The 144179-nt window shown below is 43.0% G+C and overlaps 1 protein-coding gene across 2 annotated transcripts; it reads left to right on the top strand.

The window, feature by feature from the left end:
• Window positions 1-42368: 42368 nt before the first annotated feature.
• On the top strand, window positions 42369-129813 carry hapln1b (hyaluronan and proteoglycan link protein 1b). Of its 2 annotated transcripts, XM_067982169.1 has the most exons (6): window positions 42369-42507; window positions 59345-59433; window positions 80720-80863; window positions 109462-109836; window positions 116714-117016; window positions 129403-129813. In XM_067982169.1, the coding sequence occupies exons 3-6, from the start codon at window positions 80758-80760 to the stop codon at window positions 129687-129689; spliced, it is 1071 nt and encodes a 356-aa protein (XP_067838270.1). In that variant the 5' UTR covers window positions 42369-42507; window positions 59345-59433; window positions 80720-80757; the 3' UTR covers window positions 129690-129813. The 2 variants fall into 2 exon arrangements, with proteins under 2 accessions (XP_067838270.1, XP_067838271.1); XM_067982170.1 differs by lacking the exon at window positions 59345-59433.
• The last annotated feature ends 14366 nt before the right edge of the window (window positions 129814-144179 follow it).

Below are 144179 nucleotides of genomic sequence, written 5' to 3'. Positions count from 1 at the left end.
ACTATTATGGGATGTTGAATATTACTCTATTCAGACTTTAACAAATCTCAAAAGGGTCATTTAATGACTAATTTTTTGCATTACTCATCCTCAATATCCAGATTCTATGGTGGTAGTAGCACTTTATATTTATTTATATATTAATTAAAGATGCATTTATACTATGGATACCTAGTTTGACACTGGTACCTGTTTGGTGCATTGTGGACCTAGCAGACCCAAGTTATACGACTGGATTCATTTCACTATTCAGTCAGGAAAAATGAAACTCTGCTTCCTGGACTTGAAAAGCTTGTTGTATTTTAATGTTAAGAAATAGCCTCAAATTGTCTTACACCATTTGCTAAAATGCAATAATATCAATTCAGAGCCTCACGCCTAAGTTATGCTACAGATTTTGCACTGAAGCAAAGCAGGAACAGTTTATACATTATATGTAACTGGCCTATAATGTAGATATCCTCCAAATAGTTAAGCTCCATTGTTTCCATGTTCCCCTTTATAATCTAAGGTTGTCAACAGTCAAGCTCATTTTCTGATTGTAAGGTGACCCAATTATGCGAGGGAGTGCAGGCATTACCAATTTGGCTTGTAGATGCTCCAAAGGAAAGGGAGGTGATCCAGGAGTGAAGCAAGAAACACGAGACCACAACAATCTCTAAATCATTTTTCATCATCAGAAATCAATTAGTCTAAAACACAGGGAATGTAACATTTGTGTAAGGTTGCATTTTGGATTGACCAAAAATGTACTGTTAATTTAAAAATGTTATTATTTTGTAATAAGCATTTAAATATTATACATTGTGAAATATTGGGAATAGACATAATCCTCGTATGCAATGCTTGTATAAAGATAGCAGATAAAGCATTGTAAAATGTTAGTATTTAAAAGATCACTTAAAAAAAAATTAAATCTCATTTAGTTCACTGCAACATTTGCATGTTCGTGAGTACTTAATTCTCATTAAATTTTCAACTGCCTTCTAAGGTCTTTCCAAAACTGTCTTTGCAGTGCCTGAGCTGCAATATCTAACTGGATTAATTTGAACATACACTGTGCCGAGATTGGCCTACATTCAGCAGTAAATTTTACAACTGGCATTTACACCAGCTTTAATTAACTACTTCTTATATTCTGAACCTGATAAATAGCACTTGAAATACACTATGGAGGTACAAGTCATCTTTAGGGAGGCATTTGACTTATAGCATTCCCATTTTAATTTATGAAGTAGTTTATCAGTAAGGAAAGTACAGACGCAATGGCCCCGATAATAACTCCGAGGCGGGAAAAGAGCGGTTGGGGGGGCAGGATTTGCAGATGGGAAACCCAGAAATAAGTGTTTTCCACAGGTCCTGCTGATTTTTACAGCAGGGCCTGTTTTAAATGTTTTCACAGTTTTCCCACCTGACAGCCAGTCAGCCAGATTGACAGTCTGGCTGTCTGTCGGGCTGGAAAGCAGCCAGGGAACGGATCGGAGGTAAGTCTGACATCGTGGGAGGGGGAGCAGGGAGGGGGGGGGTCGGACATTGTGGGGGGTGGGTCGGCCGATCGCAGAGGTCCCATCGTGGGTGGTGGGGGGGGGCCGGGGTCGGCCAATCACGGGGGGTAAACAGGGAAGTTTGGTGGGCCGGGGAAGCACTTCTGCTCCTCCTGGCCCACAAACAGTGCTGTATAGGCACTTACCTGATGGATCCGACCCATCTCGCCTCCTTTCATCAGCAGATGTTAAAAATAAAATTTACTTAAAACGGAGGCATGCAGCCTCCATAAAATATTTTAGTGACCGACCCGCCCCCTGAGAGCGGGTTGGTCGCCTGCCCCCCAAGCCGCCTCTGTTAAAATCGGAAGTGGGAGGGCTTCAGGCGGATTGGGTCGGGTTGCCCATTTTAAAATTTTTAAACCCCCCCCCCCCATCCCCCTCCCCCGCCCCACCACCTGCCCTGGGGCGTTAAAACTACCCCCAATGACAATCCTTTATGGATGGCTGCCTTTTATATAGACAACATAATATCAGCCATAGAATATTTGACTTGAAGCAATCCAAATCAAATTATCACGCATGAACCAAGCAGTCTTAAAAGCATGTTATTTTTATGTTCACATTGAGTTTTGAAATATTGCAATGACAACTGTAAACCCAAATTGCATTTATATATTTGAATATGAATTTTCTAATTGTGAGTGAAAATTGGGAGAAATAATAATAAATCAAGGCAGACACAATCTTAGTTAGTTATATATCCTGGGGTTTCTGTTAGATTTATTAACCAGTGTTGTCCATGAATGGCAGTTCATACATTTTCAGATTTCAATGCAAATAAAGTGTCAAAATTATAACAAGCTCTCTGGAGAGCAGATTGCCAAACTCTTCAAAACCTGCTTGGTCATGTAGTTTTCACTAAATATTTCATCAGTAACAAAATATGGCATTTAATAATTTATTTTTTGCACTTAAAATGAGAACTTATGGAAGCAGAAACAAGTAAAGGCCAATCAACCAACCAACCCAGTTCACTCTGCCTTCCAATTCTTTTTTTAGGAGCCAAATTGACCATTTTGGAAATCATTTTCATGCCCAAACCCATCTCACTTTGTTTTGCTAAACCAGGAATTGATCCAATTCTCTTTTTGCTGTTTCAGCTGGGTCAGTATTTACAGCATTAGGGAAATCCATGACAGGTCCACTTTAATTCGAAGACTTAAGGCTTTCACTTGGCCGGAAAGCAACCTTCAAATTTATTTGCATCTCCAAAATGGTTGGTGAGAGCCAACTTGAAGAAGGAAACAGGCAAGAAATAGGTTTAAAGGTTTATTTAAATTGGTCATAAAAAGTATAGCTTCGTGTCGTCTGTAAACTTGGAAATTATACATTCAGTTCCCTCATCCAAATCATTGATATATATTGTGAATAGCTGGGGCCCAAGCACTGATCCCTGCGGCACCCCACTAGTCACTGCCTGCCACCCAGAAAAAGTCTCATATATTCCTACTCTCTGTTTCCTGTCTGTCAACCAATTCTCAATCCATGCCAGTATATTACCCCCAATCCCATGTGCTTTAATTTTGCACACTAACCTCTTGTGTGGGACCTTATCAAAAGCCTTCTGAAAATCCAAGTACACCACATCCACTGGTTCTCCCCTATCTATTCTACTAGTTACATCCTCAAAAAACTCCAGTAGATTTGTTAAGCATGATTTCCCTTTCATAAACCCATGCTGACTTTGTCCAATCCCGTTAATGCCCTCCAAGTGTTCTGTTATCACATCTTTTATAATAGACTCTAGCATTTTCCCCACTACTGATGTTAGGTTAACTGGTCTGTAATTCCCTGTTTTTTCTCTCCCTCCTTTTTTAAATAGTGGGGTTACATTTGCCACCCTCCAATCTGTAGGAACTGTTCCAGAGTCTATCGAACTTTGGAAGATGATCACCAATGCATCCACTATTTCCAGGGCCATTTCCTTTAATACTCTGGGATGTAGATTATCAGTCCCTGGGGATTTGTCAGCATTTGGCCCCATTAATTTCCCTAGTACTATATTTTTACTAATACTGGTTTCCTTCAGTTTCTCCCCTCTCACTAGACCATTGGTTCCCTAACATTTCTGGCAGGTCATTTGTGTCCTCTTTTGTGAAGACAGAACCAAAGTATGCATTTAATTGTTCTGCCATTTCTTTCTTCCCAATTATAATTTCCCCCATTTCTGACTGTAAGGAACCTACATTTGTCTTCACTAATCTTTTTCTCTTGACATATTTATAGATATATTTACACAAAGGGTTGTTGGAGCACAGAATGCTTTGCTACAGGGAATTGTTGAGGCAGAGACCATTGCATCTTTTAAGAGAAAATTAGATAAATATTTGAAGCGGAGAAATATTCACAGTCAAAATGGCCTGAATAATCTCCTTCTGTGGTGTAAACATCTATGGTTCTATAGAGAAGGTAAAGCTAAATTAAAATGCTTTAATTTTTTGTATAAGATTATGGGTTTAAGCCCCACTCCAAAGACTTGAGGACATAATCTAGGCTGATACTTCAGTGCAGTACTGGGGGAGTGCTGCACTGTCAGAGGTTCTGTATTTTGGATGGGACTTTAAACTGAGGACCTATCTGCCTTTTCAGGTAGATGTGAAAGATTTCATGGCACTATTTGATGAAAAGCAGGGGAGCTCTCCCAGTGTCCTGGCCAACATTTATCCCTCAACCAACACCACCAAAACAGATTATCTGGTCATTTAACTCATTGCTGCTTGTGGTGTCTTGCAGTGTGCAATTTTGACTGCCGCATTTCCCTACATTGTGACTACACTTCAAAAGTAATTCATTGGCTGTGAAGGGTTTTGCAATGTCCTGAGGTCATGAAAGGTGCTATGTATAAGCAAGTTTTTCCTTTCTTCTTTCTTAATTACTGTATTATTGGCATTTGTTTGAGTATTTGGGAGCTGAAGACCAACCAGCTCAGGGAGAGAATCATTTCTCCGAACCCATCTGTGGTCTTGAGGATTAAAATGCTGGCCACCTACTCACTCTCCTCCTGGACTCTCTGTGGCTGCAGAGCGATCACCTCCTGTAATGTGTGATCAAAAAAACTTTCAGCTTCCAGTACTCATTGTAGTAACACACTGCACGAGCAGCCAGAGGCACTTCCTGCACACGTGGTTGTCCAGGACACATGAAGCTTCCTAGAGTTCCCACACGGCACAGATTGCACATGCAAAGGGTCACAGCTGTCTTGCCATATTCCCAGAAATTGAACAGCTACCTAGTGTAAAGCAGTCACGCAATTGTATCCCTACCAGTCTTGTAATACTCACCTGTCCTTACCTGGAAGTGGTAATGATATCCCGGGTAAAGCAAAAGTCCTGGTTAGCAGAAACTCCACACTCAAAAAGCCCTTCACACTCTGAAAATGGTGGAATGAGGGTGAGTGGAAAAAACAATCCAGTAATGGATTGTGGGGACTTCTCGGGGAAAGAAAGTGGCTCACTTAACAGCTAGTTCCTTTGAGTGGGGGTGACTCTGTAATTTTATAACTAATAAAAGAAAGTGAAAAAAACATTTTTTTAAGGCTCCTATGATATTTCTCCAAGGTTGCTTGCAATAGTGTCCAGGAGAATAATCTTTATTTCCTGGAGGCTCCAGGACAATCTCGGAGGGTTAGCAACCCTATTTGAATTCCATCTAATTCGCTGCATTTGCTTGTTTAGAATGTTACTATCCACGAAGGATCAGCATTATGCATTACATAAAGCTCACTGAAAATAGCTTTTCACTTTCCCAAGCTCCCTGGCTGATATCAGTATCAAGATTCTTTGACTGTCATATATCATGGAGCAATTCACTCGATAAGTACCTCAACCAGGAAGGAGTTTGTAAGCCTTTGAAATGTAAATATTTTATTTTTAATATTCTCCATAAATAGTTCTGGCTTGCATTTCCTCAGGGGTTGTATGCTTCTTTCAGCTTGTTCTTAAAGGTCATCCTAAATTGTAATTTTAAAAAAAAAATCTATCATTTAATATAATAAATTTGTGACACAGGCCATTAAATTCAATAAGCTTCTGCTTCTCAAATAAACCTGGGATTACTATAAGTCCACTCTGATCCCAATCTCCACAGTTCTTATTGTGTGGTTTAATGATTTGGTTTCTCCAGAGTGGGAGTGTTCCCGTGAAATTTTGCCAAACCACCCTTAGTAATTAAAAGGCCTCTCCAAAACGCCATGGCCCTGATTTCAGCATGGCGGCGGGAATTCAGTGGAGGGGTGGATTTGAGTGTGGCAAAGTGAGCATGTTTAAATCTGCGATCGTATCTCGATTGCAGTGAATTACCTTTGCTTCCGGGTTTCACATCTCCAAGCTGTGCAGTGGGCCTACTGCACACCCGGATGATGTGATTTAAAGCCCACTATTTAAAGAGCCAGTCCAAAATGGACTTTGAAGGACAAAGGAGAAATGGAGTCCAGGAAAGTAAAGGCTGCCCCTAGATTTAATGATGCCTCCCTGGATGTACTGCTGGCTGCAGTGAGAACCAGGAGGGAGGCAATGTTTCCAATGGATGGCAGGACGAAACCTGGCTCTGTAACCAAAAATGCCTAGCTGGGGGTGGCAGAAGAGGTGAGCAGCAGGAGCACAGAGCCCAGGTCTTGGGTTCAGCGCAGGAAGCATTTTGATGACCGAACCATGTCAGGAAAAGTGAGTACAGTTGCTGATTCACCCACATCCCGTGTTGTTCAACAACCCTCCCTCATCTCCCCCCCCCCACCTTCACTCTATGTTGGCAAGACGACCCCATCACAGAACTCCTCACGCTCACTTAAGTGTCAGCTGCAGCATCTATCCTTCACTTTCTATGCACTTCCTCAACTGTTTACTTATTCACCCACCACTGCCACTCACCCTAATCCTGATGCAATGCGATGGATCTGTCTGAGAGTCACCCGATGATGCAACTCTTCCATGGTCAGCCTCACCCAAAGCAATGCATTCACAGGGTTAATAAATCACCTCCAGTCACTCACAGGTATGTTCTTTCTCCCCTTGTAGGAGAAGAGAGTGCAAAACGCAAGGGAGAAGAGCAGAACTGGAGGTGACAGATGTGGAAGATGAGGCCTTGGTAATAAGTCGGACCGTTGTATGCCTATCAATCGGAGATGGAGAGACTGGCAACCTCCAGATGGCTGGTGACAGAATTTTAACATCTTCCACACATATGATGAATTGGTTTTATCAATGATGTAACTGTGCCAGATCTCACTATGTTCATTGGAAAGATTGTCACTTTTGCGATGAATCATTAATATCACTTTCTGTTGTCTTCCAGGGCCTTCAAGCCTTCACGAGGTATCAGCAGAAATGGAAGAAAGCGATTTCTCAGAGGAGCTCATTCCTTCTGAGGGTGCACCATCACAGGACATACAGCCATGCACCAGCGCAGATACTCATACCTCGGTGGGCCCTGTTAGACAGTTAGTTGTGTTCTGGTGATTCACCATTCACAAGTGAGCACGAGCAGACACTGGTGGCAGGTGCAGCTGTGGAGAGTCCGCATTGGGGAGCGCACTCCTCTCCAAGCTCTGCTCAGCTGGACATAGATGCTGAACCCCGGGGGCCATTGTTGAGAAGGAGAATGACAGAGGTGCAGCAGCAACTTTGCGAGGTAATGGAAAAAATGCCTTGCACACTCTCCACAATAGCGAAGAGGATGGAGGAGTCCAACTCCATCGCTAGTGGATTGGTGGTTCAGGTAAATGTGAGAATGTCTGCAATGGAGCTAATGGTAGCCTCCATTGAGCTTCAAGCACTGTTCTCAAATGAGTCCGTGCAGGCCATGACAACGGTCGTGCGGACCCTGGATGCCAACATGTCTGCCGCCTTAAATAGGCAGACAGATACGTTAGCCGTAACCTTACAACGCAGTATATCTGCTCAACAACCTGCTGGCTAGCAGAGTAGTGGGAGTGATGTTGCGCTGGCCCAGGAGAGGGATGATGGCGAAAGGGGACAAGGAAGTGGGGACTCCACTCAAGGCACTCCCCCGACTCACCCGTTGCCCCCTCCTCAACCAGTACCCGCAATGCTGCCACCTCTTCTGATGGGCGAGTCTGCCCCTGCACAAGTGCAGGTGGAGCAGTCTTTGGCGGGGCCCTCACGGGCTCCAAAACCCAGAAGTCATAGGCTGAGAGCAGCTCAGCATTCAAGGCAGGGACCTGAGCAATTTACCACTACCTCTGCTGAAGCCACAGGGGATGCAGCATGTAGAAGCAGTAGAAAGAGAAAGGCTAAGAAATTGTAATTCACCAAGGGTATGCACAAGAGTTTCTGATGAGCTGTCAGGTGGTTAATTTATATATTTTTTTGTTACGGCACGTTAAATTTAATCATTATCACCACCACTGCCACATCTTGGCCGTTATTGAGTCCCTTTTGTGAAATTGTCCTTTCATGTGCTTCACCAGGAGTGTCAAGACATGATGCCGCCCATAAGGCATGCGTGCAATGTGTGTATGCGTGGTTGAAGGACTGTTTTGTGCAAAGGACGGGGGGCAGGGTCGATGGAGGTGGTTGTTCCAGGCGGCCTGAGTATTTCAAAGTCTTCAATTTGCGCATCTCATTGTGAGAACCTGTGAGAGATGAGGGAATCACTGGCATTGTGTGCGGCTGCTCTGGCGATGGGTTCCCCATCTTCATTTTCCTCCTCCTCGGATACACTGTGGAATACATCCATAGTGCCCCCCATCCTGATCTTGACAGTTTGAGGGGCTCTAAAATGTAAGTAAATTTGTCTGAACACAAGAATTCTCAGTCTCAACTAAGAAATCTCAGTCTAAACACAAAGAACTCCGAGCCAAACGTTTGTCTGAGAGAACTGAGTGCCCAGCTGCAATACCTCACCTTTTATTGAGATGTGTGAATAGCTGGTTTAAAGGGCCAAATGTACTTCGGCTGCAACTCGCCTCCGTTTCAATGGCATGTTTCAGAAGCCATGGGTGACACGTTCAGGAGTAGTTAAATCCGTTTCTGTTGGTGAATCCACAAAAAGTTAAGTACCTACAGTGTTTCAACTATCTGAATTGGCCCATTAAATATTGGCCCGCCAGCTTTGAGTGGGGCCAGGACTTCTGGGTTTCTGTTGCACGCGCTCATCCTAACACCCCTGGGTTAAACCCGGAAGCAGGCGCGTTGGAGCCAGGATGTAGTCCCGCTTCAAAAAGCTGCTACATTAACCTCCCACCTGCTCACAACTCACCAGTTCTTGGGGTTTACGATTACCCCCCAAGTCTGTTTCAAAAGTCAGAAATGATTATCTGGAAGAGATGATCGTATACCTGAGGATGAATTACAGAGCAATTCTGATACTGTTAAACGTGTGGAAAGTTTTTTTTGCATATAACAATTGCAGATGAGACAATGCTACCCCATCACAAGTGTATCTAAAGTTCGAATTAACTGTGCTCAACACAGCAATATCTGATGTGACAATGTTCTCTGCCATCTTACTTTTATTGCGTGAACAGTAGCATTTCAGAACCATGTGGGCTTTTGTAAATTAAATCAATGGAATTCAAAAAGGATTTTAACAAAATGAGAAAATGAATGACCACCTTCCATTTGGTGGTCGCCGGAAGTGGCGGTAAGTGGGGTAGATGGGAAGGACCGGGGCATCAAAGGAGCCAATCTTACACCCTTCAAAGAGTTTGGTCATGCATGAATGCCATAGGATGTGGGAAGCATGGTTACTCTCAGGGAAGCAGGTATTCATGTGCCTGATTTGCATACTGTAGTCACTGAGTACTTGCACAATCTGAAAGCGTCCTATTGATGTAGGACAAGGCATGTGTGCAGGTGTTAAAAGGACTATATGTGTGTGCAATCTTTAATGCCACATTGCACTCCAGCTGTTTAAGAATCAACCATGTAGCAAGACTGGAGTCGAAGGTCAGCAAGACCAGGTAGGGGTGGCAAGTTCCCCTCCCTGTTGGGTTTTTACAACAATCTGGCAGCTTTCTATGGCAAGCCCACAATTTTCCTGATTTATTGTATTTACCACAGAGGGATTTGAACTCATGAGCTCTAGGTTACTAGTCCAGTTCTATAAACATTAGGTTACTGAACCCATGTGTGAAAATTGGACACCAGTCACTTATTTGTTGCAGTGTTTTATGGCAAATTAACTGATCCCACACAAGTCTCTCGCTGGTAATTGCAAAGGAAATTGCAATTAGTGTGGAAATTGATGACCATGCTGACTTTCACTGACATTGTGAATTTGGATGGTTAACTATGTCTGTAAGTCTGATCCAATGAGCTTGCGTATCTCGTCCTGAGCATTCTTAGTGAACCATAACTTCCTCAACCAGACCTCTCCCTCGCCACATGTTTCCTCTCCAATTGCTGTTGCTTCTCCTTCCAGTCCTGCATCAAAGTGGCACTGCATGCAGTATCCAACAAAATAAGCAATCTCCCTTCTGCACTTTTGTGCTTCCTCTCTTGCCTTTCCCCACACTACCCGCTCTCTCCACTGCTCCATCAACTTTTATCATCCATAATGTACACTCAAGGCAGGGATATGAATGGCTGTGCAGTTTTACATAAAGTACCTTTAATTGCCTTTTAACAAGGAATTGACGAGTTAGATCAACTTACATATAAGAAAATATGTTCAGTTGCATAACAGGCAGAAACCCCATGGAGCAATTTTCTGAGAAATGCTGCAAATGTTAAGTCGTATGGAAAAGATTACTAAGCATTATGCTCAATTTGCTAGACATTAACTCTAACACATTAAGGAATTTCCCTGATGCATTGCGAATATAAGTACAGAAAACTACAGTATCACTGGCTGTCATTATAATATATGTTAAACAGGTCCATGAGTATTTGGTGGGCGGATCACGGGAAGAGTCAGGTCTTGTTTGGAAATTTGTTTGAAGTCAGTGCAAAGTAAAATTGGGTGGTGTGTAAAGCAGGCGGCCGATTTGATCATGTCAGTTTCCCACCAAGCGAGTTAGGTTAAAATTACCCCCATTGTCTGGTCATTTATCTTATTGCTCTTTGCGGGACCTTTCTTTGCACAAGTTGGCTGTCATGTTTCCTTACATGACAGTAATGACTACACCTCAAAAGTACTGCATTGGCTGTGAAGTGCTTTGGGATATCCTGAGGTCATGAAAGGTGCTATATAAATGCAAGTTCTTTCTTCTGTGCCAATTATAATTACCCGATTGAATAAATCAGCATGAAATAAATACACTCTTTCCTGTACGACTCTAATCTTCATGAATAGCAGAGCAGAACATAATTGCACATTCCCTTTTGATACAAAAAACTACAAAGTGATCACAAACCAACCTACTCTTTTTTGCCATTGTGCATCCTCGGGGTACCTAAAGGTACCTTTCTTTTTTCTATTCAAGTGCTTCTCCTTTGTGCAACCTGAGGGCCAGTATCATGAGGGGTGGTTGGCCGCTCCGATGCTACTAAAGGTTCATGGGACTGAGCTGGCCCTCTTCTCATGGCAACTCCGTTGATACCTGAAACGAAGAAAATGCTTCCCTGATGTTGCTGCAAATGTTGGGTATAGGCTTTAGAGTCAGACCTGTCAGTGGCACACTTCCTTGGAGACTCATCTTGTAGTCTGCACATGTTTCTTTAAGTTGTGTCTTGAGGTAATGAAAGCTTAGATGAGCATTTCAGTGGTGTGTGGTGTCAGATAGGGTGAAGGTGGGCAATATTGTAGAGATGGAAGTATATTTTCTTGGTGATGGATAGGATATGAAGCTTGAAGCTCAGTCCAGGATCAAACAGGACCAGCTGCACGTCATCTGGTTTAGCCTGAGTGAATTGTTGGGGAGGAGTTTAGATTTGAGAGTAAGGGTATGCAAATTTTGGTGAGAGTCAAAATAACTTCTATTTTTTTCAATGTTTGATTGGAGAAAGTTCTGGTTCATCTATGCCTTGATATCAGATAGGCATAGACACGATGGGCCAAATGGCCTCCTTCTGTGCCTTAACTTTCTATGATTCTATGATTTTATGATATCGAGGGTGGTAATGGAGAGGTAGAGTTTCATGCCAACAGCATTCATATGGAACCTGACTCCATGTCTGTGGATAATATTTCCTAGGAGCAGTATGTAAATGAGGAAAAAGTGGGGCCAATGATGGAACTTTGGGGTACCAAAAAGGTGACTGTGCAGAGGTAGGAGGATGTGTTATTGTTGAAGATATGCTGGCTCCACTGGAACCAGCATATGGGCCCCGTCAAAGGTCTGAAAGTGGACTGCAGATTAAAAAAAACTATGGAGGAGAATAGAGGAACTGACCATATTCAACACTGAGAAGAAGTCAAGGATCGAGGAGAACAAGGAGGGATAGTAAACCACAATCTGTAGTCGGAGGAGGTTGTTAGTGACTTTGATTAAGGCATTCTCGGTGCTGTGGGCAGACTGGACACGAGATTGTAAGGAGTCAAAGAGAAATTTTGGTAGCTGTGGTTGCAGAGCCGGATGCTAGGAACATGTTCAAGGACCATGCAGAAGAATGGAATTTAGAAAGGACAGAGGGGTCAAAGGTGTTTTGTTTAGGAAGTTTAGAAAAGGAGTAGAATACTGTCTGAGCAAAGAGAACTATTTATGATGTTGACAGGGAGCTAAGTATTCAGGACTTGGGTGGAGTGGAAGGTCGAGGGAGCAGGAAATGGGTCTCATGGAGATGAGTTGGGTGAGGGTTGGAGGGGGAAGGTGGGGAAGTATTCATTGAGTAATATGGGGTCAGGACTGGGATGCGGAAAAAGTTTGAGGGAGAAGACAGGGAGGAGGAGAGGGCGGTAGGAGGTGCCATGTGGATAGTTTTGATCTTAGAGACAAAGAATGCCACAAGCTTGTTGCATTTGGTGTTGGAAGTTGAGGATGGAGGAGCTGGACATAGCAGGTTAGAGGAGGTGATTGGTCATTGAGATGAGAGGTCTGGGATATTCCTTACTCTTAGGATCCCCTGGATTAGTTGGAGGATTTGGCGGTGGAGAGGTCATTTCTTATGGTGGTCAAATCAGATCCGATGGTAGATGTCCAGGTTGGTCATGCGCCAGTTATGCTCAAATCTGTGTCCTTTAGACTTAAGGATAGAGAGGTATATTTGCACCAGGGGGACCAACAGGGGTGGAAAATGAAAAACAAAATAGGCCCCAGCGCCAATCTCTGGAGCACACCACTACCCACATGCAAACATCCAGGGACTGATTTTCCTGTGATCAGTGCCTTGGAATGCCTATTCCCTGGATGCACAGTTCAGAAAATTATGCTAGGTCTCCACCCCCCTTTATTTTGCCCTGAGATTTCTTGAGCTTCCTCCAAGAGGTGGAACAAGGTCTGCACCTGCAATAGGTGCAGGCCCAGCGCTGCCTCAAAGATGGGGCAGGAAGGGATGCTTTAGGCGCTCCCACCTCACTTTCCTGTGATTACCCAAGAAGGGCATCCAGACTCAGTGAGCCTTGTGCCTCGACCGCCTCAGATCAGAAGGTCTCCATGGGCAGGGCAGAAAGGTAAAGAGACAGGAAAAAGCGGGAACAGGGTACTGAGTTAGATGATCAGCCATGATCATTTTGAATGGCGGAGCAGGGCCAAATGGCCTACTCTTGCTCCTATTTTCTATGTTTCTATGTTTCAATGTTTCTAAGATTCAAAAGGTGAATGATCCTATTTTTGCTGCAGGGATACTCTGACCTTTGGGCTTGGAGGCCTTCTGACTGCTGTTCTTTAACAGCAGCAAGAAGATCCCAAGGCCAATCTGTTTCTGCCCCAATTTCAAAGCACTGCCAGGGTAGCCCTGTGCCAGGAGTGCAACATGTTAATGGCCATGCTAATGATCCAGCTCACCAAATTCGGGCACACAAAGGCCTGCATAGGTGAAGTACATTTCAGGAGTGCTGCACTCTGCAGTGCCCAAGGCAAGAAGGGGCCAGGAAAATTGACCGCCCCCATTTTCATCTACACCTTGCTTTCTGTCCCCAACATTCTCTCCATCCATGCAACTACATTCCCTCTAATACCATGTGCCTTCATTTCTGTAATAAGTGTCGTATATCACACCGATCAAAAGTCTTCTGTAAATCCATATATACAACATCCACTGCATTACCTTTATCTATTCGCTCTGTGATTTCCTCAAAACATTCCGTTAATTTGGTCAAGTACAACTTGCCCTTTACATATTCATGTCTGATGTTTCTGAACAGCTTTTGCCTTTCTATGGGGGTGAATTTCCTCATGACCTCTCTCCCTGCGCCGCCATAAATTCGGCAGAAGTCGGCGAAAACCTGTTTAAAGGGTTCCTGCCAATCTTCCATCAAAGTTATGGCAGTGGAGCAGGAGACACCAAAAGGAAATTCACCCTCAATGTGTTCACTAATTTCATTCTGTATATTAGGGACTCTCGAAGTTCAACCATAACTGAGGTAAGACTGACTGGTGTTATACCTTTCACATTCTTGAACAGGGGTTTACCACCTCAGTCCTTTTAATAGAGTTTCCTTTTGAACCTCTGTGTCCAGCGGTGGTTCAGTTCAGTTAACATCACTGACTCCAGTAACAATGCTGTTGTATGTCAGTAGATCCAATTCATCTTCTCGAAGCTAACGGCCTCATAGAATGAATAATGCACCCGAAATCCATCAGTTATTTCAGTATCATGTCCTTCTTCAGTGCCAGGGCTGGATGTTCCCTCTCTACACCGGAGCGGCGGGAAACAGTGAGAGCGGAGCGAGGTTAAAAACAGCGCACAGCGAGAGCGGGAGTTCACCAGAGTGGCGGGAAACAGTGAGAGCGGAGCGAGGTTAAAAACAGCGCACAGCGAGAGCGGGAGTTCACCGGAGCGGCGGGAAACAGTGAGAGCGGAGCGAGGATAAAAACAGCGCACAGCGAGAGCGGGAGTTCACCGGAGCGGCGGGAAACAGTGAGAGCGGAGCGAGGTTAAAAACAGCGCACAGCGAGAGCGGGAGTTCACCGGAGCGGCGGGAAACAGTGAGAGCGGAGCGGGGATAAAAACAGCACACAGCGAGAGCGGGAGTTCACCGGAGCGGCGGGAAACAGTGAGAGCGGAGCGAGGATAAAAACAGCGCACAGCGAGAGCGGGAGTTCACCGGAGCGGCGGGAAACAGTGAGAGCGGAGCGAGGTTAAAAACAGCGCACAGCGAGAGCGGGAGTTCACCGGAGCGGCGGGAAACAGTGAGAGCGGAGCGAGGATAAAAACAGCGCACAGCGAGAGCGGGAGTTCACCGGAGCGGAGGGAAACAGTGAGAGCGGAGCGAGGTTAAAAAACAGCGCACAGCGAGAGCGGGAGTTCACCGGAGCGGAGGGAAACAGTGAGAGCGAAGCGAGGTTAAAAACAGAGCACAGCGAGAGCGGGAGTTCACCGGAGCGGCGGGAAACAGTGAGAGCGGAGCGAGGATAAAAACAGCGCACAGCGAGAGCGGGAGTTCACCGGAGCGGCGGGAAACAGTGAGAGCGGAGCGAGGATAAAAACAGCGCACAGCGAGAGCGGGAGTTCACCGGAGCGGCGGGAAACAGTGAGAGCGGAGCGAGGATAAAAACAGCGCAGAGCGAGAGCGGGAGTTCACCGGAGCGGCGGGAAACAGTGAGAGCGGAGCGAGGTTAAAAACAGCGCACAGCGAGAGCGGGAGTTCACCGGAGCGGCGGGAAACAGTGAGAGCGGAGCGGGGATAAAAACAGCACACAGCGAGAGCGGGAGTTCACCGGAGCGGCGGGAAACAGTGAGAGCGGAGCGAGGATAAAAACAGCGCACAGCGAGAGCGGGAGTTCACCGGAGCGGCGGGAAACAGTGAGAGCGGAGCGAGGTTAAAAACAGCGCACAGCGAGAGCGGGAGTTCACCGGAGCGGCGGGAAACAGTGAGAGCGGAGCGAGGATAAAAACAGCGCACAGCGAGAGCGGGAGTTCACCGGAGCGGAGGGAAACAGTGAGAGCGGAGCGAGGTTAAAAAACAGCGCACAGCGAGAGCGGGAGTTCACCGGAGCGGAGGGAAACAGTGAGAGCGAAGCGAGGTTAAAAACAGAGCACAGCGAGAGCGGGAGTTCACCGGAGCGGCGGGAAACAGTGAGAGCGGAGCGAGGATAAAAACAGCGCACAGCGAGAGCGAGAGTTCACCGGAGCGGCGGGAAACAGTGAGAGCGAAGCGAGGATAAAAACAGAGCACAGCGAGAGCGGGAGTTCACCGGAGCGGAGGGAAACAGTGAGAGCGGAGCGAGGTTAAAAACAGCGCACAGCGAGAGCGGGAGTTCACCGGAGCGGCGGGAAACAGTGAGAGCGGAGCGAGGATAAAAACAGCGCACAGCGAGAGCGAGAGTTCACCGGAGCGGCGGGAAACAGTGAGAGCGAAGCGAGGATAAAAACAGAGCACAGCGAGAGCGGGAGTTCACCGGAGCGGAGGGAAACAGTGAGAGCGGAGCGAGGTTAAAAACAGCGCACAGCGAGAGCGGGAGTTCACCGGAGCGGCGGGAAACGGTGAGAGCGGAGCGGGGTTAAAAACAGCGCACAGCGAGAGCGGGAGTTCACCGGAGCGGAGGGAAACAGTGAGAGCGGAGCGAGGTTAAAAACAGAGCACAGCGAGAGCGGGAGTTCACCGGAGCGGAGGGAAACAGTGAGAGCGGAGCGAGGTTAAAAACAGCGCACAGCGAGAGCGGGAGTTCACCGGAGCGGGGATAAAAACAGTGAGAGCGGAGCGAGGTTAAAAACAGCGCACAGCGAGAGCGGGAGTTCACCGGAGCGGAGGGAAACAGTGAGAGCGGAGCGAGGTTAAAAACAGAGCACAGCGAGAGCGGGAGTTCACCGGAGCGGAGGGAAACAGTGAGAGCGAAGCGAGGTTAAAAACAGCGCACAGCGAGAGCGGGAGTTCACCGGAGCGGAGGGAAATAGTGAGAGCGGAGCGAGGTTAAAAACAGCGCACAGCGAGAGCGGGAGTTCACCGGAGCGGAGGGAAACAGTGAGAGCGGAGCGAGGTTAAAAACAGCGCACAGCGAGAGCGGGAGTTCACCGGAGCGCCGGGAAACGGTGAGAGCGGAGCGGGGTTAAAAACAGCGCACAGTGAGAGCGGGAGTTCACCGGAGCGGCGGGAAACAGTGAGAGCGGAGCGAGGTTAAAAACAGCGCACAGCGAGAGCGGGAGTTCACCGGAGCGGCGGGAAACAGTGAGAGCGGAGCGGGGATAAAAACAGCGCACAGCGAGAGCGGGAGTTCACCGGAGCGAAGGGAAACAGTGAGAGCGGAGCGAGGTTAAAAACAGCGCACAGCGAGAGCGGGAGTTCACCGGAGCGGAGGGAAACAGTGAGAGCGGAGCGAGGTTAAAAACAGCGCACAGCGAGAGCGGGAGTTCACCGGAGCGGCGGGAAACAGTGAGAGCGGAGCGAGGATAAAAACAGCGCACAGCGAGAGCGGGAGTTCACCGGAGCGGCGGGAAACAGTGAGAGCGGAGCGAGGATAAAAACAGCGCACAGCGAGAGCGGGAGTTCACCGGAGCGGCGGGAAACAGTGAGAGCGGAGCGAGGTTAAAAACAGCGCACAGCGAGAGCGGGAGTTCACCGGAGCGGCGGGAAACAGTGAGAGCGGAGCGGGGATAAAAACAGCACACAGCGAGAGCGGGAGTTCACCGGAGCGGCGGGAAACAGTGAGAGCGGAGCGAGGATAAAAACAGCGCACAGCGAGAGCGGGAGTTCACCGGAGCGGCGGGAAACAGTGAGAGCGGAGCGAGGTTAAAAACAGCGCACAGCGAGAGCGGGAGTTCACCGGAGCGGCGGGAAACAGTGAGAGCGGAGCGAGGATAAAAACAGCGCACAGCGAGAGCGGGAGTTCACCGGAGCGAAGGGAAACAGTGAGAGCGGAGCGAGGTTAAAAAACAGCGCACAGCGAGAGCGGGAGTTCACCGGAGCGGAGGGAAACAGTGAGAGCGAAGCGAGGTTAAAAACAGCGCACAGCGAGAGCGAGAGTTCACCGGAGCGGCGGGAAACAGTGAGAGCGAAGCGAGGATAAAAACAGAGCACAGCGAGAGCGGGAGTTCACCGGAGCGGAGGGAAACAGTGAGAGCGGAGCGAGGTTAAAAACAGCGCACAGCGAGAGCGGGAGTTCACCGGAGCGGCGGGAAACAGTGAGAGCGGAGCGAGGATAAAAACTGCGCACAGCGAGAGCGAGAGTTCACCGGAGCGGCGGGAAACAGTGAGAGCGAAGCGAGGATAAAAACAGAGCACAGCGAGAGCGGGAGTTCACCGGAGCGGAGGGAAACAGTGAGAGCGGAGCGAGGTTAAAAACAGCGCACAGCGAGAGCGGGAGTTCACCGGAGCGGCGGGAAACGGTGAGAGCGGAGCGGGGTTAAAAACAGCGCACAGCGAGAGCGGGAGTTCACCGGAGCGGAGGGAAACAGTGAGAGCGGAGCGAGGTTAAAAACAGAGCACAGCGAGAGCGGGAGTTCACCGGAGCGGCGGGAAACAGTGAGAGCGAAGCGAGGATAAAAACAGAGCACAGCGAGAGCGGGAGTTCACCGGAGCGGAGGGAAACAGTGAGAGCGGAGCGAGGTTAAAAACAGCGCACAGCGAGAGCGGGAGTTCACCGGAGCGGAGGGAAACAGTGAGAGCGGAGCGAGGTTAAAAACAGAGCACAGCGAGAGCGGGAGTTCACCGGAGCGGAGGGAAACAGTGAGAGCGAAGCGAGGTTAAAAACAGCGCACAGCGAGAGCGGGAGTTCACCGGAGCGGAGGGAAACAGTGAGAGCGGAGCGAGGTTAAAAACAGCGCACAGCGAGAGCGGGAGTTCACCGGAGCGGAGGGAAACAGTGAGAGCGGAGCGAGGTTAAAAACAGCGCACAGCGAGAGCGGGAGTTCACCGGAGCGGAGGGAAACAGTGAGAGCGGAGCGAGGTTAAAAACAGCGCACAGCGAGAGCGGGAGTTCACCGGAGCGGAGGGAAACAGTGAGAGCGGAGCGAGGTTAAAAACAGCGCACAGCGAGAGCGGGAGTTCACCGGAGCGGCGGGAAACGGTGAGAGCGGAGCGGGGTTAAAAACAGCGCACAGCGAGAGCGGGAGTTCACCGGAGCGGAGGGAAACAGTGAGAGCGGAGCGAGGTTAAAAACAGAGCACAGCGAGAGCGGGAGTTCACCGGAGCGGCGGGAAACAGTGAGAGCGGAGCGAGGTTAAAAACAGCGCACAGCGAGAGCGGGAGTTCACCGGAGCGGAGGGAAACAGTGAGAGCGGAGCGAGGTTAAAAACAGAGCACAGCGAGAGCGGGAGTTCACCGGAGCGGAGGGAAACAGTGAGAGCGGAGCGAGGTTAAAAACAGCGCACAGCGAGAGCGGGAGTTCACCGGAGCGGAGGGAAACAGTGAGAGCGGAGCGAGGTTAAAAACAGCGCACAGCGAGAGCGGGAGTTCACCGGAGCGGAGGGAAACAGTGAGAGCGGAGCGAGGTTAAAAACAGCGCACAGCGAGAGCGGGAGTTCACCGGAGCGGAGGGAAACAGTGAGAGCGGAGCGGGGATAAAAACAGCGCACAGCGAGAGCGGGAGTTCACCGGAGCGGAGGGAAACAGTGAGAGCGGAGCGAGGTTAAAAACAGCGCACAGCGAGAGCGGGAGTTCACCGGAGCGGAGGGAAACAGTGAGAGCGGAGCGAGGTTAAAAACAGCGCACAGCGAGAGCGGGAGTTCACCGGAGCGGAGGGAAACAGTGAGAGCGGAGCGAGGTTAAAAACAGCGCACAGCGAGAGCGGGAGTTCACCGGAGCGGAGGGAAACAGTGAGAGCGGAGCGAGGATAAAAACAGCGCACAGAGAGAGCGGGAGTTCACCGGAGCGGAGGGAAACAGTGAGAGCGGAGCGAGGTTAAAAACAGCGCACAGCGAGAGCGGGAGTTCACCGGAGCGGAGGGAAACAGTGAGAGCGGAGCGAGGATAAAAACAGCGCACAGCGAGAGCGCGAGTGGAACCACCGCGTTCCAATAAAAATCAAAGAGTGACGTCACAGGTGAAGCGGGTTGGTGATTGGTGAGACCGGATCTGATTGGTGAGTAGGTTCAGGTGAGTATTTCGACCATTTTACTGTCAGTGAAGTAATAAGAAAGGGAAGGTCTGCAGGTTTAAGAGCAGGTATTTTTTTTTACTGAACCTTGGTCCCTCGTACAGTTAACATTTTCTAATTTCAACGTAATTTGAAATGGGTAACTAAGCTAAGGCAAGTCATGGCAGCAGACCTCGCACCCGTGATATGCCCCTCCTGCAAGATGTGGGAAGTCATGGACACTACCAGTGTCCCTGCTGACCATGTGTGCAGGAAGTGTGTCCACCTGCAGCTACTGACCGATCGTATCTCGGAGCTGGAGCTGCGGGTGGATTCACTGTGGAGCATCCGCGATGCAGAGAAACTCGTGAATGGCACGTTTAGCGAGTTGGTCACACCGCAGGTAAAGGGAGTACAGGCAGGAAGTGAATGGGTGACCACGAGGCAGAGTAAGAGGTGCAGGCAGGTAGTGCAGGGGTCCCCTGTGGCCATCCCCCTCTCAAACAGGTATACCGTTTTGGATGCTGTTGGGGGAGATGGCTCACCAGGGGAATGTGACAGCGGCCAGGTTCATGGCACCGTGGCTGGCTCTGCTGCACAGGAGGGCAGGAAGAAGAGTGGCAGAGCTATAGTGATAGGGGACTCGATTGTAAGGGGAATAGACAGGAGTTTCTGCGGACGCAACCGAGACTCTAGGATGGTATGTTGCCTCCCTGGTGCAAGGGTCAGGGATGTCTCGGAGCGGCTGCAGGACATTCTGGAGGGGGAGGGTGAACAGCCAGTTGTCGTGGTGCATATAGGTACCAACGATATAGGTAAAAAACGGGATGAGGTCCTACAAGCTGAATTTAGGGAGTTAGGGGTTAAACTAAAAAGTATGACCTCAAAGGTAGTAATCTCAGGATTGCTACCAGTGCCACGGGCTCGTCAGAGTAGGAATGACAGGATAGCTAGGATGAATACGTGGCTTGAGAGATGGTGCAAGAGGGAGGGATTCAAATTCCTGGGCCATTGGAACCGGTTCTGGGGGAGGTGCGACCAGTACAAATTGGACGGTCTGCATCTGGGCAGGACTGGAACCAATGTCCTAGGGGGAGTGTTTGCTAGTGCTGTTGGGGAGTGTTTAAACTAATGTGGCAGGTGGATGGGAACCGATGCAGGAAGTCAGTGGGAAGTAAAGTGGTGACAGAAACAAAAGGCAGTAAGGGAGAGTGTACAAAACATGACCGGACAGATGGTCTGAGAAAGCAGGGCAAAGACCAAGGGAAGTCTGGATTAAACTGCATTTATTTCAATGCAAGAAGTCTGATGGGCAAGGCAGATGAACTCAGGGCATGGGTGGGTACATGGGACTGGGATGTTACAGCTTTTACTGAAACATGGCTAAGGGAGGGGCAGGACTGGCAGCTCAATGTTCCAGGGTACAGATGCTATAGGAAAGAAAGAGCAGGAGGTAAGAGAGGAGGGGGAGTTGCGTTCTTGATTAGGGAGAACATCACGGCAGTAGTGAGAGGGGATATATCCGAGGGTTCGCCCACTGAGTCTATATGGGTAGAACTGAAAAATAAGAAGGGAGAGATCACTTTGATAGGATTGTACTACAGACCCCCAAATAGTCAACGGGAAATTGAGGAGCAAATATGTAAGGAGATTACAGACAGCTGCAAGAAAAATAGGGTGGTAATAGTAGGGGACTTTAACTTTCCCAACATTGACTGGGACAGCCATAGCATTAGGGGCTTGGATGGAGAGAAATTTGTTGAGTGTATTCAGGAGGAATTTCTCATTCAGTATGTGGATGGCCCGACTAGAGAGGGGGCAAAACTTGACCTCCTCTTGGGAAATAAGGAAGGGCAGGTGACAGAAGTGTTCGTGAGGGATCACTTTGGGACCAGTGATCATAATTCCATTAGTTTTAAGATAGCTATGGAGAATGATAGGTCTGGCCCAAAAGTTAAAATTCTAAATTGGGGAAAGGACAATTTTGATGGTATTAGGCAGGAACTTTCAGAAGTTGATTGGGAGAGTCTGTTGGCAGGCAAAGGGACGTCTGGTAAGTGGGAGGCTTTCAAAAGTGTGTTAACCAGGGTTCAGGGTAAGCACATTCCTTATAAAGTGAAGGGCAAGGCTGGTAGAAGTAGGGAACCTTGGATGACTCGGGAGATTGAGGCCCTAGTCAGAAAGAAGAAGGAGGCATATGACATGCATAGACAGCTGGGATCAAGTGGATCCCTTGAAGAGTATAGAGATTGCCGGAGTAGAGTTAAGAGAGAAATCAGGAGGGCAAAAAGGGGACATGAGATTGCCCCCTCTCTACAAATACATAAAGGGCAAAAGAGTAGCTAGGGAGAGAGTAGGGCCTCTTAAGGATCAACAAGGTCATCTATGTGCGGAACCACAAGAGATGGGTGAGATCCTGAATGAATATTTCACATCGGTATTTACGGTTGAGAAAGGCATGGATGTTCGGGAACTTGGGGAAATAAATAGTGATGTCTTGAGGAGTGTACATATTACAGAGAGGGAGGTGCTGGACGTTTAAACGCGCATCAAGGTAGATAAATCTCCGGGACCCGATGAAATGTATCCCAGGACGTTATGGGAGGTTAGGGAGGAAATTGCGGGTCCCCTAGCAGAGATATTTGAATCATCAACAGCTACAGGTGAGGTGCCTGAAGATTGGAGGGTAGCAAATGTTGTGCCTTTGTTTAAGAAGGGCGGCAGGGAAAAGCCTGGGAACTACAGACCGGTGAGCCTGACGTCTGTAGTGGGTAAGTTGTTAGAGGGTATTCTGAGAGACAGGATCTACAGGCATTTGGAGAGGCAGGGACTGATTAGGAACAGTCAGCATGGTTTTGTGAGAGGAAAATCATGTCTCACGAATTTGATTGAGTTTTTTAAAAGGGGTAACCAAGAAGATAGATGAGGGCTGTGCAGTCGACGTGGTCTACATGGACTTTAGCAAAGCCTTGACAAGGTACCGCATGGTAGGTTGTTACATAAGGTTAAATCTCACGGGATCCAAGGTGAGGTAGCCAATTGGATACAAAATTGGCTTGACGACAGAAGACAGAGGGTGGATGTAGAGGGATGTTTTTCAGACTGGATGCCTGTGACCAGCGGTGTGCCTCAGGGATCGGTGCTGGGTCCGCTGTTATTTGTTATTTATATTAATGATTTGGATGAGAATTTAGGAGGCATGGTTAGTAAGTTTGCAGATGACACCAAGATTGGTGGCATTGTGGACAGTGAAGAAGGTTATCTAGGATTGCAACGGGATCTTGATAAATTGGGCCAGTGGGCCGATGAATGGCAGATGGAGTTTAATTTAGATAAATGTGAGGTGATGCATTTTGGTAGATCGAATCGGGCCAGGACCTACTCCGCTAATGGTAGGGCGTTGGGGAGAGTTATAGAACAAAGAGATCTAGGAGTACAGGTTCATAGCTCCTTGAAAGTGGAGTCACAGGTGGATAGGGTGGTGAAGAAGGCATTCGGCATGCTTGGTTTCATTGGTCAGAACATTGAATACAGGAGTTGGGATGTCTTGTTGAAGTTGTACAAGACATTAGTAAGGCCACACTTGGAATACTGTGTACAGTTCTGGTCACCCTATTGTAGAAAGGATATTATTAAACTAGAAAGAGTGCAGAAAAGATTTACTCGGATGCTTGATGGTTTGACTTATAGGGAGAGGTTAGATAGACTGGGACTTTTTTCCCTGGAGAGTAGGAGGTTTAGGGGTGATCTTATAGAAGTCTATAAAATAATGAGGGGCATAGATAAGGTAGATAGTCAAAATCTTTTCCCAAAGGTAGGGGAGTCTATAACGAGGGGGCATAGATTTAAGGTGAGAGGGGAGAGATACAAAAGGGTCCAGAGGGGCAATTTTTTCACTCAAAGGGTGGTGAGTGTCTGGAACGAGCTGCCAGAGGCAGTAGTAGAGGCGGGTACAATTTTGTCTTTTAAAAAGCATTTGGACAGTTACATGGGTAAGATGGGTATAGAGGGATATGGGCCAAGTGCAGGCAATTGGGACTAGCTTAGTGGTATAAACTGGGCGACATGGACATGTTGGGCCGAAGGGCCTGTTTCCATGTTGTAAACTTCTATGATTCTATGATTCTACACTGCCCAAAATCAGATGGTGTAGAGGAAGGAAATCAGGTGGGGAACCCTCCTGCCATTTCCGCAACTCCTTCCAGTGCTGCCATGGATATTCCAACCCCTGGCCCAGCAGGGAAGGTGGCCAGCTGCCACGGACCACCCCGCCACATGTAAATGACGTTGGAAAGGCGGGCCTGGGAAGCCATCCGAATTTGCTGCCTTCTGCTACTATTGCTGCTAACCCCACTGTGGGGTGGTAGGGATCTTTATGGCCACATGAATCCTGCAAGTCCATAATCTCCAGTTCCTTTGGACATTTGTGTGGCCTTGTAAACATAGGCAGCAGCATAAGAGCAGGCCTTAATTGATTGCCTAAGGTGCAAATGCACCTGCCTAGCATGCCTCTTCTAATCCTCCTCCTCCTCAATTTGCAAATGTAAAGGGATGCCCAGAGGAATAGATTGTACATTGGCAGCACAGAATGAAATATCCCTGAGGAAACAAGCAGGACTAGCAGATGGAATGCAGTTTCAAGAACTGACAGTATCTGTGGCAATACAGCTAAACAATAAAGCAGCAAGATAGCTGAACAGCAATGAAGCACTAACATAGGTGGGAAAGATACACAGCAGATACTGGCAGTAAGTCAAATGAAATCAGGCTATTTTAAGTACAAAGACCCCAACTGATGGCACAGACGTCCCTTGCAGCATCTTTAATTTGCCTAGCACACAACAGGGGTAATTTCGACTTTGTGCAATAGTGTAAAATGGGGGATAACGAGTCAGCAGCCCTTTTTACATCTCTCCTGATTTTTACTTCTATTAAAGTCATTGGAAATAAAAATCGGGAGAAATGTAAAACGGGCTGCCAACTCACTATTTTACGCTATCACACAACGTTATAATTACCACCAACATGTGAACAGACTCTCAGCAATGGAAGCACTTCCAGGGCACATTATGCTGCACACTATGCATCAGGCACACAGCAAGCCTACAGTGCTCCATGATGTGCAATGCAAATTCCCAAAGATGCAGCAGCATTACAGGCCCAAAGATCACATTTTCTACCCCATCATTGATACATTCTGACTTGCAAACACAAGACAATTTAAAAAAAAGCTGTTCCATTTGATTCACTGCATAAGATTTTAATCACCCTACAACTATAAAAACAAATAATTTTTTAGAAACCAGAAATAAATACAGATTTCAAAAGAGTAACGCAGGTGAATCATAATTGGCCTATATAGAATCATGGTGAAGTTCTAAAGGGCCATTTATAGAGCACCTTATCACATATAAAAATTTTTAAGTGCTTCACACAATTAATTAATTTTGAACTGCAGTGACTGTTATGTAGGCAAACACGGCAGCTATTTTGTATCACTGTTATCGCGCAAACAGACAATGAGATGAATGACCAATTTGATGGTGTTGGTTGAGAGAGGAATATTGTCTTCATTAATGTCCACCTAATCAACTGAATCAGGACTTTGGTTTAAAGTTTTTATCCAAAAGACAGCACCTCTGACAATGCAGTGCAGCACTGAGGGACTGTTGTATTGTCATAAATACCATTCTTCAGTTGAAATGTTAATCCAAGATCCTGTCTGCCTGTTTCACTAATCTAGGTGGACTGTGAGGGGATAATTTTCCAAATGTATGTGGAGCCTTTCTTGCCAGGAGTACAAATCAGGAAATCTGTACGTTAATTTAGGTATGAGGGTCCGTGCTGGGAGTGTGCAATTGGAAAATTGTCCCTTATGGATGCCACTATTCAAAGAAGAGCAGGGAGTTCCCCCAGTATCCTAGCCATTCCTCCAATATCACCCCACTGGAATGTCAGCTCAAACTGGTTACCCACAACATTCTGACCTTGAGGACACAGTGCTACCAACTGAACCAAGCTGACACAGTTGCAATAATAATACTGGATGCATCATATGACCCTACACAAAGATTTTGTCAAACTTAAAATCTACAACTCAAGCTCATTGTTCAGTCTCTAGACTTTCCCTTTGCACAAGTAAGAAGCCTATTCCTCCCAAAGGTTATAGATGCTGTAAGTTCGACCAGGATTTGTTTTGGCCAGCTTGGTAATCGTGTACCAGTGTTTTGTGTCACATGGTGATAGGACTCAGACTCACAACTGCAATCCTTCATATGATAAATCCCATATCTTTTCTGAGGTGAAGGAAAAATTTGGGCTTATTAATTTTGCATTCATGTTCTCCAGTTCTGCAATCACAATTTATGTCAATCATCCATATTATTCATGTCTTTCAGCATTTAGAGACCTAAATCATATTTATTCTCAATCTTCTTTTCTCTGGTGAGAACAAGCCAAAGGTCAGCCTATCCTCATAACTTAGTATTTTGAATTCTGAAAGGATCTTTGTTGCTCTTTTCTGAATGTAATATATCATTTTTTGAATGTAATATATGAAAGTAAAATGCCAATTGCAAATGAAACCTTATCATTGGGTTATACAGGGTTACAGTGACATCTCTCAATATGTAATGAAATGATCTTGAGATGCATCCCCAGATTGTTAGCAACATCCCTGCATTCACTGAATAATTTTAGCAAATGATCAATAATCAGACCCAATTCTGATTTTCCTTTTCCACTTATCTTAACATACACTCAACTATTATGGACATATGCTTCATATTTCCTGTAACATTGTGTGCTTACTTTTATATCCACATTAAATGCCCTCTGCCATTTCTCAGGACACTTGCTTAATTTAACCAGGACCTTTTGGATGCTGCCAGTCTCCCTTGCACTGGTTTTCTGACCACACAGCTTAGTGTCATCAGCAGATCTGACAATATTATTAGAAGTAACTTTGTAGTGAACAGTATGAGTAGCATTACTGGGATCTCATCCAGGAATCCTCTGTTCTTAATATCCTAGTTAATAAAGAAAGCACTTCCAGAGGGACTCTATTTTACAAGTTTCTGGTGTTATTATATCTGTATTGGACTCAATAGAGACCCTTTATGCAGTGACAGTCTTATTAGAAATGTAATACGATCAACTGGAAATCATTTGTTAAGGATTTTCTTTGCTTTATTGTGGTGCTTGCTTGGATTCCCATATTAGAAACATCCTTATATTTATATTATAGTGCTATTCTATAATTTTCTTGCCAGACTGTCCCATTATTCTAAGGGTTATTTCTCCTTTAAATCTGAATCCCAGATCTGTAGAGTTCAAACTTCCTTTGCATTTATATTGCACTATTTTAAAATATATGTTTCATAGTTTTTGCCAGCTGGAAAAGAATTTTTGAGTGTGCCCAAAGATAGCAGATAGACAAAGAAACTGATGTAGTACCATACAACTGAAAAGTGGGAAATGTTCTTGAGAGGGTACAGAGACTGACAACAAAGATATCAGGGACTGAGGTATTGAGAAAACCTAAAGGAAGTTGGGCTTATTTTCTTTGAAAAAGAGGAGAGTTTAGGGAGAGTTTAATTGAAATTACACAATTATAAAGAGACCTCACAAAATTGTTTATTATGACAAAGGGTTCACATACTAAAGGACACAAGTAAAAAATTCAGAAATCTTCTTGTGAATGCCCATTGTACTCTACCCATCAAACAGCTCCTGGACTCACTTGTTTTCCACACCTATCTCTGAACCTGGACATTAGTTAATTGGTGCTCCAAACTGACCCCATTCTATCTCCTCATCTCCCTCCAGAATGTCCATTCACTTGCGAACAAGGCCCTTGTCATCCACAATCTTATTGTGGATTATTGCATTGACATCATGGCCTTGACGGAAACTTGACTCGTGGGTGATGACACCTTCTCCTTACTGATGCCTCCCTGCTTGGCTTTACCTTCCACCACCTGGCTCACACAAACCGCCGGGGTGGCGGTGTGGCTCTGTTCACCAAATCTCACCTTGTTCTGTCCCCCTACTCCTCTGGCAGCTTCTCCTCCTTTGAGCATCTCACCTTGTTCCACCCCTCTCACCTCTCCTTTAAAATCCTCATTCTCTACCACCCATCCAAGCTCCACACTGAGTTTCTCACCGAGATGTCTTTACTCCTCTGCCCCCTCAGCCACTGCACTGAGCGACTTCTCATCCTCGGTGGGTTCAACTTCCATCTCAATTCACCTTACCCTCTCTCCTCTGAGTTAACTGCCCTCCTGTCCTCCTTTAACCTCTCTCTCCATATAAATTCACCTACCCATATTCATGCCACCCCCTCAACTTTGCCATCTCACGTGGTCTCTCTAATCTCATTGTCTCAATCACAGAGGCCACCTCTGATCACTTCTTGTATCCATCACCACTCGCACCCCCCTTCAAACCCCACGTCCTTCTGCATCCATCCCTGAAAAAAACTCTCCTCCAAGTCATTTACAACGGCACTTTCAAACTCCCAACTGTCTAACCTTTGGCCCTCCATTCACCACATTACTCCTGCAGCCATCGATCTGTTCAATCACACCCCCACCTCCACCTTTGATGCCCTTGTCCCTAGTAAAATCCTTACTCTCTCCCACCCTGGTCGTTCCTCCTGTTTTGAAACATTTTTATGCTCTTATATTTAGAAACATTAGTGTGTGACAAAAAAATGAATTTTGTCTGTGTTGAATTTTATGTTGTATTCTTTATTGTTAAAAATAGGGGGTAAAAACCCACAGTCACACATGGTATTTCTCAAAAGAAAAAGCCATGAACTATATTACCAGACAAGCTCGCTGTGGTGGGCTTCACAAGGCGCAACTGTTAGGGAAAGCACAATAGGAAGTCCAAGATGCTAAGTGGATTAAAAGGCTGCAGCTTTCACATTGCATGGCAAGCATCCTATGCCATTGACAAAGATTGACCTACATTTAGTATGGATAAGGGAAATGCATCCTTTTGTTTCAGTATATCTTCAAAGGATGTTGAATGGTACATCTGGTCTGACTTTATGCCAGTAAACAATCAGTTTCCAGGTGGCAGTACATTTGAGTACATTCAATGTTGCTAATTAGCCAAACTCAGCAGGCAATTTGCACACAGGCCATAATGTAGATTTTATGAATTTGTGCTCCTGGCAAGGAGCTTTTGACCCTGGACTGCATATGGGGAATTCAAGCAGAGGTCAGTGCTCAGAAGCTCCATAGTGGGATTGCAAATTCATAAAATCTAATTTCATATATCTACCTATTGCTTTATAATGGGTAACATAAATATACCTGCTCCTGTACATCCTAACAACTTTTCCAAATTTTACGGAACACATGTAACAGGTCACAGTGCTCAGCTGATTTGCTGTATGAATTGTTTGAATTAACTTTTACTTACAACAAAAATAATTTTCCATATACACTTTTAAATGAACAGTATTCCTTGCTTGATGTTGTTGAGTACAGTCACTAGTATTGTGATGCCTTCAATTTTATTTCAGTTTGAATCAGGACACCAAACCTGCTCCCCTTACAGGTCCACCACTTTCAATGTGGATGGGCTTTGCATTCCCACCCACTTACTACCTGATCCCCTGCACAGGCTTCCTATAAGACAATGGGACAAAATAGGCTGAACTATTTCATCTGTCACTACAGCTGATAAAGAAGGATTCCAGGTGCAATAAGTTAGAGATGGGGACCGATTTTCATTCTGAGTGGACACTGGGTGAGCGGCGAGTGGTGTGATTATGCTGCCTTCCCAGTGTCCACAGCGAGAGATCCGAGCCATTTTGATGGCCGGGCCTTATTTGCATAACATCAGCGATCTGTAAGTGCTGAACCTGGGATCTAAACTGGAAGATTGGATTTAAAGGGGGGGGGGGGGGGCATGGACTGGCCAGCAGCGGGTAGGAAGATTTTTGTGGGGCCAGCAGGAGCATTCAGTGCTATAGGTGTTTTGCCGTGTTTTCAAAGTGGTCACCAGTGGTCCATTTAATGTCCTACACCTAATACCAATGGGCAGAACTTATGTGGTGCATGCTCCACCTATTGATACCTGAAAATAGCATTGGGGTTCCACAAACAACATAAGGTGCCAATTTCTATATTGGGTGGTACGTTAAATGTTGCAATTTTTGGAGAGCTACTGCCTTATTCTTGTCTGGTGGAGGTCAAGAATCGACCCCAAGGAGTCCGACAATAGATAGATGGGTGGATAGATAGATAGATTGAGAGAGAGAAAGAGATAGATGGATAGATAGTTAGATAGGAAGAGATAGATACCCTCCAGCTGGATGTAGGTACTATATAGCCTAATTTGAAGCATGAATACAAATAAAGCACAGCACTCTATTATTATCTTTTGAAATTCTATTCAGTCATTTGAAACATTATACAGGAGGTGATGTGACAAATGTAACAGATGCATGTCAGGATTTTCTCTATCTTATCCTATTACACAAGGAGATACTAAATGAAAGTCTCAGAAAATGTACAAAAAAGTAACTAAAATTATATATTGAATCTAATGACAGCATTATAGCTCGGGTACTGGTTTGATACTGGTACCTCCTCTGAAGCAGTGTGAACCAGGAGTACTGCCAACTACACAGCATCATTGAATTGTGGGAAGGCAGAATACTCCACATGTGAACTTAAAAATGTGTGAAAGAATCCACACCACAGCTTAAATATCAGGGAAATGTTTAATCTTAGAGAAGAGCTGCCTGTTCTGTCAGCACTTTAGTCTATTAAAATCTTGTAGAACTCCAAGCAGACCATCCAAGAACTTTTTAAACTTTAAAATTGAAGTTTAAAATGTTCCCTTTGCTCTGGTAGCAGTTACACTGCTGCTAGTGTGAAACCCAAATGGTAGTCTCTTGTCCATTGGCCAAAGTAGAGCTGAGGCTGGTTTGGCTTCAGTTATGCTGCATATTTTGCATCACAGTAAAGATGTCTGGGCTTTGCAGTGACACAAAATGTGCAGTGTATCTACCCTATAAAGAAAATCAAGCTACCGCATGTTCAAAATTATGAAGGGTTTTGATAGAGTAGATAGGGAGAAACTTTTTCCACTGGCAGGAGGGTCAATAGCCAGAGAAACAGATTTAAGATAATTGGCAAAAAAGCCAGGAGGGAGATGAGGAGATTTTTTTTTATGCAGTAAGTTGTTATGATGTGGAATGCATTGCCTGAAAGGGTGGTGGAAGCAGTTTCAATAGTAACTTTCAAATGGAAATTGGATATACACTTAAAAAGGAAAATTTTCAGGGCGATGGGGAAAGAGCAGGGGAGTGGGACTAATTGGTAGCTCTTTCAGGGAGCTGACATATGATTCCAATTGTATGGTTCTATGATTCTATGATTCTGATTTTGATTCTATGGGCATGATTTTTACTCGGAGCCGGGAACCCAGCGGGTGGGAAGATGTTTGCTTGGGGAGCCCGGAAGTCAAGTGAGTGCATCACAATCTGCGATTACAACTCAATTAAAGGTAACTGTTTTTGCTTCTGGGTTTCTCATGCGACAGCCAGCTAGATTGACAAGCTAGTTGCCTGTCGGGAGGGAAGTGAGCCGCGAATCGGAGAGGAGAGACGAATCGTGGGCCGTGGACGACATCGGGGGGAGCTTTGGATAAGATTGGGGGAGCCTTGGAGAAGATCGTGGGGGAGGCGTGGGCCTTGGAGAAGATCGGGGACAGGGAGGAGATCAGATTGGCAGTTGGATGAAGAGTCCGAGGTCGGGGGGATCTACCATCGGTGGCGGGGGTGGGGGGGGATCTACCTTGGGGGGGTGGGTCGGCCGATCACGGGGGTCCGATCGCGGCTTGGTGGGCCTGGATGAAGTACTCCTGCTCCTCCTGGCCCACAAGCAGTGCAATAAAGGCACTCATCTCAGGGATCGGGCCCCTCTCGCCTGTTGAGAATCAGAAGCAGTGGGAAACCCATGCAAGTGAGCTTAAATTCATTTCAGCTTTAGAATCCATAAAAAATTAAGTACTTCAATTATTTCAATGAGGTACATTGCCCCTTTAACAATGCGCCTATCGTCATTAAGTGGGGATGGGACTTCTGGGTTTCGGATGTGCATGTCCATCTAACCCTGGCGTTTGAGCCAGGTTGTGGTCCCACTTCAAAAAAATGTTATTTTTACCACCCACCCGCCCCCATTCTTTGGGTTAAAATTACCCCCTATGATTCTATCATTCTATCATTCTGTAATTCTATGTCATTTGCTGGAACAGCCATTATAAACATTATCACCAAGTTACAGCACTAAGAACTTCCAAGTAAGCTATGCCAGGAACCATTTCTACATATACACCTTTTATTGCCCCAACAAAGGACTTCAATCACATCTTTAAAAGAACATTACTTACACACAGCACAACCTTCCTGTTTTACACACTCAAGCTTCAGGATCCACTTTTGACTGATGAATTAAATATCAAATTTAGGGAAGTGTTTTGCTGGAGTTGTGGCATTTTAAGCGGGGGTGAGGTTGGCAGAATCAATTCTACTGGTTATTGTTACTGTTTGACAAAGGAGAGATATCTTAATGTTATTTCTGTGAGCTGGGTTCCAACCCAATCCCGTCTTTTTTATTCGTTCATGGGATGTGGGCGTCGCTGGCAAGGCCAGCATTTATTGCCCATCCATAATTACTCTTGAGGTGGTGGTGGTGAGCCGCCTTCTTGAACTGCTGCAGTCCAGAAGTTTCTCCCACAGTGCTGTTAGGTAAGGAGTTCCAGGATTTTGACCCAGCGATGATGAAGGAACAGCGATATATTTTCAAGTCGGGATGATGTGTGACTTGGAGAGGAACGTGCAGGTGATGTTGTTCCCATGTGCCTGTTGCCCTTGTCCTTCTAGGTGGTAGAGGTCACGGGTTTGGGAGGTGCTGTTGAAGAAGCCTTGGTGAGTTGCTGCACTGCATCCTGTAGATGGTACACACTGCAGCCACGGTGCACCGGTGGTGAAGGGAGTGAATGTTTATGAAGGGGTGTCAATCAAGCGGGCTGCTTTGTCCTGGATGATGTCGAGCTTCTTGAGTGTTGTTGGAGCTGCACTTATCCAGGCAAGTGGAGAGTATTCCATCACACTCCTGACTTGTGCCTTGTAGATGGTGGAAAGGCTTTGGTGAGTCAGGAAGTGAGTCACTCACCACAGAATACCTAGCCTCTGACCTGCTCTTGTAGCCACAGTATTTATGTGGCTGGTCCAGTTAATTTTCTGGTCAATGGTGACCACCAGGATGTTGATGGTGGGGGATTCGACGATGGTAATGCTGTTGAATGTCAAAGGGAGGTGATTAGACTCTCTCTTGTTGGAGATGGTCATTGCCTAGCACCTGTCTGGCGTGAATGTTACTTGCCACTTATCAGCCCAAGCCTGGATGTTGTCCAGATCTTGCTGCATGTGGGCACGGACTGCTTCATTATCTGAAAAGACAGTGCTTGAAAAATATTCCTATACACTGTATCAATTACCAATTATTTCACCATTAATGGTTGTTCATGTTTTTTGCTTGTAAGCCTTGGCTCAATGGTAGCACTCTCACCTCTGAGTAAGAAGGTTGTGGGTTCAAGCCCCACTCCAGAGACTTGAGCACATAATCCAGGCTGACACTTCAGAGCAGCACTGAGGGAGTTGGAGATGTTAAAGCGAGGCCCCGTCTGCCCTCTCAAGTAGACATAAAGATCCCATGGCACTATTTGAAGAAGAACAGCGGAGTTCTCCCTGGTGTCTGGCCAATATTTATCCCTCAACCAACATCACTAAAAAAAAGCTGTCAGGTCATGTATCTCATTGCTGTTTGTGGAACCTTGCTGTGTGCAATTTGGCTCCCATGTCTCCCTATATTACAGCAGTGACTGCACTTCAAAAAGTACTTCATTGCCTGTAAACCGCTTTGGGATGTCCTGAGATCATGAAAGGCTCTATATAAATGCAAGTCCTTTACTTTCATTCACAGCAGTTTAGATAATACTCGTGTTCACAACTCTAACAATAACGATTTGATAAAGTTATTAGAATTTTGACTGAGAACCTATAATTGAATGGCAAAAACAGAATGTTATCTCTTTTACATTGGTTCCTGGAGAGTGCACTTCAAAACAATCTAATATAACATTTACATGGGCGTCAAAGTTCTTGAAGAATTCTATTTGAATATTGGATTATATTTTTACAAAGTGGTGTTCCACAGCACCACAGGGAATTTTGCAGATATATGCAGTATAAATGATACTATTATTGTATTAATTGCACAAGATTCTGTAAATGTATTCATTCCAGTCTGCATCATTTTAACAAAAGGAGCATTGTGTTCAAGATATTTTGTTATGTAGATTAAGAAATTTAAATTCTGTAGGAACTTTATTTCTGAAATTCATATTAATTTTATGTATCTGGTGTAGGCTTTATGGTATTAACTTATTTTTTTCTAATTTTCCTTTCTTCATATAATTTTTATAATTTAATTTATCGTTTCTGTGATGTTTAGAAACATCAGTATCCCTGTTCCTTTTTGCCAGATCAACAAAGTGCATAATTAGAACATTTAGGGGCTAGACTAACCTTCAAGGTAAGTTTCACTGATGTGGTTTAAGTATTTCTGGAATTACCTGATTTTGGCTAAAATATATTGCTATTGGTAGAAATTCAACTTTTAATAATTTGAAACCTTGTTATATCAGCCTTACTACAAGGTAAACACTTATACTTAACTTATTAATATTAGCAAGTATATATAAATTCAAGTACAGAATAAACTATTTTAACCCATTATGTCTGTATCACTGTTAGCTCCACACCAGTACTATCTGATCCCATTCCCCATATGCTTTATTATTTTTCTACAAATTGTGTTTAAATCACATCATATGATTGTGGTAGATTGCCAACTGCCAAGATCCACCATGATGCTCACCACCAGCAAAATATAGGTTGAAGCATGCTATAAAGGATAAAGAAAGGTTTCCTGTGCTAAGTATGCTCTCCTTACTCTCGCTAGTTGTGACTTTTATAGGTTCAGGTACCCTCACTTTAGCCTGGAAAACATTTCAAGGCATTGGCTCCCATTGAAATCAATGGAGTCAACTTATTGTACATGGACTGTTCCCATAATCTATGTTAATTTAGAAGGAGCGTGGAAATCCAAAATGGCAGCTATCTGAGAGGCTGAAAATATCCTATCAAATGAGGCTATCTCTGAATAGGTATGAGATATTGGGATGATTTTTGTTATTTTTAGGGCAAAACCAAGGGGTTATTTTTGTGTAGAGATTACTTCCCTTAACCTTAACTTCTCCTTAAAGGAAGTAAAACTCTTTGGGCCTCAGATGACTGATCTTCCACATGACCTTAGATCTCATGATTTAAGATGCCATCTAAACTGCCTTATGTGTTGTAATATACTCCAGTCAATATATTATCCCATATACATTTGCACTGATTGTACACAGAATATTAGCATTAGCAACATATTGTACATTTCGAGAAGCAAAGATTTTGTATTACATGTAATTGTGTGACAAGATTTTTATATCATACAAGGCAATCCAAAACAGAGTTATAGGCTAGAACTTGCTCAGAATGGCCTGGCAACGATCGCTGCAGCTCCTGCGAATTAAATTAACGAAAATACTTACTGCGGGCTCTGTGGCATTGACTTGCTTGATTTTTAACTTTTAAAAAATTGTGTGCAGTCAACTCAGCCTCTGAGCAGTGTAAGTCGATGGAACAGTCTGTGAGGAGAAGACAGGCCCAAAAAATCTGTCAGGAAGAGAAATTACGCCCACGAGCAAGCAAGCAGACTTCATTCATTTAAAGTTAGTATTCTGGAAGTCATTGTAAACAAAAATTTTAATTGTTTTTTATAAAAAGCCAAAGAAATAATTGAATTAAATTAAAGAAACAGAAGGGAAAAGTAAAAAAAAGTTTAATTTTTTTAATTTTATTTTTTTTTTAAATGGCCAAAAACTGTAAAAATGAGGAGTAATATGAGCTTTCACATTTTAAAAATTTAATTTTTAGTTGTTTGGCAGTCATGAAGAGTTATCGTGCTTTTAAAACTTAGTTTAGACATGGTATTTTTAACCCTACCTTTTGGTGGTGTAATTAGTTACTTTCCAGCTGAGCGGATGAGCAAGTTTGCAATTTTTCAGTGATTCCAATTATTGAAGCGTGCGTTGGCCCTTTAATTCACAGCTGTCAAATCACCAGCAAACCAATAGGAGCAAGTTCATGATTTCCACATTTCAATGTGCATGTGCAAACGTGGGAGCTTGTTCCTTCGATTCGCCTTTGAGCTCCTCCGTTATTTTAGGTGCGATTTCTGTTTCATTATTTTTGGCAAAAATGTCATGATGTTGATTTTTCTGTAAAACCCTTTTCTCCTGTAACATGAGTCTTCATATAATGAATGATTTCCAATTGCGACACATTTTGCAGACCTCACCTGTAAGTGCTAAAACCATGTGAATCCTTTCCCAATTGCACTGCTGATCTTCAGTTTTTCCACTGGAGGAAACCCTCTGTGCTTTGCAGAATAAATTAAAGTTAACAGCTAAAATCAATCCTGCAAAACTAAACCCTTGGGGTCGAATTTCCGCTTGTTTCCGCCAGTTATGTCAGTGCAATCCAGGCGGAATTGGCTAAACCAGCACAAAAGATCGGGGAATTTTAAATGTAAGTGAGTTATGCCCAAAACCTCTTACGTTCGTGCTTTACCCGATCTTTTAGGCTGGTTCAAGGTTCAATTCACCTGAATCAGGCCCCGCCCACAAAATTGGCTATGCCCCTCCCCCCGATCAAAATTGTGAGATTCCGTTGATTTTGCTGGTTCAGGAAGGCTCTTCAAATTGAACTCATTTTCTTAGGCACACAGGCACTAGTAGGCACGTTTTAGAAGTATTTTCATACAGAAATATTTAATTTACTAAGAAACTGACAGGTATACACCAATGAAATTATTAAATGGTTCGGTATTTTTTTTAAGTCATTTTTAGTGATTTTAAATCAGGCTAATCACAGGTGCAGAACTGGACACCCTTATTTTTTCTGATTAACCCATTTTCAGCTAACTAATAAAACTGCACCAGGTTACCACTCTTAAATACATCAAGGAATGCTTCTTAATGGAAAAAAAGAAGCAATTACATTCTATTACGCTGCCCAGTTGCGCTGATTTGTGGAAGATTTTACATTGTGATTATGAAAATGAATTTTAGCGGAAACTTGAACTGTAACCTAACCAGCGCAATTTCAGGTGCATTTTAAACGGAATATACCAATTGTGTCCAAAGCGCAAGCATCCTTGTATCCAAGGAAACTCTACCCCTTTGTTTACAGAAAGAAGCCTGAAGTGTGGCATGAAATTTGTTAAATATTAATTAACCAATCATTACACGATGAGGTCACTTGTGAGATATGATTTAAATAGAATCATAGAATCATAGAAAGGTTACAGCATGGAAAGAGGCCATTCGGCCCATCGAGTCCGCACCGGCTCTATGCAAGAGCAATCCGGCTAGTCCCACTCCCCCGCCCTATCCCTGTAACCCTGCAAATTTTTTCCCTTCAAGTACTTATCCAGTCCCCTTTTGAAGGCCATGGTTCAATCTGCCTCCATCATCCCCTCGGTCAGTGCATTCCAGATCCTAAACACTTGCTGTGAAAAAAAGTTTTTCCTCATGTCACCTTTGGTTCTTTTGCCAGCCACCTTAAATCTATGTCCTCTGGTTCATGACCCTTCCGCCAATGGGAACAATTTCTCTCTATCTACTCTGTTCAGACCCTTCATGATTTTGAATACCTCTATCAAATCTCCTCGTAGCCGTCTCTGTTCCAAGGAGAACAACCCCAGCTTCTCCAGTCTATCCACATAACTAAAGTCCCTCATCCCTGGAATCATTCTAGTAAATCTCTTCTGCACCCTCTCTAAGGCCTTCACATCTTTCCTAAAGTGCGATGCCCTGAACTGGACACAATACTCCAGTTGTGGCGAACCAGTGTTTTATAAAGGTTCATCATGACTTCCATACTTTTGTACACTATGCCTCTATTTATAAAGCCCACGATCCCGTATGCTTTTTTAACTGCTTTCTCAACCTGCCCTGCCACCTTCAATGATTTGTGCACATATACCCGCAGATCTTTCTGCTCCTGTACCCCTTTTAGAGTTGTGCCCTTTAGTTTATATTGCCTCTCCTTGTTCTTCGTACCGAAATGTATCACTTTGCATTTTTCTGCGTTAAATTTCATCTGCCACGTGTCCACCCATGCCACCAGTCTGTCCATATCCTCTTGAAGTCTATCACTATCCTCCTCGCTGTTTACTACCCTTCCAAGTTTTGTGTCATCTGCAAATTTTGAAATTGTGCCCTATACACCCAAGTCCAAGTCATTAATATGTATCAAGAAAAGCAGTGGTCCCAGCACCGACCCCTGGGGAACACCACTGTACACCTCCCTCCAGTCCGAAAAACAACCGTTCACCAATACTCTCTGTATCCTGTCACTTAGCCAATTCTGTATCCATGTTGCTGCTGCCCCCTTTTGTCCATGGGCCGCAATCTTGATGATAAGCCTACCATGCACTTTATCAAACGCCTTTTGAAAGTCCATATACACCACATCAAATGCATTGCCCTCATCTACCCTCTCTGTTACCTCACAAAAAACTCCATCAGGTTAGTTAAACATGATTTGCCTTTAACAGATCCATGCTGGCTTTCCCTAATCAATCCACACTTGTCCCAGTGACTGCTAGTTCTGTCCCGGATTATCGTTTCTAAACGTTTCCCCACCACTGAGGTCAAACTGACTGGCCTGTAGTTGCTGGGTTTATCCTTACACCCTTTTTTGAACAAAGGTGTAACATTTGCAGTTCTCCAGTCCTCTGGCACCACCCCTGTATCTAAGGATGTTTGGAAGATTATGGCCACTACCTCAGCAATTTCTACCCTTACTTCCCTCAGCAACCTAGGATGCATCTCATCCCGACCCACTTTAAGTACAGGTAGCCTTTCCAGTACCTCATCTTTATCAATTTTTAGCCCATCCAGCATCTCAACTATATCTTCCTTTACTGAGACTCTCGCAGCATCTTCTTCCTTGGTAAAGACAGATGCAAAGGACTCATTTAATACCTCAGCCATCCCCTCTTCCTCCATGTGTAGATCTCCTTTATGGCCCCTAATCGCCACCCCCCCCCCCATAACTACCCGTTTACTGTTTACATGCCTGTAGAAGACTCTTGGATTCCCTTTAATGTTGGCCGCCAATCTATTCTTATACTCTCTCTTTGCCCCTCTTATTTCCTTTTTTACTTCCCCTCTGAACTTTCTATATTCTGCCTGGTTCTCACCTGTGTTATCAACCTGACATCTGTCATACGCTCCTTTTTTCCATTTCATCTTACTCACTAACCCTAACCCTAACCCTAATGCATCCAGGGAGCTCTGGCTTTAGTTCCCAGTGTTAGATGAATTGCATACGGTATCAGGAAAAGTAGGATCTTCCATTTATATCATGAAATTTATATATTCCATTTATATCATTATTATCACATTACATCACCATAAGCCTAAGGGCTCAAAGTAAGAAAATACAATTAACGAATGTTTTTCCTAATTAACAGTCTTGTATTAAAATCTGTACATAGAAGAGTTGTGTCTAATTATAAATTATATAATTGGATAGGATTGGCGGTAACACGGCCTTCTAGCATACCAAAGCACAGCTATTAATCACATCACTGTGCTCACCCCCACTGAAAAACCATGGCAATGAGAAGGCCAGGTTAGTGGGACCAGTTCTTAGTGCACTAATGTTTCGCACTGTGAAAGGGGAGGACAGTCCCATTTCTTGCACTTCTGCTTTCACCTGTTCCCCTCCCTCTCAGAATAACGATAGGGTCCCCCATGTCCTCACCTTCCACCCCACCAGCCTCCACATTCAAAGGATCATCCTTCACCATTTCCACCACCTCCAACACGATGCCACCACATCTTCCCCCTCCCCTCAACTTTCAGCATTTCGAAGGGACTGTTCCCTCCATGACACTCTGGTCCACTCTTCCATCACCCCCAATATCCACTCCCCTTCCCGTGCAAGTGCAGGAGATGCAATACCTGTCTTTTTACGTTCACCCTTCCCACAGTCCAGGCCCCAAACATTCCTTCCGGGTGAAACAGCGGTTTACTTGTACTTCTTTCAATTTAGTATACTGTATTCGCTGCTCACGATGCGGTCTCCTCTACATTAGGGAGACTAAACGCAGATTGGGTGATCGCTTTGCTGAACACCTCCCTTCAGTCCACAAGCGTGACCCCGAGTTTCCAGTCACTTGCCATTTTAATTGTCCGTCCCATTTCCACTGTGACCTCTCTGTCCTCGGCCTTCTACACTATTCCAATGAAGCTCAACAGAAGTTGCTCATCTTTCAAATAGGCACTTTACAACCTTCCGGACTCAACATGTATTTCAATAACTTCAGATCATAACCACTGCTCCCATTTTCTCGGACAGCAGGTGCTGGTAATGGTTCTACTGTTGCCATTTACAGCTCCTCCAGGCCCATCTTTTGTTCCTTTACTTGTCCCATTACGACCCTCCTTCCCTTGCACCATCATCCCCTTTGTCATTTAATCACTCCTGCCCTCCACCCTATCACAGACCTTCCCTTTTTTTCCACCTCCCCCTTCCCCATTTGCTTAAAAACAGCCGAATCTTTACTTCTTCCAGTTCCGATGAAAGGTCATCGACCTGAAACGTTAACTTTCTTTCTCCACAGCCTGACCTGCTGAGTATTTCCAGCACTTGCTGTTTGCTTTTCAAACCTCTTTTATCTTCAGCTCCCCATCTGTGCTGCCTGAAGGAGGGATGGAGCCGCCGGACCTCTGGCATGTCATGTGGGGAGGGGAAATAATCAGCCAAGTTTTCCCTGGGTGGCACCTCCCATCTCATAGTCTCCAACCAGAGAAAAAACATGGCAGAGGTAAATCGGGGTGACTGCTCGGCCTTTTAGTAGAAGAGATGTGAGTTCAGGCGGAATAAATTACATAAAAACACATTTTAAAATAGATGTAAAAATGTATCTTGCCCCGAAATGTTTTTGACGGGTGCATTTGCGCTACAGTTGCTTTCAGTAAGAAATTGGAGCGGTAACGTTATGACACCTTACATCGTAATGTCTCCATCAATAAGACTCCCCATCCCAAAACTACAAAATACACGAAAGAACACAAAAAAAATCGCTTCATTACAACTCATCAGAACGGTATTATAGAAAAACAAGATTTTGTTCGGTGAAAGAATTTTGTCGCGCTTGGTCTTTATGTTTGTGAACGGGCCTTGGTGCCAAAACACATTTATATTTAAGTTTAAATGAAGCATAAGCATAGATCTGGTAAGATTTCAAGCTTTCTCTTTCCTGTTGACCGATGTTCAGCATTCGATCAAATAGATAGAATCGAGAAAGCAGCGGAACGCCCAACACTGCTAACACAAAACATTTTACTTTGAACTGCTCAATCGCTGCGGTTATATTTGAAAGCTGCCTCTCCCAAAGATGAATTGGGGAGAGTTTTGTGTCACGAAAACCAAAACATAACACACCTTTGACCTTTCTAGAATTGGCTGCACAGAATCTGCCCAAGCTGCATTGGTGTCATGTTATTTTGAGACCATAGCGCCGCTTGTCGCAATCACAACGGTAACAGCTCTCAATAAAACAACCAGTCAACTGGAACTTGTGAACAGTCAGGGAATGATCAAAAGCAGCAATTAGGATCCGTGGATTTGGCTGGGCACTCCAAATAGTTCAGCAGAAACCCTTGCATTTCGTTTCGGAAGGGAATAAACCATGGGGGCAATTTTTCATTTCCATGAGAAAGTCGTACGGTGGAAAGGGGGGGAGGGAGTTACTCCACGGATGCTTATTTGATAAATTGTTTCTCAAAAAAAGAGAATATTGCAAAACCTTAAAACGGGAACTTAATGAAAAGTGCGTTTGTAAGAGAAGTCGCAGGCTTCTCTCAAAGAGTGCACTGTGCTGAAATAAGAAGCGATTTCCTTTGACTGGGCAGAATGACTGAACCTTGGACCTCACTCACTATCAACGCTGACTTTTGAAATATGTTTTGCGATGTTTTTTTGGTAGAAATTACATTAAACGGTTATGATGTTAAACATAGGAGCCCAGTTACATCCCTGAGTAAATAAGAAAATAAAATGACAGCCCACACACTGTGACAGCGTTAATCATCGAACCCACACAACCCCGCCCGTTGTCAGTGTTTGGAACCGATTCAGAATAAACAGGCGGGGAGGGAAAGAAAAGTCACTTTAAAACCACATTTGAGCTCCTAAAATACCCTTGTGTTCGTTGGTGTATGTCTCTGGCTGCTGTTTCCTAAGACCTTCCTTTCTTGAACTTACTCATCTCTTATACATCATTTTCCCCAAAAGAAAATTGTCTTCACTTCCTTGATCTTATATGGGAGGAGACGAGACTGTATTAAAATCAGATATCGCACCATATTTCCCGCCAATATTTTCTCGCACTTCTAAACATTATTCGTTAGTTTACTTAATTATTTCTGGGTCTGATAGGCGTACGTAACTATTTTATGACGTCGTGGCTATTTCCTCCTAGTGGGAAAAGTGTCTTCCTCCTCAATGGACCAAAATCACCAACACCCAGAGCAACAAACGGACATTCAGCAGTAACTCAGAGCCCAGAAGGTGAGCTCAGTCCAGTCTGCATCTCCACTCAACTGGGAATCAGAGACAGACAGAAACAGACGAGTCGACACAGAAAGTTTAGCTGCAACTCCGAAAAGTGTTTTCTTTTAAAACAAACTTTTGACAGATATTGAGCAGCCCGTGAGACTCCGCGATAGCTGTCAAGTAAGTGTGGTCAATGTGTTAGAGCAGTGTGAGCGGTTTGCATTGGAAAAGGTCTGATGGTAAAAATAGGGACGATATTATGCTGAGTGTACTGTCAGTAGAAGTGATATTGCCCGGTTCTTGAGTTACAGTGCACTGGGATACTGAATGACAACTCTTGGCTGATCCAGATGACTGTGCTAACGTCACACACCGCCTCGCCTCTCACTTTAGACCAGTGATAATAATTCAAGAAAGCTAATGAAGAATTTTAAAGTAAATGAAATATTTTTATTTCCAAGGGTGGTTTATCTCCTGCACCGAAGAGCTAACTGTATCGGGTTAAAGGGTGACTTGAAATTGATGATCAGCGCGAAATGCTCATGTCTTCTGTTGTCCCGCGGGTTTATTTCCTTAGAGTAAAAGTGTTCGTATATATGATGCAATCTCCATTCTGTTCAGACCGTACATCACAACGAGATCGCGTGTGCAAGTTAATTTTAGAAAACGACAGAACACGTTCAATGCGATGGAGTATTTGTAGGGAAGATATAGGTAATGGCGTGGTTGGCTGCATAGCAGAATATTTGCACCATGTGGATTTCGTTATTGAATTCCTCGCTTAAAGCAGCCCTGTCCCAATTTGTCGACTTTCCAAAATTAAAAATCAGTCACTTTTCAGGTTGGCCTGTTTTAAAAGTAAAATTGTTACTGTTTAAAAATCAGTGGTCGCGACAACAATTTTGGGAAGGTGCAAGTTTACTAGTGTTATTTATATGTGATGTGAGGTTTGACAAGAAGAGCTGGATATTTTTTCCTGGTCTGTGTCACTTCAGATTCAACAGCCGTCAGCTCTGAAAGTTTGGAATTCGTCCACTAGGGGAAAAAATCTTAAATTTTCGAGCTAAAACTGAATTTTTCAGATCTCACTTATCTCCTCAAACAAAAACCCAACGATGCCTTTATTTTTAAACGGGTCTGGAAAACATTGTGATTTCTGAGTTAAAGGAGACGTTGCAGCAAATATTGACCGTTCAAGTACATTAGGGAAACTCCAAGGCCTGGAATTTCCGCATAATTTCCGCCCAACAGTATACCCCTGGATTTACTTTAAACATTTAACAAAATTCCCCACGGCAAGTGCAAATGATGTGCGTTAACGCGGGTTTATTTCCAACCAGTTTGTTCAACAGTCCCTATTCTCTCACCTAAGGTATCCTATTAGCCTGAAATGACAAACTTTATTTGGCGAAGTTCAGAAAAGGATTTACACAGTCCTTCATTTTGTACAATTTTAAGAGTAGGGGAGGCAGTTGGCTAAACATAATATTGTGTGCAGTGTGAGGGCATCCAGTAAATTAATAATGAATTCCTTTATTAGAATGAATGAAAGGTTTTGTGTGTGTATACATAATCGGAAGTACAATTTCAAAATTTGCGGAGGACACCAAATTGGGGGTTGTAGTTAATACACAGGAAGAATGCGTCAAAATGCAAGAGAACATTAATAAACTTACAGAAATGGCGTGTAATTAGTAAGTGAATTTCAATATAGATAAGTGAGAGGTGATGCACTTTGGCAGGAAGAATAAGGAGGCCACCTACTGCTTGGATAATAAGTCTAAATGGGATAGAGGAGCAAAGGGATCTCCAGTAAAGGTACACAAATCATTAAAAGTAGGGAGGCAGGTTAATAAGACCATAAAAAAGGCAAACCAAGTACTAGGGCTCATTTCCAGAGGGATAGAATTGAAAAGCAGAGAAATTATGTTAAACTTGTAAAGCGCCTTGGTTAGACCACACATGGAGTACTGTGCTCAGTTCTGGTCTCCATATTATAAAAAGAATAAAGAGGCATTGGAGAAGGTGCAAATAAGATTCACAAGGATGATACCAGAACTGATAGGATATACTTATCAGGAAAGGCTGTAAGGCTGGGGCTTTTTTCTCTAGAAAAGAGATGGCTGAGGGGTGACCTGATAGAAGTCTTTAAGATAATGAGAGGGTTTGATAGGGTAGAGGTAGAGAAAATGTTTCCACTTGTGGGGAGTCCAAAACTAGAGGTCATCAATATAAAATAATCATTAATAAATCCAATAGGGAATTCAGGAGAAACTTCTTTATCCAGACTGTGGTAAAGATGTGGAATTCGCAAGGAGTAGTTGAGGCAAATAGCATAGATGCATTTAAGGGGAAGCTAGATACCCCATGCAAGGGATAAAGGAATAGAAGGGTATGCTGGTAGGGTTAGGTGAAGTAGGGAGGGAGGAGGCTCCTGTGGAGCATAAACACTTGCATAGACTAGTTGGGCCGAATGGCCTGCTTGTGTGCTGTAGACTTGATGTAACTGGGTGTATACATGTGTGGCGTATGTGGATAATTTACACGGTAGCCCTGCGCCACCTACTGGTCATTGAAGAAACGTTTCTAAAATCAGCAGAACGTCATTTTGGAATGTTTTCCCAATACGTTGTACCGTCTTTGACATTGTTCGAATTACAAGGTGTTGGGGTTTGGTTTGCACTGTCTATCATGCTTACTTTTACAAATAATGTAGTAATGCGTTGAGTAAAACATTAATACAAACAGTGCATTTTTATTTTATTTATTTTAATGGATTCCAATATACACCTATGGACAAACACCGCGGTGAGTCCCCTAAGGCTGTCAGGCACGGAAGATGTCACTAGTTGGGATGTTGCTGCATGCAGTGGACTGCAGTAAATACACAGACGTTCAGAATCTAGAACTCTAGTCTATCCAATCCTGTCCTAGTATCATCCAGAATCCCTGTTCCAGATGTAACACTTGAGTGTAAAATGTGGATCCAAACATAACATGTGTTCTCATGTTGAATGATTTCATGCCAATACCTTTGGCACACTAACAATTAAAAAAAATCCTTAAATAATAGAATATTGTAATTTAAACTAAATAATTGGAACATAAATGTACTGGGGCTCCTTGGCAAATTCAAGTCTTTAATGTGATTCAGCTGTATTCCAGTATCTGGGCAATTCGGTCATCAATTTTGGTGAATGTCCTCAACAGCTGTCCCGCAAAGCTTTGTAAGATGCCTTGTTCTCTGATTCCACCCATAATGTTGTACAAAGGTAATATATTCCAAGATACAATCATAAAATCTTACAGCTCAGAAGGACGCCTTTCGGCCCATCCTACCTGTGCCTGCTCTTTGAAAGAGCTATCCAACTAATCCCAACCTCCCGCTCTTTCCTGCAATTTTTTCCTTTTCTTGTATATATCCAATTCCCTTTTGAAAGTTAAAGCAAGCTGTGCTGTCACTCGGATTGAAACCGCGGCAAGCTGGTGGGCTAGGAATAATGTCAATTCGTGTATAATTACCATACCAGATTTCCACATTGTACTTTTTTGTCCCCTTTAAACGATTACATTTGACTACATGATACTGAAATCAGAACGCTAAGGGAGCATTTTGTATTTTGTGACTTCCTTTATATTGATGAGGTAAATTCATTTTCGGACTGCTACGTTTGGTTGTTAAAAAGAGGCCTTCCTTATTCTCGCATTGTCAGCTCCTTTTGCATTAACACGTGCAGATTCCAATGCATTTCGCGTTTGCCTCCTAACATTACAAAATATGTATTGAAAACTGATAGAACAATCAATTTCAGATTGGCCTTCTTGTCGATTTCACATTAATTTTTTAAAATCGGTTCAAACGTCACCAGCATTTTAGTTCACAGCTAAAGTGCAGCACACAAACAAGTTTAGCCGTTGTGGCTTTAAAGGCTAATTTACTACTTTTAGTACTTTTACTACTTTGCTGAAAAAGATTTTGAACCTAACCTATCTTTACTGCAGATGTTTTGCCACAATGGATAGATTAACCAGATACAGCGCTTATATGTAATTCTTCTTCAAGATGTGTAGTCGTATCATGTTTTACATCTTAGACTTGGTTTAAAGGCAGAGTTTAATATCTTTCAGCTTTTTATTTGTTCCATCACGCCAACGCTGGCAACATATTAAACATATACGTGTATAATATTATGTAACAGTCTTCATTGTATACGTTTTGTCTGATCTTTTAAATTATTAATGGCAATTGTCAAGTAACAATACGAAAGCACAATTACTGACATTTAATTGTGGAGCTGAACACTGCCTGCGTGATTCATTGAAGAACGGCGTGCCCCAAAGTTATCAATTATTTCCAGACAGACTCCATTACTTGAGTTGAATCACGTTTTAATTATTTTATCGCTCATTATTTATGGTTTTGCCCTAATTAGGAATTCATTTGGACAGCGGTATAAACGCCAGATTAAATCACTGAAGTCTGAGAATGTGACCTTCATCCGTCAATAATTGTCCTTTTAAATACAAAAGGGCTCCGGGCTGTGAACGGTTAAATGGTGTAATAACTTGTATAATGTAATTAATTTAACATTTGGCCGTCCAGAAACGAATTCATTTAGAAGGAAGCATGAAGCAAGATGTTAAAATGTGTGATCTCAATTATACATTGACGCCTGTAACTTACAACTTTGTCAGAATACTCAGGCTTCATTCTGCAAAGGAAGGCATTCGTTGTACAAAGCACACTGTGTTGCCAACATTCAGAAACCTTCCCACTGTGCGAGGAGGAATCTTAAGTTTCTCAAGGGCTGCAGATGTTTAAACGGAGTCGGTGCTGCCATCAGGTGGCAAAGTCAGCACTCCAACCACAAGAGGCATTCAGCCAATACAGTCTTTCCAAGTTTTTAAAACAAGTACTGTACTTCAATAAATCATTCTGCAAACCAATCAAAGATGAGTTGCCACCTGGTAGAATTCAAGGAAAAAGTATTTTAGAAGATGAAAAATTCTGCTTTTTCTTTTAACTATTTTCTCCCCTTTCCTCTTCATCTCCTGAAAGCTGTTTCTGAGATATCATAGAATTATAGAGAGGTTATAGCGTGGAAGGAGGCCATTTGATGCATCGAGGCCGTGCCGGCTCTATGCAAGAGCAATCCAGCTAGACCCACCCTATCCCTGCAGCCCTGCAATTTTTTTCCTTTCAAGTACTTATCCAATTCCCTTTTGAAAGCTACGATTGAATCTGCCTCCATCAGCCCCTCTGGCAGTGCATTCCAGATCATAACCACTCTTTTGCCAATCACCTTAAATTTATGTCCTCTGGTTCATGACCCTTCTGCCAAAGGGAACAGTTTTTCTCTCTATCTACTCTATCTAGACCTTTCATGATTTTAAATACCTCTATCAAATCTCTTCTCAACCTTCTCTGTTCCAAAGAGAATAACCCCAGCTTCTCCAGTCTATCCATGTTACTAAAGTCCCTCAACCCTGGAATCATTCTCATAAATCTCTTCTGCACGCTCTCTAATACCTTCACATCTTTTCTAAAGTGTAGTGCCCAGAACTGGACATAATATTCCAGTTGTGGCCAAACCAGTGTTTTAGAAAGGTTCATCATGTCTTCCTTGCTTTTGTACTCTATGCCTCTATTTATAAAGCCCAGGATCACATAAGCTTTTTTAACCACTTTCTCAACTTGCCCTGCCACCTTCAACGATTTGTGTACATATATCCCAAGATCTCTCTGTTCTTGTATCCCTTTTAGAATTGTGATTGCAGAGATACCCGAGACCTTCCATTATCATCCCTGGTAGGCATTCTTCAGCAGTGAGCCTAGACAGTTAATGTTGGCAGATAATTCCAGCTGTTGGAGGTATCATAGCTGGATCCAAGTCTATCCACAACCGATGCCCACATGTGCACTTTCCATCAAAGGCTACCAGGGAGCATTCAGGAACATGACTGATAGCTGATTTTTCCCTTCCCTAGCCCAGGGGCACTGAGGCAAATACCCATATTGTCACCTCATTGAGGATCAGGTAATTTAGCACAGGTTAGGGACGGAACATAGGATCTTTCTGGTCTGTATGTTTCAGTGACATACCAGAATTCATCCAAAATGTTATTGTTTGAGAATCGGCCGAAGTTCTCGTAGCAGATGAGTCATTTGTCACAATCCTGTCACTGGTCTAGTTTGCTGTTATAATCATGTTTCAAACATTTCATCCCTGATTTTATCCCAGTCCACCTGGCACGAGCAGGGTTTGAGGGTAGTTAAAATGGTGATCAGGGGGGTGTTTGCCTCCTCAAAAAATCCACTCTTAACTCCTCTGTCCTTGCAAACTACCGCCCCATTTTTAACCTCCCTTTCCTCTCCAAAGTCCTTGAATGTGTTGTCCCTCCCAAATCCGTGCCTATCATTCCTGCAACTCCATTTTGAACCTCTCCAATCAGGATTCTGCCGCTTTCCAAAGCGCTGAAACGGTCCAAATCATACTTACAAATGACATCCTCTGTGAATGTGACCGTGGTGCTCATCCTTCTCAACCACCCTGCAGCCTTTGACACGGTTGGCCACACCATCCTCCTCCAAAGCCTCCTCAGTTGTCCAGCTGAGTGGAATTGCCCTCATCTGGTTTCAATCTTACCTACCCAGTTCTGGCAGAGAATCTCCTGCAACAGCTTCGCTCTCGTCCCGGCACCATTACCGCTGGAGTCCCCCAAGTATCTATCCTTCGCCCCATCTATTTCCACAACAACAACAACTTGCATTTATATAGTGCCTTTAACGTAGTAAAACGTCCCAGTGTGCTTCACAGGAGTGTAATCAGGCAAAAGTTGACACCAAATCAAGAAGGAGACATTAGGACATGTGACTAAAAGCTTGATCAAAGAGGTAGGTTTTAAGGAGGGTCTTAAAGGAGAAGAGAGAGGTACATAAGAACATAAGAAATAGGAGCAGGAGTAGGCCAATCGGCCCCTCGAGCCTGCTCCGCCATTCAATAAGATCATGGCTGATCTGATCCTAACCTCAAATCTAAATTCATGTCCAATTTCCTGCCCGCTCCCCGTAACCCCTAATTCCCTTTACTTCTAGGAAACTGTCTATTTCTGTTTTAAATTTATTTAATGATGTAGCTTCCACAGCTTCCTGGGGCAGCAAATTCCACAGACCTACTAACCTCTGAGTGAAGAAGTTTCTCCTCATCTCAGTTTTGAAAGAGCAGCCCCTTATTCTAAGATTATGCCCCCTAGTTCTCGTTTCACCCATCCTTGGGAACATCCTTACCGCATCCACCCGATCAAGCCCCTTCATAATCTTATATTATTCAATAAGATCGCCTCTCATTCTTCTGAACTCCAATGAGTAGAGTCCCAATCTACTCAACCTCTCCTCATATGTCTGCCCCCTCATCCCTGGGATTAACCGAGTGAACTTTCTTTGTACTGCCTCGACAGCAAGTATGTCTTTTCTTAAGTATGGAGACTAAAACTGTATGCAGTATTCCAGGTGCGGTCTCACCAATACCTTATATAACTGCAGCAATACCTCCCTGTTTTTATATTCTATCCCCCTAGCAATAAAAGCCAGCATTCCGTTGGCCTTCTTGATCACCTGCTGCACCTGCATACTAACTTTTTGATTTTCTTGCACTAGGACCCCCAGATCCCTTTGTACTGCAGTACTTTCCAGTTTCTCGCCATTAAGATAATAACTTGAAAGTGGAGAGCCAAAGAGGTTAAGGGAGGGAATTCCAGAGCTTAAGGCCTAGATGGCTGAAGGCACGACTGCCAATGGTGGGGTGAAAGAAGTGGGGTATGCATAACGGGGCAGAGTTGGAGGAATGCAGAGTTCCCACAGGGTCGTAGGGCTGGAGGAGGTTATAGAGATAGGGAGGGGCGAGGCCACGGAGGGATTTTAACTCAAGGGTGACAATTTTAAAATTGAGGTGTTCAGGGACTGGGAGCCAATGTAGGTCAACAAGCACATGGGTGATGGGTGAACGGGACTTGATGCAAATTAGGATACGGACAGCAGAGTTTTGGATGAGCTTAAGTTTATGGAGGGTGGAAGATGGGAGCTCGACCAAGAGAGCATTGGAATAGTCGAGTCTGGAGTTAACAAAAGCATGGATGGGGGTTTCAGCAGCAGATGGGGTGAGGCAATGGTAGAGATAGGCGATATTATGGAGGTGGAAGTAGGCGATATCGGTGATGAAGAGGATATGGGGGTCAGAAGGCCAGCTCAAGATCAAATAGGACACCAAGGTTGCAAACAGTCTGGTTGAGGCTGAGACAGTGGCCAGGGAAGGGGCTGAAATCAATGGTTAGGGAACGGAGTTTGTGGTGGGGGCCGAAGAAAATGGCTTTGATCTTCCCAATATTTAATACAATTTAAAATTTAATGTTTGGAAGGGAGTTCCAGGGTTTTGACCCAGCGATGATGAAGGAACAGCGATATATTTCCAAGTCAGGATGATGTATGACTTGGAGGGGAATGTGCAGGTGGTGTTGTTCCCATGTGCCTGCTGCCCTTGTCCTTCTAGGTGGTAGAGGTCGCGGGTTTGGGAGGTGCTGTCGAAGAAGCCTTGGCGAGTTGCTGCACTGCATCCTGTAGATGGTACACACTGCAGCCACGGTGCACCGGTGGTGAAGGGAGTGAATGTTTATGAAGGGGCGTCAATCAAGCGGGCTGCTTTGTCCTGGATGATGTCGAGCTTCTTGAGTGTTGTTGGAGCTGCACTCATCCAGGCAAGTGGAGAGTATTCCATCACACTGCTGACTTGTGCCTTGTAGATGGTGAAAAGGCTTTGGGGAGTCAGGAAGTGAGTCACACACCACAGAATACCCAGCCTCTGACCTGCTCTTGTAGCCACAGTATTTATGTGGCTGGTCCAGTTAAGTTAATGGTGACCCCCAGGATGTTGATGGTGGGGGATTCAGCGATGGTAATGTCATTGAATGTCAAAGGGAGGTGATTGGACTCTCTCTTGTTGGAGATGGTCATTGCCTGAGACTTGTCTGGCGCAAATGCTACTTGCCATTTATCAGCCGAAGCCTGGATGTTGTCCAGGTCTTGCTGCATGTGGGCACGGACTGCTTCATTATCTGAGGGGTTGCGAATGGAATTGAACACTTTGTGCAATCATCAGCAAACATCCCCATTTCTGACCTTATGATGGAGGGAAGGTCATTGATGAATCAGCTGAAGATTGTTGGGCCTAGGACACTGCCCTGAGGAATTCCTGCAGCATTGTCAATGTTGAAATAATGAAAAAAGCTCCAAACTGGAACCTGCAGATTAAGACCTGGTTTAATTGAATGAACTCCTTAAAGATTCTGTCTTAAAATTAACTTATTACTTTTCTTGCCCAGAGGTTCAGGGAAGTAATATATTCTGAGAGTCTGGATTGAATTAAAACTAAGCTAGTCATCAAGGACATTGTATCAATCTGGTGTGGAAGGTAGAATAGTTCCTAATTTGTAAGGAATCGTAATGGAATATAATTAGTTGGAGCTAGGAATTGAACAATCACACAAAGAACTGTAAGAATGACCAATCAGCAAAGATCCTTCTGAAATTTGATAGGATCAGTTGACTAACATGGAACAGAAGAAAGATATAGGCCTAGAAATTCAATGCACGGTGCCTGTTTTTCAGGCATAAAACGAGCGCCTAAGCATCTAATATGGTGAACGGGACGTGCCTGAAGTGCTGCACTACCCACCACATTGGTAAAGGCAGAAAAACAGGAGACCAGGGCTCGAACCTGAAACAGGCATTAGGACCATTGCATATGCAAATAGGGGGCCTTATGTCTGCTGGAGGCCCTCTTTGTAAATTTGGACTGTCCTAAACGTAGCCAGTGCCGGGCCAGCTGCGTTTAGGAAAACATACATATGGCTTAATCAGTGATCCTTAAAGGGACCACTGGAGGCCACGACCAAAAGGTATGTTTTTAAAAAAATACCTACTTGAATGTGAAGTCAGGAGGCGCAAGAGTGCTCCACTGCAGTGACTGTTGCTGGCCCCTGCTTGCCCCCCTCCCAATCTCCTCCCTACCTCATGATCTATTTCCCCCCTCTCCTGATCGCCCCCCTCCCTTCAGATCGCTTTCCCTTACCCCCACCCCAGGACCTACCTAAGGGCCACTGCCATTGCCTCAGTGGCCAGAAATTGAAATTCTCTTTGCCAGTGAGCTGCCTGGGGACGCCCAGCAGTCATCTGCAGCTCGCTGGTCTCGTGTAATTGAGGCCCGAGGCCAAATATTGCGTTCTGGCATATTGTTCCCTGTGCCCAGTTCCTAGGCCATACTGTTGGCCCTCTGTAGACTTCATTATTGATCCTAAGGCATGAGTGGCATAAGGTAAGCTTTTCGATGTTAGCATTGATTGGAGAGATTTGAGATCCTCAACAACAATGTTAAGCGACTGAACATACATACATACCTTTATGTCAAGGGGGCTGGAATACAAAGGGGAAGGAAGTTATGCTGCAGTTGTTTAGATCATTGGTCAGACCCCATTTGGAGTATTGCATTCAGTTCTGGGCACCGTATCTCAGGAAGGATATATTGGTCTTGGAGGGCTTGCAGCGCAATATGATACTGAGGTTTAAAGGGTTAAATTATGAGGATACGTTACATAAACTTGGCTTGTATTCCCTTGAGTATAGAATATTGAGGGTTGATCTAATCAAGGTGTTTAAAATAATAAAAGGATTTGATAGGGTAGATAAAAGAGAAACTATTTCCTCTAGTGGGGGAATCCAGCACAAGAGGGCATAATCTTAAAATTCAAGCCAGGCCATTCAGGATAAATCAGGAAGCGCTCTTTACACAAAGGGTCGTTGAAGTCTGGAGCTCTCTCCCCCAAAAGACTGTGGATACTGGTTCAATTGAAATTTTCAAGACTGAGATCGATAGATTTTTGTTAGGTAAGGGTGTCGAGGGATATGGAGTAAAGGCTCATTGTGTAATGCCACTGAAGATTGCAATACCATAGTGTTAAGTCTAGTGTGACTTAATTGGATATATGTTTATTTGTAAATCTATTAATTTTAGTTAAATGTTCTGATTATAATTAGCACCTGGAGTTTTAAAGTATGAAGATCCACAGGATTCTCGATATCAATAATTTGTTTTCAGATCCTTTATGTATGCAATATACTTTAATGTATTTTGTCTGTGTCAGTATACTGTACATATATAAATTATAGATTTTGCATGGTAGTCATGAATAGTATCAATGTAGCTTTCTTCATGGATGATTGTAGGATACCAGAGTAAGCATCCTGCTATTGTTGCACCCCTTTCTTCATAGGCTAGTTTGCACATTGCTTGTCACATTTCGCCCTCATGGGCAATGTGCCAAAGATGTTGATTTTCATCCATCATTGAGTTCTTGAAAAGTGGTATTGAGGATCATGGCAATGATTTGTGTAGGATGTGATTTGATGAAAATAAGAGTACAGGCACATTACCAAAGGAAAATTAAAAATATATTTAAAAAACAACACACACTTGGAAACAGGCTGGTCAGCATTTGTGTACAGAGTAGCCTTTCATCTATGGGTGATAACAAAGGTATTGTACTGAATATTGTATTATCTCTCCATAGGTCTGTGGCAAGGTTGGACTTTGTGTGGGAGTGTTTCCATAGGTTATCTGCAATATTGCTATATTATGTCATTAATACAATTTCTTTTCTCAAAGTGCTTGATTTGAATAGTATGCTGGCAGGACGATGAAGACTGTTTTTAGCTTCTCCTTTTTAAGTTCTCACCAAAGGCTACATGTATCTGCCAATACACACAGTTGCCACAATATTGTTAACTGCCTCAGCTAAACTAGCAGAGGATATATGTTTGCTGATGTTTGTAGTGAAGGGAAATGCCTAGTCTAAGTGTCCGATGACGGTAATGGTGAAGCTGGTGGAAGAGATGAGCTGAGGATTCTAACGGTAGCAAAAGCACAACAGTAATGCATGGTGTTCAAAGAAGGGTATGGACTCCAGAGTTGCTGGCCATCCACCATAGCCAATCACATCTTGACTTGAGCATGAAATTGGATAAAGGGGTATGAAAGAATGATGCTAACCAGTACAGCTCCTTCCTGATTTAAATAATACATTTCATTCAAAAAGAAAGACTTATGCCTATTGGTGAGCAACAATTGTCAACTTGTTGTAACCCTGATAGCTCTAGTTATGGGTCTGCACAAAGGCTACTCAAAAACATTTTCATTTTTGTGTTGGTCGAGATCCATCAATACTATTTGGTAATATTGGGTGATTGAGCGGATCAATTTATGTACTGCACTGTTTACTCTGAATAGGGAAAGGTCTAGAAAAGGTGGTCTAAAAATTTCCTGCCTCAGCTTTGAAAGGCCAACATGTGTTGCAATTGCAGCAAGTTACCAGATCAATTTGAGTAAAATCTACCAAGATACATTTATTTCTTACTTTCATAGGCAGCAGTGGCTTCCTGCATATGTGGCAGCCCCCATATATGGAAGCTTACGTTTTATTCATGGCCATTCTTAATCGACCCCTCTCACCTTCAAGTCAGATATCTTTTCGCAGATATTTCTTCAGGTCCTCTGGGAATGTGACTCCACGTTCATGGCTGGGGCATTGGCTTCCCACATATGCATGATCATCTGATTATTACTACCTTGTCCTATGTACTACAGACAACGTTTTTTTCCTGGGCTCATACTATCTACTTCCACCTACGCGTCTTGATCTGTAAATAGGGGTTTTCATTGTCTGCGTTGTCTCTCCAATTCTGCTAAAAATGGTGACCTCCATAACTGGAATAGTCCAAGAGCTCTATGTATAAAATGAAGGGGCCAATTCAGCAGTATTCTTGCAAGCACTTTCTGATTGGCCAGTCTGTTGTGCATATTTTTAGTTCACCCATATGCATCTGGCTTTCAGACTATAGTTGTGTGTTTCTGCAAGTATGTTAAGAAAAGGACAAATAAACTAACCACTTGCATTTATATAGTGCCTTTAACATAGTAAAACGTTCCAAGGCACTTATAAGTACTGTAACTAAACTGGTACTTAACACAGTGGCTGGGGCCTAAGAGAAATTTCAGTACCTCCTCAGGGGTGAATGTTCATTGTTAACTTTGCGAAAAAAAGAGAAAGCACAGTTTCAGGAAAGTGTATTCAAAATGCAATATTAAAGCTTAGCAATATACAGTATATATAACATCTGATATATATCAGCATGCAAGTGGTACAATATAGGAGTAAAGTTTCATCTTTATTTCTTGGGGCACAGAGCCTAGCACTGGGAGCTGCAGTGTTTGCCCGAATTTTCCAATATGTGCTTTGTTTTGGGAGTACTAAGAATGAATCTAGTGAAGCTACTGCACAGGGCTACCTGCATACTAAACACCAAAAGCAGCACGCTATAGATAGATCTAAATCTTTAACCAAAAGATCAGAGCAAAGCTATGTAGTCCCGTCACATCCAACTGAGGATGATGGTGGACAGCCAGGCACCTGATAGGAGGAGGAGGCTCCATGAACATCCCCATTTTCAACCATTGTGGAGTCCTAAAAGTTGTAGTGTTTGCAAGTGTCTTCAGCCAAAAGTGCCAGTGGATGATCCTATTCAGTTTCCTCCTGAGGTCCACAACATCATAAATACCAGCGTCAAGCCAATTTGGGTCAAGTCAGGAGTGTGATGAATTATCATAACTTGTGTGAATGGGTGCAGCCACAACAACACTCAAGAATCTCAACACCATCCAGAATAGAACACTTTTCTTGATTGGTGCTCCTGCCAGTAAACCTAATACCCAACCTTCTCCACCACTGGTATCTCTACCAGTATCTATAATCACCCAATTCCTCAGTCTTTCAGGGATCACAAGTTTTACTAAATAAATAAGCACCATTAAGAGGCTTAGTTCTGTGATGGGAAAGCAGATAGCTCATTAACTCTGATAATCCATAGTAAAGGCACGGCAGGTTTTCTTCTCTCTTCTGTACAGATCACTTTACGTCTGTTCTTCTAATCAGTGTGAGGTTTGTAGGAACCATTACACACATCCCATCGATAAGACAGTGTTATCTGTCTATAAATTCTGAAAAAAAATCTTTTGATTTAAAATTACAAGTTAGGGAGTTGGTCACAGCAAGGCAAACTTTGGCAGCTGCTACATTACACAATATAGAACAATATTGTAACCTTTACATTTCCACATTATCTTAGGATATCTCTGCATCTTTAAAAAAAGAACTGGAGAAATATCAGAATAGGACTGAGGGTTATAAAGATAAGTACAAATAGAGAATAGAGATAATTGAATGCTATGTGAAACATGAATGCTTCTGAGCTGCTGGGAACATAAAAATGTTTTGCATAGAAGGCCTTATGTTAATAATATAGGATGTGAGAGTAGATACATATTTTGGAGTTTTACTTTGTTGCCTCTGGTGGGGCAGGAAGAAAAGTTTTCATGAGGAGATTAAATAGCGTGGGCAGAGTGTATGATACAATAGATTTTATGGGGCCTGTGGAATGAACTGGCTTCATTTGCTGAATATCTTTTTCTTCTTCTATGATTTGTATGTTTTCATTTTGTTCACCCATCAATCCACTAATTCAACTGAGTAATGAAGGATGAGGCCAAGACGACATTGCAACAAAAATACAGGAGGTGAAAGGAATGTGGGAAAATGAAATACAAAATGCCTCACTGTTAGCTCTCAACTTATATTCCCTGTTCAACTGTAGAATATTGCCATTTGCAGATGTTCTTTCCCAAGTGGCAAACTTGATTTTCCATTAATTTATGAATAATTATGAATAATAAGTAGACTGTTCTGTCTTAAATGCAATGATAAAACATCTATTTTTATTCAAATGGTACACACCATTGCACAGTAAGAGAGCGACTCAACTGGAATACCATAGGCAGACATGAGTTCTGAAGTTCTCTGCATGAGATAACAAAGAAAATCAATGATACTTCATACCTGAAAAAGCCTTTTTCAAGTATTCCATTTGTTTGATTTGACTTTAAAACCATTCTAGAAAAATGAGGGTAAGTTTCCAAATGACCCTAATTTTGACATTGACTTTCTGCCATGCAAAAACTGTAAACTTGACATTAATTTATACGATTCTGTAATTTCCAACATAGGCTAGAAAGTACAGTAAATCTTTTACATTCCCAGTGAAAAATGGTAACTTCATCAGTTATTGGGGGATCAATTTATTTTAGACAAGCTGCAGATTGCAATAAATCAATTTCCATTATTCTTCAATTGTCATACACTTATGTGTATCACCCTCAATAAGGAAAAAATATATCCAAGTTTAATAAGGCTCTAACCCCCCACCCTCACTTTTGGCTTTAGAACCGTTAGCATAAAGTATTCGGGCATGTTTCCCTGCAAGAGCTATGGTGCAACAGAGAAGATTAAGATAGTTGAGAACACTGATATATTTAGCAATGGAATCAATGAGTGTGAGTTCCAGATGAGTAAAGCTAATATGTGCCTTTGGAGAGGTTCCAAAAAAAAATGGAGAGCATTCCACAAAAAAAATGTCTGGATGAGTTTTTTCAAAGTTAGAAAACAGCTTGATGGCATAGATCAATGAAAGGTGGCAAGAGGGAGTTGACATCAGGCTGACCAAACTCAGAGTTAAAGCTGCTAGGTAAATTTGTTAATCACACACTCCAGCATGGAGCCATGATCTAAGGGAATGCACACCAGAGACAGAGCTACAGCACTATAGTGCCGATTCTCTGATTCCCTATGAGTACAGCTCCCATTGGCAACATGGGATCAGTGAAGTTACCCTGATTGTCTGGCCAAAAGCATAGAAGTCTCCTTTAAGACATCTAAGGCTGGAGGAAAGATTCCTGTGGTGTAACGACCTGTCTATTAGACATGGCACAGTAATATCCCACTGACTTCAAAGAGAAACGTGTCCAGTTTCAATAATTCATATTAGAGCAGTGCTAAAAATACAATTTTGAACAGTTCTGCACTTGAAACACTGATCAAAATCCACTCATGCTTAACATGCTGTACAAATGTACAGTTTGCACAAAATGTGCCAATTCTGTTTACATCACTATTAGAAGCCATTGTCCATTGTAATGCTCGCATGTGAGAGTGGATCCTGAGAGATGGATGGATGGATAAAACCCTAATGCTAGATATGATTAGGACTGTGCGAGCTTTTTACATCTCGGTCTGATAAAAGAGTTTCATTCAGATCAAATTAATGCCATCTCTGTTAGAAGAGCTACATAAAAGAACTCTCTACCAATGATTCTCAGCATGTTGCAGCCATTGGATACAGTGGTGAACAAATTGATGAAGGCTACACTGATTGAAGTGGAATTGTTGGATCAATAGAGCACACACTTTCACTGCTGGAGGTTATATGAAAGCTTTGACTCTGGAGGAGACATCCCGGTGGATAGTGGATACGTGGATAGCATTGGATCCACAAATTATTGTGGATGGAAGAAATACTGCATATTTAGCTTGCCATTGAAGATACTATGCTGTGGGAAAGAGACAAGCCTCTGTCTGACTGTGTATAAGATGACAGTTATTAAGTGGACAATGATCACAACATATACGATGCTGATCTGTTCAACATATCTGATGATGATTTTGAACTTGAGGGTTTCCAAAAATGTAGTTTTTAGCGTAACTTTAGCTAAATTTAGCTGCATTTCCTGTTGTTTTGATGTCTGTTTAATTTATGTGTTTCCCTTCAAGTAATTTAATAAAGATTGGTTTAACTGTCCCCAAGTCTCCTGCAAATGGTTTTCATTTTAGAATCCATGTAAAATCCACTTCACCCAGTTTTGGACATTTTTTGGGGGAAATTGTTTATTATATTTAAAGATTATTTATGTGATGTAGAAATTTGAAGCAAGAAAGCGCATTTGGATTAGGACTGAGCTGTAGACTGGCGGTGTAAAAGGTACCAGACAGAAGGGAATAATTTTGTCTCTTTTTCTGATCGCAGGAGTTATTGCCATCACAAATGAGGAAAGCAATGTAAGCAGGAACATTCCAGAATAGGAAGAAATAAATTCACTTAATAAAGTAATGAAGGTAACAAAGGACATTCTCTCATTACTCACATTGTGCAGTTGATCAAAAACATGCTCCTTGTCCCAAAAATGCACCAACATTCTTACTTGTAAGAACAGCCCACAGGCCTCTATACACACCTGTACCTCTGTTACTGCCTCTATCCTTTTATTGTGCATTAGTCTATTGATTTTGCTTTGTATCAATGGTAGTGCCTGTAGGCCAGTAGCATGTTCGGTATAAAGCTTTGTTATGAAATGTTTATACAGTTGCTTCTATGCTGCTATCTTTAACAGTAGTGCATGTTATGTGTATGTGTGCACCAGTGCTATGCGTTGGTTGGGGATGTAGATTGGTGCTAGAGTGGCCTTGCTTTATCTGTGGAAATGAATGCACTCCAGTACTTTCATGATATCATCAATATTAATGTGTACTTTTGAATAAACGGCAACCTACAGAACATGTAGCAATCCTTGTGACATGGGTTGGTAGTTGGCTGGGAGGTAGGAGAGTAGGGATAAAGGGACTGTACTCTGATTGGCGGGATGTGACAAGTGGTGTTACCCAGAGATCTGTACTGGGGCTTCAGTGTTTCACCATGGAGTTGATAAATGGAGTTGAGGTACAGATCAGCCATGATCTGACTGAATGGTGAAACAGGCTCGAGGGGCCGAATGGCCTACTCCTGTACCTATGTTCCTATGGCATCAGCATTGTTGCAACTAAAATGTTTGGTAAATAGATGTCCTATATCTAACTGTGCACCATTTTTCTGAAGGCCCCACACCAAATGTAGAATATACTTAGTAGAGTGTAAAGAGAAGCCTCCAGACAAAAAGGCTTAGCAAATCTGAACAGCTAATGTGTGAATTCATGTTATGCTTTTGCTATTTTTTCATTTGACTATATGGGATAGCATACCACTGATATTTCATCAGTGTAAATGATCTAAAGTCATTAGCATTACAGACAGAGTGAACTATGAGAGTCTTTCACACAAATAGAAAAAAGAGGGCCCAGGGCCCAGACCTTATGGTATATAAACTGAATCCTAATAGATTATTTGATTCTGTAACCTAGGGGCACATATTCAAATCTAGAAGAGAAAAGATGAATAGATAGTTTAGTTTCATATTAGAATATTCATGTTAGAATTAAAAGAAAGAAAGCACTTGTTTTTATATATATTTTGACTCGAATAGTGTGAAAGTAACTTATAACTGGAATGCTGGAATTAATTTAATTTGATTGATTCTTCTTGAATTTACTTTGTTTTAATTTCACGAGGCAAAACACTGTGAACAGTAACCTGAGTGGGCAGTAAAATAAAGACTGAGCACTGATGCGAAAGGAGATGCAAAAACACACAGCCTTTGCTCAGTGGTAGCCAACTACCACATCAACATGGTGACCCTGGGAAATGGCAGTAACACAGGCAGATGGGCGAGAAATCCCCCAGAGACCTGAGCCTTGCTCCTACCCCAGCTGCCATTTACATGTGGCGGGCAGGGAAAGAGAGGCAAGTGGCAATCCTGATTGGGTAGGGGGAAGTACAGGTCAGGTGGTGAGACCACGATAGACCTCACCGCCTTCATTGTCCTTCATTCATCGTCGTAGTCCCACCCAATTTTTGGTGAGATTGCGGAGGAGAACCTCAGACCTGATATGATGGATTTTAATAAGGTGAAGAGGGAAGCTACTAATTCCACTGGTTGGTGAATCGGTAACTGGCAGGCATAAATTTAAGATCATCAAAATGACAAAGGAAACGGTCAGGAGAATTTTTTTATGGCAGAAGATTGTTAGGACATGGATTGCCCTACCAGAAACATTAGTGTAAGCAGAATCCATATTGTCTTTTAAAATAGAAATGGATAAATATTTGAAAAAAAGAACAAGTTAAAAAAATATGGAAAAGGGCAAGGAATGTGAATAACTGAATAGCTCCTACAGAGAGGCATGAGGGGTCGAATAGCCTCATTCTAAGTTATCAAATTCTACAATGCTTAATAAAGAAGGAATGCTATTCTTAGGTGAGAGTTGAGACATATTGTGGGTGAAATTCAACGTGGGCAGTACTGTAATACGGCGATAGTGAATGGGCAGGCTGTTTCACACTCTGCCTGATTCTCTTTCCATTTACGCTTTCCGCCCAAGGCAAATTTCACCCCCATTGTTGAGGCAAAGTGGAGAGAGCTTCACTCTGGTTCTGGCCAATTTTGTCTCTAACCTGGGAGTACTTGATGCTGACTCCGGCTACCAAAAGTGGAAAAGTGGGATGGCAGGACTGTCGTATGAGGAGAGATTGGGTCGACTCGGCCTGTATTCACTCCAGTTTAGAAGAATGAGAGGGGATCTTACTGAAACGTATAAAATTCTGACAGGGCTAGACAGACTGGATGCAGGGAGGATGTTTCCCCTGGCTGGGGTGTCCAGAACAAGGGGTCATAGTCTTAGGATACAGGGTAGGACATTTAGGACTGAGATGAGGAGAAATTTGTTCACTCAGAAGGTGGTGAATCTGTGGAATTCTCTACCACAGAAGGCTGTGGAGGCCAAGTCAGTGAATATATTTAAGAAGGAGCTAGATAGATTTCTAGACACAAAAGGCATCAAGGGGTATGGGGAGAGAGCAGGAATATGGTATTGAGATAGAGATATGATCATATTGAATGGCGGAGCAGGCTCGAAGGGCCGAATGGTCTACTCTTGCTCCTATTTTCTATGTTTCTATGAAAAATATTTCATTCCCCAGTACTAAAGTAGAAAAATATTCTATTCCCTCACTTTGACAAGTCTAAAAATTAATTAATAATACACAAACTTAATGCAATGGTAATGAGCAGAGATCAGACATCTTGCCATGAAGAAGGAGGGAGAGGAAGTGGAGTGGGACTAAGAAAACTGGAGGGAGTTCTCAGTTGGCCAGCCAAAGGCAGCCATTGTCTGGGAACAAGCTTATTGTCGATATTTGTTTTGAATAAAATGATTTAATTGGAAATTGTTCTTGCTGTGCTAGTTGCTTTCTGCCCACTCCAATCCTGCACTCCCGCCTTTTTCCAGTGTCTCCTATTTCCACTGCCATTCTCTCTAATCTTACCATATCTATGAGACTCACCATTTTCTCTCTTGATCTTTTCCCCACTCAGTTCCTTGTCACTAAACTGCCTTTCCTGGCCCCCATGTTAGCTGACATAATCAGTGATCCCCTTCCCCCTTCGAAACATCCTCCTTTCTCCCTCCATAAAATACAAATGATCCAAAACTCCACAACTCACGTTCGGTCCTGCAGTACATCTCATTTGTCAATTACTCCTGTCTTCATTGAATTTCACTGGTTTTCTATCTCTCACAGTTAAATTTAAAATCCTATCCTGATCCATGAATCCCTCCACACCCTTGCCCCTCTGCAAGCTCCTCCAGCTCTTTTGAATGCTCCATTCTTCTTATTCAGGCCTTCCAAACATCTCCCCTCTCTTTGCCTTACCATTGGTGGTAGAGCCTTCAGTCACATCAGCCCTGCTCACTGGAATTGTGTCCCTAGACCTCTTCCCCTCTCCACCTCTTTTTCCATGTTTAAAAACCTTCAAATCCAATTGGCCAGTCACGCTTTCTGCCCCATTACCTAATCTCTCTCTTCCTGGCTCAGCATCATTCCCAATAACCAACTGTGAAGGCACCATGGGAAATTTTCTACATTAGAGTTGTTGTTTTCTGGGGGATATAAGCAGCAACTTACAGCCAAACTGTTGACACCCAAAAATCTCAAAAGGGATTTGACTTATGAAATCCTAAGTCTACTCAGCTGTCTGATATACATTCATTTAATATCAGGTAGCGTGGGCTGCAGAATGTACAGCTCTGTCACTTTCTGTCCTACTTAAACTTGCACAATCTCCAGACTGCTTATCTAGTTATTGATATCCAAGACATGATGATAAAAGTGTGCAGAGTAGAATTGGAGGAGTCCCAAGCAGTAAAAGCCCTTGACTTCTCGTTGGACATCATAGGACATGACAGCATTGAGGGTATCGGGGAAGCTACCTTTGAGAAACTCAGGAATGGTGTCATTATCTTCTTGTTATGTCACCCCCTATACTCAGTCACTGGAACACCGTCATACACTAAACCTCAAAAACATCATATATGTATATATTGCAATGCAAGAACTGCTTGAAGGTGCTTCTTGGGACTAGCATTTCTCTTCTGTTTATGAAGAACAGACTGATGACCGAGCCAACACCTCACAATACCCTGCATCACTCTCCTCACCTTTACCAAGCACAAACACATATTGGAAGATATAGGTAGTGAGCTTTTCAGTTTGTTCTTGGGGTGCGGCAGTATTTATTGCCCATCCTTAGTTTTCCTGAGGGCACTAAGAGTTAACCACATAGTATGGGACTGGAGTCACATGTAGGCCAGACCGAGTAAGGCATGGGTGAACCAGTTGGGTTTTTTGCTTTCATGGTTATTTTAGCATAAATGACCAGATTTATTGAAATCAATTTCATAATTTGCCATGATGGGATTTGTGTTTTGTGATGTCTATTTACAATAGGTATTTACCTTAGAATTAAGTTTGCAGTACAATAAAGCATGTTCTTGAAACATGAATTTATGGTCCATACAAGATTTGTAAAGCTAACTGGTTATCAAAAAATGAAATGACTGTTTAAGTAATTTATCTAGAAAATGTGGGTTTCAAAAACCTCGTAAAATATTTACGGGCAGAATTTCAGTGGAGAAATGGCATTAATGGCTGTTCACACCATTTCTCTGGGGTTTCTGCGACCTCCCATCCAGGATCACTCCCCCCAAGATTCAACCTGCCGGCCAGCTCAGCATGGGAGCCAACTGATTTCCTGCCCTACTGCAATTGGCGAGCTTCATCGAGGCGTCTGCTTGGCACCTGTAGCTTGCCTACGGCAGTCAAATGGTTTGGGCATCGGTTGGGTGGCATGGCCGCTCTGCCAACTTCGTGCCCATTTTGGGTGGAAATTGAAGATCGTCACTTTGGAATTATTTAAGAAACTACAATGATGGTCGTTAGGATCATTCTGGATGGGTGAATGAAGATGGGCTGAATGGCCTTGCTCATCCATAATTATCTTGTGACCTTTCAAAAAGGTTGTGAGGCAATTTTACCAACTCGGGACTATTATCACAGGCAAAGTGAGTAGGGTACTGGAGGGCGATGGGATGACAGGCCTCAGTTAGCCTTGAGCATCTGAGGAAGTGAGACCATGAGACAGCAAGATATTAAGACACAATGCACATCTAAATTAATTGGCAACATTTTACAAGAGCCAGAAATGTTAGTGTTAAATAACAGCATTTGGTTAAGACACTGTAATCACATTGCTGCACATCTTAACTTATTAAAGACCTAGACCAAACCCAACGGATCAACCTCAACTACAACCACTTGTATCCTGTGGTTTATGCAAGAGTCACAACTGTAATTCAATCCTTGCCAAATCTGGAGATGGTCAAAGGGGGCAGCAATGAAGGTTAGGATATAAATGTTGCCAAATATGTATTCTGACTCCCCTATTCAAACCTTTGTGAAAATAAATATAGGAATATCATTGTATAAAATGATCTAAAGGAAATGACAATTCATCTGCAGTGGAATCAATCCCACCCAACCCCTGCTTAGTTTCAATTTTATCTACTTGTTTCTACACCAAATTCATTTCTCAAATCACAATTTCATCACCCACCAAACTGTTCAATTGACCATGTGACTCTTTACTTTGGGAACAGAGACAGTTACAATCAGGGATGAATTTTTTTAGGACAATTTTGTTAGCTGTTTTGGTAAATTGTAGTCATCATACAGCATATAAAACCATTTCAGAATTAAAATGCTGAATCACAGTACACTTCAAAATGCTGGAAATTGCCATGAAAAAGTACCAAAGAGCAAAGTTTCGTGGCCCTCGGAGTCATGCCTCTAGACACCCCTAGGGAATAAATTATCCACCATCACAGTTCACCATCCCTTCAAAAATTTCTAATTTCACCAAAAATTACACTTCTGTGTACTTCATATAATACAACTAATGAAACATTAGTTATAGCTACAACTTGAGTCTTGACAAGTTCGTGTCCCGCTGCACTCCCATTGTAACTAATTCTTTTTGTGTGTCATTGATAAGACTACTGAGTCCCATTTTTTTAACACAAAAACAAACTGAATTGTGGAATATGATCCCAAATGCTAATAAAAATCCTGAAATCCAATATAATAAAAAAGGTTAATTTATTCAGTCACTTGTTTGTAAGCCTTGATTCACAGCTGTGTTTCAGTTGTACGTTGCTTTTTTGAGTTGTCAACTCTGAAACTGCTCGCCAGCTTTCCTGAATTTTATAGGTTGCCATGGGTTCAAACCTATCCAGCTTCCATTTGACTGAAGGGGTCAGACTGAGAAAACCTTGAGGCAGGGATTCGTTGACGTCATTGCTGCTCCCACGCAGATCAGTGAACATGTTGTGGGAATGCCTAATAACAGTGTGTTTGGAGTAATACTCGGGAAAAGCACCACCACATTAAAGCCATCCACTGCAGGAATTTTCATCCCCCTCTTTAAGGAGTTCACTGGACGATCGGCGTTTCCTGTGCGGGAAGCTGTGGGTGGTGCTGCCCCCTGTCCTGGGTGAAACTTGTCTCTCAGGCAATGCCACATCTGGTCCATCCAGAATTCCTGTGCAATTGATAGTAAGATGTGCCAGAAAATGGGCAGGAACAGCCAGCCACAGCAACAGCAGATGTGGCTGAATCAATTGCAGGGCTATCACATGAAACAGCTGAAGGAGCTACAAGGTCACCTGAATCCCAGCTGACTGTCACTGAAACCCTGTATCTAGCCAGCATATTTACTCCTTTCACAGTGGAATCACTTAAACCAAATAGGTTAGGAGTTAGAAATCATACACAATCCACCAACACTCAGGGGAAGCACCATATTATAGCACACTGGTGTCAATCACATATCACTCAAGATAACAAAATAAATTGGTTGCCCTCCCTTTGTATTTTACCCTGAGATTTTTTTTTTGTGAATGTGCGAAACAGGGTGAAGATGGGCATTAATGGTAGTTGAGGAAGGGTAGAGGAGTGTTGCTGCAGATGTTTTGGGCCACCTTAAAGGATAACTCAGGCACTTAGCTAAATATAAATTTAGCTATTCTTATTGAATGGGAGAGTAGGCTCAAGGGGCCGAATGGCCTACTCCTGCTCCTATTTTTTATGTTCTTTTATAAATTGGATGAGCACCTAATGCACCAGACATCCTGGTGTTTCAGGAGGTATAGCCTCATGGTCACTCTCTACCTCCGGCTCGGTATTATTTCTAGATTGGCCTCTTGCTCCTCCTCACCTTCCTCTCCATCTTAGGCCTCCCTTATATAGAAAAGTTATGGAGCATGCAGCAGATGACGATGATTCTGAAAACCCTGGGTGCTGTACTGTAGTGTGCCCCTGATCTGTTGAGGCATCTGAAGTAGTGCTCTAGGATGCCAACAGTATATCAATGGTAGCTGAATGATTCTTGTATCTGTGCTTTGCTTCAATCTGTGGTTGCCACAAGGGTGCCTTTAGCTGGGACTGAAGAGAGTGGCTAGGGCTGAAACAAGTAGCCTTTCATCTCCCAGAAACCATCCTACCAATCTCCCTTTGTCTTCAAATAAGCCTGGCACAGATGATTGGGGTAAATTGAATGTATTGTATTGTGGGTGTTTCTGAAAAGTGGGCATTGACCTGTATGGTACAGTGGTGATGGTCACGTTGATGGAGTAGATCCCCTTTTTGCTTACGTAGGCTATTATATGATGGTTAGAGACTGAGGTAGCCACATGGGTGCCTTCATTCAACTCCTGTACTTTAGGAAAGCCAGCGATATGGTGGAATCGAACAGCCCTGTCATGCTGTAGTTGCTGGTCTGTAGGAAAGGTGACAAAGGTGTTGACTTTCCTGAATAAAATGTGTGTTACATGCTTGATGCATCCACGGACTGCAAATTGGCTAGAACTGCTGATGTCTTCTGCACTGTCTGGAAGGAATGGAGGCATAAAAAAAATTAAGGTTGTGGTTTCAGCAACAACCTGCGGTCGAGGTTGTTGCTGAAGCAGTTAGTACAGGTGCGAGGTACTTGCTACCTGTATGGATGAGAACAAAGACTGCAGGGAGGATGGGTATATTGAACAGGGCACCATGGTACAGGAGGCCATTCAAGTGGGGGGAGCGAAAAGGAATGTGGTAGTGTTAGGGGATAGTATAGTCAGGGGGATAGATACTGTTCTCTATGGCCGCGACCGGGAGTCCCGAAGGCTGTGTTGCCTGCATGATGCCTGGGTTAAGGACATCTCCTCGCGGCTAGAGAAGAACTTGAAGCAGGAGGGGGAGGATCCAGTTGTCGTGGTCCATGTAGGAACCAACGACATAGGTAAAACTAGGAATGCGGTTCTGCTGAGCGAGTTTGAGAGGCTAGAGTCCAAATTAAAAAGGGTAAGACGGTACATGAACAGTGGTGTTCATTTAAGGAGTTATTCTACAACTTTCAAAAAATATATATTCCACTGAGGAAAAAAGGGTGTAAAAGAAATGACAGCCATCCGTGGCTAAGTAAAGAAATTAAGGATAGTATCCGACTAAAAACAAGGACATATAAGGTAGCCAAACCAAGTGGGAGGATAGAAGATTGGGAAGTCTTCAAAAGACAGCAAAAAGTAACGAAAGGATTGATTAAGAAAGGGAAGATAGATTATGAAAATAAATTAGCAAAAAATATAAAAACAGATGGCAAGAGTTTCTACAGTTATATAAAAAGAAAAAGGGTGGCTAAGGCAAACGTAGGTCCCTTAGAGGATGAGACCGGGAAATTAATGGTGGGAAACATGGAGATGGCAAAAATGCTGAACAAATATTTTGTTTCAGTCTTTACGGTAGAGGACACTAAGAATATCCCAACAGTGGACAAATGGAGGGCTCTAGGGGGCGAGGAACTAAATACGATTAAAATCACTAAGGAATTGGTACTCAGTAAATTAATGGGACTCAAGGTGGATAAATCCCCTGGACCTGATGGCTTACATCCTAGGGTCTTGAGGGAAGTGGCAGTAGGGATTGTGGATGCTTTGGTAATAATTTTCCAAAATTCTCTGGACTCGGCAAAGGTCCCGGCAGATTGGAAAACTGCTAATGTAACACCGTTATTTAAAAAGGGTATTAGGCAGAAGGCTGGAAATTATAGACCAGTTAGCCTAACATCTGTGGTGGGTAAAATTTTGGAGTCTATTATTAAGGAGACAGTAGCGGAACATTTGGATAAACATAATTTAATAGGCCAAAGTCAGCATGGCTTTATGAAGGGGAAGTCATGTCTGACAAATTTGCTTGAGTTCTTTGAGGATATAATGTACAGAGTGGATAAAGGGGAACCAGTGGATGTAGTGTATTTGGACTTCCAGAAGGCATTCGACAAGGTGCCACATAAAAGATTATTGCTCAAGATAAAGAATCACTGGATTGGGGGTAATATTCTGGCATGGGTGGAGGATTGGTTATCTAACAGGAAGCAGAGAGTTGGGATAAATGGTACATTCTCGGACTGGCAACCAGTAGCCAGTGGTGTTCCGCAGGGGTCGGTGCTGGGTCCCCAACTCTTTACAATCTATATTAACGATTTGGAGGAGGGGACCGAGTGTAACATATCAAAGTTTGCAGATGATACAAAGATGGGAGGGAAAGTAGAGAGTGAGGAGGACATAAAAAACCTACAGGGGGATATAGACAGGCTGGGTGAGTGGGCGGAGATTTGGCAGATGCAATACAATATTGGAAAATGTGAGGTTATGCACTTTGGCAGGAAAAATCGGAGAGCAAGTTATTATCTCAATGGCGAGAAACTGGAAAGTACTGCAGTACAAAGGGATCTGGGGGTCCTAGTGCAAGAAAATCAAAAGGTTAGTATGCAGGTGCAGCAGGTGATCAAGAAGGCCAACGGAATGTTGGCTTTTATTGCTAGTGGGATAGAATATAAAAACAGGGAGGTATTGCTGCAGTTATATAAGGTATTGGTGAGACCACACCTGGAATACTGCATACAGTTTTGGTGTCCATACTTAAGAAAAGACATACTTGCTCTCGAGGCAGTACAAAGAAGGTTCACTCGGTTAATCCCGGGGATGAGGGGGCGGACATATGAGGAGAGGTTGAGTAGATTGGGACTCTACTCATTGGAGTTCAGAAGAATGAGAGGCGATCTTATTGAAACATATAAGATTGTGAAGGGGCTTGATCGGGTGGATGCGGTAAGGATGTTCCCAAGGATGGGTGAAACTAGAACGAGGGGGCATAATCTTAGAATAAGGGGCTGCTCTTTCAAAACTGAGATGAGGAGAAACTTCTTCGCTCAGAGGGTGGTGGGTCTGTGGAATTTGCTGCCCCAGGAAGCTGTGGAAGCTACATCATTAAATAAATTTAAAACAGAAATAGACAGTTTCCTAGAAGTAAAGGGAATTAGGGGTTATGGGGAGCGGGCAGGAAATTGGACATGATTTTAGATTTGAGGTTAGGATCAGATCAGCCATGATCTTATTGAATGGCGGAGCAGGCTCGAGGGGCCGATTGGCCTACTCCTGCTCCTATTTCTTATGTTCTTATAACCTCAAAGGTAATAATTTCTGGATTACTACCTGAGCCATGCACAAATTGGCATAGGGACAAACAGATTAGATGGTTAAATATGTGGCTGAAAGAGTGTTGTGGGAAGCAGAGGTTTCAATTCATGGGGCACTGGCACCAGTAGTGGGGAAAGTGGGAGCTGTTCCGTTTGGACGCGCTCCACCGAAACTGGGCTGGGACCAATATCCCGGCAAATTGAATAACTAGGGCGGTAGATGGGGCTTTAAACTAAGAAGAGGGAGGAGGGTTCAGGTAAGGGTAAATTTATAAGTCTAAAGAGAAAAGTCAAGGCTGTAGAGCAGAGTGGCGATTTGGATAAAAACAAGCAGAATGTGTCAGGAAGGGACAGAGACAAAGGTAATAGGATATTAGTGACTAAGGTCACAACAGGGAAAAATAGTAAAAAGTTAAAATTGAACGCGCTATATCTGAATGTAATAATGGCACAAATAGAGATTTGATTTAGTAGCCATTACTGAGACATGGTTGCTGGGTGACCAAGGTTGTGAACTAAATATTCCAGGGTACTTGAATTTTAAAAAAGATAGGCAAAATGGAAAAGTGGGGGGGATGGCCCTGATAGTAAAGGATGAAATAAAGACAGTAGTGAAAAAGGATCTTGGTCAGAAAAACAGGATGTAGAATCAGTATGGTTGGAGCTAAGAAATAACAAGGGGCAGAAAACACCGATGGGAGAATATTATAGGCCCCCTAGCAGTAGCTATACTGTTGGACAGAGCATAAATCATGAAATTAGAGGAGCATGTAACAAGGGTAATGCAATAATCATGGGGGATTTTAATCTTCATATAGACTGGCAAACCAAATCAGCAAAAGTAGTTTGGAGGACGAGTTCATGGGATGCATTCGAGACAGTTTTCTAGAACAATATGTCAAGGAACCAACAAGGGAACAGGTTATTTTAGAACTAGTATTGTATACCGAGAACGAGTTAATTAGTAATGTTATAATAAATGATCCTCTGGGTAAGAGTGATCATAATATGATAGAATTTCATATCGAGTTTGAGAGTGATGTAGTTAAGTTTGAAATTGAGTCTTAAATTTAAACAAAGCCAATTCCATAGGTATGAGGGACAAGTTGGCTAAGGTAGATTGGGAAATTAGATTAAAAGATATGACAGTAGATAAGCAATGGCGAACATTTAAAGAAATAATTCCTAATTCTTAACGAATATACATTCCCTTGAGGAATAAAAGCTCCATGGAAAAAATGATCCAACTGTAGCTAACTAGAGAAGTTAAAAATAATATTAGATTAAAAGAAGAGGCTTACAATGTTGTCAAAAAGAATAGTAAGCTTGAGGATTAGGAGGGTTTTTGAAATCAGCAAAGGATGCCCAAGAAATTGATAAAGAGGGAGAAAATAGAATATGAAAGTAAGCTAGCAAGAAATATAAAAACAAATTGTAAGAGCTTCTACAAATATTTAAAAAGGATGAGATTAGCAAAAGTAAACATGGGTCCCTTAGAGGAAGAGACAGGAGAAACTATAATGGGGAATAAGGAAATGGCAGAGACGCTAAACAAATATCTTATATCTGTCTTCACAAAAGACATATCGGAAATAATGGGGAACCAAGGGTCTAATGAGAGTGAGGAACTTAATTTAATTAAGATCAGTAAAGAAAAAGTACAGGAGAAATTAACGGGATTAAAAGCTGACAAATCCCCTGGATCTGATGGCCTACATCCTAAGGTTTTAAAAGAGGTGGCTGCAGAGATAGTGGATGCATTGGTTTTGATCTTCCAGAATTCCATAGATTCTAGAACGACTCCGTGGATTGGAAGGTAGCAAATGTAACACCGCTATTCAAGAAAGGAGGGAGCGAGAAAACAGGGAACTACAGGCCAGTTGCCTGACATCAGTAATAGAAAAAATGCTAGAGTCTATTATGAAGGACATAGTAACATGGCACTTAGAAAATCATAATATGATTAGGCAGAGTCTATACAGATTTATGAAAGGGAAATCTTATTTGACAAATGTATTAGAATTTTTTGAGGGTGTAACTAACAAGGTAGATAATTGGTTGCCAGCGGATATAGTATATTTGGATTTTCAAAAGGCATTCGATAAGGTGTCACACAAGAGGTTGTTACCCAAGATTAGGGCTCATGGGACTGAGGGTAATATGTTAGCATGGATTGAGGATTGGTTAATGGACAGAAAACAGAGAGTAGGAATAAATGGGTCATTTTCGGGTTGGCAGGTTGTAACTATTGGGTTGCCGCAAGGATCAGTGCATGGGCCTCAGCTGTTTATAATCTAAATCAATAACTTAGATGAGGGGACCGAGTATAATAGATCCAAGTTTGTTGATGAAATAAAGCTAGGTGGGAAAGTAAGCTGCGAGGAGGACGCACACAGGCTGCAAAGGGATATAGACAGGTTAAGTGAATGGACGAGAAGGTGGCAGATGGAGTATAATTCAGGGAAACGTGAAATTATCCACTTTGGTAGGAAAAATAGAAAAGCAGAATATTTTTTAAAAGGTGAGAGACTAAGAAATGTTGGTAGTCAGAGGGATTTTGGTGTCCGTGCACATGAATCACAGAAAGTTAACATGCAGGTACAGCAAGCAATTAGGAAGGCAAATGGTATGTTGGCCTTTATTGCAAGTGGGTTGGAGTATAAGATTAAGGAAGTCTTGCTGCAATTATATAGGGCTCTGGTGAGATCACACCTGGAGTACTGTGTACAGTTTTGGTCTGCTTAGTTAAGGAAGGATATATTTGCCTTAGAGGCAGCGCAACAAATGTTCACTAGATTAATTCCTGGGGTGGGAGGACTGTCCTATGAGGAGAGATTGAGTGGAATGGGCCTATATTCTCTGGAGTTTAGAAGAATGAGAGGTGATCTTACTGAAACGTATAAAATTCTTAGAGGGCTTGATAGGCTGAGAGGCTGTTTCCTCTGGCGACAGACACTAGAACTAGAGGTCATAGTCTCAAGATAAGGGGTCGGCCATTTAGGACTGAGATAAGGAAAAATTTCTTCACTCAGAGGGTTGTGAATCTTTGGAATTCTCGACCCCAGAGAGCAGTGAGTATATTCAAGACTGAGGTCAATAGATTTTTGGACTCTAAGGGAATCAAGGGATATGGGGATCGGGCAGGACAGTGGAGTTGGGGTTGAAGATCAGCCATGATCTTATTATCTTATTGAATGGCAGAGCAGGCTCGAGGGGCTATATGTCCTACTCCTGTTCCTATTTGTTATGTTCTTATGTAACTGTTTACCTGCAAAATATTTGTCTTTAGAGGCAGCACTCTTCAGTCATAGCCAAGTAACTGTGCCTTTGAATATGATGCGTGCTCTACTGGTAGGTCTGAACAGTAAGGCCTCAACATTGACCCCACACCCCTGTCCAAACTATGGACAGGAGAGGGTCGAATGGGGGCGTGAGTTAAACCCTCAAATGTGCAAAACACGATCCCAACCCACCGTACACATGCCCATTGCCGTTTTTATGTTAATGGGTTTCGTGGCATCCGAGTGTCCCGCATCTCTTCCCCTCACCCCCCCCCCCACCCGCCGTGATATCCTCTCCTCCCCTCCCCCCCCCCCCCAAGTCATGATCTACGACCTTCCCCCTCTCCCTCGGGACGGTCCCTAGCTAGTGTCTCGTGCCACGGATTTTTCCTCCCGACCGCCGACAAGGCTGTCAATTTGACAGGCTGCCGGGTGGGAAATGCATTTAATGCGGCAGGACCTCCAGCCCATTTTTGGCCTCCCCCGCACCCTCCCCGCCTCCCCTTAAATATCGGGACCTAAGTCTTTGGTGCCATCTGATATCTCTGGCAGTCCTTTCTGTTCTTTGATGTCCTCTTGCACTAAGTCAAGTGCCAAGAGAGCACTGAAGGTAATTCCCACTGTATAGAATTTTCTGTCAACAGAAACTGAAATGATGCCACAGTTTCCTTCAGAACCTTGATAGGCGAGAACTTGTCTGAGCCATGAAGTCTGACACATTTGGGCAGTCGGAGCATCTCGCATGTGTGATGTATGAAGACTGGAATTTGGTGGGCTAGCCCCTTAAGCATCAATTATCTAATAATCCGCAATCAGATCAAGCATAACACACAGTTTGGGCACAATATCACAAAGTCATCTCAACATTTAAACAGAACTTTTAGGCCAGTCAGAAACTGGGAGGAAATTGAGTGCTCCAACGGACTCTTAACAATGCTGGTCAGTATCACTCAATTAGTGGAACTGTAAAGCTTTATGCCAACAGCAAATTCAAACTTTAGGATAGTGTGATGTCAACTTCTCTCTGGTTTCAGAGCTACATGTGGGTGTGAGCCAATTGAGCTTTTCCATGAGACTAGGGGACCCAGGGTCAGGCAGCAGAGAAAGGTCATTGCAAAGCCATAGCTCCCTGCACTAGCTCAAGTCCAAAGTTGGTGAGATGGTATTAGAATAACTAGGCATTTGTATTTTTGTCAGGGGATTGAGGACCAAGAAAAAACTCTAGGAAAAAGGAAAACATAGTTTAATTTAACACTATTAGCAGTACATCTGTTATATACCTTTTCATCCATTCTAATACAATCTAGGCAAAGCACTCACGTGTGTGTGTGTGTGTGTGTGTGTGAGTCTGTGTGTGTGTATATTTTTCATAGAATCGTGGAAAAATTATGGCACAGAAGGAGGCCATTTGGCCCATCGTGTCAGCGCCGGCTGAGAAACGAGCCACCCAGCCTAATCCCAATTTTCGGCTTTTGGTCCGTAGCCCTGCAGGTCACAGCTCTTCAGGTGCACATCCAGGTATTCTTTAAATGAGCTGAGGGTTTCTGCCTCTACCACCCTCTCAGGCAGTGAGCTCCAGACCCCCACCACCCTCTGGGTGAAAAGATTTTTCCTCATTTCTGCTCTAATCCTTCTACCAATCACTTTAAATCTATGTCCCTGGTTAGTGCCCCTCTGCTAAGGGAAATAGGTCCTTCCAATCCACTCTATCTAGGCCCCTCATAATTTTGTACACCTCAATGAAATCACCCCTCAGCCTCCTCTGTTCCAAGGAAAACAACACCAGCCTATCTAATCTGTCATCATAGCTAAAATTCGCCAGTCCTGGCAACAGCCTCGTAAATCTCCTCTGCACCCTCTCGAGTGCAATTACATCCTTCCTGTAATGTGGTGACCAGAACTGTGCGCAGTACTCAAGCTGTGGCCTAACCAGTGTTTTATACAGTTCCAGCATAATATCCCTGCTTTTATATTCTATGCCTCGGCTGATAAAGGAAAGTATCCCATATGCCTTCTTAACCACCTTATCTATCTGTCCTGCTACCTTCAGGGATCTGTGGACATGCACTCCAAGGTCCCTCTGTTCCTCTACACCTCTCAGTATCCTCGCATTTATTGTGTATTCCCTTACCTTGTTTGCTCTCCCCAAATGCATTACCTCACACTTCTTCGGATTGAATTCCATTTGCCACTTTTCTGCCTATCTAACCAGTCCATTGATATCTTCCTGCATTCTACAGCTTTCCTCCTCACTATCAACCACATGACCTATCTTTGTATTTTTAACACACAGAGGTAGATATTGGTATGTGTTATGCCCATAGGTGCAAAGCATACCAGTTTTGCAGTGGGATGGCCTGCGCCTAATCTGCCCAGGCCGTTGGTCGCACTGGCAAATTCATGGGGCCCATTTTTTAGGTGACCTGAGCCTAAAACATGCGTTCGTCCTTGAATATGCCAGGCAATGACCATCTCCAACAAGAGAGAGTCTAACCACCTCCCCTTGACATTCAACGGCATTATCATTGCCGAATCCCCCACCATCAACATCCTGGGGGTCATCGTTGACCAGAAACTTAACTGGACCAGCCACATAAATACTGTGGCTACAAAAGCAGGTCAGAGGCTGGGTATTCTGCGGCTTATTGCCCATCCCTAATTGCCCTTGAGATAGTGGTGGTGAGCCGCCTTCTTGAACCGCTGCAGTCCGTATGGTGAAGGTTCTCCCACAGTGCTGTTTGGAAGGGAGTTCCAGGGTTTTGATCCAGCGACAATGAAGGAACAGCGATATATTTCCAAGTCGGGATGGTGTTTGACTTGGAGGGGAACGTGCAGGTGGTGTTGTTCCCATGTGCCTGCTGACTCCCCAAAGCCTTTCCACCATCTACAAGGCACAAGTCAGGAGTGTGATGGAATACTCTCCACTTGCCTGGATGAGTGCAACTCCAACAACGCTCAAGAAGCTTGACACCATCCAGGACAAAACAGCCTGCTTAATTGGCACTCCATTCACCACCCTAAACATTCACTCCCTTCACCACCGGCGCACTGTGGCTGCAGTGTGTACCATCCACAGGATGCACTGCAGCAACTCGCCAAGGCTTCTTCGACAGCACCTCCCAAACCCGCGACCCCTACCATCTAGAAGGATAAGGGCAGCAGGCACATGGGAACAACACCACCTGCACGTTCCCCTCCAAGTCACACACCATCCTGACTTGGAAATATATCGCCGTTCCTTCATTGTCGCTGGGTCAAAACCCTGGAACTCCCTTCCAAACAGCACTGTGGGAGAACCGTCACCACACGGACTGCAGCGGTTCAAGAAGGCGGCTCACCACCACCTTCTCAAGGGCAATTAGGGATGGGCAATAGATGCTGGTTTCGCCAGCGACGCCCACATCTTATGAACGAATTTTTAAAAAGTATGTAAATTAGGAGCCCTTTGACGAATTCATCACTGATGAGTAGGTCAAATGTCGGGCTGCCGACCAAAGGTAAGTGTTGTAATTCTTTATTTTTAAGAAACACCTCTCTGTGGAGCCAAAAGGAGCAGGAGTACTCCGCCACTCCACAGAAGTCACAATCGCACCACCCCTCCCCCCCACACCCAAAGCCCCCTCCAACCGCTCCCCCCCCACCCCCCCCGCGCCATACCAGGACTTACCTGAGGCCCAAAATTGACATTTCCCGTCGAATGAGCTGCCTATGGTGGTGCGACCAGCATCGGTAGCTCGCACCAATTATTCAGGTAAGACCTGATGACTCTCTCCTCACTCTCTCAGTAATAATTTTAAATTGATGACCCCTTTTCACTAACTCTCCAATCAAAGGAAATATTCTTTCCCTGTCATGAGGGGTAATTTGTTCATCTCCATTGTCTGTGCGTTAATGCTGCCCATTGTAGAACCCATCTGATTTTAATTCCATTGATTTCCATTAACATTGGGATAATCATACATTGCATGACATTGCAATATCATATTTGGTATAGAATTTTTATGGAAGTGAATTTCCTCACCATTTTTGATGTATAAACGGTGCAGGAAATTGTTTTTGGCAGGAAATTCAGGGAGAAACCATTTCCATCCAATTTACACCATTAAAATGCTTTCATCAAGTTCTCTCAGTAGAATGGCCCTTCCCTCGATTCGTCCTTTGAGTGTCCACTGATCTCGGTAACATATATTATAATGAGGGCCAGTGGTGCTGCAGCTCCAAGTTTCCTACTTTTATACTCCTAATGCACTCTGGGTAACTTGGATGAATTTTTACTTTCCCCGCCTGGCGGAAACTGGGTGAGAGGGGCGGTTAAAATGGAGCAGGAAACTTATCCACTGGCCTCCAGCCACGATCTCGCTTACTGCAACTTTAAGTTACAGGTGCCAAGACGCCGTCAAGGTCCTTCTTTAACTATGCAGATCAGGTCCTGATGACGTCATTGGGAGCCGACTACCATTTTAACGTTGTTCTGAGGGATAAGAGGCTGTGGCTTTCCCACCAGGCTGAAGCAATCTTCCAAACCTCCTTGAATATGGGAGTGGTGCCAGAGGACTGGAGGATTGCAAATGTTACACCCCTGTTCAAAAAAGGGGAGAGGGATAAACCTGGTAACTACAGGCCAATCAGTCTAACGTCAGTGGTGGGAAAACTACTCGAGACCGTTGTCAAGGACAAAATTAATTCTCATTTGAAGAAGCATGGGTTAATAAGGTACTGCCAGCATGGATTTGTTAAAGGGAAATCGTATCTGACTAAACTGATTGAGTTCTTTGATGAAGTAACAGAGAGGGCTGATGAAGGTAGTGCAGTAGATGTTGTATATATAGACTTTCAAAAGGCATTTGATAAAGTACCATGTAACAGACTTATTCAGAAAATAGAAGCGCATGGGATTAAAGGGACGGTGGTAACTTGGGCACGTAGTTGGCTAAGGGATAGGAGGCAGAAAGTAGTGGTGAACAGATGTTTTTCTGACTGGAGAGAAGTGTGCAGTGAGGTCCCGCATGGATCAATATTAGGACCATGGCTTTTCTTGTTATATATAAATGACCCGAACTTGGGAATAGGGAGTACAATTTCAAAGTTTGCGGATGATACAAAACTTGGCAATGTAGTAAATAGTGAGGAGGATAGTAGCAGACTTCAGGAGGACATAGACAGACAGGTGAAATGGGCAGAAACATGGCAGATGCAATTTAATGCAGATAAGTATGAAGTGTACTTTGGGAGGAACAACATGGAGAGGCAGTATAATCTAAATGGTACTATTTTGAGCGGGGTGCAAGAGCAGAGGGACCAGGGGGTGCATATTCACAAATCTAAATCTTTGAAAGTGGCAGGGCAAGTTGAGAAGGCAGTTAAGAAAGTGTATAGGATACTTGGCTTTGTAAATAGGGGAATTGAATACAAAAACAAGGAAGTCATGCTAAACAGTTGCAAATCACTGGTTAGACCTCAGTTGGAGTATTGTGTACAATTCTGGGCACCACACTTTAGGAAGGATGTCAAGGCATTTACCAGGATGATACCAGAGATGAGGGACTTCAGTTATGTGGAGAGATTGGAGAAGCTGGGATTGTTCTCCTTAGAGCAGAGAAGGTTAAGGGGAGACCTAATAGAGGTATTCAAAATTATAAGGGGTGTTGATAGAGCAAGCAGTGAGAAACTGTTCCCTCTAGCAAGTGGATCGGTGACTAGAGGTGATAGATTTTAAATAATTGGCATAAGAACTAGAGGATAAATGGGAAGAAACTTTTTCACACAGAGAGTTGTTAACATCTGGAACGCACTACCTGACAGGGTGGTGGAAGCAGATTCCATAGAATCATTCAAAAGGCAATTGGACATGTGCTTGAAAAGGACTAATTTGCAGGGTTATGGGGAAAAAGCTTGGTTGTGGGACTAAATTAGACAGCTCCTTCAAAGAGCCAGCACAGGCACGATGGGCTGAATGGCCTCCTTCTGTGCTGTAAGATTCTATGATTCCATGGTTCTAAGATTCTAAGCAGGCCGTAGGCTGATCACCGTGTAAATGCCTTTCCGGGCCATCGGTGGGTGCAAGTCTTTTTTCTTTGGCATTACAGCAGTGTAGCTCACTGTGAGGAAATTCACCCCTATGTTTCTATTAAAAAAATGGCCTTAAATTATTTTTACAATTCAAAATTATACACAATTATTTGACTACTTTCATGTGCACAATAATACAAATCCCCTTGATGATGAGGTTTTAGGATCTCTTTTATTAGTATACTTTGTTTTTGTAATGTAAGGGATAATCGGTTTTAACGATGCCTTTAATGATGCATTTCAGTCCATGTGGACTGCAGCACATGCTGGGATGTTTGCAAATTATTACACATCATTCCTTTTTCTACTGGTGAAAAATAACAGTGACAGGGACAGGGAAAATAACCCCACAGATATTTAAGAATTAGGCATAAATATGTTTCTAAAATAGAATTTGCGACAGATATATGCAGCCCAATAGTTGCAATGCAGCATCCAGAATCTATTTTTATGTGTCATTATCTATTCGTGATGGCACTTAGCTCAACTCTAACGACTGTTCCCAGCCTGGTTGTGCCATTCTGCTGCATTCAGCTTTCCTGACTGCGGACACACTACCTGGCACACTGAGTTTGTGCGTCAGCATTCTAGGTTAGAAATGAATGAAAAATCAATCTGTGTGACTGCAGTGCTTGCACTGTCCACTCTAACCTAGTTTGTACATTATCTTCTTCATTTCTACTTCAAGTGATGGCTCTGTTTAAAATGGTGAGTTGATTTCTTGAGTTTTATTTTCACATTTCAGTTCTATTTGAAGGATAACGGTAAAATACTGCAAAGGGTTTTCTGCAGTCCTGAGTACAGTGCTGATTGCAGTGTTGAGTTATTTTCTGATACTTTTTTGTATTCATTCTTCCAACCCCAGCTGTTTTATATCTAAATTAAAATGGAATATGAAATAAAATTACATTTGCAAATATCGTATGTGCTATCCAAAACTAATGCTAGAAATGGGATAGTTTTTGCTTCTCTCTACAGTATGAATGTGACTTTCTTAGGTAATGTAGCAACTGTATTTGAAGCTGTACTTGATCTGTTTTTTTTTCTCAGTAATGTATGTGTCAATGTTGCTACAAATTGCTAATGTTACAAGAATTGGATTTTAATGCGATAACAATTCATATTCCAATCTTAATATTTTGTATCTATCCATTCAAATTCCACTGTGGATTAGCATAATAATCACTCTGTGTATTTGACTGCAGTGTGTTCAAGACAGTTTGCAGCTGCTGAAATCTCTGCTCAATTATTCAATTACCCAAATTCCTTTAGTTTTTTCCACAGTGAAGTGAATTTCTGCAGCCACAAAGATGACTTCTCTGCTTTTACTTGCTCTGGTGTCCGTCTGCTGGGCTGATTCTCATTTTAGCCAGAACTCCACAGAGTCAAAATACTTCAGGACGATCTACATTGCAGGTAAGAGCAGCAACGGCACAGGCAGGAAATGAGCTATAGAATGTATTTCTATCTTTGTTGAGTAGCATGCCTAAGTTGTTATATTATACTAGTCCACTAATTCGAGCCTTAATGGATTCATATATAACTCAATATGATTTAACAAATGCTGTGTAAAAGATTAAATATAGAGACCTGAATTTAATTTATTAAGTCAAAAACATTGACAATTAATGTATCCTAAGGTGTATATTAAATACAATTTAATACAACTAATGTATATATTATTGGAACTGTTGATTATTGGTCTTTTCAAGCTTGATGTTCTCTAATTTTTCTTGCATATCCTTGTTAATTATTCCACTTATATCTATTTCAAGCAGCAACCAGCAGGTACCAAGCAAAGCTATCCCATCTCATTCTTCACCAGCATACCCTGTTAAAATAATATAGCACCTCCCTTCTCCACAGCCAGTCTCTCAGTTTCTGACTGCTGCTGATCTCTTTCACCAGCTGTTGTTTCTTTGCCTTCTGTGACTGTCTCGTATATAATGGAATCCGTGGCCTTGAAACTGGGCAGTTCATAGAGTTAAAGAATGTGCGGGATTCCAAGCATCCGAGGTTATACCAACTCCTCCTGTGAAAAAAATAATAGTTCATATTTATATACCACCTTATCTCATCTCTCAGAAACATCCCAAAGTGTTTCACATAGAATGAATTATCTTGAAATGCAGCGGCTATTGTTAAGTAGGCAAGCATGGCAGCCATTTTGCACACATGTTAAAATGAGCAATGAGATGAATGACCAATTAACCTGATTTTTGGTGGTATTAGTTGAGAGATGAATGTTGGCAAGTATTATAGTAGAACTCCCTGATCCTCTTTGAATAGTACTGCGTGAGCATTAATGTTCACCTGAACCAGTGGAATAGACAAACATCTCATCAAAAAATGGCATCTCAGGTAGTGCAGCAATACCCAGTACTGCCCTGGATTGTCAGCTCAGATTATGTGCTCAGGTTTTGGCTACTAGTTTTGAAATTTCACCTTAACATGAATTACTAAATCAAATAGAAACACAGATTGCATATGTTAAGGTGAAATTTGAGAACTAGTAGCCAAAGCTTGTTAATTGCTTGTTAATTGGGATCCACAAGCATTGTGTTAAATCCCATTGATTAATGAATCACAGAAACTGTGCAAGAAACTCTTATAATAATTGTAGGCACAGTGGTGTTCAGAATCAGAAGATTGACTTTACGAGGTATGTTGTATTTTTCTTGCTACTGATAAATATTCTCTATTTTGTCCATTAATTAGCTAGTACTGAATTTTGTTGTTTCTTTGCTCTCTTCTTTATTTAGCTTTCACATGTTTACATAAGAACATAAGAACATAAGAAATTGGAGCAGGAGTAGGCCAATCGGCCCCTCGAGCCTGCTCCGCCATTCAATAAGATCATGGCTGATCTGATCCCAACCACAAATCTAAAGAACACAAGAAGTTGGAGCAGGACCCGGCCACATAGCCCCTGGGCCCTCTCCGCCACCCACAGGGCATTGACCGATCCGAACTCAGCTTCATGTCCAATTTCCTGCCCGCTCCCCATAATAGTGATACTACCAGTTGATTTTCCCTTTCCTTTTGCTGCTATTGAGTTAAATCTCCTTACCTTATGCCGATATTCAGTTTTCTGGCTGAATGGTTATGGGGCATGAATCCAACATCTATATGGAGCTGAAAGAGAAGGATAGAGGCAATATTAGCTTCAGGCCATTGAAATCAGACTCTGTCACAGGCCATCATCCCGTCCAGTGGGTGTACGACAACAGTAAGGCTACCTCAATATGCCACGAGAGTAGTGCTTAGCAGGCTGTGGCTAACTAGGGCAGGAATTACCACTACCAGCTGCTGCAAGGAGGCCTGCTGCCACATTCCAGTGTCTAAATGGCACAGCCAGCAACAATTAAAGTCACTACTGCCCTTACATTTTATGCTAATGGCAGCTTTAAGTCCCCCACAGGTGATATCTACAGCATTAGACAGTTTGTTGTGCATCGTTGTATCAAAAGGAAGTTACTGACACCTATTCCATCATTGCTGCCACTATCTACATCATCTTCCCTCTGGAGCAACAGCAGAGTAAAACTAGGTTTTGCTATATGTTTGGCTTCTCAAGGGTGCAAGGAGTTATTGATGGCACTCACGTTCCTAGTCAAGCTCCCACCTGCAATCTGAGGGCTTGCGTCAACCGTAAAGATTGCACCCTCTCAACATCCAGAAGGATTGCAGCCAGCAGTGAAATCATGTATATCAATGCACAATTCCCTGGCAGCTCTCATGACATTTACACTTTGTGTCCTTTCTATTCAGTGAAAATGGAAGGATGGCTTCTGGTGGAACAAGGTTTGCGCTACACTACTGTGGCTCAAATCACCGCTGAGGTGACCCCTGTACTGAGCTAGAGAATAGGTACAATTCAGAACACATCAAAGTGGAAACCACCATAGGGAAAATTGTTGGAGTCCTCAGGTAACACTTTTGCTGCCTGGATCAGTCTTGGGGCACTTTACAATGCACCTAAGAACATGTTAAAAAGATCATGGTGATCTGCTGCACAACATTGCAAGAGAGAGCCATTCCACTTGTGAGAATTACACCAAGACCTAGATGAAGAAGATAATGAAGATAAACAAAAGCTGCAGCTTACAGGTGATGGTCTGATACAGGCCTTCATCAACAATTTTCTTTGCTCATTGAATCATATACCCTGTGTAGTACAACTCAACTGAAAAGCAACCATTAAAAGTAATGTACAATACATAAGGCTATTGGTTTGCAGTTTTAACAACAAAATTGATGGAATCATGGAATGTGATCCTCAAAACACTGGTAAAAATCTTGTAACTACATGTATCAAAAATGAAATTTGACCTATTAAGTCATCATAAAATGGTGGGCTTAATAGAGTACATAGTAGGAGTAGGCCATACGGCCCCTCGAGCCTGCTCCACCATTCAATAAGATCATGGCTGATCTTCGACCTCAACTCCACTTTCCCGCCCGATCCCCATATCCGTTGATTCCCTTAGATTCCAAAAATCTATCGATCGCAGTCTTGAATATACTGACCAACTGAGCATCCACAGCCCTCCGGGGTAGAGAATTCCAAAGATTCACAACCCTCAGAGTGATGAAATTCCTCCTCATCTCAGTCTTATCCTGAGACTATGCCTCCCAGTTCTAGATTCTCCAGCCCGGGAAACAGTCTCTCAGCATCTACCCTGTCAAGCACCCTCAGAATATTATATGCTTCAGTGAGATCACCTCTCATTCTTCTAAACTCCAGAGAGTATAGGCCCATTCTACTCAACCTCTCCTCATAGGACAACCTTCTCATCCCAGGAATCAATCTAGTGAACCTTCATTGCACCGCCTCTAAGGAAAGTATATCCTTCCCTAGATAAGGAGACCAAAACTATATACAGTACTCCAGGTGTGGTCTCACTAAGTCCCTATACAATTGTAGCAAGACTTCCTTGCTCTTGTATTCCAACCCCCTTGCAATAAAGTCCAACATACCATTTGCCTTCCTAATTGCTTGCTGTACCTGCATATTAAATTTCTGTGTTTCGTATATGAGGACAACCAACGCTTTGTGTCCTCCTCACAGCTTACTTTCCCACCTAGCTTTGTATCATCAGCAAACTTGAATACATTATACTTGGTCCCTTCATCTAAGTCATTAATATAGATTGTAAATAGCTGAGGCCCAAGCACCGATCCCTGTGGCACCCCACTAGTTACAGCCTGCCAACCTGAGAATGACCCATTTATTCCTATTCTCTGTTTTCTGTCTGTTAACCAATGCTCTATCCATGCTAATATATTACCCCCAACCCCATGAGCCCTTATCTTGTCTAACAACCTATTATGTGGCACCTTATCGAATGCCTTTTGAAAATCCAAATATACTACATCCACTGGTTCCCCTTTATCTACCCTGTTTGTTACACTCTCAAAAAACTCTTAGTTGATTTGTCAAACACAATTTTCCTTTCATAAAACCATACTGAGTCTGCCTAAGCACATTATGATTTTCTAAGTGCCCTGTTACCACTTCCTTAATAATGGATTCCACCATTTTCCCGACGACCAATGTCAGGCTAACTGTCCTATAGTTCCCGGTTTTCTCTCTCCCTCCTTTCTTGAAGAGTAGTGTTACATTTGCTAACTTCCAATCCACTGGAACCATAGGGAATTTTGGAACATCAGAAGCAATGCATCCACTATCTCTGCAGCCACCTCTTTTAAAACCCTAGGATGTAGGCCGTCAGGTCCGGGGGATTTGTCGGCTTTTAGTCCCATTAATTTCTCTAGTACTTTTTATTTGCTAATATTAATTTCTTTAAGTTCCTCACTCTCATTACCCCTTGGTTCCCCACTATTATTGGAATGTTTTTTGTGTCTCCTACTGTGAAGACAGATACAAAATATTTGTTTAACGTCTGCCATTTCCTTATTCCCCATTATAATTTCTTCTGTCTCTGCCTCTAAGGGACCCATGTTTACTTTTGCTACTCCCTTCCTTTTTACATACTGTAGAAGCTGTTACAATCTGTTTTTATATTTCTTGCTAGTTTACTCTCATATTCTATTTTCTCCCTCTTTATCAATGTTTTGGTCATCCTTTGCTGGTTTCTAAAACTCTTCCCAATCCTCAGGCTTACTATTCTTCTTGTCAACACCATAAGCCTCTTCGTTTAATCTAATGCTATCCTTAACTTCTTTAGTTGGCCACAGATGGATCATTTTCCCATAGAGTTTTTGGGGGTGATTTTAAACCCCAAGAACGGCTGGGTTGGGGACGGGTGGGAGTTGAAAATAGTTGTTTTTTGGATCGCGACCGCAATCCAGCTTTATTTCTGGGTTTAACGTCGGTGCATAAAAGTACAGGCGTCCCACTGGGAATGCAAAGTCTGAAAATTTTGCGGTTGCAACCCAAAAAAACAACTAGTTTCAACTCCCACCCGCCCCCAACCCACCCATTCTTGGGGTTTAAAATCACCCCTTTATTTTTCAATGGAATGTATATTCGTTGAGAATTTTGAAATATTTCTTTAAGTGCTTGCCATTGCTTATCTACTGTCATACCTTTTAATCTAATTTCCCAATCTACTTTAGTCAATTCACCCCTCATACCTATGTAATTGGCTTTATTTAAGTTTAAGACTCTAGTATTGGACTTAAGTATGTCACTCTCGAACTCAATGTGAAATTCTATCATAATAGGATCACTCTTCCCCAGAGGATCTTTACTATGAGATTACTAATTAACCCTGTCTCATTACACAAGACAAGATCTAAAATAACCTGTTCCCTGGTTGGTTCCACAATGTATTGTTCTATGAAACTGTCTCGAATGCATTCCATGAACTCGTCCTCCAAATTACCTTTGACAATTTGATTTGTCCAGTCTTATGAAGAATAAAGTCCCCCATGATTATTGCATTGTACTCCTTCCCCATTAAAAAAAGTTGCCATACCATCTAAAATACCCTTACATACGAACTGGATTTCAAATTCCACCTACTATCACCATTTCATGCAAAGTGCTCAGAAATATAACTTTCATGACAGAAGATAATAAAATAATACTTAGTCTCCTCACCAAGCTTCCTGATGGCTAAAGCTTTCCTCTGCTAACTCGAAACTTGCCTATCTCCACTCCTTCATGCCAAGTTGGCAGCCAAATAATGTTAAGTGATTGTAAGGCGCACTAAACAATAACAACAACAAATGACGACAATAACAACAACAACTTGCATTTATTTATCACCTTTAGGTGCTTCACAGGAACGTGATCAAACAAAATTTGACATGATGCCCATGGTGGCATATTTGATACAGCGTAGTATAGAGACCTACTATTGAGTGTACATAAGGAGACATAATAAAAGTTCAGCGATGAGCATCCCATTTATTTGTATATTGTGCAGGGGTCACAGTCTCAGGATACGGGATATGCCATTTAGAGCCGAGATGAGGAGAAATTTCTTCACTCAGAGGGTGGTGAACCTGTTGAATTCTCTACCACAGAAGGCAGTGGAGGCCAAGTCATTAAATGTATTCAAGAAGGAGATAGACATATTTCTTAATGCTAAAAGGATCAAGGGATATGAGTTAGACAATCAGCCATGATCATTTTGAATGGCGGAGCAGGCCCGAAGGGCCGAATGGCCTACTCTTGCTCCTATTTTCTATGATTCTATGATTTAAAGTATTTATCATGATGCTCTACCGTGTCTCCCTGCTATGCCTCATGTAGTAGTGCTGCATGGTCGACCTCATGTTCTACTCCTAAGTGATCACATTATACTGGAAGAGGCAGGTGTTGTTGCAGGCTGGGAGGTCTGCTGTGGAGCTTCCCTGGATCGGGACTGCTGAGATTGATTCATATTCTTCTGCAGATGGCTCCCAGTCGCCACTGGCTGATCTGTAATCACTCAGTGATCTGACATCTACCTAACTCCGGCACAAAATAAAAGCAGGATACTGAAAGTGAGCGGAGTATGAGTATGACATTTTTCTCCAGCATTCTAATAACAAGCTATGTAAAGTGAAGGCACAGTGACTATGTTTGAATTCAGTTCATAATCACTTTGGAAGGATCTTATGGCCTGGAAATTCTGCTGGGTCTCTGCTGGTTTCCCACTGTAACGCCAGCAGAACTCCCGGAGAAATGGCGTAAATGACTGAAAACGGCTGGTACAATGGGAGGCCAGTAGAATCCCCATGGAATTTCAGGGCCAATATGTTATAATGGCATCAAGGACAAGACTTCTGTTTGCTGCATCCTCCACTTACACAAAAGACTTCAGGTTGGTGACCATTTTTCCTTTTGAGTTCCACCACCTGTCCCCTATTGGAGAGCAGTCTTGGAGGCTAATTTATCGTGAAAGAGAACAATATATGCTTTAAATTACAGGAATTCTAGGATATGCAGTGTCAATACGAATCATTCTTTGTGTAACTGTATACTGTACTGTATAATTTAATGCTGATGGTGTACTGTAACCACAGTAGTTTTAACATTGTCAGAACATAAGGAATAGGAGCAGGAGTAGGCCTAATCTTGAATATACTTAACGACTGAGCATCCACAGCCCTCTGGGATAGAGAATTCCAAATATTCACGATCCTCTGAGTGAAGAAATTCTCCTCATCTGAGCCCTAAACGTTCAACCCCTTATCCTGAGACTATGTCCCTTAGTTCTAGAATCTCCAGCCAGGAGAAACATCCTGTCAGCTCCTACCCTGTCAAGCCCTCTTAGAATCTTATATGTTTCAATGAGATCATCTCTCATTGTTCTAAACTCCAGAGAGTATAGGCCCATTCTACTCAATCTTTCCTCATAGGACAACCCTCTCATCCCAGGATCAATCTAGTGAATCTTTGTTGCACCACCTCTAAGGCAAGTATATCTTTGCTTAGATAAGGAAACCAAAACAGTACACAGTACTCCAGGTGAGGTCTCACCAAAGCCCTGCACAATTGCAGCCAGACTTCCTTACTCTTGAACTCCAACCCCCTTGCAATAAAGGCCAACATACTATTTGCCTTCCTAATTGCTTGCTGTACCTGCTTGTTAATTTTCTGTGTTTCATGTACAAGGGCACACAAATCTCTCTGAACACCAACACTTAATAGTTTCTCACCATTTAAAAAATAGTCTGTTTTTCTATTCTTCCTACCAAAGTGAATAACCTCACATTTCCCCACATTATACTCCATCTGCCTCCTTCTTTCCCATTCAGTTAACCTGTCTATATTCCTCACAGCTTACTTTCCCACCTAGTTTTGTATCATCAGCAAACTTGGATACATTATACTTGGTCCCTTCATCTAAGTCATTAACATAGATTGTAAATAGCTGAGGCCCAAGCACCGATCCCTGCCGGCACCCCACTAGTTACAGTCTGCCAAACCGAAAATGACCTGTTTATTTCTACTCTCTGTTTTCTGTCCATTAACCAATCCTCTATCCATGCTAATATATTACCCCCAATCCCATGAGCCCATATCTTGTGTAATAACCTTTTGTGTGGCACCTTATCAAATGCCTTTTGAATATCCAAATACACTACATCCACTGGTTCCCCTTTATCTACCCTGCTAATTACACTCTCAAAAAACTCTAATAGATTTGTCAAACATGATTTCCCTTTCCTAAAACCATGTTGATTCTGCCTAAGCATATTATGATTTTCTAAATGCCCTGTTACTACGTCCTCAATAATAGATTGTAGCATTTTTCCCTACTACTGATGTCAGGCTAACTGGCCTATAGTTCCCTGTTTTCTCTCCCCCCTCCTTTCTTGAATAGTGGGGTTACATTTGCTACCTTCCAATCCACGGAAACAGTTCCAGAATCTAGGGAATTCTAGAAGATCATAACCAATGCATCCAATATCTCTGCAGCCACCTCTTTTAAAACCCTAGGGTGTAGGCCATCAGGTCTAGGGGATTTGTTAGCTTTTAGTCCCATTAATTTTTCTAAAAAATGTTCTTTTCTAATCTTAATTACTTTAAGTTCCTCCCTTTCATTAGACCCTTTGTTCCCCACTATATCCGGTATGTTTTTTGTGCCTTCTACTGTGAAGACAGATATAAAATATTTGTTTAGCATCTCTGCCATTTCTTTATTCCCCATTATAATTTCTCCTGTCTCTGCTTCTAAGGGTCCCGCTTTATTAATTTCTTGGTTATCCTTTGCTGATTTCTAAAACCCTCCCAATCCTTAGGCTTACTACTCTTTTTGGCAACATTGTAAGCCTCTTTTAATCTAATACTATCCTTAACTTCTCTAGTTAGCCATGGTTGGATCACTTTTCCTGTAGCGTTTTTAATCTTCAAGGGCATGTTTATTCATTGGGAATTATGAATTATTTCTTTAACTGTTCACCGTCATATCTTTTAATCTAATTTCCCAATCTACCTAAGCCACCTGGCTGCTCATACCTACATAATCGGCCTTGTTTAAATTTAAGACCCTAGTTTCGGACTTAACTACATCACTCTCAAACTCAATATGAAATTCGATCATGTTATTATCATTCTCCCCCAGGGGATCGTTTATTATAACATTACTAATTAATCCTGTCTCATTACACAACACCAGATCTAAAATAGCCTGTTCCCTAGTTGGTTCCATGAAACATTGTTTTCGAAAACTGTCTCGAATGCATTCTGTGAACTCATTCTCCAAACTACTTTTGCCAATTTGGTTTGCCAAGTCTATATGAAGATCGAAGTCCCCCCGATTATTGCATTACCTTTGTTACATGCTCTTCTAATTTCCTGATTAATACTCTGTCCAACACTATGCCTGTAAACTACTCCCACCAGTGTTTTCTGCCCCTTGTTATTTCATAGCTCCACCCATGCTGATTCTACATCCTGATTTTCTGAGCTAAGATCCTTTCTCACTACTGTCTTTATCTCATCCTTTATTATCAGGGCTACCCATTTCCTTTTCCATTTTGCCTATCTTTTCTAAAAGTCAAGTACCCTGGAATATTTATTTCCCAACCTTGGTCACCCTGCAACCATGTCTCAGTAATGGCTAATAGATCAAACCTAATTATCTCTTTGTGCCATTAATTCATTTATCTCATTACAAATGCTTCGTGCATTCAGATACAGTGCCCTTAATTTTAACTTTTTACTTTTTTTCTCTGATGTGACCTTAGTCACGAATGCCATAATGCCTTTGTTAAACTCTCTGTCCCTTCCTGACACATTGCTTCTTTTTACCCAAATCGCTACTCTGCTCTACAGCCTTGACTTTTCTTTTTAGACTTATAAAATTACCACCGCCACCCCCCACTCTTATTAGATTAAAGCCCCATCTACTGCCCTAGTTATTCGATTCGCCAGCTCACTGGTCCAAGTGATGGTATCATGGTATGGTACAGCACAGAAGGAGGCCATTTGGCCCATCATGCCAATGCTGGCTCTTTGAAAGAGCTATCCAATTAGTCCCATTCCCCTGCTCTTCCCCATAGCCCTGTAATATTTTTCCCTTATCATTCAGAGTTAAATGGCTAAGAATTCTTACATGCCTCAATACACACATATGATGTCCTATAAAATATATTATAGCTTTAGCCTCTTACCTGGGCATTTTTCTTCAGGTCAAAAACCTTTTTTCGCACATTCAACATAGATTACTGGACACAACACTCTACTCCTCTGCTATGTCATGCCATTCCTGGCAAATCAAATTCAGCTTCTTAAGGAGAGGATGAATTTTCTCGGGGCTTCTCCTGCGCTGCCACCTTAACTTTGGCAGAGGTTTGGCGGGAACCCTGTTAACACACTGATTACATTTTTCTCTTTCTCCTCACTTCTTCTTGAGTCATTGAATCATGCTGTCATGCAGTTCTAACAGGATCACCAGTCAATGCCTTGCCCGAATGACCTTTCTTCATTTGTGAGTGTAGACAGTGAAGCCTGTGCAATCATGGGAGGCATAACAGTTAAGCCAAATCCTGTTTTTTTTTTATTTATTTGTTCATGGGATGTGGGCATCGCTGGCGAGGCCGGCATTTATTGCCCATCCCGAATTGCCCTTGAGAAGGTGGTGGTGAGCCGCCTTCTTGAACCGCTGCAGTCCTTGTGGTGAAGGTTCTCCCACAGTGCTGTTAGGAAGGGAGTTCCAGGATTTTGACCCAGCGACGATGAAGGAATGGCGATATATTTCCAAGTCGGGATGGTGTGTGACTTGGAGGGGAACGTGCAGGTGGTGTTGTTCCCATGTACCTGCTGCCCTTGTCCTTCTAGGTGGTAGAGGTCGTGGGTTTGGGAGGTGCTGTCGAAGAAGCCTTGGCGAGTTGCTGCAGTGCATCCTGTGGATGGTACACACTGCAGCCACTGTGCGCCGGTGGTGAAGGGAGTGAATGTTTAGGGTGGTGGATGGGGTGCCAATCAAGCGGGCTGCTTTGTCTTGGATGGTGTCAAGCTTCTTGAGTGTTGTTGGAGCTGCACTCATCCAAGCAAGTGGAGAGTATTCCATCACACTCCTGACTTGTGCCTTGTAGATGGTGGAAAGGCTTTGGGGAGTCAGGAGGTGAGTCACTCGCCACAGAATACCCAGCCTCTGACCTGCTCTTGTAGCCACAGTATTTATATGGCTGGTCCAGTTAAGTTTCTGGTCAATGGTGACCCCCAGGATGTTGATGGTGGGGGATTCGGCGATGGAAATGCCGTTGAATGTCAAGGGCAGGTGGTTAGACTCTCTCTTGTTGGAGATGGTCTTTGCCTGGCACTTATCTGGCGCGAATGTTACTTGCCACTTATCAGCCCAAGCCTGGATGTTGTCCAAGTCTTGCTGCATGCGGGCTCGGACTGCTTCATTATTTGAGGGGTTGTGAATGGAACTGAACACTGTGCAATCATCAGCGAACATCCCCATTTCTGACCTGATGATGGAGGGAAGGTCATTGATGAAGCAGTTGAAGATGGTTGAGCCTAGGACACTGCCCTGAGGAACTCCTGCAGCAATGTCCTGGGGCTGAGATGATTGGCCTCCAACAACCACTACCATCTTCCTTTGTGCTCGGTATGACTCCAGCCACTGGAGAGTTTTCCCCCTGATTCCCATTGACTTCAATTTTACTAGGGCTCCTTGGTGCCTGATGTCAAGGGCAGTCAAATGCTGCCTTGATGTCAAGGGCAGTCACTCTCACCTCACCTCTGGAATTCAGCTCTTTTGTCCATGTTTGGACCAAGGCTGTAATGAGGTCTGGAGCCGAGTGGTCCTGGCAGAACCCAAACTGAGCATCGGTGAGCAGGTTATTGGTGAGTAAGTGCCGCTTGATAGCACTGTCGACGACACCTTCCATCACTTTGCTGATGATTGAGAGTAGACTGATGGGGCGATAATTGGCCAGATTGGATTTGTCCTGCTTTTTGTGGACAGGACATACCTGGGCAATTTTCCACATTGTCGGGTAAATGCCAGTGTTGTAACTGTACTGGAACAGCTTGGCTAGAGGTGCAGCTAGTTCTGGAGCACAAGACTTCAGCACTACAGCTGGGATGTTGTCGGGGCCCATAGCCTTTGCTGTATCCAGTGCACTCAGCCGTTTCTTGACATCACGTGGAGTGAATCGAATTGGCTGAAGACTGGCTTCTGTGATGGTGGGGATATTGGGAGGAGGCCGAGATGGATCATCCACTCGGCACTTCTGGCTGAAGATGGTTGCAAACGCTTCAGCCTTGTCTTTTGCACTCACGTGCTGGACTCCGCCATCATTGAGGATGGGGATGTTTGCAGAGCCTCCTCCTCCCGTTAGTTGTTTAATTGTCCACCACCATTCACGACTGGATGTGGCAGGACTGCAGAGCTTTGAACTGATCCATTGGTTGTGGAATCACTTAGCTCTGTCTATAGCATGCTGCTTCCGCTGTTTAGCACGCATGTAGTCCTGAGTTGTAGCTTCACCAGGTTGGCACCTCATTTTTAGGTACGCCTGGTGCTGCTCCTGGCATGCTCTTCGACACTCCTCATTGAACCAGGGTTGATCCCCTGGCTTGTTGATAATGGTAGAGTGAGGAATATGCTTGGCCATGCGGTTACAGATTGTGCTGGAATACAATTCTGCTGCTGCTGATGGCCCACAGTGCCTCATGGATGCCCAGTTTTGAGCTGCTAGATCTGTTCTGAATCTATCCCATTTAGCATGGTGGTGTTGCCACACAACACGTTGGATGGTGTCCTCAGTGCGAAGACGGGACTTCGTCTCCACGAGGACTGTGCGGTGGTCACTCCTACCAATACTGTCATGGACAGATGCATTTGCGACAGGTAGATTGGTGAGGACGAGGTCAAGTACGTTTTTCCCTCGTGTTGGTTCGCTCACCACCTGCCGCAGGCCCAATCTGGCAGCTATGTCCTTCAGGACTCGGCCAGCTTGGTCAGTAGTGGTGCTACCGAGCCACTCGTGGTGATGGACATTGAAGTCCCCCACCCAGAGTACATTTTGTGCCCTTGCTACCCTCAGTGCTTCCTCCAAGTGGTACTCAACATGGAGGAGGACTGATTCATCAGCTGAGGGAGGACGGTAGGTGGTGATCAGCAGGAGGTTTCCTTGCCCATGTTTGACCTGATGCATGAGATTTCATGGGGTCCAGAGTCAATGTTAAGGACTCCCAGGGCCACTCCCTCCTGACTGTATATCACTGTACCGCCACCTCTGGTGGGTCTGTCCTGCCGGTGGGACAGACCATACCCAGGGATGGTGATGGAAGAGTCTGGGACGTTGGCTGAAATGTATGATTCTGTGAGTATGGCTATGTCAGGCTATTGCTTGACTTGTGTGTGGGACAGCTCTTCCAATTTTGGCACAAGTCCCCAAGATGTTAGTGAGGAGGACTTTGCAGGGTCGACTGGGCTTGCTTTGCCGTTGTCTTGTCCAGTGCCTAGTGGTCCGATGCCAGGTGGTCCGACGGTTTTATTCTTGTTATGACTTTTCGTAGCGAGATTTTACAACTGAGTGGCTTGCTCGGCCATTTCAGAGGGCAATTAAGAATCAACCACTTTGCTGTGGGTCTGGAGTCACATTTTGGCCAGACCGGGTAAGGACGGCAGGTTTCCTTCCCTAAAGGACATTCGTGAACCAGATGGGTTTTTACGACAATCCGGTAGTTTCATGGCCACCATTACTGATACTAGTATTTTAATTCCAGTTTTGCCTAATGTCCATTTTTGCACACTTTGCTTAGAGGTCACTGGAGCAATTGAGGGCAGGAACCCTGGCTGATTTATTTCCCTATCTAAGTCAAGGATGCTGAGTCCAATTGCAGAACCCCACTAATGGTCCAGAGATAAGTTAACTCAGCACAATCCAGGAATCCATCCTGGGATCTTCAGAATCGTTATGGATGAGTGAATGCCTTACTAGTCAGTGGCTTTTCCCACAGAGACAGCAGGGGAGCCCTCTCCTGTGATTTTGGGGTGATATTATGTCAGATGCTGCCCAGGTAATTTTGGGTGCGGAGGCCTGAGGCATCGAATTGAGTTGACTAGCAGTCCCCAATGTGGATGGCATGTGCAAATCTGGCTGGGAGTTTGTGCTCAAGCAGTGTACCAGGTTCATTAGGACCCCAAGTGTCATTTAAATTCGGTGATAGCTCCATAATGCAGCTGCATCAGCTGAGCAGCCCTCCAGCCACACATCGCCTATTTGGAATGGACGCTGAAAGGGAGCCCACACTAATAAAAAATAATTGCTGGTACCCCTAGCCCGGTGAGTCTTAGTTTCCCTTAACCCATACTCTCATCATATTATGCCCTATGTCACTCCCCCCACGGCAGGAAATTGCCTGGTACACAATGGGCCGCTAGAGCCCCTTCACTGATTGCTGGCACTCACTTTTACGACCCTGGCACTCCCAGCATGTCATGAGCGATAGTCTGGAGTACCAATGAGGTCAGATGAATTGTACACAGATGCGTGCAGTGCTGGCACCAGTGGCATTGCACATGGGACATAATGTTGTGTTGTCCATTCACCAATCCATTGGGGAATTCATTTCCTTTCCTTTCCTTGGCCATCGTGGAAGCCAGGCATCTTTTCCTGCTTGAAAACTAAATCCATATTTGGGGTAAATTTCTTTAGGGCTTATCCCGTTTTATCTGCATAAAGGGGGTTTCTGCCAAATCTCCGCTGAAGTTGTAGTGGTGGATCGGGAGAAGCCTTTAGGAAATTCGCCTCTATTGTCTTTCAACGTGGTTAAAAAATGACATCCCTGCCAGTGACCATCTGCTGACATCGAACCTGCTCAAAGGGGGAAAATTTGGTGTGATTTATGAAATTGTGTTTTACATGCCCAGAGGGACCAAAACACAGAAGTTACGAAGTAATTTTATTCAAATTTAGATCAGTTGGACAATAGCCTCATATGTATTTATAAAATCATTACAAAGTGATCACTGAAGTATGTGCTCCATTCTTATACCAAGGTGCACACACTACAGTAACAGTCCTATAACAAAGCCAATATGTAATATAAGACAACCAGGAGCAAAGTCCATTACCTATATAAGAATGTTGTAAATGAGAACTTTGTAAGGCTCTTTTTAATGGAGAAAGCTAGATGATGGGCCAAGCCCGTAATGTAGGACACCACAAAGATTGAAAAAAAATAAAAGGTAAATCAAGAAGTAGTGATTAGGTGAATGCAAATTTTGGTTTAAATAATCTGTAGATTGTAGGAGGAAAGGAAAGGTTGTAAACAGTTCCACATTTTTGAGGTTCTGAGGACGATTGAATTAGAGTCAAGAAGGTGTGATGAGTCTTGATTTCAACACAGTGAGGATGCAGGTGGGACAAAGAACATGTAAGATCGTGTGTCTGCAACTTAGGAAGAACGTGAGAGGAAAGTTCTGGGAAAATCTGACCATAAGATAGAGAAAGACAAGAAATGTTCAGTGGAGCCAGAAATATTGCAATCAAATTCTTCCATTAACTTAGGGTTTCCTAAGATTTGGTATCTGGTGATTGCATTTTTGAGAAACATAACAATACTATGGGCTCGATATCGCAAGGCGGGGGGTCGACTGGGCGCGTGGGTAACGCACCCGGTGAAATCAGTGTGCTCCACACAGAATCGCAGGCTAATTGGAGCCACTTACCTTTGCTTCTGGGTTTCCCGCTGGTAAGCTGTGCGGCGGGTGGACTGCGCATGCGCAGCAAGGTCTGTCAGCTGGAGGAGCCCTATTTAAAGGGGCAGTCCTCCACTGACTGATGCTGCAGAAAATAGGAACAATTACAGCATGGAGCAGCCCAGGGGGAAAGCTGCTCCCAGGTTTAATAATGCCTCACTCCAGGTATCATTGGATAGGGTGAGGAGGAGGGGGAGGACAGAGATCTTCCCCCCCCGGCGGGTGGGAGGAAACGGCCTGCCTCTGCCACCAAGAAGGCCTGGCTCGAGGTGGCAGAGGAGGTCACCAGCACCACCAACATATAGCGCACCTGTATACTGTGCAGGAGGCGCTTCAATCACCTAAGTAGGTCAGCCGAAGTGAGTACACTTACTCATTCCCCTCCCCTCCGTCTGCCACATCACCGCCCCCACCCCACATCTTCTTCTGCACCGCTAACACTACTCTATCACATCACCCCTCACACCCACTCAAAGCTCATCCTCATCTTACCTGTACTTACTCACCTCGCCAGTACTCATCCCATCACTACCACTCAACCCAATCCTCATACAATCTCATGGCTCTATCTCATACTCACCCTCTCATGCATCTCTTTCATGGTCAGCCTCACTCAACCTGCCACTACCTGTGCTGCAGCCAGATGTGCAGTAGGAAGCGTAAGGCAAATGTGTCGTGAGCATGAAGGGGATGCACAAGGGTGTTTGAGGGTTTGTCATGGTGTTTACCTATATTTAATTTCTGATCAACTCATATAACATACTATATTGTCACCACTAATGCCACGTCTTTGCGAATCTTGTCTGGTTTGTGCAATAATGCCCTTTCCTGAGGATCACTATGAAGACCCACAACTGATGCCACCCATTGTGTCACTGCAGAGTGGGTGTAGGTGTATTTGCAGGGCTGTTTTGTGCAGACGACTGAAAGACGTCGGCGATGTCCCCGGTAGCACCCTGGAAGGATGCGGAGGAGAAGTTGTTGAGGGCAGTGGTGACTTTGACAGCGACAGGTAAGAAGATGGTGCTCGGGCCAGCCGGGAGCAGCTCGGCATGAAGGAGGCTGCAGATGTCCACGACTACATGTCGAGTGACTCTGAGCCTCCGTGTGCACTGCTGCTCAGAGAGGTCCAGGAAGCTGAGCCTCAGTCTGTAGACCCTCTGGCGAGGGTAGTGCCCTCTGTGATGCATCTCTTTCTGCAGTTGGCCGCCCTCCTGCTTTGCACCTGGATGTGTCACAGCACTGTGTGGTGGAGCTCCACATGTCAGAGGTGGACGGCGTGGCCGGCGAGGCTGGTGATGCTGTTCTTCCTCCGAGGTCATGACTGCAGCTACGGCAGCCCCCATCCGGAAGATGTACATCTGAGGGGGTCCGCAAGGTAGGTAAATGTGTCTGTACACCAGGGTAAGTGTGCAAGTTGGTGAATTTTATTGTTAGGAGGAGGGTGGTGGAGGCCAAACTTTGTCCAAAGTGACAGAGTGGCCTCCTGCAATGAGAGAGGGTCTCCCCACCCCCACCCCCCCCCCACCCCACCTGTCAAATGGAACTTTGCAGCTGCCACAGGCTGATGGCTGCAACACATCCATTTGAACTGGGAGTGTTTCCCCCAGTACGAGAAACAGTCTCAGTTAAGTTCAAAATCCCAGCCCTCCTAAAATATCAGGTCTGTAAACAACCTGAAGTACCTGTTTAAGTACTTTAAGTGGCACCTCGCCGGCTTTAATTGCCACGGTGGCTGCGCGCGCATGTCAACACGTCACTGGGGAACCCGGAAATGGGCGGGTTGGAGCCGGGCTCCAGACCCGCCCCAGGAATCCCCAATTTTCGCAACCCCCCCCCGCCACGAAATCGAGTCCTATGTCTTTGAAGATTTGAAGGAAATAAGATTTTTATAGCTCCACTGGAGGGTATGAAGATGTAATGATTTGCACTGCAAGAGGAAGTGGAATTGTGGGCACTGACGGGTCAGATTTTGCTGTCAAAATAAGGGTGAGGCTAATGGCGCTCACCGTTATTTATGTGTAAATGGTACAGCAACTTCAGACATGGGGCAAATGCACGGTTAAATGTGAATGTCCAAAAGTTGCTGTCTGAGTTGCGTTGTTAGCTTCACTAAAATAGCATTGAATGTCGTGAAGTTGCTGCATTTGCACGATACATACGAACTAAACTCGACACAGATATTTAGGGCTAGTAATTACAAGCATAAGTACCCTTTCAAACGCACGATAAGTGTTAATGACTGCCAATCAACCTCTCTGGCACTGAAATTTAACTATTATAAGTGTGGAGACCCATTCCTTCAGGTTGTGAATTGTTTTAGGAAACTTTAAAGATCTCAAAATCAAGTTTTTTCCTTACTTTCCTTCCTGTCTTTTTTTCTCTCTCTCTTAATCCAATCTTTCATTCCCTCTCTTTATTTCTCTTTCTGAACTGTTTATTTCCCAATCCTTAAATTTCATTGGTTAAGGAGATGCCCTGTTTCCCTTGCTGTGCCGTAATCAGTTTACATTTTCAGCAACTTGGTGGGCAAAAAAATTTTTTGAGCTGAAGGGTGCAGGAGCAAGATTAAGTAATGGCAGATGGCATTAGATACCGTGCTTCAGCAAAATCTAGCCCCATGTGATTTGAAGGAAGTTGATGAATGTCGAGTGGAATCATTAGTAAGAATGGATAATGTTGGATGATGGGTGGAGATCATTGATGTAGAGAAGCAGCTGAGTGGGAGAGGGAACAGTGCCTTGGGAAACCCTAAGTTAATGGATGGCAATCAAAGAATGGGCCATTGACCATTATGTAGATAGAGCAATTTGAGAGAAAACTAGCTAGCCATGTAAAGGGACCATAGTGTATGTCATATTAAATAAAGGTAAATCATACAGAGTGAGCATTAGGTTGACATCCATAAACTACCAGAGCTTTAGGGTGACTGACATCATCTGGAGTCTTAAAATAAATTATAACCTTACTAGTCACTCTCAATCATTCCTAATTATTTTTTAAAATGTTCTTAATAGTTTAAAGACAATAGGGTTGAAGTTCCTCAGAATGCGATCCTGTCAGTTATACCAGGATTGTGCACACTGGTATCCTCCACTACTGACCCTGCTGGAGTTTATCGGATCACTGGGGAGGCAACTAATTAGCATGGGACTAGCAGGCACCCACACTACTACAGGTATATCTCTAGTGCCCACCTGCCCCATGCGGCCAGAATTTCTGACACCAGAATTACAGCAGGAGGCTGGTGGAACCCGTGTGGAATTTTGGGCTCAGTACATATATTGGGAAAACAGGGACAGGAATAGGACATTCAGCCCCTCGCACCTGTTCCACCATTCAATCAGATCATGGCTTATCGGTACCTCAACTCTACTTACCTACCTTTGATCCATTTCCTTGAAACCATTACCTAACAAAAATCTATCGATCTCAGTCTTGAAAATTTCAATTGACCCACATCCATAGCCTTTTTGGGAGAAAGAGTTCCAGATTCTCCCTTTGGGCGAAAGAGTTCCAGATTTCCACTATCATTTTGTGAAAAAGTCCTGCCTGATTTCACTCCTAATTGGCCTAGCTCTAATTTTAAGATTGTGTCCCCTTGTTCTGGATTCCCGCACCAGAGGAAATTGTTTCTCTGTATTTATCCTAACGAATCCCTTTATCATTTTAAAGAAGTTAATTCCACCATTCTTGTCCTGAACTCTATCCTTCTAACAAGTGCCTGTATAAAGGAGCTGTGTTTGCTAGGACCAGTTAATAAAGGCAGAAACAGAGTGCTAAAGGCACACAGAAAGATTTTTGGTAGGAAAATGTTTTTGCTTATGACTTTTCTTTACCTGCCTATTTTGAGAAAATTCTTTTTGCCCTATTCTTCTGAAGCTTTCATCATGGAAAGGATTCTCAGCCTGGACAATTTGGCATAATTTCCGTGAAACCTGCAAATTGGGGTTTCCAATGGGGATTGAATTATTTATGATATATTTGTTTGAGAAAGAAATGGAGGAGAAGAAGCAAGCAGCTGCAGGGGTAACATGTATAATAAGACAACACCCACAAAGAAGAGAGTTGCAGGGTTTCTCAGGGTTATTGATGGAATTGACAGCACTCATGTGGCTAACAGAAAGGGATTTCACTCCCTCAATGTCAAACTTGTATGGGATTACAGATGCCAGTTCCTTAATGTGAATGCCAAGCATGTTTGCAGTTGCCATTGCATTGATGCTCTGGCAGTTGAACATCTCAGCTCTGTTTCTAAAGGAATGGTAAGTGTCAGGATAATTTGTTGGAGACAAAAGCTCCACTCTCCTTTCATATCTCATGATACCACTGTGCACAGCCACCAATGCAGCAAAAAAGAGATACAATGAATCTTACATAAGAACAAGAATTCATATTGAGCAAGCAATAGGAAGGCTAAAAGCAAAGTTCAGATGTCTGGATTGGTTGGGAGGCCCTTCATTATGCTCCTAGCATGGTATTACGAATTGTGGTAGCTTGTTGTGTTCTCTACAACTTCACTACCCAGAAAGGTCTTAAGGTTAAAAGCCAGAGGAGGAGGGAGGGGCCAGATGGTGACATCATGGAGATTGAATATGAGCCACAGAAAGAGGAAGCAGCTGAAGCAACAACTGCAGCAGTAAGAAAACCGTGATTGAGGCTTAGTCGGGACACCTTCCCTGAAGCATAAACCATTGTTTGTCAAAGCACACTAACCTTAATAGAGCACCTTTATCTTGTCTAACTGCCTTTACATTAAACCCCGCCATTCCTCTTTGAATGTTACAGTGAAAATACAATACAAGCCATCACATTACTGAAGTACAAAATATCAGACCCTTGCTTACCGTCTTCATAAGCCATTCCACCAATGGATGGAAATCAATTTATAATACTCATGATGAATTTTCAGCACGGAAACCCCTGGTGATTTTTCTATTTTTCCTAAGGCTTATTCTAACAATGTGCCACTGGAGGACCAGGTTTCTGAGATGTTAATGGCTGCTCAGACCTATGATGAGTCTGTTGGGATGGAGGTGGCCCTTCACTCGGCGCCACTGAGTCTTGAGGTAGATTTGAGACAGGTTGATTATTTGTCACTGGCTCATCCACAGCCTGGTCTTCTCCATTCCTTCCACCTGTGACGGCATCTGAGCTATAGCTCTGTTATTGCCTGAATATCTCCATTGTGCTGCTGTCCTGAGAGAAAGTAACCTTATCAGCGTGATCTCCAGCTATCCCACCCAAACTAGGAACTGGTGCTCTGCAATCTGCAGAAGAATAGACAATGGTGGCACTAAAATCTCTCAAACCCTTAGAGAGAGTGCGCTGGATATCCTCCAACTCTGGATAGTTCGGAATGTGGTAGTGAATGATCTGTTAGCATTCAAAGTATGGAGTAAAGAAGAAGGACCTGTAAGGAAGCTTAGATATGGGAGGTGAGCTCTAAACATGCATGGCAAGATGTGAGGGCAGGTTAAGTGGAGAAATCCGTATGAGAGACAAAGTGGTACATGAAGCATCATGTAGTGCAGTGCCTAAACACTGAGGGCAGGCAGTGATAGCTCCCTCTGATGGTCTCACCAGTCATGTCACTTAGTGTTGGCACTTACCTTTGTGTCAGGTGATTACATTTCTTCCTAAATTGTATTTGAGTCCTTGAGGTTATAGAGGTGCCACTGACTGCCACTGCCACCTCTTTCCACATCATACTACCTGTATTGGCAGGTCTCTTGTCTCCAGCACCAAGAATGGATGCCTTTTGCTGCCTAATTTCACCCATCAATACCTCCAAATCACTCCATGTAAAGTTTGCAGCCTGTTTATTCACTCCTTTTCCAGTGGCCATCTGTTTCTCCTTGAGTCACCCGGCCCCTTTAAACTGATGCAGGCTTTTAAATCTCATCTAGTAGATGCTAGTTCAATTAATAATTTTAAATCTGAGATCGATAGATTCTTGGTAGCCAAGGGTATTAAGGGATATGAAGCCAAGGTGGATGGAGTTAGGATACAGATCATCCATGATCGCATTGAATGGTGGAACAGGCTCGAGGAGCTGAATGGCCTACTCCTGTTCCTATTTTCCTATGTTCATTTGGAGCCTTAGACTCTGCCCTCCTCTACCCTCATTCCCCTGTCCTGAATTTTCCAAGCCTCCCTATGCATTGGTGCTACTCCAATCCTGAACCTGCCTAGCAATATTTAAAATTAGCTAATGCCAGAATTCTGACAGGGTCTGCATCTACCTCCAGAAGTCTAGTGTAGTTCTGCAATTATCCATCCCAACCATATTTTCTAAAGTTATATATATTTTATTGCACTGATTATAGAGTGATATCTATCTATAGAAACAATTTTGGGCCTGCCTTAAGTGCTTTTAATAAGTGGTAATATGCTAACACAAGATGAAATTGGTATTATGGTGAAATTGATTGGCCCACTTGAATTAGAGGCTCACTCAAAAGATAGCTTTTCCAACATTCCCATTTAGTGAAGTTGGTTTAATCCCAGTTTAAAACCAGTTTCATGGAGCATGGAAAGCCGATAATTGCCTCACCCTGAGTATTATTTCCTGACTCTCTTTCTTACTGGGAGGGAAAGAGCAGGGAAGTTACACGTTTTTGAAAATGGCAGATTGAAAAGGACAAGGAGTCATCAATTGGGAGGGAAAGGTCAACAGATCATTAGGGACAGGGAAGCAAAATTGGACTTTGGAGTCAGAAATGAGGAGGCAAAGGGATGACCCCAGGCATGCAGCAAGGGAAAGGGAAAACAACTTTTAAAAAAAATTGTGTTCCAGGCCCTTACAGACCCATATGACCTGTTGCTAGGTCTCTGTAAATGTTACAGTTGAGCCAACTGCTAAGAAAGGTGCAAGAGTGGACCAGTAACATCTCACTCCCTGATTGTACCTTTACTCTGTGGAGAAGCACTTGGCATCATTCAGCACTTCCCCTAAGCAGCATATCTGAGATCAGGAACTTAGATGAGTGATAAAACCACATCCCTTCACTCTATGCATTGCTACTCCATCATTCTGCATCGCAATACCATCTAAAAAGAAAACAATAATAATGATGGCTTCTTTTCTCCAATTAAAATGAATTCCAGAGGCTTCTCCAGTGGGTAAGTTCAGTGAGTTTATCCAGTGATTATCTGAGCCATACAGGTCAGAAAGGTCCCAAGTTGAATTACCAGTGTGTGTTGAGCCAGCTAATCTCAGTCAAGGTGGCTGAAGGGATGTAACCATTGCTTGAACTTGATTGCAATTTGCAGGAAGGGTTGGGGGGGATGGGGGGAGAATCGGTTGAGAAAAGGATCAAACCCTCACCCCCCACCCCCACCCCACCACCATGGTTGAAAATCCTGCAACACTCCCTATGAACAGGCACACATAAATAATTACTGCTTGGGTGAAATACTGGACAGAAACTTGTGACCCTGGAACTGTAATCCAGTAAGAAGTCAATGACTTCAGGAGAGGAGAGGAAGGGAGAAACTGGACAAATAAAATAAAGTCCAGGGTCCAAACACCATCTGATGCAGTCGTAAACTGAATTATTAACTGGCTAGATAGCACAATATGATGGAGTTATCAACTGGATTATTAATTCTCCAGGTCATTAAAAAAAACACACAGGATAGTTATCAATTATAATGGTTCCACTTGGGCAACTATGAGCAGTGGAACCCATCAGAGAACAGTCAAAATGCCTCTACATTTCATAATATTTATTAATGACCTCAACGAAAGTTCTGTAAGTGGAATGTCTTAAGTATACAGTTGACATCCAGTTGAGTGGGAAAGCAGAATATCCTGAGAAGAGACCTGGCATTTCCGGAAATATCCAGATGCTTGGCAACTGGCCGGATGAATGGTAAATTATACTTATCGCAGAAAAGTAGAATGAATGGCATAGAGGCATTCCACAATGGAACACCAACACACAGAGCCACAAAGAGAATGGTCACAAGTTTGATTTCCCTCTCTTTCTCTCCTCCTCCCCCTTACTCAATGGGGGGATGTGGGAAATTTCACCTAATAGGCATCAAATTATGCTCCTTTTGTGTTTGCGTGTTGTGCATCACAAATCGTTATGCCTGACTCCATTGTACTCAATTTGACACATTACATTGTGTTTACAGCGCCACCTACATGTGCAATACCTTTACAACCTTGAGTCCATTCAAAATTTCTAATATTTGATAAATTACTGTAGCACGCCATTCAAAAGTTTAGGTACAGCTAATGGAAAATAATATTTCCCAACAACCATTATGCAGGGATGAATTACTTTTGTTGCTATGTGTAATGATGTCAAAAATGAGCTCATTGACGTTTCCTCTGGTTGATACCCTAGCAAAACTATAAATGCATTCAAAATGAACAGATTTATGAATTCATGAGAAGTACTGACCAGAGGAAAGAACATATTTATGATGTCGCTACGCATAATGATTAGAGTAATTCTTCTCAGGAGAGCATTCAAACCAATTAAACCAAAGCAAAACAACTTACATCCTGAACACAGTTGAAACCAATAGAATCAACTATGAAAAATCCAAGTTTTCACGTGCGTTTTTAAAAATAATTACCAACTAATGTCAATTAATTAGGGAGCAGAGCATTGCCTTGTGTTGGGCATCCAGTGCATGGTGCCATGGAGTGATAAGATGTGGGTTCACTTCCATATTCTCCACTTGCTGAGTTACTAATCTCAGCCAGATCATTGCGGAGAAATTCCAGTTACTTCCCAACAACAAAGGAGGAAAATTTAGAGAGAGTCAGTCTCGTCCTCACCACAGCCATTGTGGCACTCCTTCTAGGAATTGGTTTCAGAGCGACACCATTGAAGGCCCGTGAGCAACAGAGATTGCCATACGACCTCGTAGCTTTGGATGGTGTGTGATGCAGAGGAAGCAAGTTAAAGGAATAGGGAGGAAATAACAGAATATAAAAAAGATACATTTCTCTCAAAAAAATTAAAAAGTAATGTTAATTAATTACAAATAAGTATATCTGAGAAGATTTTGATTAATTGAAACAAAAAGACGGTATGAAGATAAGTGCAAAATAGTATTCAGTACTGAAACTGTGTTCGAACCACAATAAAACAGACCGCAAGTTCACAAAATAGTAATTTTGTACTGTACTCACATCCAAATTCCTCAAACTTGTAATAAAAATGTCTTTAATGAAAGATATGTCCCTGTTATGTATGCCACATTCACTATACTTATGGATTGACCCAGATGACAGGAGATGTCGATAGTAACCTTGACTACTGAATACATTAATGCCTATTATAATTGCTTGGAGTAGGTTTTTAACCAAATTTGAATGCAATTTACTATATTCAAAAACAACTCCTTGTTTTGGGTTTATGCAAGCCTAAGTCAATAGAGGTAATTAATCATAACACTTCAAAACTAAGTTATATATAGATGTAAACATGCAGTTCTCATTATTTTGTACAAATTACATTAAAAGACTCTTTGTGTTCTTATGATTGTTTCTTGCCATAAAACGTTGCTAAACAGATGGCATTATTTACGACCACGGCCATGAAAATCCTTGGACTTGACACTGCTTTACAGCCATATCTTCGTACCCACATAAACAGGGATTCCAACGCACTTCCGGCAAAGTTATTACAGCACAATGACAGAAAGTCCAAGGATTTCAGGGCCCAGAGTAAATGCATTTGATTATAAACAGAAAACACATTATTTTGAAGAATAGCGCTTCTTTTTTTATTCATTCTCAGGATGTGGGCTTCGCAGGAAAGGTTAGCATTTATTGCCCATCTCTAGTTGCATGTGAGAAGGTGGTCTGGAACCGCTGCAGTCCGTATGGCAAAAGTGCTCCCTTAATGCTGTTAGGTAGGGAGTTCCAGGATTTTGACCAAGCAACGATAAAGGAACAGTGATATATGTCCAAGTCAGAATGGTGTGTGACTTAGAGGGGCATTTCAAGGTGATGGTGTTGCCTTGCACCTGCTGCCCTTGTCTTTCTAGGTGGTGGAGGTCGTAGGTTTGGCAGGTGCTGCCGAAGAAGCAGTTGCTGCTGTGCATCCTGTAGATTGTACACACTGCAGCCATGGTACATTGGTGGTGGAGGGGTGAACATTTGTACTAGGGGATAAGGTGCCGATCAAGTGGGCTGCTTTGTCCTGGATGGTGTTGACATCCTTGAGTGTTGCCATCCAGGCAAGTGGAAAGAATTTCATTATATTCCCTCGGGGAGGCTTTGGGGAGTCAGGAGGTGAGCCACTGGCTGCAGAATACCCAGCCTCTGACCTCATCTAGTAGCCACAGCATTTATGTGGCTGGTCCAGGTTCAATGGTGACCCCCAGGATGTGGATGGTGGAGGACATCAACGGCAGTGCCATTGAATGTCAAGGGAAGGTGGTTAGGCTCTCTCTTATTGGAGAAAGTCTTGCCTGGCACTTGTGCGGGGCAAATTTTACTTGTCACTTATGAGCCCAAGCCTGGATGTTGTCCAGGTCTTGCTGTATGCGGGCATGGACTTCTTCATTATCTGAGGAATTGTGAATGGAACTGAACATTGTGCAATCATCAGCGAGCATCCCCACTTCTGACCTGACGATAGAGAGAAGGTCATTGTTGAAGATAGTTGGACCTAGGGAGGTACGCTGAGGAATTTCTGCAGCAATATCCAGGGGTTGAGGCGATTGACCTCCAACAATCACACCATATTCCTTTGTGTTAGGTATTATTATAGCCACTGGAGAATTTTCCCCATGATCCCCATTTACTTCAGTTTTACTAGGACTGCTTGGTGCCACACTCGGTCAAATGCTGTTTACTGACATATAGCACTGTAATATGTACTACTTATGAAGAGAGGTAGAGTTTTTATAACAGGTGCTTCATCCCTGCATGAATACTTGCTAGCTGATGAGTAATCTTTGTCCCATGAGTTTCAGGTAACGAGCAGCTCAAATCCTATTTCAAATGTGGCTCAAGAATGTATTCTGAAGGTCACCTATATTGAAATAAACACACATACATTACATGAGTTGATTCACTGACGGTTATTTGCAATTAATAATATGTATGATGAAGGCATGCTGTGCTTTGTTAATCCTTCAGGGTGGCCATTACGATACATTAAGAAAACATTCTGCACACTGTCGGCATCTGCATCAACAGCCATTGTCAGCAAAAATACAGTAAGCTGGCTAAGGATATATTTGCCTTAGAGGCAGTGCAGCAAAGGTTCACTAGATTAATTCCTGGGATGAGAGGGTTGTCTTTTGAGGTGAAGTTGAGTAGAATGGGCCTATACTCTCTGGAGTTTAGAAGAATGAGAGGTGATCTAATTGAAACACATAAGATTATGAGGGGGCTTGACAGGGTAGATGCTGAGAGAGTGTTTCCCATGGCTGGAGACTCTAGAACTAGGGGGCCTAGTCTTAGGATAAGGAGTTGGCTATTTAAGACTGAGATAAGGAGGAATTTCTTCACTCAGGGGGTTGTGAATCTTTGGAATTCTCTACCCCAGAGGGCTGTGGATGCTGAGTCATTGAATATATTCAAGGCTGAGATAGATAGATTTCTGTACTCTAGGGGAATCAAGGGATATGGGGATCGGGCAGGAAAGTGGAGTTGAGGTCGAAGATCAGCCATGATCTGATTGAATGGCGGAGCAGGCTGAAGGGGCCATGTGGCCTACTCCTGCCCTTATTTCTTATGTACAGAATATAGCAGATATCCTGTAATCTCATCTCAGGGTTGTTTGCTGTCACGGCTGATGACATCACATGATCCCCTTGGATTAGATTACTGCTTTTTAATCATTGTTAGGCATGCATTTTTCTCTGTTTATAACGGTTTCTTACATCCTGCCAATCAGATCTTGTTCAATCCTTTCAAGACTTTGGAGCTTGCCAGATGGACCACAAAGGCCTTTTCTGGTCCTGTACATTCCTATTGTCCTATCTTGACCATTCCCATTCATCTGATTATCTTGCAGGTTAATAGTTATAGAGTCACTCAAAAATAAACCTGTTCTTTATATTACCCCATCTAGTTCCAATCACACATTTGATGAACTCTGGTTCTTCTGCAACAATTTTTTTAGATTGCCGTCTAGTTTTGCTAAACTTGACTATATTTTCTTCTTTCATTCCTAGTCTTCATTATTAATGCAGTGCATTTTTTGGCTGGCTGCTTGAAAAATTGGTAAATGATCAAGAGGTTAGAATCCTTACTGATCTCTTAGTGGTTCTTCACTTATAATCAAACAGTTTACAGAATTTGAGAACCTACAGCAGAATAGTTCGCAGATCTCTATTAGTGAGTAATTAGCTATGAGCAGAGCACGTTCTTCCCATTTTGGACAGTTAATCATGTGCAACATCCATGAGATGTCTACTCTATGCCCTCAATTAGTTTGTTTGTTCATGCATAATCCTGGACAAATTATTTGAACAAATTCTGAAACAATCATTTTGAAAGCAATTGTCTGCTTTGTGATATTTTTTCATTCTCCCAATTAAAGAATTGTAGGTGGCATTTATATTAATGTATTAAAAACTTTTTAAAACCCTAAAAAGTCATTTTGAATATTCTTAAATCGGTCAGAAATAGTTTTGAGGCAAACAGTAATATTTACATAAAAGGGTCTTTCCACTCTAATAAATTTGTTTTGAAATTTCAATGTTGGGTACACTTTTGGTGCTATATTATCTGTGCATTTAAGGCATTTTACCATTTCAACTTTCACATATCACATGATCAAAATTGATTTATTTCAAAAGCAGGTTCTGGTGCTAAACTGTTTCTTGCAGTATAAGGATTACACAAAGAAGATACAGCTGGCCCTCTATTAACACTAAACATTATTATTATTTTTGTAGATAATGGATCACGACTGGGCATAAAGATAGAACAGCCTAAAGTTGTCTCTTACCGAGGTAGCAATGCCACTCTGCCCTGTAAGTTCCATTACATGCCCGTGCCTGTGCGTGCAATTCAAACCCCTCTTAAGGTCAGGATCAAGTGGACCAAACTGACCTCAGATTACCTCAAGGAAATTGATGTATTTGTTGCATTGGGAAACAACTGGAAAAGTTTTGGAAACTACCAGGGAAGAGTTTTTCTAGACAAAACCAATGAGAATGATGCCTCTATAACAATAACAGATTTAACATTGGAGGACTACGGTAACTACAAATGTGAAATAATTGAGGGACTAGACGATGCCACCGGGACTGTGCTGCTGGATCTGCAAGGTACAAATACGTGATTCTTTTTATATGCAAAAAGAGGTAATTATGTAATAATCAATAAACTTCTTAGCAGAGAATATTTCTTGAAAAGTATTTGGGTGAGTGCTGTGCTCATTAAGGTGAAGGATGTCATTTCAAAGGACTATAGCACCCAATATTAGCAGCAGCTATTCCCAGGGCAGGTAGAGCAAAGCTGCCTTTACTCTGCTCCAATAATGTGCCCTCCTCCAATCTCAGAATCACATCTTCTATTGCACCAGTGTGAATTTTCTACACCAGTCATCCCTAATACGTCTTGGAATGAAATTGTCAATTTTGCTGATTGGCCGATTGGTACCAATTTTGTTCCGTGGCCTCACAAATATTAAGAGCGCTGTAGAAGATGGCCAAACTCATTTCATGTGGGATCTTTGCATCCAGCAGACAGACAAGACTGTCATCTCATCAGTCTGGATTAGACTTGAATTCAGACCTCAGAGGTGGGAGGCCCATGTCAACTCACTGTACCTTTGGGGAAATTGTTTCTTTCATTTTGTCAGACTCTTTAATCCCTCTAATCCTTCTATTTTTCTTTTCTCTTTTGTCTATTTCTCCCTCCTTCCTATCTCACAAATGTTTTAATCTTTATCTGATTTTTTTGTTTCTATTTCTTTTGGTGTATTTTTTTCTCTTATCTCGTGGAGTTTCTTTCTATTATGGCACTATGAAGTTGTTAGAATTCTGGATTCTGCTGGACTATCTAGAAATTATCACCTGGTGTCCTGTGTTCTAGGAAGGCCTTCCTTCCATGGAGAATACTTTTTAAAAAAGTATTTCAGACATTTGGCTTCATTTTCACTGAGATCAAATTTTCACTAAGGACTGGAACTCAATTACATTGTTTAGCCTTTATACGTAAAATAGCGAATTATGTCATCAGGTCCCATCAGGTTTATGATTTGCTGTTTATTAACATGTACTTTAAAGCACACAAACCACCCTAGAAAATCCACAGGGAAAGAAAGCTATGAAATAGATTCCATATTCTGATTATAAAAGGAATGACTAGATGGGCGCTCACTTAAATTTAAAAGTATGTATCTTTGATGGATCTACTTTATGTAAAATACTTAAGCTGAGTAAAAACTGATGCAGCATTAATAGCTTTAGTGGAGATAGTGGACTTCAGCACTTTTCCTCTTTTGCACTGAAGATCGAAATTGTATATCTGTACTGACGAGGCAAAAGTCATAAACAGTTGGTAGGAATGACATTTGAAACAAATTGAAAACCTGGGGCAAGTTTGAATTTTGCCCAGTTCAGGCCATTTCAGATTCAGGGCATTTCAGATTAAAGTCAATAATGTGCATCTGTATTGTGCACTAGATGCCCTCTATGAATGTGTACCATTCTGTGTATCTTATGTATATTTAGCAAGTATGTAGATTCTGTCTGTGTCTTAATCTATAGCAAAAGGTTATATTTCATTTCCTGACAATTTCCCAAAGTAAAAAAAATGGTATATTATCTTTTATGCCTGTTTTTCTACCCTTGTCGATATTAATTGCTCCCAGGAAAGGCACAGGATAGGTTTGATTCAGGGTAAAGCTGTCTATGCCAATAATGTGCCAAACTCTGAAAAGCATCTCCTGCAGCACCAGTGTGGCAATTCCATGCTTATCAAGTCTTATTCTTTGCACTGAGACTCAATCAAAATATCACCTCTATCAATGTATCTCGCTCCTAAAAGTAAACACAGCTCCTCCGTGTGTTGAAATGAGCTTGTGATCGATCTCATTCTATTTGATCGTAAATCTCACTCTTAATGTTTCCCCAATGTTGGCAGCTCTGGGCATTTCTAAGTGAGAATACCAATTTAGAGCTGATTTTTTTTTTATTCGTTCACGGGATGTGGGCGTCGCTGGCAAGGCCAGCATTTATTGCCCATCCCTAATTGCCCTCGAGAAGGTGGTGGTGAGCCGCCTTCTTGAACCGCTGCAGTCCGTGTGGTGACGGTTCTCCCACAGTGCTGTTAGGAAGGGAGTTCCAGGATTTTGACCCAGCGACAATGAAGGAACGGCGATATATTTCCAAGTCAGGATGGTGTGTGACTTGGAGGGGAACGTGCAGGTGGTGTTGTTCCCATGTGCCTGCTGCTCTTGTCCTTCTAGGTGGTAGAGGTCGCGGGTTTGGGAGGTGCTGTCGAAGAAGCCTTGGCGAGTTGCTGCAGTGCATCCTGTGGATGGTACACACTGCAGCCACAGTGCGCCGGTGGTGAAGGGAGTGAATGTTTCGGGTGGTGGATTGGGTGCCAATCAAGCGGGCTGCTTTATCTTGGATGGTGTCGAGCTTCTTGAGTGTTGTTGGAGCTGCACTCATCCAGGCAAGTGGAGAGTATTCCATCACACTCCTGACTTGTGCCTTGTAGATGGTGGAAAGGCTTTGGGGAGTCAGGAGGTGAGTCACTCGCCGCAGAATACCCAGCCTCTGACCTGCTCTCGTAGCCACAGTATTTATATGGCTGGTCCAGTTAAGTTTCTGGTCAATGGTGACCCCCAGGATGTTGATGGTGGGGGATTCGGCGATGGTAATGCCGTTGAATGTCAGGGGGAGGTGGTTAGACTCTCTCTTGTTGGAGATGGTCATTGCCTGGCACTTATCTGGCACGAATGTTACTTGCCACTTGTGAGCCCAAGCCTGGATGTTGTCCAGGTCTTGCTGCATGCGGGCTCGGACTGCTTCATTATTTGAGGGGTTGCGAATGGAACTGAACACTGTGCAGTCATCAGCGAACATCCCCATTTCTGACCTTATGATGGAGGGAAGGTCATTGATGAAGCAGCTGAAGATGGTTGGGCCTAGGACACTGCCCTGAGGAACTCCTGCAGCAATGTCCTGGGGCTGAGATGATTGGCCTCCAACAACCACTACCATCTTCCTTTGTGCTAGGTATGACTCCAGCCACTGGAGAGTTTTCCCCCTGATTCCCATTGACTTCAATTTTACTGGGCTCCTTGGTGCCACACTCGGTCAAATGCTGCGTTGATGTCAAGGGCAGTCACTCTCACCTCACCTCTGGAATTCAGCTCTTTTGTCCATGTTTGGACCAACGCTGTAATGAGGTCTGGAGCCGAGTGGTCCTGGCGGAACCCAAACTGAGCATCGGTGAGCAGGTTATTGGTGAGTAAGTGCCGCTTGATAGCATTGTCGATGACACCTTCCATCACTTTGCTGATGATTGAGAGTAGACTGATAGGGCGGTAATTGACCGGATTGGATTTGTCCTGCTTTTTGTGGACAGGACATACCTGGGCAATTTTCCACATTGTCGGGTAGATGCCAGTGTTGTAGCTGCACTGGAACAGCTTGGCTAGAGGCGCAGCTAGTTCTGGAGCACAAGTCTTCAGCACTACAGCTGGGATGTTGTCGGGTCCCATAGCCTTTGCTGTATCCAGTGCACTCAGCCGTTTCTTGATATCACGTGGAGTGAATCGAATTGGCCGAAGACTGGCTTCTGTGATGGTGGGGATATCGGGAGGAGGCCGAGATGGATCATCCACTCGGCACTTCTGGCCGAAGATGGTTGCAAACGCTTCAGCCTTGCCTTTTGCACTCACGTGCTGGACTCCGCCATCATTGAGGATGGGGATGTTTGCAGAGCCTCCTCCTCCCGTTAGTTGTTTAATTGTCCACCACCATTCACGACTGGATGTGGCAGGACTTCAGAGCTTTGATCTGATCCGTTGGTTGTGGAATCGCTTAGCTCTGTCTATAGCATGTTGCTTCCGCAGTTTAGCATGCATGTAGTCCTGAGTTGTAGCTTCACCAAGTTGGCACCTCATTTTTAGGTACGCCTGGTGCTGCTCCTGTCATGCTCTTCTACACTCCTCATTGAACCAGGGTTGATCCCCTGGCTTGTTGGTAATGGTAGAGTGAGGAATATGCCGGACCATGAGGTTACAGATTGTGGTGGAATACAATTCTGCTGCTGCTGACGGCCCACAGCGCCTCATGGATGCCCAGTTTTGAGCTGCTAGATCCGTTCTGAATCTATCCCATTTAGCACGGTGGTAGTGCCACACAACACGTTGGATGGTGTCCTCAGTGCGAAGACGGGACTTCATCTCCACGAGGACTGTGCGGTGGTCACTCCTACCAATACTGTCATGGACAGATGCATTTGCGACAGGTAGATTGGTGAGGACGAGGTCAAGTAAGTTTTTCCCTCGTGTTGGTTCGCTCACCACCTGCCGCAGGCCCAGTCTAGCAGCTATGTCCTTCAGGACTCGGCCAGCTCGGTCAGTAGTGGTGCTACCGAGCCACTCTTGGTGATGGACATTGAAGTCCCCCACCCAGAGTACATTTTGTGCCCTTGCTACCCTCAGTGCTTCCTCCAAGTGGTGCTCAACATGGAGGAGGACTGATTCATCAGCTGAGGGAGGACGGTAGGTGGTAATCAGCAGGAGGTTTCCTTGCCCATGTTTGACCTGATGCCATGAGATTTCATGGGGTCCAGAGTCAATGTTGAGGACTCCCAGGGCTACTCCCTCCTGACTGTATATCACTGTACCGCCACCTCTGGTGGGTCTGTCCTGCCGGTGGGACAGGACATACCCAGGGATGGTGATGGAAGAGTCTGGGACGTTGGCTGTGTTGAATTATAGCCAGTTTTGCTACTGTACTGTAAGCCTGCACTCATTTTTAAAAAATGCCTCCGTTCATTTATATTTGTTTGTTATACTTATCCTGATTCAAAGTGGAGCTAGAAAAATACATTTTGTACAGCAGTTGCCTTGTTAGTGCTCTCCCTCCCATTTGGGGGGGTTATGGGTTTACTAGATCGTGTAAAGAGGGGTGAACCAGCCGAGATTGGAAAGGTGGCAGGCCAAACTCTCACACCAATTAGTAGTTGGATCACATCTGCAAATAGATGTTGCAGTGCAGCCTGACCCAGATAGTGAAACGCAGTGTTTTAAATAATGACCAACGTTTTGTTTAAATTCTGTTTTTCACTGTAATCCTGATTAATATTTATTAGCAGATTTGGTGCAATTAATCGACAGAGTTTAAATCAATTTCCAATTAAAGATTCTGCCACTCAAATAATGAATGCATAATTTCATCTGAAAAATGCTGAGACTACATTAATTGTATGAGCAATAATATTTCTCTTGATACTGCACATTTCTTTAAACAAGCTTTAGAAGAAAAACAGCTGATTAAGATTTCATAATTTTTATCTCAATAGAAAACACTTGCTTCCTGCTGCTTTCAGTAAAGTGTGCCAGATTCAGCACAACATTCATACTTAAGCAGGAGAGGAGCAATAAATTATTGGGGAATCAGGTTGGGAGAGGCCCGGCAGAATATTGGGACCGCAGACAGGAGAGCAGCAGCAAAACATCAGAAAACTGGACAGGAGAGCAATAGCACAACAGTGGGAAATCAGGAGAGAGGGGGGTCAAAGGAGCAGCACCAGGTCAGGGATTCAGGGCAAGAGAGGTGTAGCACAACATCAGGGAAAGGAGCAGCACAACATCAGGGAATCGGGGGTGGGGGGGGGAAGGAGCAGCATAAGGTCAGAGATTTAGGGCAGGAGAGGAAGAACACATCGGGGGGGAGGAACAGCGCAAGGTCAGGGATTCAGGGCAGGAGAAGTGTAGCACAACATCAGGTATCTAGGGCAAGAGAGGAGCAGCAAAACATCAGAGGAAACAGAAACACAACATCAGGGACCTGAGAGCTGATCCTTATGTCCCTCTGCTAGATTATGGCTGGATACTGAATGTGCTATATCCAACTTTTCAACAAAAGCTGTAGAATTTTACCACTGGCACATTCCTTGCAATGTGGTGTGACTGACTCAGATTTGTGTAACAGGGGAATTCTGAAGTTTACCTAAGTGTCCCAATCCTGTGCTTCTAAATCCTCAATGCTGTCAGATTTAGCTGAGAGTGATTTGTTAAATTTAAGTGAAGCCGCAGCTTGTCCTACATATTCTGGCACTGTCCTATATTTCTCCAGTATAAATTGTTGAGAATAAAAAAAACCTAGTAAAGGAAGTTTCAGGTTTCATGTGCATTGATTCATTAAAATAGAAGTGATTTGGTGGCAGTTTGTTAGTGAGCAGTTCAGTGCCACAGAATGGTCAGACATGGGTCTAAACAGAATACAAAAGATCACCCAACCTAGTGCAATGATTCATCTTCTGGAAGCTAGTTCAAGAGTGGTATTGGCCTGGAAACAGCTATTACTGACATTTCAGAAGGGAATGATGTATGCTTCACATCAGTTGATGAGATGGAGGCAAAAAGGCAGTGAGGAGAGTCACATAATTCAGTCAATTATAAATAATTTAAATTTGCTTTCCACCTTGAAAGCTGACAGACTTTATATTATTTGATTTGATTTGCAGAAGGGTTGTAGGCATGCATATTTATGTATGAATAAATTTACAGTAATGAGTCCAGTGAAAAAAAACACTTACAGTCCTAGTTAGTCACAAATTTAGCAACAGTATTATGACAATCTGTTCTGAAAATGAAGATCTATACACAGAATTTTGCAGGAAAAATGTGTAAATTGTGTGAACATCACAGTCAAATTACTGCAATTTGGAGAAAAGCTGAAGAAAAATGTCAATTGCAATCCATAGTCATTCTTAATGAATAATTGAACTTGCACAAAATCAGAACACCCCTCAGGTTCTAACAAGTAAATGTGTGTGATGTTAAATGAGCACATATTTGAATGGATGTATCTAATTATACATGTGTCTGACAGCTGGTGTACCTTTGTACCTTTGGGTTTCTGTTGCTTACTGTCATCATATACATCTGGCTGAATTCTTAATATGGATATATTAATTTCTGTTTTCTTGTGTCCTTTATTTTTTGTCCAGGTATTGTGTTCCCATACTTTCCACGACTAGGTCGCTATAACCTGAATTTCATTGAGGCTCAGAAGGCGTGTGAAGATCAGGATGCGATAGTTGCTTCATTTGATCAGCTTTACGATGCGTGGAGAGCGGGACTGGACTGGTGTAACGCAGGCTGGCTGAATGATGGCTCTGTGCAGTATCCTATCACCAAACCCAGGGAACCATGTGGAGGGAGAAATACAGTGCCTGGTGTCAGAAGCTATGGATACAGAGACAAGGTGAAGAACAAATATGATGTGTTCTGCTTTACATCCAACTACGAAGGTATGAAATTCAAACGTTCTGTTCTGTCTTAATGATGTGGAATTTTGATATGTCAACAAACTGGATCAATAGTAGGGTTCAATCTTAGACTTCCCGTTAGATGGAGGTACTGAGCATATTCCGTGTGATTCCCCACATAGAAGGAAGGGAAAATCAGTCAACCTACAGCAGTCTCACACTCCTAATGGCTTGCTATGGCATTTGCCTAAGAAAAAAATGCTTGCTAAGTCCTTAGATGGAGAATGCTGCACATTATGGAGATGTTATCCAAGAGAGAGAGACAAATTTGATTTAAAAATTGGATTGTGAAATGTTAATTCTGGCTCTACCACCAAGCCAGACTATGATGTATAGCCAGATACTATGGATGTAATTTTGTGAGTCTTTGCTGCTAGGGTGGAACCTTGTGAGATCAAAGCCTGGATTAGAGATAAGGTTACAACTCAATAGCCCCAATTCTTCAACACACTCGGCACTACATGGCTTAACACTGCCTATGGAGCTTCACAAAATTATCCTTTATAATTCACATTCAATTTGTTGATAACTGAGGATTGGCTCCTCATGCTGTACAGAAGGACCAAGGGATGAGGTGGTCCTCATCTCATGGAATCTGGCTCTGAGTATGGAGCCACTGGTGCCTGCTTCTCTAAAAGGTGCTCCTGGGCTGTCTGGTCTTACCTCTCATGCACCACTGCCATGGTGCTCTGAAGGGGAAGGCCATAGACCTGACATGTGCTGCTGTCCTGAGAGGTGGCACTATCAGGCAAATGTACTCCGGCTGGCACCATTCCACTGGGCCCTGGACCTGTGGCCCCACCTAATAACTGGGATGTCTAGTCTAATGGCATCTGCCAGATCCTGAAAGCTCTGAGACACATTAATGACTATGGTCTGGAGGCCACAATCTGTGCTTTGCTCTAATCTGTCGCCTGTTGAGCTGCAGTCTGTGCTTCCATGGAGATGGAGGAACCAACTGGTACCTACTGCTGCTTTTTTGAGGATTTTCTGCAGATTTCAATGCAGTTGCCACTCTCTATGATGTTGTTGCAAAGTAGAGCTATAGACTCAACAATCACACCAACCAGTGGCTGCACATCCTGGGAGATTGTCCTCAAAGCCAACAAATAGGTGTGACTTTCCTCAAACATCCTTCTTTTCAGATAAGTCTCCAAAATCATAGCAGCTTTCTCCATAGTCTCCACATTCTCACCTACTACCCACTCTGCCAGGTCCCCCATGTTTGGTGAAACATCTGGTGCCAATTTCTCATTACCACTATTTAATTCCCCTTGGATGAAAGTCTCTGTGCTGGTGGCTGGCAGAGAGGAAGCAAGTGTCGCCAGTGGTAAATTGGAGGAAGTTGGGGCAGAGGAAAATGGGACAGGATGCAGCATCATCATCATTACCATACAGTACAAGGGAGAACACACTCCCCTCCTCCTCCTCGTCATCAACATTATCATCATAGGAACAGGAGTAAGCCATTCAGCCCCTTGAGCCTATTCCACCATTCTATTACATCATGGTTGATCTGTATCTCAACATAGGGTTATGGTAGTGTAGTGGTTATGTTAGTGGACTAATAACCCAAAGAATGTGAGTTCTAAATCCCACCTTGGCAGTTTGAGAATTTAAATTCAGGTTAAAAGACTTGTAAATATAAAGCTGCTAGATTGTCATAAAAACCTAACTGGTTCACTAATGTCCTTTAGGACAGGAAACCTAATATCCTTACTTGATCTGGCCTATAAGTGATTCCAGTCCCACACCAAGATGATTGACTCTGAAGTGGCCTGGCAAACCACTCAGTTGTATCGCAATTAGGGTTGGGCAATAAATGTTGGCCTAGCCAATGACATTCCCAGAATTAATTTTAAAATAATAATGTTCTATTCTTAGGTTTTTTGCTATTACTAGGACAGAAACACTAAGCACAGTGGAGCAGAGAGTTAAATAAGTGTAATAATGATGTTGATATCTGATACTATAGTAATAACTTCTTTTCAGAAGTTGAAATATTGAGAAATATACTATACTCTGTAATATTGGCTGACAACTTATCTGCAGACAAAACACCTCTTATAATCAACCCCTATATAACCTCTATATAATCTTTCACCTTACCCTTGCAAGTGTTAGTTTCGTGTACATACAGTGCCATTTAACATTATATCAGCAGCAGCACTCTCCTCATATATTAATTGGGATTGGTGGTCAAATTTCTTTTGCTTAGGCAGAGGGTAGTGCCTCTATGTGAGGTCCAGTCACTAGTGGAGTCCCATAGTGATCTGTATTAGGACCATTGCTCTTCACCACCTTTATCAATGATTTGGACAAAGGCATCAGGAGTATAGTAAATTTTGCTGATAGCACTAAGGTGTATGAGGTAGTTAGGACTTTAGATGAAATAGACTTCAGGCTGATTTAGATACATTGATAGAATAGGCCCTTGGTGGAAGGAAATGTCCTTCAATGTGAATAAAATCTCTGGAATAGATTTCTAGAACGTGAGGTGAATATATATTCACATCAGGCCTTCAGAAGGGAGCTGGCTAAGTCCCTAAGAGTGGAAGACATCTCAAGTTATAGAAGGTAGGTGGTGCCAGCAGTGACTAGTGTTATCAGTTATTGCAATCAATCTGGAGTTTGCTTGATTGCTTTCGGGGGTCAGTGAAGAATTCCTCAGAATTTTTTCTTAAATTGACCTAAGGTTTCTTTTCTCTGTTTATTTGCCTCTCCCAGGAGATTGCATGACCAGAACTTGGTATCATTCTGGTAACCCTCCTCTGGACCTTCTCCAGTGCCTCAATATTCCCCCCACCATGTGAGAGGACTTGATGGTGCATGTAGGCTGCACGATGTTTGAATGGGACAGGCTGGATGGACCAGTTGGCCTTTTCTTGTCCTTATGCATATTCAGCATAATTAGTTGCCAAAATAACGGGTATTACTTTAGCACCAAGTATTACGTTACTTTTCCTTTCACCTACATCGTACCCTCTCTTCCACATTCTGTGTGCCCAGTATGAAATGCAAAGAAGATTGAAATAGAATAGATTCATTTGTAATTGGTTTAAAAACAGTAGTTTATAGTGAATCTAAATAAAGGAAATCTGAATCTAAATAAAGGAAATTACGAAAGTATGAGGTGTGAGTTGGCTAGGATAGATTAAGAGAACTTTACTAAAAGGGATGATGGTGGATAGGCAATGGCTAATATTTAAAGAACGTGTGCAGGAATTACAACAATTATTCATTCCTGTCTGGCGCAAAAATAAAACAGGAAAGGTGGCTCAACCGTGGCTTTCAAAAGAAATTAGGGATAGTATTAGATCCGAAGAGGAGACATATAAAATTGCCAGAAAAAGCAGCAAGCCTGAGGATTGGGAGCAGTTTAGAATTCAGCAAAGGAGAACAAAGAGATTGATTAAGAGGGGAAAAATAGAGTATGAGAGTAAACTAGCAGGGAACATAAAAACTGACTGTAAAAGCTTCTATAAATATGTCAGCTATTCACAATATATATCAATGATTTAGATGAGGGAATGGAATGTAACATTTCCAAGTTTGCAGATGACACAAAGCTGGGGTGGAATGTGAGCTGTTGGGAGGATGCAAAGAGGCTCCAATGTGATTTAGACAAGTTGGGTGAGTGGGCAAGAACATGGCAGATGCAGTATAACGTGGATAAATGTGAGGTTATCCACTTTGGTTGTAAAAACAGAAAGACAGATTATTATCTGAATGGTGATAGATTGGGAAAAGTGGAGGTGCAACGAGACCTGGGTGTCCTTGTACACCAGTCGCTGAAAGTGAGCATTCAGGTGCAGCAAGCAGTTAGGAAGGCAAATGGTATGTTGGCATTCATTCCAAGAGAATTTGAGTACAGGAACAGGGATGTCTTACTGCAGTTGTACAGGGCCTTGGTGAGACCACATCTGGAGTATTGTGTGCAGTTTTGTTCTCCTTATCTGAGGAAGGATGTCCGTGCCATGGAGAGAGTGCAACGGAGGTTTACCAGACTGATTCCTGGGATGGCAGAACTGACGTATGAGGAGAGATTGGGTGGACTAGGCCTATATTCACTCGCGTTTAGAAGAATGAGAGGTGATCTCATCGAAACATATAAAATTCTAACACGACTAGACAGACTAGATGCACGGAGGATGTTCCGGATGGCTGGGGAATCCAGAACCGGGGTCACAGTCTCAGGATACGGGGTATGCCATTTAGAACCGAGATGAGGAGAAATTTCTTCACTCAGAGGGTGGTGAACCTGTGGAATTCTCTACCACAGAAGGCAGTGGAGGCCAAGTCATTAGATATATTCAAGAAGGAGATAGATATATTTCTTAATGCTAAAGCGATTAAGGGATATGGGGGAAAAGCAGGAACAGGGTACTGAGTCAGACGATCAGCCATGATCATTTTGAATGGTGGATCAGGCCCGAAGGGCCGAATGGCCTACTCTTCCTCCTATTTTCTATGTTTCTATGTTTCTATAAAGAACAGCAAATTACTGGTTGTAAGCTTAAAGCACTAATTGCAACCCTGAGGTCTACTGATGTCTTTCTTTCAAATTGTAATGTCACCAGAATTACTCAATTGAATTGCTACCTTGTGATTCAGTGGAACTTCTGTACTGTCCTAAATTTGCTTTTGCTGTGGTAAAAATAGCACAGTGAGTTGAACTGTTAATGGTATAGATTAAGATGAGTATTTTGTTAAAGTCAGTGGGATCGAGATTTAGAGTGAATTCAAATCCTGAACTCATTATTAGTTTGGATATTAATGCTAATATGAGAGCTGGGGAATCTTCTGCCAGGCTGTTAGGGGCCTACAAATATCCCCCATCAGTATAATGCTGGACTCAGACTGTAGGGGACTTGGATGAATGCATATACTAGAATGCCAAAGAAAATAATCCCATTGAACCACTCTGGAAAATGAATGTGTATCATTTAACCACCACAAATAAAGAAAAAAAAAGTTTGGAGGAGGCCTTCAATCAACTTTAGATACAAACAACACCCATTATGCTGGATTTTCCTGTGAATACTGCCCAATTTTCAGGCAGTATTTTAGTGGGCAAGGGCAGAAAATGGGCCAGGGACCATTATGCCAGATCCCTGCCCATCTGTGCAGTTGCCAAATTTTCCGGATGGCAGAAGTACCCACCCAAATATAAGCAGGTATATTTAAATAGGGTGGTAATGATGATGTGACATCGTATAGTGTATTTCCCGTCATTATTACTTCAGTAGCATTGGAAATAACTTATGCATGTTTATAAGTGATGTCCAGTGTTGTTAGGTGTTGGGAAATGTGGACAAAACTTTAAATGGCCAGAAGCAGTTTAATGGAGAGAGGGACAATCGATATAAATCCCTTCATTGCTGGAAGTTCGCAGATTTGTGAATGCTGAGCACTGGGGATGTTGCCTGGCTCTTTAAGCTGCTGCAGTCATTTCCCACTCAATCACTCTTCTTTCCCCCCCCCCCCCGCCCCGCCCCATTGGCATGCTACAAACAACATAGGCATAAGACATAAGAAATAGGAACAGGCCATACAGCCCCTCGAGCCTGGTCCGCCATTCATTATGGCTGATCCTCAACCTCAACTCCACTTTCCCACCTGATCCCCATATCCCTTGATTCCCTCAGAATCCAAAAATCTATCAATCTTAGTCTTGAATATAGTCAACGACTGAGCATCCACAGCCCTCTGTGGTAGAGAATTCCAAATAGTCACGACCCTCTGAGTGAAGAAATTCCTTCTCAACTCAGTCCTAAATGTCCGACCCCTTATCCTGAGACTATTCCGCCTAGTTCTAGTCTCTCCAGACAGGGGAGACATCTTCTCAGCATCTACCCTGTCAAGCCCTCTTAGAATCTTTTATGTTTCAATGAGATCACCACTCATTCTTCTAAATTCCAGAGAGTATAGGCTCATTCTACTTAATCTTTCCTCATAGGACAACCCTCTCATCCCAGGAATCAATCTAAGCAGGATACCACTGGGTGCCCACCAAAAACCTCTAAGTTGAATTGACCACAGAAAATTTGCTTAGGTCAGTGCCGAGCCCTTTGGGCAAACAGAAATCTCAGCCTGCCAGAGGAAAAGTCTATTACTCCTTTCTGCTGGTTTTCTCAATCTACATTTTGGTTAAAATTATTAGATAAAGGAAAATACGACCTTATTTAACCAGTAAGAAACAGTGTCAATATGTTTTTTACTACATTACATTTTCTCTGATGTTTCCCTCAGAAAATGTAAAGTTGCATTACCCAATTTATTTTTTTGTTCTCGGGATGTGGGTGACATGGGAAGGCTCTATTTATTGCCCATCCCTAATTGCCCTGAGAAGGTGATGCTGGGCCTTCTCCTTGAACTGCTGCAGTCCTGTGGTAGTGGTGGTCCCACAATGATGTTAAGTAGAGAATTCTAGCTTTCTGACCCAGTGACAATGATGTCAAGGGCAGCTAGTCTCACCTCTCCTCTTGCATTCTTCTGTCTATGTCTGGATCATGGCTATGATGAGCTCTGGAGCCAAGTAGTTCTGATGGAACCTGAGCTGAGCATCAGTGAGCAGGTTATTGTTGAGTAAGTGTTGCTTTGTGGCACTATTGATGACACCTTCCACCACTTTACTGGTGACCGGAAGGAGGCTGATAGGATAGTAATTGGCTGGTTTAGATTTGTTCTTTTTTTTGCAGATAGGACATATCTGGGAAATCTTCCATATTGTTGGGTAAATGCCAGTGTCTTCAGCAGTACTGCCAGAATGCTTTCAGGGCCCATAGCCTTTGCTGTGTTCAGTGCATTCAGCAGCTTCTTAATGTCACGTGGAGTGAACCAAATTGGCTGATCACTGGTATCTATGATGGTGAGGACCTCAGGAACAGACAGAGTAAGATTAATCACTCTGCACTTTTGGCCGAAGATGCTTTCAAACAGTTCGGCACTGACTCTTGCACTCATGTGCTGGGCTCCACCATGGTTGAGGATGGGGATGCTCATGGAGTCTCATTCTCCTGTTAGTTATCTGAGTGTCCATTGGATGTGATAGTACTACAAAGTTTTGCTCTGGTCGATTGATTTTGGGGCTACATAGTCCTGTCTCTAACCTGCTGCTTTTGGTGTTGAGTGCTGCTTGCCCTGTTTATTGGCACCACTCGTACCTCATTCTACGATCTGCCTGGTGCTGCATCTGCCATGCCCTTCTACATTCCGCATTGAACCAAGGTTGCTCTCCTGGCTTGATGGTGATCATGGAGTGAGGGATGTGCCAGGCCATGAGATTACAGGTTCTGATGGTCCCATTGAGCCACATGAAGGCCCAGTTATTGGGTTGCTAGATCTGTCATTAGTCTGTCCCAATGATAGTGCCACACTACGCAATGGAGGATGCCCTCATGGTGGAGACCAGAGTTTGTCTTCACAAGGACTGTGCAGTGGTCACTTCTGCCAATGCTGTTATGGACAGATGTTTTGGCAACAGATAGGGTGGTGAGGAAGTCATCAAGTAGCTTACATCCTTGTGCTGGCTCCCTCACCACCTGATGCAAGTCTAGTCTGACAGTTATGTCCTTCAGGACTCAGCCAGCTCAGTCAGTGGTGGTACTACTGAGCCACTCTTTGTGGTGGACATTAAAGCTCTCAGCCAGAATACATTCTGTGCCCTTGCTTCCCTTAGAGCATCCTCCGAGTGAAGTATAACGTGGAGGCATACTGTTTTATCAGTTGAGGGTGGGGGGAGGAGTGTAGGTGGTGATCAGCAGGAGGTTCCCTTGGCCTTTTTGACCTGAAGCCATGAGACTTCACAAGGTCCAGAGTCAATGTTGATTTTCAGCTGATTTTAATTTCTTTAAGTAAAAACTGAAAATGATGAGTCCTAACTATATTGCTTGGTGCAGACCTTTTCCACTGGATAATGGAAGCCATGTGAAATTGGCAAAGGTTACTTCTTTTGAGATCCTGGGATTGCAATTTGATATAATCATGTTTGCTTTGTTTGGCGACAGATATAAGTTATGCAACCCCTGTGGAAGGCAGGAACAAATCTACTTAACTATTGCTGTTTTTACTGAAATTTTTCTCATTAGTTTGGTTAGGTCAAAATTTTACTTTATTGGCCCAGGAATTCTGCAGCCATTCCAATCTGCCATAATGGTGGCAAATCCAGCCAGGACCTGCATATGCCTGGTCCTAGCCTTAAGGTGGTGTTATGTGAGAGGGCAGAGCCTCTCTTACAAGGCCATCAATATAAGGGAGGGGAGGGCAGGACCAGGTGCGGTGTCTCCTTAAGCTACTTGTAGGCCCTCATTCAGAACCTGGCACATGATCAATGCAGGCACACCCGATCTTAGTAGGTGTACCTGGCTGAAAGGGGCATCAGTAAGTCCTACCTTGGAGTTCTGGCTGGGGTGAAAGATGTGGGGTTAGAAAATTTTTGGATGGGGTTTTAAGTGCTCCCCTTTCTAAGGGGGCTGCTTGAGGCATCCAGATTTTTCTTCTGGGAGTGAATCCAGCATACCTGCCCGATCAGAACAGATATGCTGGCATTTCCAAGGTCTTCGCTGGGGGCAGGAGGCCCCACAGATGCACCCTCAAAAGCCCACTTCTATAAATCCTTCCCCTGACCCCGTAAGCATGTGAAAGGTCAACAGCAGAGTTTCATGACAGGTGCAAATCTGGCATAACCACCAAGATTGCATCTCGACAGATTTTCTAGGCCATTGTATTTTCACAAAGAAAGGCATGAGACTGGAAGAACTGTTCTGTACCATAAAAAAAATTACAGCACAGAGGGCGTCTATTTAGCCCATGGTGCCTGCACCAGCTCTTTGCTAGAGCAATCCAAAACCAATCTTTTGCTATTTCCTATAGCTCTCTATCTTCCTTTGCTTTAAATATCTATTTACTCTTCCCTTAAAAGATGCAATAGTCTTCGTCTCAACCAATTCCTGTTGCAAAGCACTCCACATACCCACACAAATCTCTGCATAAAGAAATTTCTCCTAACCTCCCTCTTCAATCTATCAAAACCCTTTGTAATTTTTAAAGACCTCTATTAAACTTCCTCTTAGTCTTCTCTGCTCCAGTAAAAATAACCTGGTAACTCAATATTCTCTTCATAGCTATAATTTCTCATCCCTGGTATCATCCTGTAATGAACAGCAGCAAAATGTTTTTTGGAATAGCACAATTTAAATCTTTAAAAATCATGTAGCAAAAATATACTTAATGATTAATATATGACAACCAAGTTGCTGAATGTAGCCAGCTGTTTGTAATCATTTGCTTGTAGTATTTTCTAAATAGTATTGATATTTTCTTCGAACTGTAAGGGAACATGAATCCTGATAGAATTCAGCTACATTAAAGGTAAAAGCTAATCTACAGTTATTAATAACAAGATATTTAGTACTAATTAACCTTCTAAATACAATATTGCAGACATAATGTAAGGAATTAGATAATCCTGAAATTTTTTAAATATGCAGTCTAGTAAGATCCAAAGTGGATAAAAGTAATCATCAGCAAATCCTCAAAATTTGAGATTTAACAAACCCTGAATATGGGAAATGGAATTCAATCCAGAGAAGTGTGAGGTAATGCATTTGAGGAGGGCAAACAAAGCAGGGGAATACACAATAAATGGGAGGATACTGAGAGGTGTAGAGGAAGTGGAGGGACCTTGGAGTGCATGTCCACAGATCCCTGAAGGTAGCAGGACAGGTAGATAAGTAGATAAGGTGGTTAAGAAGACATACGGGATATTTTCCTTTATTAGACAAGGCATAGAATATAAGAGTAGGGAGGTTATGCTGGAACTGTATAAAACACTAGTTAGGCCATAGCATGAGTATTGCGTATAGTTCTGGTTACCACATTAAGGGAAGGATGTAATTGCACTAGAGAGGGTACAGAGGAGATTTACAAGGATGTTACCAGGACTGGAGAATTTTAGCTATGAGGAAAGATTGGTTAGACCGGGGTTGTTTTCTTTGGAACAGAGGAGGCTGATGGGTGATTTAATTAAGGTGGACAAAATTATAAAGGGCCCAGTTAGAGTGGATAGGAAGGACCTATTTCCCTTAGCAGAGAGGTCAATAACCAGGGGCATAGATTTAAAGTGATTGGTAGAAGGATTAGAGGGGAGCTGAGAGAACAATTTTTTAACCAAAGGGTAGTGGCGGTCTGGAACTCACTGCCTGAAAGAGTGGTAGAGGCAGAAACCGTCATCATATTTAAAAAGTACCTGGACGTGCACCTGAAGTGCCATAACCTACAAGGCTACGGACCAAGTGCTGGAAAGTGGGATTAGACTGGGTGGCTCATTTTCGGCCGGTGCGGACACGATGGGCCAAATGGCTTCCTTCTGTGCCGTAAATTTTCTAAGATTCTATTCTATGATTATAATCTCCATGGCCCAGGTACTAAATTGGGTTTTCTGAACATTTGTCCAGATTTGTAATGCTTCAAAGGTTTATTCCACATGACTAGATTAATTACATTTTCATCACTAGCTAGCTGCTTGTGAAGTATGAAAGCAACATAATTATAGGATATGTTGTGATTGGTTTTCTGCCATTCTCACTAATGAACTTGGGTTTCTCAAAATTGCACAGAGGAAGATCTGTCATATTAATTGGTGGATGTAAAATTCTATTAAAAATAATGGAGCTGAAAATCAATGGTCCTTCTAACACGCTTCTTGCAATTAGACAGGGGCCTGAGTACACTGCTTCTCCATCCTACGTCAGGGATTCCGTGGGGCTTTTAAGGTGTGGAAACTACACCTGCCCCATATAAAGCCAGAGCCGTGGGAGAGGCAGAGCCGGGAGGTAGGGCCTCCCAATGCTGGAAGTTCCCCACATCCCTGGCTCTCAGAGCAGCTGTGGTTCTCACCTGGAGGTCCAGGCTGTGATCATGGCTGGATCCCCAAAGAAAGATTGCAATATTTTTAAAATTATGCTTGTAAATGCAACCCCTTTGCAAAGGGGACTGCTGGGGTGCTTTAAAGTTCTTTCTGGGAGGAAAGGACCTGGCATCGTCCCCTAGAACTGATAAGGTGTGTCACAATTTGTTACATAATGAGGGCAGACAGGTGCCTTAGTGGCACAGCTGCCCACCATTCCCATGCAAATAAAGGGATCTCTGGTCAGTGGTGGAGGTCCGAGGTGGACACGACCTGGATGTGCCCACCACCCGTGGAGTTGCAGCCTCAGTGTTATCGACTATTTCTTACCAAAAGTGAAAAATATCCCCCTTAATTTTTTGAATATCTTTTTAACACAGAGGGGTCATTTTTTAAAAAACTATCAGCAGAGGCTCGCAAAATTGCCCCTACTGAATCATTGTGGTAGTGTTCACATGTAAAGTTTTTAAAGAGAGTTAAAGTTCATGGAATTAGTGTCAAAGAAGCTAGCTGGATCAAAAACTCATTTGGCAATGGAGAACAAGGTGATGAGAAATGAAAAAGGCTGTGGGAGGTTGAGGGTGGAGAAGGTAATGACTGGAGTTCTGCAGAGGGCTGATCTTTGCACATGGCTGTTCAGTAGCTTGATAGTATTCAAGGAGTCTGAAGGAATTAAGTGGATGGACTTTTTTTGTTGATAGCTGGGTATCTGACATGGAGGAAGACTCATCACCATGTTTAAGAGTCTCCAAGCCAAACTGATACAAATCCACACAGGTAGAGTTTCTGTTTGCCTGATATAAAGTGCACACTCTCTCCCCATAGGGTCAGACCCTACACACCTAAATCCAGAGAGCATAGGTGGAGTATTTGTATTTCCTCATATCATCAGCACTGCAACCTTTCTGTTGCCTCAACATCTTTCCTTCAATTTCAAACAGACAGTTGATAGAAAGAAGCAATCAGCATGGACATATAATGTTACATGGAGATTCAACTGTCAGAGACTGACAAAAGAAAATGGGATTTGGCAAAGCCAGGAGCTAGTTGGAAAGTGAAGGGAGACAGGAAAAGATATTACAATCTGATCCAATTATCCATTCCTTTGTAGTTATGGTTTTGCTGACCTACATCTATGGGATCTCAGAATATATTTCCTGTGTGTAGATCAGCCCATTTCATGTAAGGATCAGTAGTAGTTTCTTTAATATTGTAAAAACCAAAGAACAATATATGCACCATAAATGGAAAGAAACCAAGACAAGAGTGTATTATTCTGAGAATGCAATGCAGTAAGAAATATCCTGTATATTTTCTAAAATTCTGTTTAAAACACAATGGATAGAAATGTGCATGTTTTGAAAGACGCACAAAATGCTTAGGTTAAGAATTTTTGTAATAGCTCCCTCTTAAGCTGTGAATTCTTATAACCAGTTTACCATTTTTGAATTCCTCTTAGGGCGCTTTTACTATCTGATCAACTTTAGAAAGCTGACCTATGGCGAAGCCGTGCAAGCCTGTATTAAGGATGGATCAAGGATTGCTAAAGTTGGCCAGATGTATGCAGCCTGGAAGTTGCTGGGTTACGACCGCTGTGATGCGGGCTGGCTAGCCGATGGCAGTGTCCGCTACCCGATCACCAGACCCCGACAACGGTGCAGTGAAAACGAGGCAGCGGTCCGCTTCTCTGGTTTCCCAGATAAGAAACACCGGTTATATGGTGTCTACTGCTTCAGAAGCAACTGATAATTCATATAAAAGCTAAGATGGAGACGAGTGTTATTTTAATTCTGCACATGTGAAGGATGTACTTTCAATGATATGAACTCAAAACATATTACCAAAACTGTGATAAAACTATTTTTACTTACTGTACAATGCCATTTTCATACAAGCCAAAACATTTTTTCTTTGTTGTAATGTATCATACAATCATTAAATATAAAAAATAATATAATTTTTATAGGAAGCTGTACCAAGATTTAGCACCATTTTGCTTTTTTTTTAAGAGTAACATTTAGCAAAAGCTACCCTAAACATTACCCTGACCGTGTCTAACAGGTAGAACATTCAGGAATGGGTGGGGCATGCCATAGCTAGACCTTATTAAGAATTGTACAGCCATTCAATTACAAAATGGGCATTTCTCAGGCAATCTTTCAATCTTTTTGTGAAATATACAAACATTCAGGATTCATCTTGTTTTGTAAACTTTCTGAAATGTATTGTGTTTCTGACTTTCCAAGAAAGTTGGGCAAAACAGTGGAGAAACTTGACACTACACTCCAAATTCCCTCAGCGCACTAATAATTCATCCAATATTTTATCTATCTGATTTGGCTGCCGCTGATGATGCGTGCTTTTGCAAAACCATTAGATAGTGAACAATTTAGAGAAACCCTGTACTGTTCTAGTTTTGCCAGATTTGGTGATAAATCATACTTGATGAATTATCCCTGAACTTTGATAGCAATTATCGTTTTCAAGAAAATAAGAAGACCTGATTTTGTACCACTTTTTCCAATGGTGCTATGTGGCTTTGAACCATATTCAGTAGCAACATTTTAAAGTCAGTAAGTGGTGTTGTGTTGTACTAAGATGCTAATTTGGTGACCAAGAAAAGTTTGATCTAATATTTTTTGTATTTTTTAAGTAATGCAAAAATGCTTTATGACATAGTATTTGGGACATAAGCCTTTTGCTGAATCCTTTAAATAAATAAAAAAAACTAGAAGAAAATGAGGTAACAGAATGGTTATATCACTAAAAAATCAAATTTTTACAGGATTCTGTAATCTTCATTGTACCCACAAGTAAAATCTTTAAGTCAGCACTAAAACTGCAAAACTAAACTTGTGTAATTAGTTATAGGGCAAAAATAGACATTATCGTATGGTGCAATCACAGTTTAGTGTCAAGAACAAAATGTAAAAGCAAGCCCAAAATATATTTCCTTATGGCTTTGATGCAATTTTTTTCAATAAATTATTATAGATTAATTTTCAGATTTTCGTTGTTAAGCACAACGGTTTGATGCACATACATAGTATTTTTTTCTCTCCCGAGGCAAATTGTTGTGGTTATTGTGCTGAATAATGAATTGTCTGAGAAATGTAACACCTTCTTCAACCTCTTCACGTCATCAAAATCGGCTGAAGGTCACCAGTGTTTTTTTAAAAATGGATGAGCTGCCTTTGAAGAGAGACTTTATTCTATGGGTGTTAGTGATTCTGTTGCAACTCAAAACAGTAATTAGGTGCAGTTAAACAGCACTTTGCAGGTCATACTGTGCACACATTCCACTGTTTAACAATGAACTCATTAGAATAAAGTGTAAATTGTGCCAGTTTCGGTGTGTTAGCAGATTTTACATTGGGCGAAAGACCATCATAGCTTTCCTTGAGGTGCCTGTGATTTATTTTGGGGTTGTTATCATTTATGAAGGATCTCCAGTAACAGATCCTCAATGGTGTGACACTCCACATTTCTTTAGTTATGTGGTTGAAGAAATTACATTAATCTAATATTTTATACAACCTTTTGGAGCATTCATTTTCTTCCAATTTTATGTTTAAAAAGGGTTGATTTGACCTTTGTTCTAGTTCTTTTCATTTAAAAATTAAAAAGATTGTGTAGAGCTCCCTTTTTATTTTAGGTTTCATTTCCATACTCCTGTTGGATATATTTGCTGGCTAAGCAACAAATTTACAATGTGCTCCATGCAGCATTTATATCCTGCACATGTCAAAGGTTATTAATGGAGCTGTTCCATCTAACCAATAATCATCTGTAAAGCAAACGGTTGTCAAAACATGTTTACAACCTCAATTTCATAATAAGGAATAATACATTCAAACAAAGGGTTCATTCATCACTAACAAAAAGAGAATAAAAACTTTATTTAATGCCTATGGCTGATCAAATAGCCAGGTCGCAAGTCCATAAATCACAACAGACAATCTCTTTGTGGAAATTACAACTGGGTAGTGTTGCTCAGTTTGGAAGTTTTTTAAAATTGTACATTAATCATGAGCATGGTGTACTTTCAGTTTTTCAATGCCTGGTGCCCGATTCTGTTGCTTTATGATTTCAGATTACTATTTATGCTCTTTAGTTTTAACATCATGCACTGGATGTTATCTTTGATAATGAGGTATTGAAATATATCACCACCACTCACTTGTGACTCTGTTCCAATAGAAAAGAGATTTCCAGATTGGAAAAAAAAACTACCTAGTTCTAGATCTTACCTAGAGACCATCTCTTGTGATCGCTGAGCTCTATGATCTGCGCACCAGAACAGCCACTAGTTGGATTAGGAGTGACCATGAATGAGAATAAGAATGTGGTGTAGTTTTAATATAATTATATATCCCATTCATCTATTGTGTCAGAAATACATTATTGTTTTAGTGCAGGAATAGATCAACGGTAGTCCAACTAATGGAAAACCTTGTTCAATGTCCAAACTGGAGTCCAAACTTTGCTATGGATTCACATGCTTAGATTCTTTATATGAAATGACACAACAGTTTGGTAAAAATAAGAATATCTAATCTTACTAATTCATAAGAAAATGGTATTTAACAGTTAGCCATTCTGAGATCAAAGGACCACGTGTTACATGGTGGGTTCCCACTGGATGAATTTTTACATAAGTTAACCTGACTGTATAATGTGATTGCAAGTTTGTTATGATACTAAATTTGTCACTTGTATAACAGTTGTATTCCAACAGAACGTACCATGTGCCCATTATGCCATGAATGCTTTTGTGTTTTCCTGATTTTTTTAATCATTACTTATTTCTATATTTGCTTATAACCTGATACTTTTTGTGGTGGAAAATTAATTACTATGTAACTGCTTCTTGTCACATGATTACACTCAAAGCAGTTCCCAACATTGCGTCAGTTTATTAGTGGCATGATGATCTTGAATGCTAAATTGAACTAATTGGGGGTGATTTTCAATGGTGGTGCAATTCGGGAGGGTGGTGACATTTTCATGGTCAGGCTTCATCTGCATAACAGCAGCGAGCTGCCAGGACTTAATGAGCACTGACAGGAGCTCACCAATTGGGAGAGAACAGGAAATCCGATGGTTCCTCCAAAGAAATGAGCTGGAAGTACATGCTTAAAGGAGGATAGGGAAGGCAATTCTGGGGGGAGGGCATGGAAGGACCCGCAGCAGGCCAGAAGATTTTTGTGGTGCTAGCTGGAGAATGAATGTCCGCCTGGCCCCACAAAAATCATTTGGAAAACTTACCTGCAATGTTTCCTGGGCAGCCTCCAGCTGTCCCTTTAAGAACCATTGGTTAGGCCACTCTACATCCAGTACCGATGGGCAGAGCATGCGTCACTCACGCTCTGCCCAGTGGTACCTGAAAATTGCATCTGAGTCTTACAACCAGTATTTTAATATAAATATTTTAATTAGACTCCCACCTGTTTCAGGCAGGGCCATGAGCCACCGATTTCAAGGCATGTTCAAAAATCTAATTGGATGGGCCTCAGTCGGCCAGTAAGAGGTAGTTTTTTTAAATTGTCTGCTTACCACCCCATTTTTTCAGCATGAACAGGGTAGTAGTGCAGATGAAAATCACCCCCAATGGAGAGAATTTGTTGGGTTGGGGAATGAAACTATGTTGAATAGGTAGGTAGATTGTGCTGTTCTGAGGAGCAACATTGTGCTGAATGAGAAGGGAGGTTTTGCCTCTCATGACACAACTCTATCACGGTTGTAGTCGTTTAGAAGAGAGAGAATGCTGAGTTTTGATAGCAAGACTGTGTTGGTTAGGAAGGTACAGATTGCCTATTAGAAAATGATATTTTTCTGGAAAGAAGGAGTGACTCTACCAGGCTGAGAATTGAGACTTGAGTTGAGAGAAATGCTCCACGGACCAAGAAAGGGCAAATGAGGAATTTATCAGGTAGATGAAATTTGTCTCCGGAAGAGTTTGCCTGTGGTAGACTGGGGTTGAAAATGTTGTGGGGCTATTTGTGTATTTAACTGTTTATGATGGAGTGATTATTTTTTACCCATATTTGTGTTGCTGGTTCTATGATAAGATTGTATGCAGTCGGCAGTATGGAATGGTATAAAGGTCCCTTCATTAGGTACTTGAACTTCCATTGTGCTGTACAGTTCAATTACTTTCCTGGCTGCAGTCTCCATTTGTGCTTCTGTGTTCGATCATTATGTATCTTTGAATGTGCATGCAGCAGCATTAGCTGGGCAATGCATTTTTTTTGCAAAATATATGCTGCAGACAAATTTTCCAATAAGACAATATGAATGCTTTTTTTAAAGAGTTTGGCAATCATTGCCTGGGAAGTACTACTGTACGTTGTATGACTTTACAGAGATATTAATTCAAAGATAAATTAGTTGTATAAGAATTCAGGACAGTTATCCGACAAAACTGCAGGGCAGAGGATCCATATGATTAGCTACATTCAAAATAGTTGTGTCATTTTAACATTCCTAATGTACGATGCTTATTCATCTTCAGCTGTGTAGAGAGATTATGACTGACTAAAACATCTAAAAGTTACTAACAAAAACTGTTACTGTCTGTTATGTAATCAGACAAACCAAGGTGTCTGAATATCATCAATGAGTTGGTTCACATATCTAAAAGAAGAAATGAAAAGGCCATTAGAACAAATGTGGAGAATTTTTTTTTAAAATTAGCAGTTGCTTTTGAGGCTTGTCACAGAGAATGTCACAAATGATATTAAGGAATATAATTGGAAAAACTTCATAATAAATTGGTCTGAATTTACCGAGACAGTTATTTTGCTTGTAAAATGAATGCTCAAAAAAGCAGCTTGGAGTGTTTCAGTCATCAAGTCATAGTTCCTTATCTCATCTCAAATCTGTTAGCTACTGTGGAATGTAAAAAATAGTTAATGGGTGCGTATTGATAGCCTCACTTATCTGTAGCCCTTATACAGCATGAGCACAAACAGGTAAATGTTTGCGCTCATGCTGTATAAGGACTACAGATAAGTGAGGCTATCAATACGCACCCATTAACTATTTTAGATGAAGATTTAGGTGATTAGAACATACATGCTTAAATCCAATTTAGACATTTTTGTTTATTGATAATTTCTTTAAAACTATGTCAAATTATTTGTGTTGGATCAAGAGAGCTATCTTGTAACCTTTTCGCAAAAATGTATATACAATATATATAATGAGATAAGTAAATCCCGGAAGTGAAAAAATATCTATATTCTTCTTAAGACCAGACTATGCACAGCAATCCTTTTGAATACCATGCAATGTATAAAGATTATTGAATCATGCATTATACAAAATGGTGGATGGTTGTACACAAGGAACTAGTTCAAGATTGTGACACAGATTCCTGCAGAGATCCAGATTTTTCTTGTAGTAACAATGCTCCCCATATATTCTTTAACAGTTAAGCATCTCACCTCAAACATCTTTCTTATGGCCAATGTTAGTTTTCAAATGTATTTAAATATGCAGTCCCAGCATATGGGTCATTCAAATGCAGCTCCTCATTAGCATGCATTCTCTGCTTCAGCTGGTGGTACAATAACAAGGTAAAAGTTTGTTGCTGACTGTGTTTTAAATAGCGCCAAGGTTTGCTGCATAGGTCTTGCCCAAGGGAAAGATGCTGGTGTTCCTTTTTTTAGCTGACTGTACTTTTTTTTCCTGCTCTTACATACTGCAGTATTTTGTCACTCTGTATTATTCTTATTTTAACCCTCAGAGCACTGAATACTTTTCTACAACCTGCAGCATTCCGGTGGTGTCATTACAGAAATCTAATGTTATGGAGGAAGAAAATTCAAAATTATTTTTAGAACAAAGCACATAGAACAATTCGTTTTAATGGCACTAAACATTTGTCACACTGCTGGGTGCAGAAAGAGTCTTTCAGGACTCAGTGGGCCCTGTGCTATCTTGCTATGTAAATAGAATTTATAATGTGCTTCTATGTTTGTGTGCTATCCTTGCATCTATTTGCACTGTACCGCATTAGTACTATTAATGTGTCTTCTAAAAAATTACTTGGAATACATTAACAAAATGAAGCAACTGATTTAATATAATGTAAATTGTAGCATAACATATGGAAGTTAGGTAAAACTCAACCCCAAAGATCAATATTTGAAGGAATTTATTTCAAGTATAAAAAAAAAACATTTTTTTTGCATTTTGTGACAGGAGCACAGCAATGCTAATAAAAATATGAAAGTAACCCTATCCTTGAGTTTTATTTTGTAATTTATTATCTTGCTATTTTATCAAATGAAGTAATGATCTCTGTTTTCAAATGCAGCCCCATCAAATGATTCACAGAAGTCTAATGTATTTCACGCTATTTATGGGGGTGTTTTCATGTGATTGTTCATCTTTCAATTATTCATTTTGTGCAAACACAAAAAAGGGGTCGATTTTGAGTGCCCTCGCCAGGTGTTAACGGATCGGTAACAGTCTCAAAATGGGGTCGGTAGCCTTACCAACCTGCTAACACCAGTGATGCGGCCGGTTCCATTTTAAGAGGTGCATTACTGCCAGGTGTCCTCATTCAGGCGATAGGCCCCTTAAAATATGGAGATCGGGGTCCTATGACACAAACAGTGCAGATTCCAATCTGTTCCATGGACAATGGAAAAGAAGAGGCTCTCTAAAGATAAGTGTTCAATTATTTTTGTGGGCTCCAGAGGAGTAGGAATGCTGCTCCTCTGGGGCCCACAAAAATAATCTGGGTCACTGCCACCCCAGGAACCCCACCCCCGCAACTGCGACTGCTACTTACCTTGCTGGCAGAAGTTCCGGCCCGATTTTCAGTGTTCAATTTGGTGAGCTGGCAAATTTAAAATCACGGGGGCACCACCAGGTGGTCAACAAAAGTCAAAATCTACCCCAAATTGCTGAGCCCTTAAGGGTGAACAAGCCATTCTGTGTAGGAGTATTTTATTAATATATTTTTTGTTTGTGTTCAAATTATTGGCATGGTAGATTGTTGTAAATTGGCACAAGTATTAAAAAATGTAATAGCTTTTATATCTGATAAATGAAAGGACATTACAGTAAAACAAGTTGTTTAAATTACTTTAAAAAGCAAGTTAAAGATTTTGTTGGATGAGGTGTTAGAGAGAAGGAGCACTATTGGCTTTTATTATTAAATCTGACTGTGCCAGAAATGTCAGTTGTACTGTTTAAATACAAAGCCTGATCTTTTTGCTGCAGTTAAGCTTTGCTGCAGTGACTCTTCTGGTAAATGCGTCATTTACATTGGATTTGCATATTGCACCTCATTGGTCAGGTATTACATTGCAAAATTACAAAAATTGCGCAGAGCTGTTGAAAGCAGTGACTTTCACAGCAACACAGTGTCGATGTCCATAATGAACAAACTGATTTTTTAAAAGCTAGGCATAAGGGTTAATTTGCTCTGAACATTGTAACTATCACATGTGTTAATTGTTCTTGAAGGTATAGTGGTTTTGTATGTGAACGTTAACAAAACATTCTTAAGATTGCTCCTGGAAGTAGACAGGTCTAATGCACATTAATGAACTCACTCAGCTTTAACTTTTTTTAGCTTAAGTACTTGTTGACCAACAATTAAAGGGGAACGTACAAACTTACTCGGGACTTACTTGATTCCCACATGGTACTTATGTTGCTCAATTGCAATGTTGCATTAAGAGCACCAGAGGGAACCAACAGAGTTTTGGGAGTCAGCACAGTGGAAGATAGAATTAATTAGAGTAATTTAGTGAACAGACATATAGCCTCTTCTTGCTAGATACATTGGTGGGAGAGGAGAATGAATAGCAGAAGATGATGATTTGGGAGGTTCAAGGACATTAAAGGCAGACCTCCAGGTATGCAGAATAAGCACTGCAGACCTAAACATCAGTTAAAAAAAATAATGCATTACAAAGCTGTGTCTCAGCAGGCACATGACCTCTGATCTGTAGTCAATTCATGGTACCGGACTTACAACTAATGAGCATCATCCATGTAGCAATCACAGCAGAAATGAAAGCGACCACTGCAATAATGTTCTACGCCACTGGATCTTTCTAGGCACCAGCAGGAGACGTCACTGGAATCAGCCAGTATGCAGCTCACCACTGCATCATTGAGTGAATAGATACTCGCCTTTGCCGCACATATGCATATCCCAAAGTCAACAGTTAAAATACATGTTATAGCTGGAGAAGCAGACCCAATCTTTTCAGTTATGCGACATTTTCCCTGTATTTTGAGCCATTAGTTGTACTCATGTCACCAGTACATAGTGCCCTCCCTTCTACCAACAGAAAAGGTGACAGCTCCCTTAATATAAAGATGTTGGCCTCGATTTTCTTCTGCATTGGATTTAGCACTATAATAGTATCAAGGCTGCATTTCCAATGGTACTTGTGACCCCAGTGTGACTAGGGCTAATTTTGCTGGGTCCAACCACATGCACAATTGTGGTTGGTTTCCCATTACTATTTTAGCCCTCTATTAGCTGCCAATCTCTGGTCGAGGGGGAAATCTGGTGCAGTTGCAGTACTTAAGTGGATGCATCAGTCCCACGACATCCATTTTGAGAGAAGCAAAGTTGAAAGAAAAGAAACGAGATGTCACAGAGTGTATCATCAGTGCAAAGGACTCCAAAGTGTACAGAGTCCTCAGTGGAGATGAAGGTGTTATTGGCAGAGATAAGGAGAAGGCCCACAGGACAGGAATCCAGCAAAGTCCATAGTACAGATGCAGTAGAAGGAAGTGGCCGAGGCTGTCAGTGCCACCTAAAGAACCTCTCATGGTCAGTCAATGTCAAAAAAGTTTAATGACCTCACCAGGTCAGCCAAGTTAAGAGCACTAACATGCATCATTTTTCATAACAAAGTTGAATGCACAAGTATCAATGCTACCCATCTCATCCTCTCAGTGTTCCAAGTCATGGCCCAGAATTTCTTCACAGCTGCTCCTGTCCGCCACCGTAATTTCACTGGAAGTGCAGCGGAAACCCCATGAACATGGAAACGGAGTTTCTGCCACACTTTTGACAAAATTACAGTGACAGAACAAAGGCAACTCCAAAGACATTCCACGCCCATGTCGTCCATGAAATCTCCTCAAGGAGGCATGAGGCCCTTCACGTCTTTTCCCGCAAATGTTCCTCAACTCACACCCTCACACGTGCAGAAGGTAAGAAAGTCCCACTGATGGTTTCAATTCAATGCAGCATTTCTAATTACCCCCAATAAGGATTTCTCACTGACACCCTGAGTTGCACCTAGGATGGGAAGGTGCATTCACACTCTATGCTGAACTCTTAAAAGAGAAGACTGCGTACAATTCAAGGGAAAGGAGTGCTACGGGGTTGTGTTGGGGGGGGGGGGCAGTGCAGGAGGCCACTGGCCAGGACAAGTTAATCTTATTGCTAGAATACAGCTTTTTGTTCTATTTCTTACTACTGCATGGACTGCCTGCATTATAATTACATTAATTAGAATTATTGTTGTGCAAAAGGGTCAAAGTCTGGGACTTGAGCCAGGTTTGCATGGGTCAGGAACTAGAAAGCTGGAAAAAGTACAGTGCTAGAGGCTGGGAGACAGTGAAGATTGGGCTGTGGTTTAAAGGCAACAAGGTCACTGCTGTAATAAATTAATAAATAAATACCGTTGGGAATTTGTGCATATTATAATTTTTCTTCAGGTCAGCTAACTCACAAAGCAATTTTAAAAAATACATATTTTATTCAATACAATCACAGACTGAATTTCAAACAATCTCCATTATATTTATGATCCAGAATGTCCCAAAAGACCCATAAAACATGACCTACATTCATGACCAGGCTAAATACTGCCTGCAAATAGATTAAACACTATGCTCTAGGCCACTTTACTCCAATGTAATCTGACCTTCTTCATTTATTTATTTCCACACTGGACTTTATGTGGAAACACCATTGTTTCTAACAAAAAGGTGCACAAACTCCTGGCTTTATTAATTTGTTACATCTTTACCACTGCCCTCTTGTTTTTTGCCCTACACCCTTGCTTCCATCACCTTCTCTTCCTTTCCCCTGCCCACTACCCTCTTCCTACTTCCCTCCCCACCGCTCCCTCACTCCCTTAGCCTCCCCTCAGCCCTGTATTCTCCTTCTGTTGTGCCATAGTCCCCCTCCATCTCTTCCCCATCACCACCATTCTCTACCTGCTCACCCCAATTCCGTCAACCATCTCAGTTCATATCCCCTCCTTACTAAACTCCTATTCCCTCACACCCTTCAACCCGACTGCCTTCCCTCCCCTTCCATCCCCAACCCCTATCACTTCCTCCAACTCTTATCTCCACCATGTTCCCACTTGTCAGCCTCCTCCTCAACTTGTCTGCAACCGGATTTATACCATCAGGCACTTCTCCCCAGTAATCAGCTAGATCCTGTATTTTCTTGCATTAAAGCACTTACCACACTATTAGTAAACAGATATAAGGGATGGAGCTTGTTGTAGTTGTTGTGATCAGCAGCCAATCAGGAAGAATTCCATGATTCAAATTTATTTTCCAGGTGGGTTTATATGATGAAAAATATGCCAAGTAGTATTATCAGGGGCACTAATTTATCAGCACTGACGGTAGCTCAGGGATTTAGATGTACTAGGAAGAGGGCCAGAATCTAGCAGTTCTTTGAGATTGACCTCAGCATCTCAGAACACTGGGAGGTGGCTCCCATGTTCCAAGAATGCTGCAGAGGGGAATTCTGGAAACAATGGGGCAGGTCTTGGGATCATTGAAAGAGGGGTCTTGAATCTGGAGGCTTTGTGGAAGAAGATCGAGGTCTGGATATCAGAGAGCACTGCGAATGCAGTTAGGAATTTGTTAGCATTAACAGGGGGTTCTGGGATCTGAGAGTGGGGTCAGCAGTCCTGAAGAGTAGGGTCATGGGATATAACAGGCCTGGAATGGGGTATCTGGGAGAAATGGGGAGAAGGGGGGCGCAGTTCATGGTTGTATGGGGGGCTGTTAGATATTGACTCCCAACATTGCCAAAATCTAACAGCCTTGGGGGAAAAGGGGAATCTGCCACCATCCCCACCCCATTTCCACCTGTCAGCTATTTTCTATAACCCATCTGTAGTCCCTTTTGTGCTATCACGCACCCCACCATCACTTTCCCAATCATCAACCGGTTCTTGTCTTTACCTTTCTGCGTAAAACTTTTAATACACTATTAGTGCGCTTGCTGACTATACAATCATTAATAAACATAATTTTCAATCAAAAAATAAAAATTACCTCTTTTAACAGTAAAAGTTCGTCATTTATGCAGTTGCCAAGTTTTTCATAAAAGAAATTATATTTATGCGCCCAAAATGGTTCATAAGAAAAAGAAGGCTAGAATCTTGTGAAGTGTTTGGAAAAGATGACTAAAATCAGGTCAGATAGAGAGTGGACACGTCTTTTGCTCACCCCTACTACATTTAGAGACTGTTTAAGGGGTGTGACCAGGGAAATTCCTGGGTTACCTTGGGAACTCCACCCTTAATCGCTCTCCTAGGGCTCAACGGAACTCATGCAAACTGAGGACTGGCATTGTGTTCCGCTGTGGCCAAGTAAAAGACTCCAACGGTGCACTGGAAAAAGGTAGTTAATCCCAGAGAGGATTGATTATTTCTCTGAAAATGAGATTTGGGACAGGGTCTATTGCAATGGCTTCAGGCAGATTGGGACTCCCATAATTTTGAGCCAAATGCTTTGAAAATAGCAATAATGCTCACAAATTCTCACAGCCTAAGGGGCCACAGCACTTACATCATAGGAACCAACTAATACATGCATGGAAATCTGGCAAACTCAACAAACGACAAACTTTGCGATACGGTAGTGTAGTGGTTATGTTGGTCTCGATTAATAATCCAGAAAATGTGGCGCACCCACCTTTGCACCTGAATGGTGAGGCCCGAGCTGCCCTCGATATTGGGCCTCAGTCCACGTTTCCAGGGAGCTGGAGAGCTGTGCAGGGCTGCCAGCGAATCATAATTGAAGATCAGGCTGCTGCTGGTGTCACAGAAGTCCTCAGGTAAGTGAGGAAGGGTGGGCAATCAGGCCTCGGACTGGGGTGGGGGGGGGGGGGGGTGATCGGCGGCCGGGGGGAGGTAGTGATGGGCGATTGGGTCAGTAATGGTGACCGGGAGGAGGTAGCGGTGGACGATTGGGCCGATGGTGGTGACGGAGGCGGGGAGGTAGTGATGGGCGATTGGGTCAGTAATGGTGACCAGGAGGAGGTAGCGGTGGACGATTGGGCCGATGGTGGTGACGGAGGCGGGGAGGTAGTGATGGGCGATCGGGCCGGTCGTGGTGACGGAGGCGGGGAGGTAGTGATGGGCGATCGGGCCGGTCGTGGTGACGGGGGCAGGGAGGTAGTGATGGGCGATCGGGCCGGTCGTGGTGACGGAGGCGGGGAGGTAGTGATGGGCGATCGGGCCGGTCGTGGTGACGGAGGCAGGGAGGTAGTGATGGGCGATCGGGCCGGTCGTGGTGACGGGGGCAGGGAGGTAGTGATGGGCGATCGGGCCGGTTGTGGTGACCTGGGGGGAGGCAGTGGTGGGCGATCGGGCCAGTGGCGGTGGCCGGGAGGAGGTAGTGGTGGGTGATCACGTCGGTGGCAGAGGCCGATGGGGGTGATTGGTGGCCGGGGAGGGAAGTGGGGGGGGAGAAGCCCACGTTCTTTTAATGTGCGGTCGGGAGGAGCTGTCCTGCTCCTCCCCACTCCACATTCAGGTAAGTATCGGGGCTTTCCTGCTGGTTAGTACCACGTTGTGCTGTGTGGCTTTGGCACGTGGCAAGTGAAGGTTTGAAAATCTACAACGGGTCCTCCAAGATACTCAGGACCTTAATTTAAATAAATTATCCTGCACTTTAAATGTTGCCGACGTGCACTCCTGCCTCCAGCACATCTGCCTTATCCAAAATGGTGGGCAGAGCACTTCTGTCCGGAAATGTGAATGTTCTTCCTGCCCACCACATTGGAAGCTTAGTAGGCCATTTAGCGCACAAGAAATAGGCACTGCACAGCTGAATTTCTATAGACCACTGTGTTCAAATCCCACCATAGCAGTTAGAGAATTTGAATTAATTCTTTTAAAATCTGGAAGTAAAAGGCTGGTATCAGTAAAAGTGTCTATGAAGCTGTTGGATTTTCGTAAAAATGTCCTTTAGAGAAGGAAACCTGCCATCCTGGCCTGGTCTGGCTGATATGTCAGACGCAGACTCTAAACTGCCACTCAATTGTTTCAAACTTTCTCAGGGCAACTAGAGATGGGCAATAAATGTCGACCTTGCCAGCTACACCCACATCCTGAGAATGAATTTAAAAAACATGCTTAGAATGTATAGATGGAAACTCTTCCAGCTGTTCCAGGAAAATAATATCCTGTTAAGACGCAGACTTTTGAGACAGGCTAAACCCACAAAGTAAATTTTTTAAGGAAAGCATTAAGACACAGAAGGCAATTCAGTGGGTAAATTTAATCATGTTATTTTGAAGTATGGGCCCTAAAGGACATTAGTGAACCAGTTGGGTTTTTACAACAATCCAACAGCTTCATAGTCACTTTTACTGATACCAGCTTTTTACTTCCAGATTTTTGAAAAAAATAATTCAAATTCTCAAACTGCTATGGAGGGATTTGAGCTCATATACTGAGCTGTACAGTGCCTATTTGTCATGTGCTAAATGGATTACTAAGCTCCCAACATGGTAGGCAGGAAGAGTGTACACCTGACATAAATCAGCCAGGAGTGTAACGGAGGGGAAGGAAATCAGATGGGACCCAGAAATGCCAGGTCTCCATTTCATGTTGCCAGTATCCAATAAGGGTGGGTGGAACTTCTGTTCCCCCCAAATAGGGCCCCTGACATAAAAGGAGGCGGGGTTAGAGAGGACTTTCCTATGCTAAAATTCCATGGATCCTCATTCCACCCAAAGATTTGGATACCAGGAAGAACTCAGCATCAGGTCACTTCTGGAGTGAAGTGTAATCCATTGGGGTCTGCAGGCCAAGGTCAGGGTATGGAAAAGCCCATAAGTGCTGCCAGAAATATTTTTAATCGCCCCCCCTGATAAAAGGGGTCAACCTACAGAGGCTGCACTTTTGGAGGGGGCCTGTCAGCAGCCATCTGGCACCCCATCGCCCAACCTCCTGGAAATTTCTGTTAATTTGGCGCCAGAATTCAGAG

The sequence above is a fragment of the Heptranchias perlo genome, chromosome 4, assembly GCF_035084215.1.
Source record: "Heptranchias perlo isolate sHepPer1 chromosome 4, sHepPer1.hap1, whole genome shotgun sequence".
Classification (NCBI taxonomy): Eukaryota; Metazoa; Chordata; class Chondrichthyes; order Hexanchiformes; family Hexanchidae; genus Heptranchias; species Heptranchias perlo.
Note: the sequence above shows the minus strand (reverse complement) of the source record. Positions and strands in the feature narration are given on the sequence as shown.

What these genes read in the sequence shown, in the direction of transcription:
- hapln1b (XM_067982170.1), top strand. Translation starts at nt 80,758, where the DNA reads ATGACTTCTCTGCTTTTACTTGCTCTGGTGTCCGTCTGCTGGGCTGAT. An exon ending in CAGGACGATCTACATTGCAG is followed by an intron (nt 80,864 to 109,461) that starts GTAAGAGCAGCA and finishes TTATTTTTGTAG; the next exon opens with ATAATGGATCACGACTGGGC. An exon ending in CTTTACATCCAACTACGAAG is followed by an intron (nt 117,017 to 129,402) that starts GTATGAAATTCA and finishes AATTCCTCTTAG; the next exon opens with GGCGCTTTTACTATCTGATC.